Here is a 144,179-nt window from a genome sequence, read left to right as displayed (position 1 = left end):
TGGTTGTCTTCCCCGGGGCCCCTTGGAGGAGTGGGCTTCAGTTTCCCTCCCCACCCCAAGCAGAGCTTCCGCGGCCAAAGACCTCTGGAACCCAGCCACAGCCATGCTCAAGGCCCCTCTCCACATGTTCAGACAAGCCTTACGCATGAAGGAACCGTCAGAGGAACCCAGGTGTGTGGGACCCGGGGCTGAGACCTCCAAGTCTGCTTAGATCGAGACTGGGCCTCTTCCTCCCAGATCCCCCATCAATAACTAGGTGGTCATATCCACGGACTGCCCCCGGTGCCGTGTAATCCCACCAACTGCCAACTTTAAAACCAAGCTCCCGGAAGACATCTTATAGCCTAGCTCTTCCTCTGGGAGAACCTGGCAAGCTACCTAGAGTTTCCTGCCCACATGGAAGAGCCTTGCAAACTCCCCATGGCGAAACCATTCATATGCCAAAACCAGTAACAAGCTGGGTCTCATTCCCCTGACCCTGAAAGAGCCTCAATGCGGCACCACTGGAAAGGACAAGTAAAGAGAGGCTTCTAAAATCTCAGGGCTAGGACGAATGGAGACGTTATTGAGACCGCTCAAGAAATTCCACAATCTACGGGATGATGATGATGATGATGATGATGATGATGATGATGATGATGATGATGATGATGATGATGAACTGGCTTAAACAACACACACCACCAATGTCAGCTTAATAACTTTCCAGAATCTTTCCTGGAGTCCTGTGTTCACTCTTCCTCCTCCATCCATAACTAGACCTGACTTAAATTAAACACACAATGTGTGAGAACTCTTAGGATTGGAAGATAGGGTGAAAACCAAGGAAAATGAGAGCTTATAAGAAGCACATATGTAAGGAACAAGATATACAAATGAAATCTTAATGCTTTCTCTCTTTCTTTCTATTTTTGTTTATTATTTATTTTTATTGAATCACTGTGAAATACAAAGTTACAAAGTTGTTCATGATTGAGTTAAGTCATACAATGTCCCAACACCCATCCCTCCACCAATGCACATTTCCCACCAATGTCCCCAGTTATCCTGCCACTCCTCCCCCCAGGCTGCCTCAATGCAGGCGCTCTCTCCCTCCCTCTCTCTTTCCCTCCCTCTCCCTCCCTCTCTCTCCTTCTCTCTCCCTCTCTCTTTCCCTCTCTCTCCCTCCCTTTCTCTCTCCCTTTCTCCTCTCTCTTGCTCTCTCTTTCTTTCCCTCCCTCTTCCTCCCTCTCTCTCTCCCTCCCTCTCTCCCTCCCTTTCCCTCTCACTCTCTCTCGATCTCTCCCTCTCTTGCTTTCTCTCCCTCTCTTGCTTTCTCTCCCTCTCTCCCTCTCTCTTCCTCTCTCTTGCTCACTCTCTCTCCCTCTCTCTCTCCCTCCCTCTCTCTCTCCCTCCTCTTTCCCTCCCTCTCTCTCCCTCCCTTTATTTCTCTCTCTCTTTCTCTCTCTCGCTCTCTTTCTCCCTCTCTTCTTCTCTCACACTCTCTCCCTCTCTCTTTTTCCCCCCTCGCCTCTCTCTCTCGGCATTGTGGTTTGGAATACAGTGCTGAGAGGCTATCGTGTTTGTTCCTTTACTACTTTTCAGCACACAGTTCTTGTCCAGAGTGATCATTTCCAACTATCATTGTCATAGTGGTTCCTTCTCTATCCCAACTGCCTTCTCTCCCCATCACATGAGGCAAACTTCCAACTGTGGACCAATCCTCCTGGCCCTTGTTTCTACTATCCTTGGATATTAGTCTCATACCGAGTATTTTTTATATTCCATAAATGAGTGCAATCATTCTTTTTGTCCCTCTCCTTCTGATTAATTTCACTCAGCATGATAACTCTCCATGTCTATCCATTTATAAGCAAAGTTCATGACTTCATTATTCCTGGTGGCTGCATAGTATTCCATTGTATTAGATGTACCACAGTTGTTTGTTTGTTTGTTTTCTAATCTAGTTATCTGTTCTCAGGCACTCAGGTTGTTTCTAGATTCTGACTATTGTGAATAGTGCTGCAATGAACATAGAAACATAGAACATAAAAACAGATTTTTTTCTGTGATATTTTGGGGACACAGTATATTCCCAGAAGTGGTATTGCTGGATCATATGGAAGCTCAATTTCTAGTTTTTTAAGGAATGCCCGTATTTTTTTTTTCAAAAAAGTTGGACCAGTCAGCATTCCCACCAACAATGAATGAGAGTCCCTTTCTCCCCACATCCACACCAGCACTGGTTGTTCTTACTCTTTTTGATGTGTGCCAGTCTCTGTGATAAGAGAAATAAACCAAATAACAGGCCTGAGAGATATTTCACAGGACCTCAGCCCAGGTTTCTGTCTCCAGCACCACATGGTCCCCCACCACCAACAAGCCCCAATATCCCCCCACCCCTACACCATACCAGGAGTCATCCCTGAAAGCCACTCAGTGTGGCCCCCAAACCTAAATAATTAAATAAATAAAACAGACAATGACATCAGCCTCATGGTCTAATTAAAAAAACAAGACTATCTGTTTAAGATACTATCTTATAAGGCATAACACAATTCATCACTACTATTATTGTCATTCTCAACAGACTCAAACCTCCACTTACTATAAACTCTTCTAAAAGGAAATAAGATATTTGTCTCTAATGTCTCTGATGCTTTGAAACATGAGATTCATGACTGCCTTGAGGTGCATGGCAAAAATGATTCTTTTATGTGAAAAAAAATGTGGATCATATGTACAAGGATAATGCCAAGAATAATATTCAAGGGATCAAATAGTTCAGCTGTAGGGTATTACCTTGCATGCTGCTGACCCGGGTTCTATCTGCAGCATCCCAATTTGATTCCCTGAGCACTGTCAGGAGTGACCCTGAGTGGAGAGCTAGGAGTAAGCCTGAGCTTTGCAAGATGTGGACCAAAAACAAATGCACACAGAAAAATGGGGGGCCAAAGTGATAGTATAGCAATAAGGCGCTTTCCTTGCACCTGGCAAACCCAAGTTTGATCCCTGGCATCCTATATGGTCTCCTGAGCCTGCCAAAAGTGATTTCTGGGTTTAGAGTGAGCATTGCTGAGTGTGACCCCCCAAAATTACTGGGTTTTGAGATTTAAAAACACTAAAATCAAGCAGTGTTAAGGGGGAAGCTGGCAACTCAGAGCGGTGAAAACATTTAGTAAAAAGCAAGAAAGGGGACAAGTAGATAATAGCACAATTAAGCTTCTAGAAAAATATTAACAGAGGAAACCTGAAACAAGTAAAAGGAAAGAAATAATAGACCTTAGGGTAAAAATCAATGAAATGAAAAATAAAAAATGATAATAATAAAAGACCAATGAAACCAAGCACTGGTTCTTTGAATAAACAAGACCAATTATTAGTTAGACTCACAAGGAAAGAAGGAGATTATATACTAATAAACCTACTCAGAAATGAAATTGGAGGCATCACAATAGATACTGCAGGAATTCAAAGAATCATCGGGGATTACTATGAAAGTCTCTCCACACAAAACTTAGATAATTTAGAGGGAAATGATACATTTTTTGAGTTTACAACCTTCCAAGGCCTAACCAAAAGGAAACTGAGCACCTGAACAGAAAATTACTATCAAAGAAATTGAAAGAGTTATCAAAAGTCTTCCCAAATACAAAATCCCAGGCCCAGATGGATTTACTAGTGAGTTCTTTCAAATCCTTTTTACTTAAAAAAAAAAAAAAGAGCTTCTCTCAATCCTCCTCAAGATCCTCCGAAAAGTCAAAGAAATAGAAATCCTCCGAAACCGTTCTAGGAGACAGTATTGGAGCAATAGCACAATGGGTAGGGCATTTGCCTTGCATGTGGCCGACCCGGGTTCAGTTCCCAGCATCCCATATGGTCCCCTGAGCACTGCCAGGAGTAATTCCTGAGTGCAGAGCCAGAAGTGACCCTTGTGCATCGCCAGGTGTGACCCCCCTAACCCCGGCCAAAAAAAAGCAAAAAAAAAGCAAAAAAAAAAAACCACTGAAAAAGGACCTACATCCTTGATTAATATAGATGTGAAGACCCTTGACTAAATATTAGCAAACTGAACCCAACAATAATCAAAAAATATTATACACTATGACCAAGTGGGATTTATTCTAGAAATGCAAGGGTTGTTTGATATACACAAGCTAGTCAATGGGATACTAATGTACAATATGGAAAAACAAAAACAATACAATCATATCAACAGATGCACAGGAAGCATTTGACAAGAACCAACACCCATTCATGACTTTAAAGAAACTTTCAATAAAATGGGGATAGAGGGAACTTTTCTTAAAATAATTATAGCCATTTACCGCAAGCTCATAGTTAATCTACTCAGTAGTGAAAAACTGAAAGCCTTTCCCCTAAGATCAGACACAATAAGAGGCCCTCTCTCACATTTATTATTGAATAAAATATTAGAAATCCTGGCTATAGATAATTTGGCAAAAAAAAGGGAGATATTAAGAACATCCAGATTGGAAAAGAAGTCAAACTGTCTCTATTCACAGATGACATAATAAAATATATCTAGAAAACCCTAAACACTATCAAAAAATAAAAACCCTCCTAAAAACAACAAGTCTGTATAGTAATGCATCAGGATAAAATAACATTCAGAAATCTATGGCATTCTTGTATGCAAACAATGAAATAAAAGAGAGAGGAAAGAAATAATTCCCTTCACAATATACCTCAAAAATAAATCAGATATCTGGGAATCTGTTCAACAAAATAGGTGAAAGATTTAAATACAGAAAACTACAAAACACTTCTAAAAGATATAAAAGAAGACACAGGGAAATGGAAAATGTCCTCTGTTCATGAACTGGAAGCATTGGCATTGTCAAAATGACAATTCTGCCCAAAGACATATACAGACTCAATGCCGTTCCTATAAAAATACCCATGACATTTAAAAAAGACATAGCACTGTAGCACTGCACTGTCGTCCCATTGTTCATCGATTTGCTCGAGCGGGCACCAGTAACGTCTCCATTGTGAGACTTGTTACTGTTTTTGGCATATTGAATACACCTCAGGTAGCTTGCCAGGCTCTGCCGTGCGGGCAAGATACTCTTGGTAGCTTGCTGGGCTCTCCGAGAGGGACAGAGGAATCAAACCCAGGTCGGTAGCATGCAAGGCAAATGCCCTACCTGCTGTGCTATCATGCCAGTCCTTTAAAAGACATACACCAAATATTTAAGATTTATATGGAATAATAAACCTCACTACATAGCCAAAGCAATCCTAGAGGGAAAAATTGAAAGGTTTTTATTTTTCCAATTTTAAGTTATACTAAACAGCTAATAGCAATCAAGACACTGTAGTAATGGAATAAAGCAGGCTACGCCCTCGGCGCCATCTTGTCATAACCAGCAGTGAAGAATTGGGGCCGCAGCAGCAGCACCGCAGGCTGGAGACCACTCCAGACCCCAGACCGGGCCAGCAACACCGGGGTGCCAGACGGAGAAGGTACAGCCAGCACACCCTCTCCAGTTGGAGCCCCAGCGACACTGAGCTTCTATTAACACAGCTGCGGTATGCGGAACTGGGACATTTCCAAACTGCACGGCCGCATAAGTGGCCAAGTGACCTTTCCTAATATACAAAAAATATGCTCAGGAATGGATCCGCCACCCCTGAGCATCCATTATCTCAGAGGCACAGAAACCAATCTCAGAAACGCAGCAGCTGCTGGCAGATATACTCCTGGACTCTGAACTAGGCTATGGCCCCATGCAGCTCCGGGAGGGGAAGGGTCTCTTTTCCTCGGCCTTTTCCCCCTTGGACAACATGACGACCGCCACCGTTCAGAACCAATTGGACAGAGAGGTAGGAGTTTGGGACTGGATGCATGGGGAATCTTTCAATGGGGGAGGCAGAACCGGCCCTGCCTCCTGCCCAAATGAGACCCCGAGCGGTCGCCCATGTACAGCTCCTCCGTTCCTGAACAACCATGATCCCAGCGCCACAGAAACCAATGTCGGAATGCAGCGGCTGCTGGCAGGAATACCTCTGGACTTAATACCAGAATTCCAAATCTGGGAGGCCACTTTCGTGACCGTGCAACATCATATAATCTTTCTTACCAATAATAGAAAACATACAATCTAATGACATCATTCCGACAGGTCTGACTGTTTCGGAAAAATTCCAAATAATGATAGTGAGTTCCTGTCGAAAATTGAACGTAATCAAAGTAAGGAAAGAGTAAAGTGAAAATCATCTGCCACACTGGCAGAGGGGGAGTGGGAGGGGGGTATGCTGGGGTTATCGGTGGTGGAACATGTGCACTGGTGAAGGGATGGGTGTTTGAGCATAGTATGACTGAGACTCGATCATAAAAGCCCTGTAACTGTTCTTACAGTGACTCACTTGAAAAATTTTAAAAAATAAATTAAAAAAAATACACAGCTCTGGGAGGGACACTGGGATCAATGGTGGTGGAAAATGTGCACTGGTGGAGGGGTGGGTGCTCAAGCATTGTATGACTGAGACTCGATCATAAAAGCCCTTTAACTGTTCTCACGGTGACTCACTTGAAAAATTTTTTTAAAAATTAAAAAAAAAACACACAGCTCTGGGAGGGACACTGGGATCAATGGTGGTGGAAAATGTGCACTGGTGGAGGGGTGGGTGCTCGAGCATTGTATGACTGAAACGTAATCATGCAAGTTTGTAACTTTATCTCACGGTGATCCAATAAAACTTATTTTTAATATTTCTTTAATTTTTTTAAAAAACGAAAAAAAATGGGTTAGAATTGAGCGCTCAAAGGCAGACCTGTAGGGATAAAATCATCCATAACAAGCAATACAAAACAAGTCATCTAGCATTGCCTTTTTGGCAGGTTTGAGTGGTGGTGAGACTTGTATCAAAATATCGAATGTAACCAAAGTAGAGAGAGAGTATGGGGGAAATTGTCTGCCTCATAGGCAGGGGAACGGTTGAAATGGGGGTGGGTTAGGGGCGGGGGAATACAGGGGATTTTAGTGGTGGAAAATGTGCGCTGGTGAAGGGATGGGTGTGTGATGATTGTATGACTGAAACTCAAACATGAAAGCTTTGTAACTGTATCTCACGGTGAATCAAAAAAAAGGGGGAATAATAATAAAATAATAAAAATAATTTTTAAAAAGGAGACATAACTTTCTTAAATTTTGAAATACTAACTTGGAATGATTAAAGCATAACTGAATTTTGTTTTGTGAGTTATTTGTGGGAACTTTTGACTTTCATATAGTAAAATCATTTTGTCATTTTATGTTCACTTGTATCACTTGTCATCCCATCGATCTTCGATTTGCTCGAGCGGGCGCCAGTAACATCTCCATTCGTTCCTGTCTCGTGCCAGTGTAGCCCAATGATATCTGCTCACTCCGGGAACAGGAAGAGCCTCAAACTGTTCATTCAGGGTTTTGACGAAGAAGTCTGACCATCTCATTGGTGGGCGGCCACAAGGTCTTTTGGTATCTCGTGGAATCCAGTCGGTAACAGCTCTAGTCCAGTAGTCATCTTTGAACCGCATTACGTGTTTGGCCCATCTGATTTTTGATGCCTTGGCAAATGAGACATTGTTCCTGATTCTTGAACGTCAATGGAGGTCAGAATTCCGGATTCCTTCTCTCCCTTGAGTGGAACAAGATACTCCAAGCATAGCTCTTTTGATTCCTCTTTGGGATACCCAAATAGCTCATCCTCTTTTCATAGGGCCCAGGTCTCTGAGGCGTATGTTAGTGCAGGAAGAACAGTGGAGTTGAAGAGATGTGCCCAGAGTCGAAGGTTCTTGGTCCTCTTAACCACTTCCTCAGTGCTCTTGAAGGCATTCCACATTGCTCTCTTTCTCTGAGCAGTTCTGGCGCCAAGTCGTTCCTCATGTTGAGTTCTCGAACCAGGTACACATAGCTGCTGCATTTGGAGATGTTCGTTCCATTGAGAGCAAATGGAACATCAAGGACTAGTTCGTTTTTCATGAACATTGTTTTGCTGAAATTCAACTGCAGTCTGACCTTTCCACACTCGAGGTTGAAGTCAGCCAGCATTTGTGCTGCTTGGCTAATGTTTGGTGTTATTAGAACGATGTCATCAGTGTAGTGGAGGTGGTGTAGTTGCCAACCGTCTATCTTCACTCCCGAAGATAGCTCTTCCTGTTCCTGGAGAGAGCAGATATCATTGGGCTACACTAGCACAAGACAGGAACGAATGGAGATGTTACTGGCGTCCGCTCGAGCAAATCGAAGATCGATGGGATGACAAGTGATACAAGTTATCATAAAATGACAAAATGATTTTACTATATGAAAGAAAAAAGTTCCCACAAATAACTCAAAAAACAAAATTTAGTTGTGTTTTAATCATTCCAACCTAGCATTTCAAAATTTAAGAAAGTTATGTCTCCTTTTTAAATTTTTTTATTTTAGGGGCTGGAGTGATAGCACAGCGGATAGGGCATTTGCCTTGCATGCGGCCGACCCAGGTTCGATTTCCAGCATCCCATATGGTCCCCTGAGCACCGCCAGGGGTAATTCCTGAGTGCAAAGCCAGGAGTGCCCCCTGTGCACCGCCAAGTGTGACCTAAAAAGCAAAAAAAAAAAAAAATTATTATTATTTCCCCCTCTTTTTTTTTGATTCACTGTGAGATAGAGTTACAACGCTTTCATGTTTGAGCTTCGGTCATAAAACTTCATTTTATTATATGCTTTATTATTTTATTATTATGGTATACTACTTATAACATTTTTACTTCACAAATTCAGCATATTTAGTGTTGAACTCTCTTATGGCTAAAATATGCCTTAGTGCTTTCATGGCATTAAAATATTCTTTAAGCTAAAAGAAATTTGTCACTAAATTTCTCAAATTACATTTTAGAAAAAAGAAAAACCTGCAAACATGCAACAAAGCAAGAGAAGTCCAGCTCAGGATATGAATTTTTAAGTAGGTTTTCCAGAACCATAAACCATATGGTCATGCGGGGAGTATTCTTCTGAGAAAAACAAGATAATCCCTTACCTTTAAGATTCTACAAGTTCTGAACGGGGACCCTGAGACAATGGTGGAGGAAAGGGGACACTGAGGTGGAGGAAGGTGCTCAAATATTGAGTGTGTAAAACCCTGACATTAACAGTATTGTGAATTATGGAGACTTATTTTTTTAAACTAAGTTATAAAAGTAAAATCTCCCAGGCCTAAAATAAAATTAATTAATTTTGTTAAATTAATTTAGTTTAAGTGATGGTGAGTGTAAAGAAAACAGAGAACAATGATTGCCTCATTTACAAAGCTGTATTAAATTAATAAATAAGTTAAATAAATAAAATAGATTAATAAATAAGTGTATTAAAATAAGTGCATATTCGTGGGGGAAGGGTGATGCGGGCCGAATACAGACTAGAGACTGAACACAATGGCCACTCAACACCTTTATTGCAAACCACAACACCTAATCAGAGAGAGAGAACAAAAGGGAATTCCCTGCCATAGTGGCAGGGTGCGGTGGGGGGGAGATGGGACTGGGGAGGGGGGGAGGGATGTTGAGTTTACTGGTGGTGGAGAATGGGCACTGGTGAAGGGATGGGTTATCGAACTTTGTATGGGGGAAACATGAGCACAAAGATGTATGGATCTGTAACTGTACCCTCACGATGACTCTCTAATTAAAAATAAACTAATAAAAAAAATAAGTGCATATTCGTGACAATGCAGGTTAGGGGGCTAGGGAGATAGCACAGTGGGCCAGGGGCTTGCCTTGCATGCACCTGACCCAGGTTGGATCCCCAGTATCGAACAGAATAACCTGAGCACAACCAGGAGTAATTCCTGCATGCTGAGCTAGGAGTAACCCCTGAACCTCTCCAGTTGTGGCCCAAAAACCAAAACTAATAATACTAATACAGGTTAGCATTTACTTGGTTTTATAATATATACATTAGCAGATCATGGAGGTTGGGAGTTACGGGCACTGACCGTAACTTTTCTACTTTATACTTTTATACTTGAGAAGTTGTTATCATTCTGATTTCTTTCTGGCCTGCCTGAGGTAATACTACTTTAGAATTTAAGATTAATCACAACAAGCAGAAGAAGTATAAAGCCTATTTAAAGAGTATGAGTATTGAACCTAGGTCAGCCATAGACAAAGCAAGAGCCTTGGCTACTGTACTAAATGTCCACTTCTCAAAGACTTTCTGTTTATGAACAAGTGCAATCACAAGCCTGGCCTGTGAGCTGGGTAAGCATGGTTGAGAAACTTGCCAGTCAAATATATAGGGAGAACTAAATGCTTAAGCTCTTCATGGGAAAAAAAGTCAGTTTGAGGCCATCTTGCAGCACTCAGCAGTGAAGAAATCTGGCAGGCACCACAACACCGGAGAATTCTCTGGGCCCCATACCGAGCCGATATCTCTGGGATCCCCAGATGGAACAGGTGCAGTCTCCCCGCCTTCTCCAGATGGAATCTCGGAGACCATGAGCTTCTATAAGCGTGGCTCTAGTATGTGGCTACAGGCCTATTACTGTGAAGCGCGCGGCTGCATGACCTTTCCTGACATACAAAGTGAACAATGGAAAATAAATGACCTAGCATCTGCCTCTGCCCAAAACTAGAGAGAGAGAGCGGTGACATGTGGGGCCTCACGGGATGGGGGGGTGGAACTGGCCCATCTCCCCGCCCTGATGAGGCCCCGAGTTGCTGCCCACGAACAGCTCCTGGCTCCCGAATGGCCATGATCCCAGAGGCACACAAACCAATCTCGGAACCCAGTGGCTTTTGGCAGAAATGCATCTGGACTGAGCATTAAACTACGGCACCGTGCAACCCCAGGTGGGGAAAGGTGTTTGTTCCTTCTGCCTTTTCTCCCCTGTGGCACGGTGGCCACCACCTTTTCAGAGCCTATTAGACAGCCAGGTATGAAACTGCAGTGATGTGACATTCGGGGCCTCATGGGATGGGGGTGGAGCCGGCCTCTCTCCCCATCCCAACGAGGCCCAAAGTTGCCAACCATGGGTGGCTCCCGGCTCCTGAATGGCCATGATCCCAGAGGCACACAAACCAACCTTGGAACCCAGTGGCTTTTGGCAGAAATCCTTCCAGACTTATTACTAAAATATCAGAAATCCAAAATGCTCTTCATATCAGCAATGAAAACAAATTATCTAATGATAACTTTTTGACAAGTCTGATCATTGGGGAAAATTCCAAATAATAATGGTGGATCTTTTGTTGAAATATTGAATGTGATCAAAGCAGAGAGAGAATAAGGTGGAAATCATCTTCCACATAAGAGGGGTGGGATGGGAGGTATACTAGGGTTCTTGTGGTGGAGGGTGTGCAGTGGTGAGGGGATGGGTGTTTGATCATTGTATGACTGAAACTTAGACTGGAAAGCTTTGTGACTGTTCTCATAGTGATTCAATTAAAAAATTAAATTAAATTAAATTTAAAAAACAAGAAGCCTCTTCAGTCTCCACTTCAGCCCACAATGCTTTCTCTCATCACAGACCAGATTTTCAGACTAATAATAATACAAAAAAGTAGATTTAAGGGAGGATTATACACATTTAGGAAAGACCATGGGGTTGGGTGGGGGAGGGGAGAGAGAGAAAGAGACAGACAGACAGAGACAGAGAGAGAGAAAGAGAAAGAGAGAGACCAAAATAATTTTATGAAATTACACACCCAAAACAGGAGTATGGGCAACTTCTGAGAGCCATAAAATAGGAGAAAGAAATTATGCACCGAAAGAGAACTACGGGCATCAACAACTAAAGAAAGCCTCCATTTGCTTATGTAAGGATCTTTTCCATCTACCTTCACTTGAACTCTGAGTTCAGATAAGAGTTATTTCCAGGGTGTTTTCAAGGAAAAGAATTTTGAATTCTGGTGGCCCCTTCGTTTGCCTGGGAATTGTTCTGTAGTGGTTATGGCCTTTGGAGACAGGATAACTCCATTGCAGAACACATTTCTTCCCCAATAGTTCTTGGTTTATGGTTTCCTGACATGTACTGCAAAGGTTCTTACCTGAGTGTCTACCTCAAAACTGACAGCCCTTCCCTGGGGATCTAGAACCCCAGGGGAGTTATCAGAGGAGGTGAATGTTGCCTCTAGGCTGACTCCTTCTACTGAAAGTAGTGTGCCTGGAGGTTGTTGAGCAGCTGGCAGAGCAAGACCCTATAGAGGGTCCTGTGCCAGGTCGAACACCTGTGCTGAGTCCCAGGTCACCCAATGGTTGGCTGACAGCACCCCACAGTGGATGAGCCACTGTGCACACTGCCGCCATGGTTCTATGTCCGAAAGCACTGTGACTCAGCCCAGCTATAGAAGGTGGCAATACTGCAGCCGCCACCACAGTTCTCCATGCCCAGTCGGCACCATTTTGTCTGAATCTTGCAAAACAGCTGGCGATGTCCATCAGAAATTACTCGTAGAGTTCCAGCAGGGATCACGCACAGAGTTCTATGATTAGCGTGCTGAGCCGCACGTTATCTTAGGTGAGATGGTAAGCAGGGTTCGGGAGAGTGCCAGGGGTTCGAGCAGCATTGGTACCATCTTGCCTCTTTATATGGTCCTCATTCCCCTGACTCTGAAAGAGCCCCCAGTACACCACCTTGCTACACTAGCATGCAACAGGGACAAATGGAGACGTTACTGGTGCCCACTGGAGCAAATTGATGAACAACGGGACAACAGTGATACAGTGATACAGTGATTATATTTAATACATGTAGAAAATCTTGATCTCCTGCAATTGTCAGGTTTCCATCATAAATTTATACTTTGGAATATCTGTCTAAAACTTTTCCCCCAACAGACTTCTCTAAACAAGACAAAAGAACAATTCTATAAATGGCAAAAGGTGTTAGAATGCTCATAATTAAAGAATCTTAAAGCAAAGTTGGCAATGAAGCTTGCTAACTTCTGTGACATACAATTTCCTAAAATGTTCTGTTAACCAGAACTATTAGAGTCTTCTGGATTTCCAAATTTTAGAATATCCACATTATTATTTATATGCACACATATATATATATATAAAACATGTTAAGAAGGTTAAACATGTCTTCTGTGTAACAATGCTTCCACAAAGGCTTAACAAATCAAACAGAACTGGATTCATGTATATTTCACTTTCCATAAGTGAAAAAAGTGATTATGGTGCCTTAGCTCTTCTAAAATATTCCATATTTACTTTCACTGTAGTCAACCAAGCCTTTTCCTTAGAATTTTAATATCTGGAAAGTTTTGTCTCACAGATTTAAAAAGTTTTAAAACACAGAGAGTCAAGAAACAATATTCAACTATCCATTTAAACATTGTAACATGATTTCATAATTGCAATGGAATTCCTAGGATGTAATAAAACCACCTACCGCGTGACTGTTCACCTGGCTCCAACAGATCCATAGCAGGCTGGACGCACCACGCCCCCACCCCCCAAGAGCTCCTGCAGGAACAAAAGACCAGGAAAGGATTTTTAAAGAAGACCATGGACCACTCCCAACTCTACCCCCTTGGTACCCACCCTAGCAACAGACTCTTACCTAGAAAGCCCCAGTGGGAGCACCTTGGGAAAAGCCCTATAATAGCCACTTTGAACAAAAGAAGTGCATACATATGCTGCCCAAGCCCGTGTGCTGCTTGTGCCCAGCACCTGTGTCACCCACATCTCCACTCTTGAGATGTGTACCAGGGCTCTCTTCCCCTTCGGAGAAGCCAGCATTCTCCCTTGAGGATATTACTCTCTTCCCCTTTGCTCTCCCTCCTTCCCCTTCCTAAAAGTCTCCAAATAGAATCTGTTTTCACTACAGTGTTTGTCTACTGAAATTCTTTTCCTCGAGACAGGACACAGGACTTGGAACCCCTGAGAAAGGCTGACTTTCCAGACTTTATCAACCCAAGCCTTCCCAGTCAGTCCTGGGCTGGTCTGGCAGATCGGAATAAAGTGAACATCTCTCTCCTCTCTGCCTCACATAAGCCATCCGTGGGGGTCCACAAACTTCAGGTTCCACTGCCCTGGAAAGTCAATCAAATAAGGCATGATCACTGGTCAAGAGAAAGCTTTACTGGTAAACCACCAGTTTGGAAGTTGGTGGGTTTGTGGCTTCAAAACAACCATCTTGTGTGCATGATCAAAAGAAAGATTATTGCTTTGTTTTGTCTTTCTTTCTTGGAGACAGAGAGATAGTAGAGGTGGTAGGGCCTCTTCTTACAGGCAGCTAATCCAGGTTCAATCCCTGGCACCACACATGGTGCCCTGAGCCCAGTCAGGAATGATCCCTGAGCACAGAGACAAGAATAAGCCTTGAACAACCCCAAGTATGGACAAGAAAACTTTTATTCATTTTTAATTTTTCTTTTTTAATTGAATCACAGTGAGACACACAGTCACAAAGTTTTCCTTGATTCGGTTTTAGTCATACAATGTTCTGAAGAGGAGGGCAGGTTAAGGGTTAAATTTGCCTTTGTAATTGCTTGGCTGCTTTGAAAGATGTTTTCTCGACCTACCTACAGCTGGGCAGGAAACTGTCACCAAATGGGCCAACAAACTGCCCTAGGAACTGTAAGCAAACATTTGCAGGGAAACAGTTAACAGTCAACAAATGTTGAGATAAGCAAATTAAGTGACCTATGTGATCCAATAGGTGTGATTCCCTTTGATGCTGCAATATGTGTGATTTTCCCTTTTCTCCCCCAAAAGGGTATAAAAACAGCTCGCTTTTTGAGTCTGGGGCCTTCGGCTATGCCGAGCTATTCAGGCACAGTTGAAGGTCCCAATATAGCTATATTGGCTTGAATAAACCCCGTGCGTTTGCAGAAAGAGTTGTCTTGGTTTTGTTCTTTTGTCTCTCTGAGCCTCCCCCAGGCAGAGATCTGCCACCTCTAACATTTGGAGGTTCCACCGAGATCTGACTCTGCCTGAGGGACGCCGGACAGTCTCGAGCTTCTCTTTGGGGTAAGTATTGGCGCCTATTTTTTCGGTACTGACTTTATGTGCACAATTATTCTGTATTTGTGGTATACCATTCCTGGGATCTGAAGTAGCTTTGTGTCTTGACAGACGTGTCCGGTGGGACACTAGCTACAGCCCTCTTTTGGGGGACGCCCCAAAGAGTGCATAGTGGAGGGCCCAGGGACGCCTGGCTTGCCTTCTATCTGGTAGGTCCGGAGGATCTACGTCTGGTCTATTCCAGGAAATTTGAGCATCGGCCACTTTAAATCTGGGCATCGGCCGCTTTACTCTCTCCTTCTGGCATTTGGTTTTGTTCTAGCACCTTCGGACCCCTTCTCCACAGAGATCTCCTGAGGATGGGGCAGTCGACCTCCACCCCATTGTCTCTGACTCTCTCTCTCACTGGTCTGAAGTCTGCTCAAGGGCTCTCATAGTTAACTCTTTGTCCTGCTGAATGGCCTTCTTTTAAGGTTAACTGGCCCCTTGAGGGATCTTTTCACCTCCCCCTTATTTTGCAGGTGAAAAGAGTCATTTAAACCTTTCTTACCCCCTCTGGCATATTGACTCCCATACCTGCTTCTTGCTTCTATCTCAATTCTGAGATTGACCACTCCACAAGCTTCCGGCAACCTCTATATCCTCAAGTTAAACTCCCCTTTCTCTGTCTCTGCACCGTCTTATTACTGTTTCTCTCTCCTTCTGAAGTCCCCTAAGGGATAAGCGCTTGCTTCCTGTTTTCTTTTAGGTTTGGTGATCGCAGGAATCTTCCTGTACTTCGAGATGGGACAAAACACATCAACTCCCCTGTCCCTAACCCTAGCCCATTGGTCTGAGGTTCGGGCTAGGGCTCATCTCTCTCTCCCTATAAAAGAAGGCAGTCTATCCCTATGGTTGATAAGAAGAGACTAGCTCCCTGCCTCAGAAGTAGTCTTGACCTTAAAATGGTAACATCTGACAACCTCAGGTTTCAACAACTTTGTCATAATTTGTTTTGCCGGCGTATATCAACAAAAGCGCTTTCTTGACCTGTTTTTAACAAGCAGGAAACTGGCTGGTCAGACAGAGAAACTGGGGAGAAATGTTTCCAATCGGCCGATAGGGCTTAATTTGCCCTGGGGACTGCTCTTTCCTTTCTCTGTCTATCAGTTTTCTCCCTGCCGTTTTTGAAGGGTCAGATCGATCGATCAACTGCAGATGTGTGCACATCTAGTGGTGTTTTTAGTCGGTTCATTGTCTGTCTGTCTGTCTGTCTGGAACACTCGAGTGTTAGAGCTAGTTTGAAGTCAGTAATTCTTAGACCTGGGCAAACAAAATCAAGGGAGGTCAGAGTGATATGTAACCCAGCAATTTAAAAGATCTAGGTATCTTTGGAACTTGTTAGATCAGGTTTAAACAAAGATTTCTAATCAGAATGTGGCGCCTACAAAGAAATTGAAATTCTCAATCTAGATTTCTTATTGGAAGAACATTAATGGTTATTAACAGTTGTAACTCTTCTGAAATTCATAATCTGTACTATCTAGGAAGAGCTTAGGAAGTAGAGCCTAAAACTATAGTGAAATAACAATTCAGAGGATGCAAGGCTTTATCTTACAAGCCTCAGCCAATTTTAATGAGGAATTTAGCTGTTTTTAAAGCAACAGAGGTATAGAAACCACCAAAATAAACAAAGTTTTCTTATGTTTCCATAAACATTGACAGCCTAAGTGTTTTTTTTTCTATGCTAATATCAAAGGTTGGTTTAAAAAAAAGGGGGGGGATGGTGGAGGCTCTTTCTGTATTTGAAAGCATGTCTGTATGGTGGAATTGTTTAAAGTTAGAAAGCTCATGATTTGAACTAACTAAGGTACGAGAACTATTGAACTTAAGTCAAAGAAGGTTTTACCATGTTTCACAAAAATTGATGGTCCAGAGGTCTTATGCTATTATACCAATGTATATATTTGCATCTGCACTGGATTAGAATTATTTGGCCTAGAGAATCTTGTGAGTTGAAATAACTGTGATATATGAAAACAGCCTCAAAGAGTAATGCTTCGGTTTAAAATATTATTTTCTAGAGTTGCAAAATTGGTTGAAAAACTTATTGTACCTGTGTTTTATTTGATCTCTGAGACTTCTGGTAACAAAACTTTTTAAAGCTACTTAGCTCAGGGTAATGAGGGGTTAATCTTAGATGTCAGTTTGAGAGGTTTTTTTAAAAAGATTTTCCCTGGATCTGCCCATCCCCCTGCATTCCCAGCTCAGCAGGCTCTGCCTCAGTCAGACTGGATATGCAGACCCTCCCTAACCTCAACAGTGAATTCTAATCACACTTTTGCCCAGCAGATAAGACTTGCTAATCTGATTTCTTAACTCTTCCAGGTATCTGGTTCTTGCAACTTTGTAAATGAGAAAGGGCTTGGGAAAACAATTGATTCTTATATTTGCATTAAAATCTGACAAACACACACACACAAAGAAATAGTGTGAAACCCCCTTGTAGGAGGAAAAGTCTATGCTTATATTTTAACAGATAACACCTACTAATGTACTCTGGGTCCTGCTATGGCTTGGCTTCATCAGGAGTAAACTTCATTTTCCTGATAAAGACCCCAAACCACCTCAAACAGATCTCAGCTGGAAATCACAAGGAAATCTGAGAAAGAAAGGACAGGCCGAATTGGCCTGAGGACTTAGTCTGGGATTTATGGTACCAACCTTATCCTGAACCTCAGAGAACTTTGTATGCAAGTGTGAGATCCTTAATGTTTTATAGTAATCTATGAGTGTTTTAATCTTTATATTTGTGTTTTCCTAGAAATCAGAATTCTAAGACGTCTCCTGGTTAATTTCTAATGTGAAGTGAACCTTTGCCCAATGAATATGTTGTAAGAACTTTAGTTGTGAGCATCTTTAAAGTTTTTTGAATATCTATAGAACTAACCTAATGTTTTTGAAATGGTACTGCAGAGTAGTTTTGTCATGTTAAATGAGATGATTGGTAACTATTGTCTAAATTTGGGAGATTATGTTGTACTAAAGTTCAGTAAAGTAAGAGTTTAAACTTGTGGGATGACTATAAGGAATATAGATATATGTCTTAAGTCAGAAAGATAATGGATGCAGATATCATCAGTTGGAAAAAGGCAAGGAATCCTGTTAAAGTGAAGTTGATTCTGAAATGGGTTGAAGGAAAGTTACAGGACAGAATGAATATAAAGGAATGTGTAGAAGGTTTGAAGTTGTGTTTGAAGGAAAGAAATTGATCACTGTTTTAAGAAACTCTTTAAATCACATGCAGAATTGTTCTAGTACTCCCAGTACAGTGCTTTTATTAATGGGAAGTCAAGGTTTTCAACATAGGATTGAATGGGTTAAATACGATGTTAAATTGTACACTTTTCCTCTACAGATTTTAGCTCCTTTGACTAGGACCCACAACAAGTGGGTGTGTTGCATCTCACTGTGAGTAAAGTGAAATGTTTGCTTTTCTCTTCTTTTGTACCTTCAGTATGTTTTTGATGCTTCATGGCACTGTGTTGGTTTGCATAAATCCAGATCAAAATCTTTCCTCTCTGTAATAGGGTCTACCCCTCATGCAGACAGGAAAATCAGTTATGGGACCCCAAAACCCTCTTCCAGGGAAACAGCAAGGGATTGGTCTAAATGACAGGAGCATGTAACAGATACTGTTTCAAGTACCCTACAAACCTCAGGGAGACCCTAGAGGCAGGCTGGCTCAAGGAAAGAATGGAAATCATCACTGCTATGGAGAATGAGGAATTCAGAAATCTGTGACTGACACGGCCTAGCCTCTCTCAGCATCAAGAAAAACCCTGGAAACTAGGATCTCTCCCAGCCCTGAAGAAGGGAGGGGAGGGACTCCTTTCTGCCAGGATGCCTCTATGGCAAATGAGGCCCAAGGCCACCTCCAGTTCAACCTGAAGACTTGAGGCCATCCAGTTCATCGTGGGACATTTATGGCCAGGCCTGGGTAACTCTGACGTGCCACATAAGATTAATGCTATTATTGGTATGCCTCCTGTCTTTAACCAACCCCCAGGACTTCTCAGTAAGTAATGGGGTACCCCAAATGGAGAGTTCTCCAATCTTGCTGTGTTTATGCAAAAGAACAAGTCAGATTTGTTAAGCCATCAGGAAAATTTTAAAATGAAGGTGGAGAGAAAACCATGTTTCCATAACTTACTTTTTAAAGAATCAGATTCAAATTCTACAGAGTGATCTAGTAAATGTATTCTAATCTTGATCTAAAAGGTATCCCTTTTGAGTAATTCAGGTACAATGTGTTTTGCTGACTGTAAAGCAAGCAGCCTAGTCTTTGGGACTCAATGTTGAAGATGCTGTCACTAGTCTGACCAGGGTATTGGAAGCCAGAGCTTTAGTGGGGGGAACCTCAGCTCAAAGTGCAGAATTAATTACTTTCCCCCAACCTGTCAATTGGCTACAGTACCAAGAGTGCACATCTAAGTATTCACTTTTAGTTCTATGAACACAGTCATTTGGAGAGAACTAGAATTTTAACAGCTCTTAATTCTCCTTCCATCATGGGATTAATACCCCATCCATAGAATACTCATCTAAAGATACTCTGCAAAAGAGGAACAATAGGCATTGGAACAACGTTTTCAAAAGGAAATTGATAGATAAAGGGTTACACTAAGCTTCCAACACTAGTGAAAGCCATCTTTCATGAAAAGGAACTCAGAACTGTGCTTTCTGCTTTCTGTTTCGTTAATGAATCATGGGACTCCTTTCCTAACACTTGTAACTTCAAGGAGAGGATTGGCAGCTTGACATGCAAATGATCAAACGCTTATATTCAAGGTATAAATATCTACTGGTTCCAACTGATAGTTTCAGTGGGTGGATAGCTTTTCCTATCTGACAAGTAGCTTGATGTTTCTATGTTACTAGAAAAATCTGGACATAAGAAGTCATTTTCTATCAACCATGGGTAAAGCAGTTAATCCTTTCCATTGCTTTTATGATAGAAATGGGTATGGCATTACGTTGCTTTGGTTTCTGTTGCTTTAACTCTTATGTTTCCTAAGATAGCAAACTATATTGTTGTTACTATGTCAGAAAGGACCTTCCACATCTCCAGGGTCTAAGTGCCATCCCTCAGTCTAATTGATCTGATCTTTTCTTTCAGATAACTTGAGGAACCCAACAAATTCATTGCCTGGAGCCCACTAAACTAAGCTAGTGTGAGGTTTCACCCCTTGTGAGGCAGGGCCAGTGCCCCTCTGTCAGCATGAAGCAGCTCCAGAAGACGGAACTTCGACCATTTTCCCTTTAAGGATTAAAGGTGGTGGAATCTCTAGGGGAATACGAAGTAGGTAGCTAGATTAAGGAAGCCCCTCCGACCTTGAAAATCCCAACTGCCCTGTTGTGAGTGTGAACCCCATTAATGAAGGAACTCTGTTCCCTTTTAAAAATTTTTTGGGGGTCAACTGCCACTGTTCCAGCTTAGCCTTGAAAAGGAAGTGTAGGCCAGAATATGATCTCTCTCTCTTTTCCAGTTATTACTAGTCTTTACAGGTATCAAGGCTGAGCTCCATGGGGGCTGGGAGCACACTGCCAGAGTGAACTCCTCATCCGTATGCATTGAGACATCTGGTTTCAATCAGGTGATTAAAAACTGCCACCCGAGAACCTCAGTGGAGAGGTCTTCATACTTTGATCCTGAACACACCAACTGCTTTGAAGGAGGATGGAATCAAAAAGTTGCCTCCCCTCTTGGAACCAGAATGACATCGACTAGTGGCATGTTCAGACAACGGGAGACGACCCCCTTCACAATCGCTAAGATTAGAGATATCCACAACAAGAAGTGGGAATTGAAGAGGAAGGAAGGTTAAGGGTTAAATTTGCCTTTGTAATTGCTTGGCTGCTTTGAAAGATGTTTTCTCGACCTACCTACAGCTGGGCAGGAAACTGTCACCAAATGGGCCAACAAACTGCCCTAGGAACTGTAAGCAAACATTTGCAGGGAAACAGTTAACAGTCAACAAATGTTGAGATAAGCAAATTAAGTGGCCTATCTGTGATCCCCTTTGATCTATAGGTGTGATTTTCCTTTGATTCAATATGTGTGATTTCCCTCCAATATGTGTGATTTTCTTTGATCCAATATGTGTGATTTTCCCTTTTCTTCCCCAAAAGAGTATAAAAACAGCTCGCTTTTTGAGTTCTAGGCCTTCAGCTATGCCGCGCTATTCAAGTACAGTTGAAGGTCCCAATGTAGCTATATGGGCTTGAATAAATCCCATGCGTTTGCAGAAAGAGTTGTCTTGGTTTTGTTCTTTTATCTCTCCGAGCCTCCCTCGGGCAGAGATCTGCCGCCCCTAACAGTTCCAACACCCGTCCCTTCACCAATGTACACTTCCCACCACCAAAGCTCCCAGTTTCCCCTCTACCACCACCACCCCAGCTTGCCTATGTGGCAGGCACTGATCTCTCTCTCTGTCTTTCTGTCTCTCTGTGTCTCTCTCTGTTTCTCTCTCCCTCCCTCCCTCTCTCTCCCTCCCCCTCTGTCTCTCCACCAAAAAACATTTTTTTAAAAGTCTTGCTGTAAAAAAAACTACGCACACCGAAGGGCGTGTGCTCGCAGGCTCTCTGGGCGGCTCTGTCTCACCGCCTACATTCAGTGCTCTGGGGCCGCTCTGTATGGGCTGGATCGGGATGGCCGTTGGTCAAAGACAGGTGAAAGAAGAACGAAGACCAAGCTGGTTGCCAATTAGTTACCGTTTATTCAATCTTCCGTCTCTCATCTCATGCACTCTTCCTTCCTAGCCCCCCATTCCTCCATCCCTCTCGATTCTCCTTCACTCTGCCCCCTTTGCTAGTCTCTTCCCCTACTTTTCTCTCCACCTTGCCCTCTAGGCTACACACAGCCAGGTAGCATAATCAACATAAGAAAACCCTTCCTGAGTGCCAGCAGGCAAAATACCTCTTAAGGTTTTTCTCCTTCCTTAGTCCAAGAACTCACTAACATCTTAATACTAGTTATTTTTGTATGGACAGAGTAAGAGATACATTGAGGCTTGTAGGGCAGTTCTCCTGGCAACATCTTGCCACAGACTCAGACTACAGCACTCAGGCCAGATTAATCATTCCCAACCCTAGCAGGGTCCGAGTCTAGTTATTACTTTTTGGATCATGACAGCATTTGTCCATGACCAAGCTCTTAACTTATAGTTAAGCATTAGGCACTTTGGCCAGGCCCATCTTGATGCCCGGTTAGCACATAACTCACCGCTTGCCCTGGGTCCATCCCATCCTTCATTGGGACCCTGCTTTTGGGGGTGCTAGGAAGTAAGGGCAACTGAAGCTTAGGTCAAGAGAACAGATGCCCAGGAGGAAAATATTATGTAGAGTCAAATGACTACCAGGTTACAAAGCGTAGCATTTGCTAGTCTTCCTGTGCCCATACAAAAGGACATTGCTCTGAATATACTATGCAAAGGACTCAATGAGAAGAAAAAACTATATTTACAAGTCAACAGAACACAAAAAAAGAAGTTACAAATAAACACAGAGGAATGGGAGCACTGTGATGGGAGTTACCCAATAAACCTAAGCTACCTGAGGTTATGTTATCCTACACTCTGTCTCTCTCTCCCTTTCCTCCCTCTCTCCCTCTCTATCTCTCCACCAAAAAACATTTTTTTAAAGTCTTACAAAAAATTTTTAATAGAAAAAAACAGGAGAGAAAGAGTAGAATGCAACACTTCAGAGGAAGTGACAGAGTAGAGAAAAACATCACCCAACTTAAGTGTTAGTGACCTAGGGTGACAACTGTCCTTGTCCTTCATAAAGATATCCTGAAGTTAGCTCATCCTTGGCTTACCCTTCTTCCCAAACCCCAACCCTTTACTTTATTTAGGTTTTTCTCCTAAGATGGAATATGCCTCAGCGCACCCATCTTTGAGAGGGTTGTTGTTTGATAGTTTGTTTTGGTGCCCCCTAGTCTGCAGCCCACCCTTTCTTCCCTGTTCTATTTTTTGACAAACCCCTTCTGGTAACCAAGCAGACAAGAGGATTGCTTTGAGGACCCAAGTCCTGCACCTTCCAGCCTTCCTGCGGCTGGTTTCCCCGAAAGCTCTGGGGCAGCCTGAGATGAGATCCTCACAGTTAGCACAGCAAGACAGCTCTGCAGGCTGGAGGGAGTGATCCCAGAGACCACTGCAGTCACGCCCTCGTGTTAAAAAAATGGAGTCCTTGTCTAGGCAAGATTCTCTCCAGAAGGACAGCTCTTGTTAAGGCTAGAGAGATGACACGGTGAGTAGGGTCGATTGTCTTGCACGGGGCCTACCCAGGCTCAATACCCAGGATTCCATATGGTCCCCTGAGAAAAGCCAAGAGTGGTCCCTGAGTACAGAGCCAGGAGTAACCCCTTAACATAGTCATGTGTAACAGGAAAAGAAAAGAAAAGAAAAGAAAAGAAAAGAGAAGAGAAGAGAAGAGAAGAGAAGAGAAGAGAAGAGAAGAGAAGAGAAGAGAAGAGAAGAGAAGAGAAGAGAAGAGAAGAGAAGAGAAGAGAAGAGAAGAGAAGAGAAGAGAAGAGAAGAGAAGAGAAGAGAAGAGAAGAGAAGGAAAGGAAAGGAAAGGAAAGAAAAGAAAAGAAAAGAAAAGAAAAGAAAAGAAAAGAAAAGAAAAGAAAAGAAAAGAAAAGAAAAGAAAAGAAAAGAAAAGAAAAGAAAAGAAAAGAAAAGAAAAGAAAAGCTCCTGCGGTATTGTGAGGCCACCACTGCCGAATCACGGGTCCCAAGGTCAGTCTCAGCAGTGGCAGTGAGTGGGGAGCGGTTGGGGGCTGAGCAGAGTGAGCCCAGGGCTGGCTCCTGAGACCAGGGCATATCCCCTTCACAGACATACTGTCTTCAGGAGCCAGTTTTAGTCTGTTTCAGATGTGGGGCAACTAGGGGGGTGACAGCAGCCACCACTGCAAACCCAGGCAAGCCCCATGGCAGAATGTGCGTGAGGGGTGAACCCTGGCAAGATCCACAGGCAAGCACATGTTGAGGCAGGCCAGTAGATAGGAGAGGGCACATGGCAATCTCTGAGAAGTAATAAATTCAATAGCACCTGTAAAATCAGGCCTGATAAGATCTTCCTGGCACCGGTGACAGACCTTGAGGAGGCTCGGCTCCACAGAAGTACAAACTTCAGCAGAGTCAGAGGCTGCAATTAAGGACCTGAAGGAGATTTATGACACCTGAATGTCCCCCGCCCCCTCCAAGGAGAAGGTCCATCAGGATCAAAGACCAAGAAAATTAATTTCAAAGAAGACCATTGACCACTCCTAACTCTACCCCCTTAACCATCCTAGCAATGAACTCTTACCAGCAAGAAGGCCCCACGTAGGGGCGGGTTGGAAAAACCCTATCAAAGTCAACTCGAACAAAGGAAGCATGCACATTTGCTGCCTGAGTCATATAGCCATGAACATGTGCCGCCTGCATCTCCCCTCTTTTTTTTTTATTTTTTTTTATTTTTATTTTTTAAAAATTTTATCACCATGTGGAAAGTTACAGAGTTCTCAGGTTTATGTCTCAGTTATACCGTATTCAAACACCATCCCTTCACCAGTGCCCATATTCCACCACCAAAATCCTTGGTATACCCCCTGCCCCCCACCCCAACTGTATAACTGATGAATTTCACTTCATTTTCTCTTCACCTTGATTACGTTCCATATTTCAACACAAAACTCACTATTGTTGTGGGAGTTATATCCCAAAACAAGATAACCCTAATAAGGAGGCATTTGATAATTAGTTTTCCATTAAAAGATTGTATGTTTTCAGGTTTTAGAAAAGGTCGCGCGGCCGCTACCTTTAGAAAAGGTCACGCGGCCGCGCGGCTCGGATGTGTCCCAGTCCCGAATCCTGGAGCCATGTTAGTTGCTGCTCAGTGTCCCCAGGGCTCCATCTGGAGAAGGTGTGCTGGCGGCACCTCCTCCTTCCGCCCCCCCCCCCCCCGGTGTTGCTGGCCCCGATTCGAGTCCGGAGCATTGTCCGGGCCGCGTTGCTCACCAGAATGCCTGCCGCTTCTCTGTGGATTGTGGCCTGCATCTCCCCTCTTGAGATGTGTACTTTCATATCTAATGCTGGGTTGTGAGTAGGGGCTCTCTTTGCCTTTAGAGAAGCCCACATTCTCTCTTGAGCATGTTTCTCTCTCTTTCCCCTTTCTAAAAAGCCTCCAAATAAAATCTGTTTTTACTTCACTGTTCATCTACTCCTGAAATTCTTTTCTGAGAGACAAGACAAGGAGCCCCAAACCCCGGGTTCCTGGTGGCAGGGGTAGATGGGAAGAAAGTGACTGTTTCTCTCCTACCTGCCTCACATAAGCCACCCAGGGGTAGGAGGGAGGGAACCGACTTCAATATGTGACCCAGAAGGCCCCAACTTCCTCTTCAAACAGAGGAAGTTGTTTGGAGATTTTAATGCTTAGAAAAGAGATCAGAGTTGCTCAGAGTTAGTAGGTAATGTGTAAGTTTTGTTGGATAAGTGATTGTTGCTGACTTTGTATTGAAATATAAAGTATGTGTTGTTTCTAATGTGAAAGATTTGTAGTACATCGAGAAATAACATTAAATAATTGGGCCAAAGCAATAGTACAGCTGGTAGGCATTTGCTTTGCATGCAGCCAACTTAGGTTCTATATCCAGCGTATGGTCCCCTGAGCATGCCAGGAGTGATCCCTGAGTTCAGAGCCAAGAGTACGCCCTGAGCACTCCAGTGTAGCCCCAAAACAAACAAAAAATAAATAAACAAAGATTATGAAAGACTACTGTCATGGCCACCTTGTAGATGGTTCTAGAAATGTCAGTATTGGAGACTTCCATACCCACACCTCCAAGAGCGTCCCTGCACACTTGCATCACCTGTGTGAGAAAGTCTCTCCCAGACAGGCTAGGACACTCCTGAAAGGATGAGAGCAGAAATTAAGCTGAGTCGGTAGATATTTAAATTTGTGTGTAGTCCCTTCTGTTCGCTGGGATGTTGAAGTATTTGGAGAAGGAAGGCATGAATTAGTTGCTATTGACAAAAAGAAAAGATGAAATCTTGCAATTTGCTGAAACTGGAACTTGTGGGCATCATACTATATAAAATCACTTAGAAGAAGAAGGATAAATACCAGATGGTCACACTCATCTCTGTTATAGAGAGAAACAAAACACAGAAATAGACAGTATTGAATGATGACAAACCCTTGGCCTTGGATTGCAAAACTCAAATGACCCAAGCAGAGGGGACAAGGAAAGAAGTGCCTGAGAGGCGCCATAGGGACGGGGAGAAGGGGCTTGGACACTTTGGTGGTGGAGAGTTGAAGAAACTGTGAACATCAAACATCAAAATAATAAACATCAACACTGTTAGAACCATGTTAACAACAATGAACAGTACCAAAACTAAAAAGGACTGGAGCTGGGGAGAGAGCTTGCAGTCCCAGCCCATACATGACAGAGCTCCAGATTCAACCCCTGGTACCCATGGTCCCTGACCACCACCAGGTGCAGCTTCTAAACAAAAGCAAACAAAACAAATCCAAGTGGCTTAAGAGTATGGCTCTTTTGGTCTGTTGGGAACCCCCTTTGAGAACTATCTTCCGCATGCTAGGTCTGTTGGGGGTGTTATTCACAGGGCCTCTTTCCTCCCACAAAGTGAGCAAGTGATCCTAGCTCAGCCAGATCCAACTCTGGTTTGGAAATAGCAACCTTGAGCTGAGTGATTCACAGAAGAGGACTGGGTCCGTCTCATGGAGGCACAGCACTATGAAATGTGCCAACTTGGGTCTAGGGACTAGATAAGAGCCAACCTAAGGTCACAAATTCAATCTCCACTGCTATCACATGACTGGAGCGTGACCATGGCAGCTCCACTATTTGTGTCTGGCAGCTCAACTGTCAGGGACCTGGGTGCAATGCCTCAGGCCAGACACGGGTGAGTACTGCCACAGAGAGGTAGTCCTGGTGAGCATTGCAGCCAGTGTGATCCTGCAGAACACGCGTGCCACTAAACAGAAGCAACTCCTAGTGAGTGTGTGACCAGCTGTTCAAGTACCAAAACGTGATGTGTGACAGACCTTCCACAAGCACACAGCTAAACTTTAGAAGTAACAGAGCCAGGCACAGGTGCAACCCCTGTCATCCCAAAGGCATCATCAACAACAAAGGGAATAGGGAGCTAGCAAATAATTGAGGAGCCAGAGAGCCTAGGGCTTAAGGCATTTGCCTTGCCCGTCGCCAAACCCAGCTTGACCCTATGCTCCAGCCCTTCGAGCTGGCTGTCCAGAATGTGTCATTCCTTATGGCTTTCATTTGCTGGTTTTCTTTCTGATAATAGTGACGTCTTGAGGGGTTACAGCAATGGTACAGTGGCTATAGTGCTTGTCTTGCAAGCAGACCACCCGGGTTCAATCCCAGGGCCCCACGTGTTCTCCCAAGCCTTACAGGAGTAAACCATAAGTCCAAAGGTAGAAGTAAGCCCTAAGCACCACCAGGTGTGACCCAAAAACAAAAAGGAAAGTCTTCCACTGAGATCCAAGTAACCCCATTACTAGGTCTATTGGCACAAACCTAGATCTCTTGAGAGTTTGCTCATAACGATTACCAATTCCAAGTAAAGCACTAAGAAGACTGACTCGTGATTAGTGTCAGGGATTTGTTGCTGTTTATTTGCAAAAGTGAAACCATTGGTGGCCAGCTGGTCCAGGATTAACTGTACCAGGACTTTCTCAGGAGTTCCCATTAGCCACACAGAGCAAGAAAAAGTACAAGGCAGTACAAAGCAGCCCTGAGAAAGAGCAGGAGGGGTGAATCTGCATGAAAGTTAGTGATGGTTCTGCTCTCACCTTGGGAACTGTCCTACCAAGAGTGGTCCCGGGGTCGGCCATGACTTCTGAGACTAGAATGCTGGGGGGAGTAGATAGGATCTTTCAATTTCCCTACCCCCAGCTGTACCTTTTGTGTTGTTAGTGGTGGGGCGCAGACGGGTGATGTAGTGCCTGGGATGGGATCCAGTACACATGCAAGTATGTGCTCTATCATTTGAGTCACGTGCCAACCCACTGTACTCTGCATCTTTTAAACTTTTCCTACTCACAACCCCTCTTCATTTCTTTTCTTTTTGTTTTGTGGCTATACCCAGCAGTGCTCAGGGCTTACTCCTGGCTCTGCACTCAGGGATCATTGCAGGTGGTGCTCAGAGAATCCTATGCAATGCCGGGAACTGAACCAGGATTAGCCAGATTTAAGGCAAGAGTCTTACCTGGTACTATTTCTCTGGCCCATCATTGACTCTTTTTGCACAGCTGGGGTGTGAGCTGCCAGAAACACCTCAGATTCAAACACCTCAATGTTTTAATTTTTTTGTGTTGGGGGAGGGTCACAGCTGTTGGTGCTTATTCCTGGCTCTTCACTCAGAAGTTACTCCTGGTGGTCTTTAGGGGACCCAGGTCAGTTGCATGCAAGGCAAATGCTCCACCTGCTGTACTATCTATCCAGTCCCTTGTTAAATGCTTTATTTTTAAATAATTTTTAGTCATGGCGATGCAGAAGGGGTTCTGTGGGTCTCTGTGTTGGTCCCAGTTTTCAGGTTCATCAATTTTCTGGAGCAAAAGTATTGAGAAAAAGAGATGTTCAGATGCAGAGCTAGGAAGATGAAATGTTTGTTGATAAGTAGAAGAGAAAAGAACTCCCAGGATGGGATAAACTTAGTGTAAGACTGAGTTAAAGCGGGGCTCATTTTGTGGATTTATAAGGAAATTGAGTCTTTGTGCTTATATGGAGTGGTTGGGTTGTTACAGAGTAAGAGAAGGTCCTGTCTGTTCCCTGTAGACAGTCTGTTGACGGAGGCCTTCAGTACCGTGAATCTAACATCCTGTTACTTCAGTCAATTCAGTGAGCTACTCTTTTTTCGTACAGGTTTCTCTTTCGTACAAGTTAGGACCCTTTGACTATTTGCCTGTCCTTATCGCTCTGTTTTCTGTGAGCCAGCACAAGGCCTAGGGTATAATTCAATCTATTAGTCCTAAGTCTGGTCTTGGAAAACTATAGACAGCCTCAGTTTCAAAGAGAGTTCAGAGAAGAGAGATAGTGCAGGAGTCAAGTTACTTCCTCTGCACGTGGGTAACCCACATTTGTTCCCAGCACCATCTAGTGTCCCCTGAGCCCTGTCACGAGTGATCCCTGAGCACAGAGCCAGGAGTAACTCCTGAGAGCTGCCCAGCATGGCAGAAAAAAAAAATTTTTAATTAAAAAAAAAAAAACAGGGGCTGGTAGGGCATTTGCCTTGCACGAGGCCGACCCGGGTTCTATTCCCAGCATCCCTTATGGTTCCCCAGCACCACCAGGAGTAATTCCTGAGTGCAGAGCCAGGAGTAACCCCTGTGCATCACTGGGTGTGACCCAAAAAGAAAAAAAATTAAAAAAACAAAAAGAGCCTGGAAACAGAGGGAATATTCAGAGTGTAGAATGAGGACAGCGAAAATGGAGGCACTCTCAGCAGTTGGCAAGGAGAAAATGAGGCTTCTTTCTTTATTTTTTATTTTGAGCTACACTTGGCTGTGCTCAGGGCTTATTCCTGACTCTGCACTCAGGAATCACTCCTGGCAGACTTGGGGGACTATATGAGGTGCTGGGGAATTATTTTTTATAAATATTTCCCTCTTTATTTAAACATTGTGGTTTGCAAAGTTGTTCATGATACATCTGTTATAGGCATTCAATAGTCCAGCCCCATCCCACCACAAAGGTGATTTCCCTCTGCCACTGTCCCCACTTTCTCAACTACCTCCCAAGCCTGTGTACAGAATAATTTATTTTATATTACTTATTGAAACTAATGCAATTATCAAAAATATATTTCAGTATAAGAAAATTTGTGAAATATTTACATCTTACCATGAGGACAAAAAGTTCTTGTCTGAGGATTTACTAAGCCGATGTTGCTAGTTGACCTGCATTAATGTTCATTTATTGCTTTTACTGGGCTCCTGTGTTACCTTTCCATTTAATTTGGTGTGCTCCTACTGGGATGGCAGTATTATAGTTTGGAGGTGTCAAAAGCTCCAGATATTTAACTGGGCAGTTAAATATCAGATATTTTCAAATATAATATCAATAGCAGATATTTACTTGGCAGCAAGTGTGGGATGTGAGTGTGGTTGCCAGGGCTTGCAAAAGTCTGAGGGATGGGAGAGAAGGTGTGGGACAGAAAAGGGTGCCCACCCCATTCCAAAAAGGTTTTGGCTCTTGACATTTCAGCAGAGCTCGCAATGGAATGGGGCCATTGGCACGGCAGCAGCTGTGGGGCTTGAGCAGGGCAGGGACTGGGTCTGCCCCCTCCCCAGGGTGCCCAGGAGTCCTCAGCTGGGAGACTGGTGAATCTGTGAACTTTTGCAGCTAGCTGATCTTTCCTAAGATTTAATCCCGAGTCTGTAAAACTGGGCTGATAAATGAACTTGCATGGTTGTGGGATGTGAGTTGGGGCGCTAGGGATTGAACCTGGATTGGATGCAGGCAAGGAAAGGACCCTCCTCACCATACTATCTCTCTGGCCCCCAACCACAGTTTTGTGAAGCAAAGTGGTGACAATAGCATTAGCAGTCCTTGGAGGCCCCAAGAAACTTCACCTTCTGGGTCCCTCCTGGACCTCGGGACATCAGTCAAGTCAGCAGGACAGTGAGACTTTCTTAAGCTGTGAGAAACCCCCAAAGGCAAGTGCCTGTGGCAGGGCAGTGCAGCGAGTGAGACACTCATACCCAGAGCGTCTGAGCAGCATGTTGGAAACTGAGGATGTTCAGTGGGAGAAGGAGAAGGAGAACAAAGGTGGCAGGTCGGACCCTCAGAGGGACACTGTGGTGGGGGTAGTACTTGGTCGCCTGCCCACACTGACCTGTAGCACTACCAGGATTCGAAGAATTCGAAGGTCCTACTCCTCTGAAATCTGTGCCAATGTAGAGGCCCAATGACAGGATTTGCACGTTACTGGGGGCCATCCGTGGCTGCAAAGCTGAAGACAAACACACAGAGTTTGGGTTGCCTGTCCTACCCCAAGAAGGAAGGAGTGAAGTGGGCCAAGAATCTAAAGGAACCCTCTTCCCCTCAATGGCCAAAGCAAAAGGTTCTTGCCAGGGAGATTCCTACGTGCTCCTGGACAGATGACAAGGAATAAGGCCACTGAGCAGTTCCGGCATGAATCCGAACAATGAACAACAGCAGCCCTGGTGCTGTCACACACGTGCTATCACCTTTGTCTGGCAGAGAAATGCTGATGGCTGGCTGCCTGTGCTCTGGGGCCAGCAGAGCCCTACTAGGTCCCTCTTGAGGGGGTTATCTCCCCCTAAGGCTTTCTGCAGAGCAAATTGCCGGTGCCTGGAGGCCCTGTCTCTCATGCAACATCCCAGGAGCTCCTCAGCCAGCACCTGGAGAGGCATGTTGGACCACAAAGGAGTCAGACCTAGGTGCAGAGGCAATTAGGGTAACTCACCTCACTCCACCTTGTCAGGTAAGTGGAGCAAAGGGAAGCCACTGGCACAAATGGTGCCACCTTGCTCGGTGATCATCTCATCCTTGGAACAATACAGAAGAGAAACTGACTCTAAGATTCAGGCCTTGTCCTTGGTCACCACCCAGTGGGTCAGACTTGGGGTGATAAGGCTTTTGCATTCTTCCAGATGCTCCAAGGGGCTGGGAGACAGGGATGTGGGAGTGGGGGGCAGGGGCATTTGATGGCCTGGCTCCTATTCTGCTGAGTCACATGAAAACACGGGCTTTCAGACCAGGAGAAAGGGCTATTGTTCCCCAGTTCCAGGTTGGAGTGATCACATTTTACCTGATTATTACAACCTCAGGGGGCCACATTTCCTTGGCTTGATCGGGAGTTTGTCTTGGAGGACTCACCAGAAAGTAACTTTGCTCCCCACTAAGAGCCCGATGCTTCTCATTTCAGCAGAGATGAAAGTCTGTGGCTCTTGCTGCCTGGAGTGTTTTCCAGCTAACAGCTTCTAGAACCCAGCTCCACGGGGGAGAGGGCCGATGGTAACCCAGCTTGGGGGGGGTGCTGGGGGTCCTTAGTCACCCTCTGCCTATTTCTCCTTCCCCTCCCTTCACTTTGTGACTGCTGCTGGTGTTAGTGAAGAGGGAGCAGGTGAAGGACAAAGAGAAACCGAGAAGCATTTTTCATGAGCAGTGAATATCCACCCCATTCAAACATTTTGAGACATTATTCAAGTTCAATCATTATCTCCTTTTTCATGATTCCTGAGTTTTGCAACAAACTTAAGAAACATTTCCCTAGGAACTAGATAGTACAATGGGTAAGACACTTGCCTTGCTCAAAAAATTAGAAATTGAGCTCCCATTTAACCCAGCAATACTACTTCTGGGAATATATCCCGGAGAGGCAAAAAAAGTACAATTGAAATGACATCTGCACCTGTATGTTCATCACAGCACTGTTTACAATAGCCATAATCTGGAAAAAACCCGAAAGCCCAAGAACAGATGACTGGTTAAAGAAACTTTGGTACATCTACACAATGGAATATTATACAGCTGTCAGAAAGGATGAAGTCATGAACTTTGCATATAAGTGGATCAACATAGAAAGTATCATGCTGAGTGAAATGAGTCAGAAAGAAAGAGACAGACACAGAAAAATTGCACTCTATTTTTGTGGAATATAAAACAACAGAATGGGAGACTAACACCCAAGAATAGTAGCAATAAGTACCAGGAGGTCTGCTCCACGGCTTGGAAGCTGACCTCACATGCTGGGGGAGAGGGCAGCTCAGATAGAGAAGGGAATATCAACTAAAGTGTAGTGGAGGATCCACTCAGGATGAGAGAAGCGGGTTGAAAGCAGACTATAAATTGAACATGATAGCCACCCACTATCTCCATTCAAGCCATAACACCCAAAAGGAGAGAGAGAACAATAAGGAATTCCCTGTCATGGGAGGGCAGGGGCAGGGGGAGACAGCAGCAGGGGGCAGGTAGGGACCCTGGGGCCATCGATGGAGGAGAATGGGCACTGATGGAGGGATGGATACTCAAGTATTGTATAACTGTAACACAGGCACGAAACTCTGTAACTGCACCCTCACAGTGACTCATTAATTAAAAAAAATTTTTTTTAAAAGATACTTGCCTTGCACACAGCTAACCCAGGTTCAATACCTGGTACCCCACCTGGTCCCCTGAGCCCTGCCTGGAGTTATCTCTGAGTGCAGAGCCAAGAGTAGGCCTTGAGCACCGCCAGGGGTGTCTCCCCACAAAAGGTAACTTAGAGTTGTTCTAGGAGTAGATGTTTCAATGTAGATGTTTCACTCAGTAGATGACTGATTACTGCGCTCCAGTAATCAGTCAAAACCTCATACATGCAAGGAAACTGCTATCCCATTGAGTAATATCCCTGACTCTAAGAGCCAAATATTCTTTTATTAATAACAATTATTTATGTTTTTTGCATGATTTACATCATGCTATTGGCAGCAACATGGATGGAACTAGAGAATATCATGCTATGTGGAGTCAAGTCAGAAGGAAAGGAACAGACACAGGTGATCTCTTTCATATGTGGGACTTAAAGTTACACAGCACCGTAGCAACAAGGGGTCAAAGGAAAGGAAGCATAATGAGAGAATCGATCCACACAACTGAGCTGGGCAGGGCAGGAGTGAGAGGGAAGAGAGGTGAGTACACTGAGGATGCACCCACTGGTGAGGTGGGTGTGGTGTTGGAATTATGTGCATGAGAAATTCTATAAACAGTTTTGTAAGCCACAGAATCTCAAACAATTTAATGTTTTAAAGGCACCATGATTTACAATCTTAATGTGTAGGATGATTGCTGTGTCCTTTCCCCCTTGCCACAAGGAGCTTAGGTTTATCCGGGTCACACCCATCAAGGTGCTCCCGAGTCACTCCCATTCCTTTGTCTATCTGTAACCACTTCTCTGTGCTCTCTTCCCCAGTTAATTAGCTTTTCCCCCTAATCAGACTCTGTTAATTTGTAAGGTCAGATCTTTCTAGGATACTGAACTTATATTGTAAGTTAATACTGCCTCTCTTCTCTCCTTGTGTCTTTTGAATAGTTTACTTTAGAGCAATGTCCTTTTTGTATAGACACAAGAAGACAATATTATGCTTCTTAATGTTCTGTTGACTTGTATATATTTTTCTCTTCTCCTTGAGTCCTTTGCATAGTTTATTCAAAGCTATGTCTTTTTTGTATAGACACAAGAAAACAATATTATGCTTTTGTAACTTGGGACTTAATTGGCTTCGAATATTATTCCCTCCCGGGCATCTGCTTTCTCGACTTAAGCCGCAGTTGCCCTCAGTTCCTAGCACCCCAAAAGCAGTGTCCCGATGAGGGATGGGACGGATCCAGGGCAAGCGGTGAGTTATGTGCTACCCTGGCATCGAGATGGGCCTGGCCAAAGTGCCAAATTCTTAACTATAAGTTAAGAGCTTGATCATGGACAAATGCTGTCATGATCCAAAAGTAACAACGTGACTAGGATGCTGTTAGGGATAGGAAAGACTGATCTGGCCTGAGCACTGTAGTCTGAGATTGAGATGGCCCCAGGAGAGCAATTCTATAAGCTTAATGTATCTCTTACTGTGTCCATACAAAACAATTAATGCTTATATGTTTGCTGGACCAGGAGAGGAGGAGCACACTCATGGGACTCCGCCCTTGGCTGGGTCGTCCTGCTGAAAGAGAATCTGTCCTAGAAGCAGCATCCCCTGAGGAAAAGAACTTTAACCCTATTTATTGTGACCACACCTATGTGTAAGCCCCAATCCCCTCATGCTGGGGGAATTTAATGAGGCTGTAAGAGTGGGTTGGGGGCGAGATCGAAAGCCGGGAGAGAAGCAGAGAGAGAGAGAGACAGGAATGAATGAAATAAATGGCAACTGATCAAGCAACCGATTTGGCCTTCTTCCTTCATTTGCCTGCCCTTGGCCGGCTGTTGTCCAATCCAGTCCACACACAGTGACTCCAGAGCACCGAACGTGGGCGGTGAGACAAAGAGCCCGCGAACACACACCCTCTGTGTGCACAGTTTTTCACAATAATGTATGTAACAGTGTAGATGAACAATGTTAATGTTCTAGGTACAAAGTCCTGCACCACACCCATGCCAGGCCCCTCCACCCTGTCCCTTGGCCTCTCCTCAGCCCCTCCCCCCACCTCTGCTGTTTGCACAGTCCATTCTGGAGGCAAAATGTCAGGGCTGGTTTCCACTGGTCATCATCTATTTCTTCACTTTTTCGTACTCCAAAGATGAGTAAAATCAGCGTATATTTTTCTTTCTCCTCCTGGATCACTTCACTTGATGTAATATTATGACTTACAGTCACTGTAAATCACAATCACAACAAAACCAATCAATCTCAGCACCCTCCACCCCTGTACAGCAGGGCTGGCCGCAAAGAATGAGACAGTGACAGTGCAGGGTGCAGGCTAGACTCGACAGGCCTGAGCGGAGGACAGCTGACTGGTTTATGAGTGCAGTACCTCCCTCCAATCTGGTTCTCAACACAGGAGCCTATAGTCTACGTTAACAGATGCGTGAAGGAGAGTTAGCAGGTACATTAGGAGCAAAGGCTGGGATATTTACATAGCTATGGTCATAAGGTAATAAACAATCAGAAAACACCTTCAATGTATAGCACTGAAGTCACAGTAATCTCCTATTCTAGCAAGAAGTTTCCTGTCTGCGCATACATGCATAGCCCTCCTTACTATGCTAACCTCGCTAACCTAAGCTAAACTTGTTTTACCCAGGGGACTACCCTAACCTTGGATATTTTTATTTAGGGCAATTTCTCACAGTATAACAGCTCCACTCATGTGGGAGCAAAAGGCAATATTTTGACTTTTCTTTTTTTTTTTTGCTTTTTGGGTCACACCCAGCGATGCTCAAGGGTTACTCCTGGCTTTGCACTCAGGAATTACTCCTGGTGGTGCTGGGGGGACCATATGGGATGCCCGGGATCGAACCTGGGTCGGCCACGTGCAAGGCAAACGTCCTACCCGCTGTGCTATCTCTCTGGCCCCCAATATTTTGACTTTTCTTAGAACTGAGAAGTGGGTCTTACTTAGCAGATTGGGCACCTACTATAGTACATAGTACTATAGTACAGCTAGTAGGATGCTTGCCTTGCACTTGGCAACCCAAGTTCAGTCCCTGGTATCCTGAATGGTCCCCTGAGGACTACCAGGAATGATTTCTGAGTTCAGAGCCAGGAGTAACCCCTGAGCATCACTGGGTGTGACCCAAAAAGATAAAAAAAAAAAACTGAGTAGTATATTCCATTGTGTTGGTGTACTGCAATTTCTTTAGCTACTTATCTATTGCTGGACACTTAGGTCACTTCCCGATCTTGGTTATTGTAATGAGTGCTGCAGTTGTGCCTGAGAGATGTCAGCCTTGCATGAAGCTGACTCTGATTTGATTCCTGAGCACAGAGCTAGGAGTTAGCCCTGAGCACCACTAAGCTTGGTCCAAAAAACCAGACACACAATAAGTGCTGCAATGAACATAGGTGTTCACATTTATAAGAATGAATAAATTTATGTTTCTGAAGTATATGCCAATGAGTGGAATTACTGGATCATATGAAAGTCTTATTTTATATTTTTGAGAGCTCTCGCTACTGTTTTCTATAGAGGCTGGACCAGACAACAGTCCTATCAATGGTAGATGAAGGATCCTTTTTCATCTCATCCCCACCAACACTGGCTGTTTCTGAATATATGCCATTCTCACTGGTGTGTGTTAATAGCTTATTGCTGTTTGATCTGCATTTCAATTAATGATGATCAACGCTTTCTGTATGCCTATTGACCAGATGTATGTCATCTTTGAAGAAACATTTGTTCAGTTTCTCTCCCCATTTGGGGGTCGGGGAACAGGGAGAAGGTGTACCATGCCTAGCTGTGGGCAGGGATCACTCCTGGCAGGGCTCAGGGAAGATAATGGGTAACTGGGAATTGAACCCAGAATGGGTGCATGCAAAGCAAGTGCCCTATCTGCTGTGTTATTGCTCTGGACCCATCTCTCCATTTTTCAATGAGGTTTTTGGTTTCTATTTTTTACTTTTTTGAGTGTTCGATATATCTTGGATATTAGCCCTTTGTAAGATTATGGGGGTGTGGGGCTGGAGCAATAGTACAGCGAGTGGGGCCTTTGCCTTGCACGCGGCCGACCTGGGTTTGATTCCCAGCATCCCATATTATCCCCCGAGCACCGTCAGGAGTAATTCCTGAGTGCAGAGTTAGGAGTAACCTCTGAGCATAGCTGGGTGTGACCCCAAAAGCCAAAAAAAAAAAGATTATGGGGGTTTGTTTTGGTGTGTATGGGGGTATACACCCAGCAGTGCTTAGGCACTTACTCCTGCCTTTGTTTGTTTTGGCCACACCCAGCAATGCTCAGGGGTTGCTCCTAGCTTTGCACTCAGGAATCACTCCTAGTGGGCTTGAGGGATGATATGGGATACCAAGAATCAAACCTGTGTTGGCTGAGGGCAAGGCAAGTGCCCTACCCATTATACCATTACCCCAGCTCAAGATGTATGGTTTTAGAATATTTTCTCCCATTCAGTAGCACTGTAGCCCTGTAGCATTGTCGTCCCATTGATCATCAATTTGCTCAAGTGGGCCCAGCAACGTCTCCATTCATCCTAGCCCTGAAATTTTAGCAGCCTCTCTTTACTCGTCCAGCAGTGCTGCATTGGAGGCTCTTTAGGGTCAGGGGAACAAGACCCATCACTGTTTTTTTTTTTTAATAATTTTTTTTAATTGAGTCACCATGAGAACAGTTACAAGGCTTTCAGGATCAAGTTGAGTCATACAATGATCAAACACCCATCCCTTCACCAGTGCACATGTTCCACCACCAAGAACCCCAGCAGACCCCCCCTCCCACTCCCCCCTGCCTGTGTGGCAGATGATTTTCACTTTACTCTCTCTTTACTTTGATTACATTCAATTTTCACTATCATTATTTGGAGTTTTCTCCCCAACAGTCAGACCTGTCGGAATGGCATCAGTAGATAGTATGTTTTCTATTGTCAATAACAAAGAGCATATGATGTTGCATGGTTGCGAAAGCGGCCGCCCAGTTTTGGGATTCTGGTATTAAGTCCAGAGGTATTTCTGCCAGCAGCCGCTGCATTCTGAGATTGGTTTGTGTACCTCTGGGATCATGGCTGTTCAGGAGTGGAGGAGCTGTTTGTGGGCGCCCGCTCAGGCCTCATTTGGGCAGGAAGCAGGGCTGGTTCTGCACCCCCCATCACAAGATTTCCCATGCGTCCCATCACTGCAAGCTCCTACCTCTCTGTCCAATTGGTTCTGAATGGTGGCGGTCGCCATGCTGCTGCGAAGGGGAAAAGGCCGAGGGACAAAAACCCTTCCCCTCCCAGGGCTGCACGGGGCTGTAGCTTAGTTCACAGTCCAGAAGTATATCTGCTAGCAGCTGCTGTGTTTCGAGATTGGTTTCTGTGCCTCTGGGATAATGGCCACTCAGGGGTGGCGGAGCCGTTCCTGAGCATTTTTCTTTTTATATCAGGAAAGGTTTGGAGAGATATCCCAGTCCGACATACCGGAGCCATGTTAGTAGAAGCTCAGGGTCACCGGGACTTCATCTGGAGAAGGTGGGGTGGCTGTACCTTCTCCATCTGGCACCCCAGTGTTGTTGGCCAGTTCTGGGGTCCGGAGCATTCTCTGGCTTGTGGTGTCCACCAGCCCGGATTCTTCACTGCTAGGTGCGGCAAGATGGTGCCAAGGGCGTGTTGAGGGTGTGAATTCCATTGACAGGGGCGGGCTGGAAACTGGGCTGGCACCTCCCTGTTCCAGTGCCCCCACACAGTTTGGAGAGATACCCCATTCCCACTGAGACCCATCACTGCTACTGTTTTTGGCATATGAATATGCCACAGGGAGCTTGCCAGGCTCTCCTGTGTGGGCAGGAAAATTCTCAGTAGCGAGCCAGATTCTCCGGGAGGGAAAACTAAGCTATAAGAAGTTGGTTTTAACCCGAGTGCCCTAAAACAGATGACTGGTTAAATAAACTTTGGTACATCTACACAATAGAATACTATGCAGCTGTTAGGAGAGATGAAATCATAAAATTTGCTTATAAATGGATAAACATGGAGAGTATCATGCTAAGTGAAATGAGTCAGAAAGAGAGGGACAGACATAGAGGGACTGCACTCATTTGTGGAGTGTAGGGTAGCATCACATGAGGCTGACACACAAGGACAGTAGATACAAGGGCCAGGGGGATTGCCCCATAGCTGGAAGACTGCTTCATGAGTGGAGGGGAGAAGGCAGATGGAATAGAGAAGGGATCACTAAGAAAATGATGGCTGGAGGAATCAGGATGGGTGATGTGTGCTGAAAGTAGATAATGGACCAAACATGATGACCTCTCAGTGTCTGTGTTGCAAGCTATAATGCCCAAAAACAGAGAGAGAGTTTGGGGAATATTATCTGCCATGGAGGCAGGGGGAGGGTGGGAAAGGGAAGGTATACCCGGGATATTTGTGGTGGGGAATGTGTGGTGGTGGGGAATGTGCACTGGTGGAGGGATGGCTGTTTGATCATTGTGTGATTGTAAGCCAAACATGAAAGCTTGTAACTATCTCACGGTGATTCAATAAAATTTTAAAAATTAAAAAAAAAAGAAGTTGGTTTTATAGTCTCTGGATCTTGGCTGTTGATGGCATTACATGGCACCAGGGGCAGTTCGTGGGTGTGACTGCCTAGCTACTGGAAAATGGGGGTCTGGGTGGAAGAGGCCCAGTCCCTATTTGAGCAGGCTTGGAGATCTCAGCCCCGGGTCCCACACACCTGGGTTCCTCTGCCGGTTCCTTCATGAGTGAGGCTCGTCAAGCATGTGGAGAGTGGCTGTGGCTAGGTTCTGGAGGTCTTCGGCTGCCAGGGCATGGCTGTGGCTGGGTTCCGGAGGTCTTCGGCTGCCAGGGCACTGCTCAGGGCAGGGAGGGGAACTCAATCCGCCCCCCACCGAGGGGCCCTGGTGAAGACAGCCAGGTGCAGGGGCAAGAGACTCTGCCTGTAAGAGTTATTTTTTAATTGAGGCATGGTAGTTTACAAAGTTATTCATGGCTGAGTTTTAGGCATACAGCTTTTCAATGCCTATACCATCACTAACTAGTATCAACTTCCTTCCACCAATGTCCCATTTACCCTCTCCATTCCCAGTCTGCCCACTTGAAAGGCATTTTTTGTTTGTTTGTTTTTTGGGTCACACCTGACGATGCACAGGGGTTACTCCTGGCTCTGCACTCAGGAATAACTCCTGGCAGTGCTCGGGGGATCATGTTGGATGCTGGGGATTGAACCTGGGTCGGCCGGGTGCAAGGCAAACGCCCTACCTGCTGTGCTATTGCTCTAGCCCCGAATGGCACATTTTTAAGTTCGGTTATTGTAGGTTGGATCTTACATTTCAGTTTTGCTCATTCTATGGTTCAGATATAGAGTTAAAAATACCTCATCACCACCCATGTGTCCAGGTCCTTGCCCCCACTCCTGTTACCTTCTGCCTACCTCTTCTTCCTCACCAGCCCCCTTCACTTTCTCTACTCCCCTACCCCCATATCTACAGTCGAAGGTCCAGGGTAATCTAGGCATCTCCACTTTGATGTTTTGCTTTCTCTTGTCCTGTCATTGTGTAGAACACAGATAAGTGAGTTCATCTGATATTTATCTTTCTTCTTCTGACTTACTTTAAGAGCTGAATATTTTAAGTTATTGTGGATTACAAAGTCCTGTGTATGTATTAGGTTATTCTCAGAATAAGAGATTTGGAAGTTGGTGCTAGGGTGTGTTTCCTGACAGCCAAGCTGATTGCTCCATCTAGCGGTAGGCCTGACTATTGCCGGTGGGCGTTAGAAAATGCCCTTGATCCGCTGAAACACCCTCTTTGGGGAAACCAACGACTTCTCACTTTCAGTACATGTGTGCCAAAGCGAACACTCAACATCTTCAACTTTCAGGATGCTTGCTCAAGAGAGGTCTGCAGTAAAATTTATTTTTCCCACTCCCAAGAAATAAGTTAGAAAAGAGAGAATATGCACAAAGGAACTTTGCTGGTCTTTGTTTTGTTTGGGGGCCACACCTGGCAGTGTTCCAGACTTACTTCTGGCTCTGTTCTCAAGGCTCACTCCTGGAAGGCTTAGGGGAACATATAGGGTGCCGGGGATTGAACCCAGGTAGGCCACATGCAAGGCAAGCTCCCTACCCACTGTACTATCACTCTGACCTCAAAAGCACTTTGCCTGAAGGAAGTGGTCCCCAGTATTTTTACTTTTTATATTTTACCCCAGATTCTTAGAAAGGTTAGTCAAACCACATTAGCAAGTGGTTTTTTTTCTTTCAACAAAATCCTGAACCCTTTTGGAACTTGAAGACTAAATTAGCTGAGGTCAAAGAACGTGCACGACAGGGAAACGTGAGCTGTGGTCAGTCTGCAAGTCTGACTTCTGTGAGAGATATTTGATCCCCAGCATCCCACATGGTCCCCTGAGCACTGCCAGGAAACCAGGAAATGTGACTGTGTCGTTCCATGGATCTCAGTTGAGGGAAAGCACAGATAGAGATACAAAATTGGGATAACATTGTAAGATATGCTGCTTGGCATCTCATGTTCTTATTCCTGCACTCCTCACCTCCAATTCTGCAGCACCCTTTAGTTGGTCAAGAAGAAACGCAGTTGGTTACAGCAGAAAAGAAAACCCAACTGAAAAACAAATTCACATTCAATTTTTTGTTATTGTTGTTTCTTTTTATTTTGGGGACCTTGGGTGGGGGCATGGGAGCACACCCGGCAGTGCTCAGGGATTACTCCTGGATCTGTGCTCAGGAATCATACCTGACAGGGTTCAGGAGAACTTGTGTCTTCCCAGGGGTCAGTCTGGGGTGGTGGCATGTAAGGCAAGCCCTCGGCCACTATGCTCTCTCTTGACACTCAGACTCGGTTATGAAGCCCAGACCTGCTCTTGGATGAGAAAGATAAATCTTAAAAGTCAGGCTTGGGCATGGGAGTAAGAAATGCTTCATTCCTGAGGCTTCCTATACCAAAGTACCATGGACCACAGACCAGGCCATGGGCATCCTGGTGCAGAGCAGACCTCCCTCCTTGGGGCTGAGTGCCCACTTCAGAAATGAAGATTTGAGCAAAGTTGATCTTCCCCAAGAGGAAGCACAAACAGCACTCACTGCTCTCTCCTGGGAAGAGGAGGGTAGTGACAACATGTATGTCCCCTCCTTTTCTTCCTCTTCCCTTTCAAGGGGAAGGTGGGCCATACCTGACATGCTCAGAGGTTACTCTTGGCTCTGCACTCAAGGATCACTCCTAGAGATACTCAGGAAAACACAGAGGATATCAAGGATCAAACCTGGGTCGACCACATGCAAGGCAAGTCCCCTACATGCCATACTACCGCTCCAGCCCCCACTTTCTCTTGAATTAAAATCAAAGAAAAGTGGCTTAGAGGTAGGGCTCTTGTCTTGTATGTGACCAACTTCAGTTCAATCCCCCACACCCCAAGTACTCATGGTCCCCCAAGCACCACCAGCAGTGATCCCTGTGCAGAGCCAGGACAAATCCCTGAGCACTTCTAGGTCTGGTTCCCCAGCAAAACAAAACAGAAAAAGTGATCTAAGTGCCCCAGAGGTTGTGTAAGCCGATAATATTGTGGCACGTGTGGAAAGGACCAAGTCTTAGGAAACCAGCATGGGCTCAGTTTGGGGTAGGGGGGCAGGTGGCAACCAAAAACTGATAAGATAGCAGCATCCCTGTCCAGATTTGAGTACCACAGGGCAGAGGGCTAGGGGTCACACTGAGCTCCCCCAGAATCTGGGACAGGATAGCATCAGCCAGCTAGGACTTCCCAACGGAAACAAGCCTGTCTGCTTGGGACAGTGTGGGCTGAACTCAAGCTAGGCAGCTCCCCACAGAGGCACTTCCTCAGCTGGGGGTCATGTCCCCACACAGGAATCATGAAGCTGACTATAGGGGTTGTAAAAAAAAATGGCCACAGAGAGTGGTCTCCAAGTGCAGTGACCAACAATGGATTCAAACCCACCACACTGTCTGTCTGGCAGCACCACCCAGGATGCAGTACCTAGACAAGGGCAAAAACATGGTCTAGAGGAGAGTTTATGAAGCCCTGAATTAGAACACACAAGGCTGGAATTTTCAAAAATCACCCCAGGAAAAAAAAATGGGTGCAGGTGTAGAGAACCCAGGAAGCTCAGAGAGCTTTCTGTGTCTATGGGACCCTCAGGGAATCAGATGCCTCCTGGGAATGTCCAACAAAGAGCCTTAGGCAGGGGAAGTTGAGAAACCCACGGACACTGGACTGTCGCGCGCCGCTTCGTCCAGCGAAGAAACACGCAACTCGGAGATCCTTTTGGCTGCGATTTATTTAGGAACTTTCTCATGCATTAGAGAAGAAATCAGGAACGGGGACGAGGAGGAAGGAGGAAAAGGGGACGCATGAGGGAGAACCCACTAGCTAGGTGACCTCCCCCCTTATATACCTCTCGCTGCCTGCTTATGCCCACGTGTCCGCATCTGATAGGTTAGTCACAGCTTATGGGCGTGGCAAGACATCCTGTTTCCTTATTAGGAGTTGTTTTCGAAGCACACAGGTGTTGATTACAAAGAGCGCTACAAAGCATGGTCCCATGGTGGCTCTCCACAGTTCCCCCTTTTTTGTTTTAGAACAGCAAGTCTGCGTAGCGACCTCGGCCCCCTTGGCCTTACCCGTCATTGGGAGCCCTCTCGCTTGTAGGTCCCTGTCTTAGGTTGGTCCAAGGGTCAGGTGGGTATAATGCACCCTTTCAAACTCAACTACAGGAGGTCCCCTGCAGTTAAGGGCTCTCAGCTGCACAATACCTTTGCTACATCCAGCTAGACCTGATTGTTCTAAGCGAGATTATTGATTCAAAGTTGCAAGCCAAAGCTTGGGGGATTGCTGCGCCTCCAGGGCCGGGACACCTGCAAATATCACGCCTTTGTAAATAGTTGTACTTGCTGCATTTTATATAGACACCAGGCAAAAACCCAAAGCAGCGAGAAGCAATAAGGATAGTAGTACTCCCACCTCCACCCACTCTTTGATAAAATAGAGGGGACTTCTACTCTGGTCTTATTATTAAGGTGGGTAAGGAAGGGATTAAAGCAGGCCAAGTTGTAGCAATGGCCCAAAAAGCTGCTTCTTCAGCTCGTATCATCACAGGAACCAGGCTGAACAGGAGCACCAGTTTCCACCTCTTGGTCTACTGGAGGCGAGGTCTTCCGTGTCAGATGTTCAGGAATCCACACTGGTTCTGCCCTGTCCTGTGGAAAAACACAAACAGAACCCCTGGCCCAGGTTAACACAGGGTCCGGGCCATGCCATTCACCAGAAAGGATATCTTTCCATTTAACATATCCTTGGCACACAGGGATCTTTGAAGAATGCCTGTCTGCAGAGGAGGTGCCCTTATCATCAATGATCAAAAAATTTAAAGTAAAAAGTGCAATAGAGATTCTTTCTCGAGGGGGCCGTCCCAGGCCAACTCCCCCTTTTTGTTTTATTAGGCATGCTTTAAGGGTGGAATGAGCACGCTCAACGATGCCCTGTCCTTGTGGGTTATACGGGAGGCCGTGAGATAAAGAGACTCCCATCTGGGCACAAAATGCGGTGAATTTAGCAGAGGTGTATGCCGGACCGTTATCTGTTTTCAGTTGGGCTGGGATGCCCCAGGCTGCCCATGCTTCAAGGCAATGAGAGATAACATTTGTGGACCGCTCCCCAGAAAGGGGAGTGGCATGAATGATACCGGAGCACGTGTCCACAGATACATGGAGATATTTGAGCCTGCCGAATTCCGAGAAATGTGTAACATCCATTTGCCAAATGCGCAAAGGCACAAGACCACGAGGGTTTATGCCCATGGAGGGGGCAGGAAGAAAAGGGACACAGTGTGGACAATGTAAAACAATTGCCCGAGCTTCGGCTCGAGGGATTTGAAATCTATGTTGAAGGGTCCGAGAAGAAACATGGAAACGGTCATGAAAATTTTTTGCTAATTGTAAAGGAGACTGAATAACAAAACAAGATGGTCTAGTGAGTGCATCAACATAAGCATTGCCTTCTGCTAAGGGACCCGGAAGGCCTGTATGAGAGCGGATATGTGTGACAAAAAATGGTTTTTCACGGGTCCAAAGAATTTGCTGTAAAGCAGATAACAAGGAGGCTATCGAGCTGGAGGCCTTTATTGGTCCTGCCACCTCAAGTGAGCAAAGAGCATTTACAACATATCGTGAATCAGAGATCAAATTGAAAGCAAAGGGGCAATGCTCAAACACTGTCAAGACAATGCGGAGTTCCACAACTTGAGGAGACGTAGTTGGAAATTGCATACGAATAGGATCTTGACCCTCTATCATATAAGCCCCCCAGCCTGTACTTGAACCATCAGTATAAATGTTCGGAACATCCCGAAGGGGTACATAAGAGGTGACTTTGGGGAAAATTACCGGATGGGTTTTAAAGAAGGTCATTAGTGGATGTTTGGGATAATGATTATCAATAACATTGGGAAAAGAAAATCGGAGAATCGCCCAATCATCATGTAAGTTACACAAAGAAACTATTTGAGTGGAATTATAGGGGGTAATAAGAGCATCTGGAAGTTTTCCAAAGTATTGCAAGCAGTCCTGAATACCAATCATAGCCAAACGGGCTACAGCTGCAGGGTATAATTCCACGGCTTTTGCCGGAGAGACCCTAGGATGAATCCACAGAAGGGGTCCCTCCTGCCATAGGACTGCAGTAGGTTGCCCATAAGTTGAAAGCACACAAAGTAAAATAGGAAACTCAGGCTGCACGCGTGTATTGCCAGCAGCTGTAAGAGCTTGCTCAATTTTGCAAAGGGCTTCTGTAGCTTCGGGTGTGATAGTCCGTGGGGAAGAAAGAGAAGGATCACCTTGAAGCATATTGAATAAAGGTTTTAAGTCATAGTTAGGTAATTTAAGGTATCCCCTTATCCAATTAATGTCTCCCAACAAACGTTGGAAATCATTAAGCGTGTGTAAGTGGTCAAGCCGAAGCGTAATTTTTTGGGGATGTACTGCTTTGGGGGTTATCTTAGCACCTAGATATTGGACAACTGTTCCTTTCTGAATTTTTTCAGGGGCAATAATTAAATTGGCACTTTGTAAGAGCGAGGTTAATTTGAGTAGGGCATTATTAAGAGCGTTTTCGGATTTTGCTGCCAGCAGGATATCATCCATATAATGCACACATTGTACTTTCGGGAAACACTTTCGCAAAGGAGCTATGATGGAACCTACGTATAGCTGGCAAAGAGTGGGACTATTTGTCATCCCTTGTGGGAGGACTACCCACTCATATCGCTTATCTGGTTGCTCATGGTTCTTAGAGGGTAATGTAAACGCAAAACGGGGAATATCCTGTGGATGTAACGGGATAGAGAAAAAGCAATCTTGTATGTCAATGGCAATTACATGCCAATCTTTTGGTAAAGTGGTTAATAAAGGCAGGCCACGTTGTACAGGCCCCATCACGCGCATTTGAGCATTAACAGCTCGAAGATCATGCAACAAACGCCATTTACCGGATTTCTTTCTAACTACGAAAATAGGAGTATTCCAAGGGGATACAGAAGGATGTAAGTGTCCAGCTGACAACTGTTGATTAACTAAGGCTTCAGCTGCATCTAATTTTTCAGAGGACAAAGGCCACTGTGGAACCCACACCGGGTCCTCTGTTAACCATGTTAGGGGGATGATTTCCACAGCGGCCCCTATAATAAATTTTGGTCAGCAGAAACAGCAATAGGGCGCGAAGAAGTGCAAAGCCTAACTCCCATCTTAGCCAGAACATCTCGTCCCCAAAGGGAAAAGGGCAAATTAAGTATAAAGGGCTGGAAGCTATCCTGGTGTTCCTCGTCATCCTTCCAGGTGAGGTGACGTGCGCTTACTTCTGGGGTACTGAGGTACCCCAGACCCTGCAACTGCTGAGCAGAAGCCTGTGTGGGCCAGGCAGAAGGCCAATCCTTAGTGGCTATTATGCTACGGTCTGCTCCAGTGTCAAGGAGTCCCATGATCCTTTTTCCTTCTACTATTAATTGCATCATGGGTCTGGTATGCATACCTAATGCAAGAAAAGCTCCCTCAATTTGTTCCTGATTTAAAGCCCTTTTACCATTGCATGTCTGTCCACCCACGGCGGGAAGGAGAATAACCTGGGCAACAGGGTCCCCTGGGCTGATAGCAGTAATCCCACGGGGAGACTCAATCAGGGCTCTCACACTTTCAGAATGGTTGGAATCAATTATACCAGGATATACACACAAGCCTTTTAAAACTGCTTCAGGGGAGCCTATTAGCAATCCTATAACTTCATTCGGTAAAGGGGCTAGTTTCCCTAACTCTAAAATCTGTACTCCCATTCTCGGAGTGAGGACCATGGGATTGACGGCTTGTAGGGTCACAGCGGGGGAGGCCTTAGAGGCTCCCCCGAGTCCCTGGGATGTTGCAGAGATGGCCATTCCTCGGAAACTTGCGCCGCCCCATATATTTGAGGGCCCTGGGGACGTGGGCCCCGTAAGCCGTTTTTTGAATCCCTTCTTATATTGCTTTGAGATATCCTATGGCCGTGGACATCTCTCACTGACCTACACTCACTTGCCCAATGTCTTCCCTTTTTACACTTAGGGCAAAGTCTGGGTCTAGATCCTACAACTTGGTTATTGACAGGACACTGTCTCCTCAGGTGCCCTGTCCTTCCACATGTATAGCAGGTTATAGCGAGTCCCGTAACTTTCTTGGTAATATCCATGACAGCCGCAGCTAAGCCTGTGGCGGTTAGGGGACCCCCTATTTCTCGGCATATTTTCATCCAATACTCCAGTCCCAGACTCTTATAGGGGGCGATAGCCTTGCGACACTCAGCAGTGCATTGTTCAAATACCAGCTGCTTTATGAGAGGCATCGCAGTGTCCGAATCTCCAAAGATTTTTCCGGCAGCCTCGACTACACGGGCAACAAAGTCGGAAAACGGTTCCAGGGGCCCTTGAACTATTTTAGTAAGGTTGCCTCGGACTTCCCCTCTGTTGGGTAGAGCTTTCCACGCTTTCAATCCTATTTGGTTCACCTGCGTATAAACTTCTGGGGGGTACCCGGTCTGCTGATTGGCGAATCTGCCAAGTCCTAATAACATGTCCCTATCCCAGGCTGCTTGTGCCCCTCCTTGGGCTAGATTGGTTGCTGCTTGCTCATTTGCAAATTCCATTAAGAAGGTGCGCCAGTCCAAGTATTGTCCAGGCGTCAACACCGCTCTAGCCACCTGTTGCCAATCATTTGGGGTCATACAATATCTGAATAAGCCTTCTATTTGAGTTATAGTAAATGCGGCGTTGGCTCCATAAGTCTTTACTGATTCTGCCAAGGACTTAATTATTTTAAAATCTAGGGGCTCATGATATCGCTGTTGATTATTATCTTCAAAAACTGGGTAAGTTAACTGTAGCTCTCGCCTAACTTCTGCCCAGAGCCCGAGTTTTGCAAAAGAAAGTCCGCCTTCCGCTTTGTTAAGATAAGGAGGCGGGTCATCCTCAGAGCCCTTTAGTGGTAAGTATTGGTCACTATCATATGTCGCAGCTTCCTCTTCAATAGGGGGGTCAGAATCCCCGTTAGCCCGTCCCTGCTGAAATTGACGTAGCGAGGGATAAAGAGACGGACGGGTCATGGATGGTTCTTGGGGCCTTCCTTTCTTTTTTGGGGTGCGTCCCTCCATCAGCGGGGTTCCCCTAGAGGCCTCGCTTTCCACGTCCGAACCCTCCTCTAGCTCAGAGGCTACAATGCCATGACGGCTGCCTCTGTCCTTCTTTGTGTTTTCTAACACTACTTGTCCTGATTGTACGGCCTTATTGCACTTCTGATCCTTAAAGTAATCATAGAAAGCAAAAATGAAAAGACAAAGGGAAAGACAAACAAACATCCAACCAACAAACGAAACATACACATCCATGGATATTATTGTCCTGACTCACCACAGGAACTTGATCGTCATGACTTCTCGTGAACCTTAGTCCTGACTTACCACAGGAACCTCATCGTCGCGACTTCTCGTGAACCTTAGTCCTGACTTACCACAGGAACCTGATCGTCACGATTTCTCGTGAACCTTAGTCCTGAATAAATCGCAGCAAGTTCTGAATCCACCGGGGGGGTACTGGAGGTCGGGTTCCCCGTACGGGCCACCAGCTGTCGCGCACCGCTTCGTCCAGCGAAGAAACACGCAACTCGGAGATCCTTTTGGCTGCGATTTATTTAGGAACTTTCTCATGCATTAGAGAAGAAATCAGGAACGGGGACGAGGAGGAAGGAGGAAAAGGGGACGCATGAGGGAGAACCCACTAGCTAGGTGACCTCCCCCCTTATATACCTCTCGCTGCCTGCTTATGCCCACGTGTCCGCATCTGATAGGTTAGTCACAGCTTATGGGCGTGGCAAGACATCCTGTTTCCTTATTAGGAGTTGTTTTCGAAGCACACAGGTGTTGATTACAAAGAGCGCTACAAAGCATGGTCCCATGGTGGCTCTCCACACTGGACTACGCAGAGATCAGAGGGTCAGAAGCCCACGCCAGACGCTGCCAAGCCAGCACATTGGCAACACACTGGCAACCAGGCAAGCGCTGGACTTTGGCCAAACTGTAAGTCGATCATTTTGTAAAACCAAGCAGAAATCAGGAAATTCTTCTCCCTTCCCCAAGTTACAGCCTGGCACCTTTTTCTCAGTCAGGCCTTCCCTGGTCGTCCTGCTTCTGCTCGGCTCTCCCTCCTGACACAATACATCCTCTCCTGTTTTATCTGCTACTCAGCAGCAACTGGTACTTTTCCAGTCGTTTATTTTCAGTTCCCATTACCACATCATGGAAAAATTAAAACTAGCTGGTGGAGATATGCCGCAGAGATGCCTCCATACCCTGTACCAGGCTGTCGCATCCAGGGGAAATCGGAAGTGGGGCGGGTGAGTCCCCTCCCCCCCGCCGCCCCAAAAGAGTCTTGGCAGCCAACAATCTCCAGAACTCACCCATCACTATGCTCACAGCCAATCTCCACAGGCTTGGACAAGCTTCATCCCCGAGTGAATCTGTTGAAAAACCCAGGTGTGTGCAATTTGTGACTGAAATCTCCAGGCTTGCATGGAGTCAGGAATAGGCGACCTCCCCTCTTTCTCCCTGTGCTTCCGGTAGCGTGGCAGTCACACCCAGGAACGGCTTCTGGCGCCATATAAGCTCATTAATGGCCATGATCCAGAGACTCACAAATAAATCTCTCGGAAGAGAGCAACACGAGAGTAACATGCCACAGAGATGCCTCTGGACCCGAAAGTCATCATCCAATTAAAAATAAATTGTAATTAACCTCAGCTGTAAAAACAAAAACAAAAACAAAAAAAACACCTAGCTGGTGGGTATGGGTGCAGAGAGACAGAGACAGCACGGGGTTAACCTTGCATGCAGCCAGTCTGGATTCAATCCTTGGCACCCCATAGAGTCCCTGAGCCCTGCCATGCATGATCCCTGACCACAGAGCCAGGACTAAGCCTGAGCACCACTGGGCATGGCCCAGATATTCTCAGATCCATCATGACAGGGCATTGTCTGCAGGGCTGAGGAAAGCAGGTTGCTGAGTGTCTGCCACCTCGGCGTCTCTGACTCCGCAGGCCTGGGCAAGGGTGGAAGGATTTCCATCTGAAATCACTGGCTTCCAATGACTTCTGCCCACTGAAGGCAATTCTTTGGGAGACTCTCCACGTGGAGGCAGCAGAGGGCCGGCCTCCTGTCAGGAGAGAGTCCCTCACCTGGTGTCACAGAACCTGCAGACATCTTCACTCCCCTTCGGTTCCTGTTTCTCTGCCGCTCTTGCTCCGCTTGAGAAAGTCCATCTTGGCTTTGTCTCCATCTCAACCCATTTCTCAGAAGAACTGAGTCACATGTTTGAACTTAGACCAAGCATAGCAATTAGAGCTAAAAACAGAGCAGAGACTAAGAGCCATCAGACCCACCTGAGATAAGTTAATTACAGTCATTTAGCTTCACATCTAGACATCGTGGAGAGCCAGTACTAGAAGAAGAAGGAGGCAGTTCCCAAACGTAAGGACAGCCAGAGTGCAGTGATGGCTGAGGAGCTCTCAAGCCCAGCCAAAGTACGCGGTGCCACAATTCTCCAAATATTTGCTTGGACGTGTATGAGGGTTCACAGGCGGGGGTGCTCAATCAAATGGGCTCAAAGAGCTTACTATTCAAAATGTAATATTTTGTTCATTGTGCTTTTTCTTCCCTTGCATCGATTTTTATATTTAACAATGTTTCGGGGGCCGAAGCGATAGCACAGCGGGTAGGGCGTTTGCCTTGCACGCGGCCGACCCGGGTTCGATCCCCGGCATCCCATATGGTCCCCCAAGCACCGCCAGGAGTAATTCCTGAGTGCAAAGCCAGGAGTAACTCCTGAGCATTGCTGGGTGTGACCCAAAAAGAAAAAAAAAATGTTTCATGGGAGGCCTGGAAGGAGACTCAAGAAGCTGGAGCAGGGCCAGAGTGATAGCACAGTAGATGGGGCGTTTGCCTTGCACGCAGCTCACCCAGGTTCCATCCCTGGCATCCCATATGGCCCCAAGCACCACAAGGAGTAATTCCTGAAAGCATCGCTGGCTGTGCTCCCTCCCCCAAACAAGGCTGGAGCGTAAGCTTCGCGTGCTGGAGTCCTGGGTTTGAGCCCATGCACCATGTAGTCCACTGAGCACGTGCAAGACAAGTGTCCTACCTGCTGTAGAATCTCCCTGGCCCCTCACATTTTTCTAATCTCCATTGTGCAGAAGAGAGTGAAGGTCAGAGAGGCCCGCAGACCTGCCTGCCATCCACAACTGGCAGAGAGTATCACTGATGATCTGCAGAATGTCCCTGACGCTTGAGCTGAGTCTGGTGAGAGAGCCACAATTCCGAGATGTTCCCTGTCAGTCCCCTCCCAGGCCAGCACCTGAACAGCTCGCAGGAAGAAGTGCCTGCGGCCATCTGTCCCGTGGCAGTCCTGCAGTCAGTCCTGAGCCCACCCCCTGCCTCACAGACATGCCACTGAATGCCAGCAAAGCACTGAAGACTCTGAGAAGGGACACAAGTGAAGAACGGGGGGTGCCTAGAACAAAGTGCAGCTCCCAAGCTTCAGAGATATAGGAACCCCTAAGTGGCGAGCCTTGAGGCGACTCACTTTTCTGTAAAATGGGTCCAGCAAATTCTCACCTCACAGCATGGGTAGTGTGGAGACGAGGCAGTCTGGTGAGGCAGCACAGAATGAAGCAGTGCCTGAGGGGCTGCATCTCCCTCTGGTGCCTGGGACTCTAAGGAGATGGCACCAGCTGTGAGAAAATAAATGGAAGGGGCCCAGGGTACCATGGGACACAGCACACAGTCAGGTGCTGTCACAGGCATCGTTCGTCCCAGCACACCTGCAGCTGGGCTCAGCTGCACCACCAGCGGGTCCCAGAGAGCAGGAGGACATGCGCTGTGACACACACCACACTGACTCGTAACCTACTCACATCTCACTTCACACACCTCGGGGGAGTTTTCACGGCGCACCACAGGGAGACAGGAAGGGGGAAACTAAGCCACATTTGTTCAGATATTTTCTTTTTATTGCAATTTTCTGGTAAAGGAAAGTACACGAACGCAGATTCTCATGAAACTTTGGTGCTAGGAGGAGCTGTTGCTAGGTTACTCCTAGGGAGATTTGGGGTCCTGGTCTCTGCTGTGCCTTGTGCTTCAGCCCAGAGACCTGGACCAAATCAATGTGGTCACCGTGTTTCAGGAAAGAAACTTCCCTTCTGATGGCATAAGAACATACACCTTCTTGGTTTCTGCATTTAGTGGAAATACTGGTGACAAAAAAAGGAACTATGTGTGGGAGAACATATCCCTTTATAATTTCTCAGATCCAATTATATATATATATACACATATATATACACACATAGTCAATCACTGAGGATAAAATACTGGGTATTTTAGCAGCATAATAATTTAACTTGGTAAACAGTAATAATTTGAGATTTTTATAATTTATCCCAAAAGTAGAAAATGATTTAATTTTCCTGAGTCCCTGGAAAATAAACAAAATGCTAGTAAATTTTTTAAATATTCCTGTTTTTCTTTTTTTCCCAAGGGCAGTCTGGAACAAAGTGTGTTTTACTATTAGTCTTTTTTTTTCTCTTTTCACAGCATAAATGAAAAAACCACACAGTGGGGCCAATTTTCAATGATAGCACAGCAAGTAAGGCGTTTGCCTTACACGAGGCCGACCCGGGTTCGATTCCTCTGTCCCTCTCAGAGAGCCCGGCAAGCTGCCGAGAGTATCCCACCCACATGGCAGAGCCTGGCAAACTACCCGTGGCGTATTCAATATTCCAAAAACAGTAATAAGAAGTCTCACAATGGAGACGTTATTGTTGCCCGCTCAAGAAAATTGATGAGCAATGGGACAACAGTGAAAAGAAATCATCAGCTAGAAAACTGCTCAGATGAAAGCTTCTTCACAGTTACAAATGTAATAGCAAGTGGATTCTCTGTCTATACAAAAGTATAATTTCCATTCCAATTTTTTTTTTTTTTTTTTGCTTTTTGGGTCACACCTGGCGATGTACAGGGATTACTCCTGGTTCTGCACTCAGGAATTACCCCTGGCCATGCTCAGGGGACCATATGGGATGCTGGGATTTGAATTCAGGTCGGCCGCGTGCAAGGCAAACGCCCTACCCGCTGTGCTCTCTCCAGCCCTCCATTCCAATATTAATGATTGTTAACAGTGAGAAAATTTTTAGAACATTTTAAAAATTAGATCAGATCCCATTTTAATATTGCAATTAGATTTTTCTTTATGTTGGGAGCCACATCTAGTAGTACTCAGGACTTCCTCCTTACTCTGTGCTCAGGGGCCCCTCCTGGCACTGAGGAAGCCAAGCGTGGTGTCAGGATCAAACCCGCATTGGCCACATGCCAGGCAGGCATCTAAACTATCTCTCAGGCCCATGTCATGACTCTGATGCATTATCATGCTATCTCTTTTGTCTACAAAATTTTTTATAGGGTCACTTTTACAGATTATTGTTGTGATAAAACCAAGGCACAAGAATACAGTTATATGTAAGTTCCAGCACTTTGTGCCAATTTTTGAGATCTTTTAAAGAGGAGATCACCTCCTCTTTAGTCTAATAGGATTAATGAACAATTAATTGTGTAAGAAAAGACTATTAACCACTATTTTATCATTTAAGCATATGGCTGTTGCTGTACAGCCTATGAATAACTGAAAAAAGTTTTAAATATTAAAACCTTGTCTATCTAGCAATTGAAGTAGATTTTGTGCCTTGTATGATCTAGATAAATGGCATGAGTTTCCACTTTAATTTGTAAAGAATATGGAGTTATCAAATTTTAAACTATTTTCATTACATAAATACTAAGACTTTTTTCCAAGTGCTATATACTTCCCCCCACCACCCTACAAAACACAGAAGAGTTCTAGGAAGATATCAATAAAAGAAATGCACAAACAGCAAGAATAAAATCCAAATATGGAGTCAAAATTTGAATTCTAGTCTATTCAGATATCCCTTAATTTTGGGAGAGAAGGAACACAGTCCTGTGGTGATTCATTTGTTCCTTGATTTTAAAACACCACCATGACATTTTTGGGGAATAGTAAAATCTTGGCTAGGGCATCAAGCACTGAAAGGACATTGTTAAAAGTCTTTTCATTCATAAAATGAAGGGGATAAAAGCCTTTCAAATTCCAGAGAGGGAGAGAGAGACTATTCTATTCAATTTAGAAATGTGGAATAAACTAGTAAAAATTGCATTTAATGCTTTGAAAGAAAGTGTGTTTTCAAGACTCAAAGTAAACATTTAAATCCAGAAAGATCCATTTCCTGGCACATGCACATTGTGGAGAGAACAACTCCCAGTCCTGCAATGGCCAGGCTACCGAGGAGTCTGCTTCCGGCCTGCCCAGCAAAGCCACCTTTGAGGCCCAGGCTCTGATTCCCTTCACATGGGAGTTTCTGCCTTCTGCATCTGTTGGATTTGCTTCTGCAGCTGGTCCTTGTCCAACTTCATCTTGGCTTCGAGAACTTGCCTGAGGGATCCTATGCTTTCATAGATGGCTGTAAACCCTTAAAGAAGAGGATACATTTCACAAGAGCTGATGATTGAAAAACAACACTGTATTAAACTCTATGGCATATGGTAATGGTTATTCAGGCAAAAATTATTCATGGAGACTGTAACAACCAAAAAATAAAGTCTGATGGAAAACTATGGTTCTATAGACTCCTTCCTACTTCCTCCTTCCAGGTTATCATTCTACTTCCAAAAAAAGAAAGAAAGAATTACAATTGATAATTACAATTCGCCCAAGTGATCAAAATTAATATCACTAATAGCAGGACAACCCAAAATCAGGCACTTTCTCCAGAAGAACACCAGGAAGGACACATCACCCCTGACACTTCTGTCTAAAACACACAACACTGAGGCCAGAGAGATAGTACAGGGTAGGACATTGCCTTGCATGAAGCCAGCCCAGGGTCAACCCCCAAGATCCCCAAGCACCACCAGGAGAATCTCTGAGCGCAGAGCCAGAAATAACCCCTGAGCACCACTGGTGCGACCCAAAATACAAACAAACAACAGAAATACAACATTGGGACTAGAGAAGTAAGGAACTTCTCTTGCACTCAGCAAACTCATGTGAAAGGTACAGATCAGGGGAAACTTTTCTACAGTTTTTCTAAAAATCATTTCAAAAGAAAAAGAAAATGCACAATATCAAACATGAAGAAACCCTGGCTTGGATCACAAAACTGATCACCAAGTAGTGAAGAGAGGGCCAACAAGAGTGAACCAGAGGTGACCATTGATACTTCGCTGGTGGTACAGTGCAGCTACTTTGTACATCAATACCATAAACTACAACATTAGTAGAATCATGGCACTTAGATTATAATATAAACACTACAATTTTAAAAAGAACAAAAATACATCACATGTGATTTGGGATGTGGCTCAGAGGAAGAGCCTGCATCTTGCATGTATGAAGCCCTGGGTTCCATGTCCAGCACCTCAAAACAAAGCAAAAAACATAAACTGCACCACCTGAATCTAATTAAAAGGAAGTAAACAGAACCAAGCTACAGGACATCCCACAAAACATGGGTCTGTATTCTTTCTCACCAGTAAAGGGGTTGAACAACTAAGTACAACATGAGATTTTGCATTAGATCCCAGGCTTGGGAGGGCGTATTATAATAATCTCTGTAATATATTTATGCATGGAAACCACTAGGGGGTAAAAAGACATCATGATTTCTGCATTATATTTCCAAGTGACTTAGGAAAATATATATATTCAAACACATATAAATTAAGCCAATTTCTAAAATGCTAACAATTGAGGCAGATTAGGTGAAAGGTAGAGTTCTTGAACTTTTCTTACAGCTTTTCTAAATATCATTTCAAAAGAAAAAGAAATAAATTTCCCATCAAAAAATCATTTGATGCACAGCAAGAGCAATTATGCAGTCTCCAATGGAACCAGGTCCAGAGACTTAGAGAAGAGAATTGAGGGTTCCAAGTTGAAAGATTGGGGAGCAGGACAACTAGAAGGTGTCTGGGGACAGTGGTCAAGGATTTGGGGCATTGTGCTGGTGGTAGTGGTGTAATAATGTTGTATGTCTAAAGCATTACATTAACACTAACCCCTGAGCACTGTTGGGTATGGCCCAAAAACAAACAAAAAAGCCCAACCAGTATTGGAGAGAATGTGGGGGAAACGGATACTCATCCACTACTGGTGGGAACATTAATTGGTTTGATCTCATTGCAAAACAATACAGACAGGTCTCAAAAAATTAGGCATTGAGCTTTCATATGACATAGCAACTTTATTTCTTGACATCTACCCCAAGGGTCCAAAAACTCTATTCAGACAAGACATTTGCCCTCCTGTGCTCATTGCAGCAATATTCATAATAGCTAAAACCCAAGTGCCCGTTGAACATACACACAGTGTAATACTAACTGGCTATAAGAAAAGATGAATTTGTGGCTAGGTGGAGGGATCTGGAGGGTATTGTGCTGAGTGAAGTTAGTCAGAGGGAGAAGGAAAGACAGAATGATCTCCTTCACATATTGGATATAAACATAGTAAAGAAACAACAATTGCCCAAAGGCAACAGAAACTGAGAGCTAGTCTTCAGTAAGAAGTATATCATTGTATGCATGTGTTGGGGGTGGCAAATGGGAGGGGAATAAGATGGGTTGGGAAATAAGCTGCTGTGACAATGGTGGAGGATGTGGTGCTAGAATGCTTTGTTGTTTGTTTGGGGGCCACACTCAGCTGTGCTCAGGACTGCTCCTGGCTCCACACTCAGGAATCATTCCTGCCAGGGCTTGGGAGACCATATGGGATACCAGGGGTCAAGCCCTGCAGTGTGTGCAAGGCATGCACCATGCCCACTGTACTAGCTCTCTGACCTCATGCTCGAATGTCTTATGCAAGATGCCTGCCATTAATAGTATTGCAAATCATGATGACTAAAATTAGAGTTAAAAAAAAAACATTTTGTGCTTATGGTTTTCCATTAAGAAATGTAATGTCAAGGCCTCTTGCATGTAAATGGCCCTACTTCACAACTAATCTTCAAAGAGACACCAAGCCGATAAGATTTCCAGGTACACTGTTCTTTAGGCTGAAAGCTCTGGGACCTCCTCAGAGGAGGCTGGACTGAGTACCCCCATGCCGAAGCCCTGGCAGCCACATCAACACCTCATAGCCCTCATCATCTCAACAACCCAGCTTCACTGCTTTACGACTAATCATGGGAGAGATACCAAGCCAACAAGACTTCAAGGCACACTGATCTTTAGGCTGAGAACTCTGGGGTTTCCTCAGATGGGGTCCAGCCTGAGAATTGTCCCAGTCCTAAGATCCTGGAGCTCCTGGGTCACATAATCCCACAGGCAGCTTCACAACACCTCCAAATCCCACAAACCTGACAGCCCAGCAGGAATCTGATAAATTAGACAGGAAAGTAGCACTGAACCCCACTAAGCCCAATAAGCAAAAACACTAATACAAAAGATTCAACTGGTAGCAAACAACTCAGTAAATCTTCAGACAATGGCTTTAATAACACCATTGGGAGATAGAATTTTCACAAATTTTCCATCTGAATCTTTTTTTGATAATTCCACTTACCATTTTGTTGTAACAAGCAATATAAAATAAATTACTTTGTGCCTGACAAAGGGGCAGGCTTGGTGGGGTGGGAAACTGGGGACAATGGTGGGGGGAAGGGCACACTGGATGGGATTGGTGTTGGAACATCAAAGCCTGAAACAACTGTATTATGAACACCTTTGTAAAGCATGGTGTTTAAATGAAGTTACAAACTAAAAAAGAGGCATGTAATGGCAGGCTGGAGCAATAGTACATTGGACAGAGCATTTGCCTTGCACACGGCCACTTGCGTTTGGTCCCTGAAACCCACCAGGAGTGATCCCTGAGAGAAGAATCAGGAGTAAGTCCTGAGTACCACTGGGTGTCACCAAAACAACAAAACAAATAACAACAAAGAAATGTAATGTTGGGGGCTGGAGGGGATGCAGGGGTGTAGAGAAATAGTACTGTGGTTGTGGTGTTTTCCTTGCAAGGAAGGACCCAAATTTAATCCTGGCACCACATATGGATCCCTGAGCACAGAACCAGGAGTAAATCCTGAGCACTGCTAGGTGTGACCCCAAAACAAATAAATATCTCCCTGAGGGACCAGAAAGATAAGATCAACTGCAGCACATGTTTGGCATGCAGAAGGCCTGGGTTTGGTCATTTACTTGGCAAATGGTGCCCTGAGCACCACCATCAGTGACCCCTAAGTATTCAGCTGGGAATATCTCTTGTGTATTGCAGAGGATAGTCAAAACAAACAAACAAACAAATAAAAATCTCCTCCAAAACAAAAGTTCAGGTACAAACAAGTTGACCACTGAATTTTACCAAGCTTTCAAAATTTTACCAAACTTTAATCTCTTTTCCAGAAAATTGAAGAAACTCTAATTCTTCTGAGGCCAATGTTACCCTAACACCAAACATAGAGATATTAATACAGAAGAAAATTATAAAGCAATGTCCTTGATGAACATAGATAAAAAAGATTCTCAGTAAAAGCTTAGCAAACCAAATTCCAAAACACATTAAAAAAATCATATACCATGATCAAGTGATACTCATCCCAGGGAAAGACAGTTGACTACATGCAAATTAGTTATTACACACTACATTAACAAAAAAAAGATGAGAAATACATGATTCACAGAAAGCTTTTGCCAGGGTTTAATACACATAAATAATTAAAACTCTTACCAAAATGGGGATGGAGTGAATGAATTTAACTAAATATAGCAAAGGCCATACTTAACAAACTCACAATCAGCATTAGTTCAATATCAACTTAATATCATATTCAATCGCAAAAGATCTAAAAGCCAAGATCAGGTCGCTGTGTAATCTCAAAGGCCACTATAAGATCACTCTAAAATCAGGTACAAAGCAAGGGTGTCCATCACTATTAATGTTCAACATAGGTTTGTACATCCTAGCCACAGCAATTATGCAAAAACAAAGAAAGAAATTAAAGTGATTCACATTTAAAAAGAAATTAAGCAATTACTTCCTACTACTTATAAATAGAAAACTCTAAAGATGCTGCCGAAAAACTTTTACAAGTTTACATCACAATATAGTAGCAGACTAAACATCCACACACAAAATTCTGTTGTATTTCTATATACAAATATTCTATTTCAAACCAGAAGTGAAAAATGTAAACAATCAACCCCAAAATCAAGTACCTAGGAACCAAAGAAAAAAAGGTGAAGATTTTAAGTAAAAAGTAGCACTATAGCACTGTCGTCCCATTGTTCATTGATTTGCTTGAGCGGGCACTAGTAAGTAAGGACAAGTCTCTTCATTGTGAGACTTGTCCTTACTGTTCTTGGCATATTGAATACACCATGAATAGCTTGTCAGGCTCTGCCATGCAGGTGGGATATTCTTGGTAGCTTGCCAGGCTCTCTGAGAGGGACAGAGGAATCGAACCCGGGTTGGCCACGTGCAAGGCAAATGCCCCAAATGCTATCACTCCAGTCTCAGCAAAAGTATAAATCATTAATGGGGCTGGAGCGATAGCACAGCGGGTAGGGCGTTTGCCTTGCACGTGGCCAACCCAGGTTCGAATCCCAGCATCCCATTTGGTCCCCCGAGCACTGCCAGGAGTAATTCCTGAGTGCATGAGCCAGGAGTGACTCCTGTGCATCGCCAGGTGTGACCCAAAAAACAAAAAATAAAAATAAATAAAAAAATAAAAGTATAAATCATTATTAAAAGAAGTAAAAAAGACACAAGGAAATGGAAATGTATCTCTTGTTCATGGCTGAGAAGAACTAACATAATTAATGTAAGATTCATATCTAAAACATCATACTGGTTCAAGGCAATATCCATCAAAATTCCCATGACACTTTCAAATGACATAGAATAAATACTACTGATATATATATTATATATACATATACATGGATCCATATATATACAAAAATCCATATTATATATACATATATAATCCATGTATATGTATATATAGATATACATGGATTCTCAAATAGTCAAAACAATTCTGGGGTAAAATAAGATGAAAAAATATTGCTTTTTCTGATTTTATACTTTTCTATAATGCCACAGTAATGAAAACAGTATTGATTTTCAACAAAGGAGCTAAGTGCATTAAGTAGAAGAAAGAAAAATAATCACGAGGAATGAGAGAAATGGAAGGAAAGGAGGAAGGAAGGAAGGAAGGAAGGAAGGAAGGAAGGAAGGAAGGAAGGAAGGAAGGAAGGAAGGAAGGAAGGAAGGAAGGATTGGTGTCCACTACCTCATACCACACACAAAAATTAATTCAAACTCTGACACACACCCCTAAATATATGATCATCTAATCTTTGATAAGGGAGCAAGAAATGTGAAGTGGAGCAAGGAAAGCATGTTTAACAAATTGTGCTGGCAAAACTGGACAGCTACATGCAAAAAAATGGACTTAGATCTCCACCTATCACCATGTACAAAAGTCAGATCAAAATGGATTAAAGACCTCAACATCAGACCAGAATCCCTAAGGTACATTGAAGACAAGGCCGGCAAAACCCTCCAAGACATTGAAGCCAGTGGTATTCAAAAATGATGCGCCACTGGCCAAGCAACTGAAAACAGAGATAAATAAATGGGACTATCTCAAACTAAGAAGCTTCTGCACCTCAAAAAAAAAAAAAAACAGTGACCAAAATACAAAGACAATCTACAGAATGGGAAAGGATATTTATGCAGTACCCATCTGATAAAGGGTTGGTATCAAGGATATACAATGCACTGGTTGAACTCCACAAGAAGAAAACTGCCTACCCGATCAGAAAATGGGGTGAACAGAAACTTTCCCAAAGAAGAAATCTGAATGGCTGAGAGGCACATGAGAAAATGTTCAACATCACTAATCATCAGGGAGATGCAGATCAAAACAACCATGAGATATCATCTCACACCACAGAGACTGGCCCACATCCCAAAAAACAAAAGCGACCGGTATTGGCGTGGATGTGGGGAGAAAAAGACTCTCCTTCACCGCTGGTGGGAATGCCAACTGGTTCAGCCCTTTTGGAAAACAATATGGACGATTCTCAAAAAATTAGAAATTGAGGTTCCATTTGACCCAGCAATACCACTCCTGGGAATATATCCCGGAGAGGCAAAAAGGTATAGTAGAAATGACATCTGCATTTCTATGTTCATTGCAGCACTGTTTACAATAGCCACAATCTGGAAAAAACCAGAGTGCCCAAAAATAGATGACTGGTTAAAGAAACTCTGGTACATCTACACAATGGAATACTATGCAGCTGTCAGAAAACATGAAGTCATGAAATTTGTATATAAGTTTATCAACATGGAAAGTATCATGTTGAATGAAATGTCAGAAAGAGTCATGAGTCAGAAAGAGTCATGAGTCAGAAAGAAAGAGACAGACATAGAAAGATTGCACTCATATGTGGAATATAAAGTAGCAGAGAGGTACAAGCTTGCAATGATGCAATTTCTGGCAGAAATTTCTCTGGACTTAGTTACTAAAATACTAAAATACAGAAATCCAAAACCGTGCGGCTGCTAGTGCGGCCTCCTGACCTCATAACTCTTCATTCTCAGCAATGGAAAACAAATTATCAAATGCTTCCTTTTCAGCAGGCCCGACTTTGGGGGGAGAAACTCCAAACAATAATAGTGAGTTTTTTGTTGAAATATTGAATGTAATCAAAGTAAAGTGAAAGTAAAGTGAAATTTATCAGTTACACAGGCGGGGTTGGGGGCTGGGGAGGTGGGGGGGTGGGAGGAGGTATACTGTGATTCTTGGTGGTGGAATATGTGCACTGGTGAAGAGATGGGTGTTCGATCATTGTATAACTGAGACTTAAACCTGAAAGCTTTGTAACTTTCCACATGGTGATTCAATTAAAAAAATAAATAAATAAAAAACAACAAAAAATTAATTCAAGTTAGCTCAAGTGGATTAACAGCCTTGATATTAGACATGATGAATACATAAAATACATCTAGGAAAACATATGTGTTATTGACTTCAGAAGTACCAGTGATTTAACTCCATTGACAAAGAAAACAAAGGCAAAAATAAACAAATGGGATTACATCAAACTACAAAGAAGCAAAAAATATGAAGTAGAGCAAGGAAAACCTCTTCAACAAGTGGTGTTGAAAAAATTTGTCAGCCACATGTCCAAAAAAAGTGAACTCACACTTTTTTCTAACACCATGCACAGAAGTCAAACCAAATGGGTTAAAAATCTTGATATTAGACCTGAATCCATTAGATACACAGAGGAAAATATTGGCAGAATTCTCCATGACATTGAAACATGAGGTATCTTTAAGGATAAAACTCAGGCTAGAGCAATAAATAGCATAGTGGGTAGGGCATTTGCCTTGCATGCGGCTGACCGGGTTCGATTCCCAGCATCCCATAGGGTCCCCTGAGCACCACCAGGAGTAATTCCTGAGTGCAGAGCCAGGAGTAATCCCTGTACATCGACGGGTGTGACCCAAAAAGAAAAAAAAAGGATAAAACTCTGCTGACCAAGCAAATGGAAGAAAGGATAAACAAACAGGACCACATTAAACTAAGAAGCTTCTGCACCTCAAATGAAACTATGACCAGAATTCAAAGACAGCTCACAGGCTGGGAAAAACTTTTTGCCCACCACGCATCTGATAAACAGTTAATACCCAAGATACATAAAGCACTGGAAAACTCTACAAGGGAAAAACATCTAGCCCCAGTACAAAACAGGGAGATTAACAGAAACTTCCTCAAAGAAATACAAATGACCAAAAAGTACATGAAATGATATTCTATCTCACTAATCATTAAGAAAATTAAAATCAAACATGATATCACCTCATGCCAGTGACACTGAAACTCATCAAAAAGAACAATAACAACTGTCGCAAGGAAGTGGGGGAAAAGAGACCCCCCACTCACTGTTGGTGGGAAGATTGACTAGTCAAGACTTTTAGGAAGACAATATGAAAAAAAAATTGAAAAATCTAGCAATTGTGCTTCCATAAGACCCAGCAACCAAACTCCTTGGAGTATATTCCAAGTATGTCCAAAAACACAACCCAGAAAATACTTCTACAGTTCTATGTTTACTGCAGCACTATTCATAATAGGTAAAAGCTTAAGTGCCCAAGAACAGATGATTGGATCAAGAAGCTATGGTATATATACACACTGGAATACTACTCAGCAGTTGAAGTCCTGCAATTTGTTGGTATGTGGATGGATCTGGAGAGTATCATGCTGAGTGAAGTTAGTCAGAGGGACAGGGACACAGAATGATCTCACAAAATACATAGGATATAATGAAACTTTGTAAGGAAATAACAAAGCCCAAAAAGCAATAGAGTAAGAGCAGGAGAATTATTCTTCAGCAGGAAGTTTGCCACTGGGTTGGGGGTGAGAGGAATGAATTAGGAATGGAAATACTAGGACAATGGTGGAGAGGAAAAGTGCAGCAGAGGCAGGTTGGGGGAGGGAGGGAATGAAACCGAGACATTGGTGGAGGAAGTGGACACTGGTGAAGGGATTGGTGTTGAAACATTGTATGCCTGAAACTTACTAATGAATAATTTTGTAACTGTGTAATTTACCATGACTTAAAAAATGACTTTTCCAAAACTCCAAAAACAACCACTCCTGACAGAATGCCATGAAAAAGAATTCTAGTGGGAAATCTGGTTCAGTCTCTGTGAAAAGCAGTATGAAGTCTGAAAAATATTAAAACCAGAATTAACCATAACACCTGGCAATTCTGCTCCTTGGCATTTATGCCAAGAACATGAAAGCATTCACTTGAAAAAAAGGCTCATATCCCTTCTATTGCTTTATTGCTCTACTGATTGCATTAGCCAAGATCTGGAAACCACCCAAATTTCCAACTACAGATGAGTGTAAAAAGAGTTGTGGCACATGTATGTATGTATATATGTATGTATGTACGTACACATACAAACACTACTCAGCTATAAGAAAAGGTGGAATTTTCCCTTTTGTTACATTATGAATGGAGCATATTACTTCACTAACAATAATATATATACGTATATTTTAATAAGGGCAAAACAAATCATTGTTGTTATATTTTGTTTGTTTGCTTGGTTGTATTTTTTGTTTAGGGTTTTTTGGTTGGTTGATTGGTTGGTTGGTTGGTTGGTTGGTTGGTTGGTTGGTTGGTTTGGGGTCACGCCTGGCAGAGCTCAGGGCTAACTCCTGGATCTGCACTCAGGGCTAACTCCTGACGGGCTTGGGTTCCATATGGGTGACTGGGGATTGAACTCAGGTAAACTTTACTCGTTGTACAATAGCTCCAGCCCCTGTATCATTGTTTTTATAAGAATATAATAAACACTCTTACCTTTTTTAAAGCTGCATGTGAAATTCTGGGGCTAGGATCACAAAACTGAGATGACCAAGGAGGGAAGGGGTGGGAGAAGGAATGGATGGACTAGAAATAATTTAAGGGTGCTGGAGAAGGGTCTTGGACAATGTGGTGGAAGCAAGGTGTGGGAAATGTGCATCAAAACCATAAATGTTATGACTATTGCAAACATGTTACCTAAATTACAACAATAATTTTAAAAAATTTTTGAACCACACCCAGCAGTGCTAAGAGGTTATTTCTAGCTCTACACTCAGGGACCACTCTTGACAGGGATGGGAAACCATGCGTGCAGGCAGAGGGAGTACAAATTTCGAATCAATTGCTTGTAGAGCAAACTGAAAACAAAGCATGAGCGCTCCTTTTAAATGTTTTTTGGCCTACCAGCATCGACTTCAGCTTTCATTTCCTTCATATCCTCATTCATCTGTAACTCCAGCTTGCTGATCCGCCCATGCACTTTCTCCTCCTGTTTTGCTCTCTGCATATCCATAGTCTTCTTTTGACTCTCCTCTATTTTGTCAAGTCGGGCTGACATCTGACTAAGCTTCTTTTCCATGTCCCTTTCGCTGGCCCCCTGTTAAGAATTGCATTTGATGATTCCAAAAAGAAGGTCCCATGGCATTTGCATTGGTCATAATATGACGGCATCTGTTGGGGATGCACCTCCCAGGCTCCTTATTATGCAATCCAAAAGTCAACCTCCCTTTCCTTCTTCTCAGGCTCCAAATTATCACCTAAGTATAAAGGTCCCTTGGAATCAAGGCTACATATCCCCCTGTCCCTTGAGTTTGGCATACCACATGATTAAATTCTTCTCCTTAATGAGATAGAAGTAAGTACAAGTGCATGTGAAAACTTTCAGGAAAAGATTTTCTTTTTTTCTTTCTTTTTTTAAGCTACAATGTAACATTGCCCTTTGCTTCTTCCTTTGTTTCTGGGATTCATACATAATAGCTGCTATTTTAGCAGTCTTCTTGAACTATTAGACTAGGGTTCATCATAGGATTGGCAGAGGAGTAAGCCAGAAGGATCCAGGGCAGCTGCAAACTAACACATTATCACATCAGCCTCATAACCCAACACCTAGGCCTTATTTTTTTTTGGGGGGGGGTCACACCCGGCAATGCTCAGGGGTTACTCCTGACTCTGCACTCAGGAATTACCCCTGGCGGTGCTCAGGGGACCATATGGGATGCTGGGAATAGAACAAGGCAAACGCCCTACCCGCCATGCTATCAATCCAGCACCCCCCTTTTAAAAAAAAATTTTTTTTTTCAAAGCCAGAAATAAGCTTCCATCTTCTTAAAGCCACAATTCCCCTAGGGTTCCCTGGCTATTATTAAGTCAGTTCACATGTGAAAATAAAGAGTCTTCCAAAGCCCCAGAAACCAACAGATGTATAAGAACCTCAGCAAATCAACCAGTAGCTCTGATTTAAAAAAGTAAGGCATCACATACAGAAAATATGTCCAATATTAAATATTTTTCCTCCTTATTCTTTCCACCAATTTTTTTTTATGGAAATCTGTTTGTTGGTCAGCTTTGGAAGCGAGCACTATAAATGTTGGGGTATAAGAGAATCGTGTGGCATACCAAAGTGCTCTTGATAGCATTCAAAGCAGAGTGTTCAATGCAACAGCTGGGCACCAGAACGGCTGAGCCAGGCCAATTGCACAATCCCTCCTGTTCTCTCAAAGATCAAAAGGAATTAGAAGTGCAAGAAAAGAGAAAGGTAAAGGAGATGGCTAAATAATCAAACCAAAATAATTTGCTTGCCAAGTACTAATTTCAGTGCCTACTGATATAAGGCTTTGGGATACCATGTACACAAGACTTTTTTGGTATGGTTTTTCAGCAGTGCTGCAAATCATAGCTGGTTGGAGTCTAGGGGGAAAGGAAAAGGAAGCTAGAAATAAAATGGTGAATTCTAATTAAAACGTTGAGCTCTGGTCAGAGGGTGATACAGGGTCTGGAGAAAGATATCTAACACTGGGGCCAGAACGATAGCACAGCGGGTAGGGAGTTTGCCTTGCACGTAGCCAACCTGGGTTTGAATCCCAGCATCCCATATAGTCCCCTGAGCACCGCCAGGAGTAATTCCTGAGTGCAGAGCCAGTAGTGACCCCTGAGCATTGCCAGGTGTGACAAAAAAAGAAAAAAAAAGATATCTAACACTGTTTTTACCAGATCATAAAGTTAAAACCAGCTAAGGTGAAGGCTGTGGTTTTCTTTAGAAATGCAGATGGTGCGGGAGAGAAAGTCTAGGCATTAAGGTGCTCGCCTTGCATGTGGCCAGCCCTGGTTCCATCCCCAGCATCACACAGAGGTTTCCCCTTCTAACACTGCCAGGAGAGATCCCTGAACACAGAGCCAGCAGTAACTTCTGAGTACCACTGGGTGTGACCCACACCCACCTCTCTGTCCCCTGCCACACACAAAAAAAGAGAAATGCAGACAGATCATTTGATTAATTAAAGTCTGGACATTAAAGTTTAGTTTTGCTGAAAATATTGAAACTTTATATTTAGCCTTTGTAATCAAAACAACATTGCAGCCCCCGCCCCCACCCCCACCAAATAACATGATTCTTACTAAATATCAATACCTACACTGTTTTCCTTAACCACCAAGGAAAGTTGATCAATTTTCTGTAAAAGTTCTTTTTCTATCCGTTCTTGTTCCTGTTGCAACCAATTCCGGGCAGATAAAATCTGGTTACTGAGTTCCTCAATTGTGCCTTTAAATCTAAAACAAGAAATTAAGTTAGAGGCAAAATGCTTCTTATTTTATTTATTTATTTATTTATTTATTTGCTTTTTGGGTCACACCCAGTGATACACAGGGGTTACTCCTGGCTCTGCATTCAGGAATCACTCATGGCGGTGCTCAGGGGACCATATGGGATTCTGGGAATCGAACCCGGGTCGGCCGCGTGCAAGGCAAACGCCCTACCTGCTGTGCTATTGCTCCAGCCCCCAAAACACTTTTTAAATGACACTAAAGAATGTGAGTCCCAGCTATGAACTTTCTCATACCCATGTCAGTATTAACCGAAGCTTCCTCAGAATTCCATGCTTACCATTTCTTAGAATTTCACTGAGCATTACTGTAGGAAGGGGGGTGTCCAGGCAGGGAAGAGAATCATGGGGTCGGAGGTGAGGCTCAGTGGTACAGCACCTTCTTTGCACGTATGAGACTGAAAAAGTTCAAGTCCTGGCACTGTTCCACATCACCAAGTGTGATCCTGGCACTGCCTATGTCATACCCAGAGCCACAAGTGTGGAACCTCCACCACACCACAACTAGATGTATCGAGCACCATAACCAAATGTTATGGTACCTGGACACTGGAGTAGCAAAACATCCAAAAGAAGCAAAGGCCAAAATCAAGAAAAGTACCTAATAATATTTTCTGCCAGTGAAGAGCTGACAGTACTCAGTGACACACCAGGGAACGCAGAACCAAGCTAGCACTATTCTGTACAGTGCAGAGGACCACGGTACCCCAAATCAGAGGACACAGTGTCCCTGCCTATTTTCCTGAGTGTGCTTCTTTTCCTTGAGGGCTTTGCCCTCCTCCATTCCCTCTAAGGGTCCCAAAATTGCTTTAACCCCAAACTCAGATTCCCTAACTTAATTAATATTACCTAATTAAAAAAGAAAAAAATCCCTCCACTCCTCTTATCCTCTCTTTCCAAAAGTCCTTTGGGAAAAAGTCTTTCCATAAGCCCTGCCTCCCATATTTTATTTTTGTTATACAATTTTAAGAAGTCACCAAATAATATATGTGAACAGGAGATGTGATTTGAGTCATAATTGCAAGTAAGTGCCCATTGTCAAGCCCCCATTTGTGTGCAATATCTGTTTTCTTTTCTCCCTATTGCAAATCTCTCCAACATGCCTAGTCAGAGACAACCTGTCCCAGCCTCCCTGGCAGCTGTGAGGGATTCAGAGATTGAGACATGTCTCGAAGTGGCAAGAACAAGCTTCTTGATGGCATCATTACAAATGAAATTTTTTAATATCCCCTGGGCATGAAGCCACACCAGCAGCCCACCCTCTGGCTGGCCAGATAAACTGCTGAAGGTCTTTCTCTGTCGGATTAAACTTGAAAACACCAAAAATGATGACTAGAGCCTCTAATGCACAGACACCAAGATGAGGATACAAGGATCACAAAGGGAACACAACCGGATTGCTGATCCACACAATCAAATCAAAGGAGGCAGCCAGGAGGGGCTGGAGAGATAGTACAGGTTGGGAGCTTCCTTGCATGCAGCCAAACTGGGCTCAATCCCCAGCACCCTATATGGTCCCCTAGAATCACTGGGAGTAATTCCTGAGTGCAGAGCCAGGAGTAACCCCTGAGAAACACTGGATGTAGCCCCCAAACATATATATACATATGTACATATATATGTATGTGTGTGTGTAAAGAAAAATATGCCAATAGGAATACTATACCTGACAAGGCTGTCCACCAGAAATAAAGGAAAGATTTAAAAAAGCTTCCAAACAAAAAGCTTAAGTAGTTCATTGCTATTAGACATAACTCACAAAAAAACCTAAAGGAAATTCTTCTAGATGACATAGAAGATTGCCAATCAACAATGTAAAGACATTTATAAAGCTCACTGCTATTAGTAAATATATTATTAAGTTGATAGCCTCTATTATTGTAATGGTTGTGTACAGGTTGTCTATCAGATATTTATTTATTTATTTATTTATTTTTGGTTTTTGGGTCACACCCGGCAATGCACAGGGGTTACTCCTGGCTCTGCACTCAGGAATCACTCCTGGCGGTGTTAGGGGACCATATGGGATGCTGGGAATTGAACACGGGTCGGTCGTGTGCAAGGCAAACACCCTACCCGCTGTGCTATTGCTCCAGCCCCTATATCAGATATTTATTCTAGCACCCACCATACAGCTTTGATTACTTTGAATTACTTTTGATTACTTTGATTACTTATTGCTTTGAAATAGTAATAGTAACTCGGCCGGGCCAAGTCACAGCGCTGTTGGACATAGAGCTGTTGCAGCAGTGTATGCAGTGGCTCATCCACTGTGGGGTGCTGTCAGCCAACCACTGGGTGACCTGGGACTAGGCACAGGTATTTGACTTGGCACAGACCCTCCATTATGGTCCTGCTCTGCCAGCTGCTCAACAGCCTCCGGGCACACTCCATCAACCTCAAAGAGATCAACCTGAGGCTGCAGATGTCCCAGGTGCTGCCAGAGACGCAGGCAGGTGCGTGTTTGTCAGTGTACAGATCGTTACAACACACCAGTCGACCAAAAGCTTACATTTGGTAGATGGGAACACCTGTAAAGGCGATTAGAGGCCACCCCAAAAGCCTCCGTCCCTCTCGGAGAGCCCAGCAAGCTACCGAGAGTATCCCGCCCGCACAGCAGAGTCTGGCAAGCTACCCATGGAGTATTTGATATGCCAAAAACAGTAACAATGACGGTCCTCATTCCCCTGATCCTGAAAGAGCCCCCAATACACCATCAGGCTACATGGGGGCTAGCATAGGACAGGGATGTTACTGGCACCAGGTTGAGCAAACCGATGAACAACGGGATGACAGTGACAGTCACAGTAATTGCTTTGAAATTTTCTTTTATAGCTTCTGTGAAAAGTGCCATTGGATTTGATGGGGATAGCACTAAATATCATTTTGGTAATATGAATATTTTGATAATATTCTCCAATCCATGAATGGGGGAATCTGTACATGTGCTTCCATGACTTACAGGTCTTCATCAATTTTTAGTTTCCATGTAAAAATCTTTTTTTTTTTTTTGCTTTTTGGGTCACACCCAGCGATGCTCAGGGGTTACTCCTGGCGGTGCTTGGGGGACCATATGGGATGCCAGGGATCGAACTCGGGTCGGCCGTATGCAAGGCAAACGCCCTACCCACTGTGCTATCGCTCCAGCCCAAAAATCTTTTATTTTATTGTTCAAATTTATTCCAAAGTATTTAATTAGTTTTGATTCTATTGTAAATGAGATTGCTTGTTCAAAGAGATATTCAATAATCAGATAATGGCAGGGGGGATTAGGATTGTGCTCAGGGTTTACCCTCAACTCTGAGTTCTAGGATCACTCCTGGCAGTGCTGGGGGGACCATATTCACTGCTGGGGATGGATCAGTGTTGACTGTATGTAAGGCAAGAACCTGACCAGCTGTACTATTTCTCCAGCCCCAACATACATTCTTTTTCATTACAAATTTGTTGAGAGTCTTTATCATGAAAGAAAGATGATTTTTGTCAGATGGTTTTTCTGCCTTTATTGAGGTGGTTATGTGACTTTTATTCTTCATTCTGTTAGCTTGTCGTGCTATATTTCTTAAGCTATATTTATCTTCATCCTTGCACACTAGGGATAAATTCTATTTGACCATGGTGTGTAATCCTTTTTACATGCTGTTGAGTAAAGAAAGTAAAGGTCTGTCAGGATTTTGTTCTAGCTTTTTTCCATCTATGTGTTCATCAAAGATTTAGTCTTTAGCTACTTTTTTTCTCTTTTAGTTTTTTTTTTCTTTTTAGGTCACATCCAAAAATGCACAGGGGTTACTCCTGGCTCTGCACTCAGGAATTACTCCTGGTGGTGCTGGGGGACCATATAGGATGTTGGGAATTGAACCCAAGTCAGCCTCATGCAAAGCAAACTTCCTACCCGCTGTGCTATCACTCCAGCCCCTCTGTTTTAGGTTTTTGGATCATGCCCAGCAGTGCCCAGGGCTTACTCCTGGCTCTTCACTCAGGAATCACTGTCACTCCCAGTGAGGGACTGTATGGGTTTCAGAGGATTGAACTTAGGCAGCCACATGCAAGGCAAGAGCCCAACCCACTGTACTGTCTCTCTGGCCACTTAACTGTTTTTCTTAAAATATTTCCCCATCGGGCTGGAGTGATAGCACAGTGGGTAGGGCGTTTGCCTTGCACGCGGCAGACCCAGGTTCGATTCCCAGCATCCCATATGGTCCCCTGAGAATCGCCAGGGGTAATTCCTGAGTGCATGAACCAGGAGTAACCCCTGAGTATCGCCAGGTGTGACCCAAAAAGAAAAAAAAATTATTTCCCCATCTAAGAACCAAAGAAATAGTTCAAAGGACTGGAACACATGCTTCACAGGTGGGGGTTCCTGGATTCAATCATTTAGAGGACCATAGTCCCCTGGGCACTGCAGGGGGTGACCACTGACCACCAGGCCAGGAGTGGTCCTGAGTCCTGCCAGTTGTAACCTCATAATTAAAAATATTTTTCCCTCAAAGTAAGTTTTTATAATTGACTTTGGTATCACATTGGTTTGGCCTTGCATAATGAATCTGAAAGCATCCCCTCTTCTATTTTTGAAGAGTTTAATATCCTGTATGAAGGAAAAATAGAAATTCATGTCTGCTGACTAGTCATGACTTCTATGGATATAGGAAATAAGAAAAAAACCAAAATGTTTATTTTCTTCCTATGTGATATGAGAAAAAGTACTGGAGAGATCTTTCTATACTTGGCAAGCTTGTAGGAGCTATGAGAAATACAGACATAACTCAATAATTATATAAAAACAGGTTATTAGAGGAAAGAAACCATGTTTTGCATTTTTTTCTAAAATTCTTCTAAGGACAACAGCCCTGAAACACCATTGATTACGGAAGCAAAGAGCTTTAAGAACCATGAGGATAATTAACTGAAACTTTCTATAAGTCTCTAATAAAATTCCATATGTAAGTCATTTTTGGTGCCAGGGATTTGGCTGAACAGCAGAGTACCTGCCTTTCATATGCCCTGGGAAAGGAAGGAGGAAGGGAGGGAGGGAGGAAGGGAGGGAGGGAGGAAGGGAGGGAGGGAGGGAGGGAGGGAGGAAGGGAGGGAGGGAGGAAGGGAGGGAGGGAGGGAGGGAGGGAGGGAGGGAGAAAGGAAGGAAGGAAGGAAGGAAGGAAGGAAGGAAGGAAGGAAGGAAGGAAGGAAGGAAGGAAGGAAGGAAGGAAGGAAGGAAGGAAGGAAGGAAGGAAGGAAGGAAGGAAGGAAGGAAGGAAGGAAGAGATCAAGAAACCTTGGGAGATAGAACAGTGGTTAAGGCACCTGCCTTGCACGAAGGTGACCCAGGTTTGATTCCTGACATCCCATACAGTCTCCCAAACTCTCTGACACTGATCTCTGAGAACAGGGCTGGAAATAAGCCCTGAGTAGCTCCAGATATGGCCCAAACACAAACAAACAAAAAGTTTCTATTATGTGTGTAGATAAATATAGCTATCTTAAGTCAGTCATATACAAGCTTATACATGTTAAAATGTTTATGCACAAACACATGCACACATAGACACAGTCACTCTGGTTCTGCCACTCCAGAACAATCCCAGTTCCTGTAGGTTCCAGCTGGTTTGGTAATCACCAAACCAGGGGAGCATCAGAGGGGGTCCACTACACTATAGGGTGGGGGAATACTCGAAGGGCTGGAGCACAGGCCTTGCACTCTGAGGCATCTGACGACAGATGAGTGAAAAATGAACATGTGATACATACACACAAAGGAATACTGTGGGGCTGCCAGGAATGATGAAATCATTCAATTAGCTGCAACTTGGAGCTGGAGGACACCATGTTAAGGGAAGTGAGTCAGAAGAAGGACAAACACAGGATGGTTTCACTTATCTGTGGCATAGGGAACGCATGGTATCAGAGAGGTGATACCAGGAAGGTCCTAGGCCCTGATTTTTAGAGCTGAGGACAAGGAATAAAAGAAACTGGGGTGGGGGCAATGAAAGGAGAAGGATGGGAGGCAAAGGGCAGAGGGCAAGGGCCGTGGACACAGGGACACAGCAGTGTAGAGGTGACATGTCTCTATACATCTAAACCACAAAACTGCAACACCAACAGGAGACCCAAACGACAACAATCACACTACAAGCTGTGCCTGTCGAGGAGGCAGACGGGGCGGGGTGGAGGGCAGAGGGACCTGGGGACACTGGGTGGAGGGAAGCTGACACTGGTGGTGGGGTTGGTGCTGGAACATTGTATGCCTGAAACGCAACTATAGATAACTGAATAAGTCATGGTGCCTTGTTGTTTTAATTTTTGGGGGGTTTTGGGTCACACCCAGTGATGCACAGGGTTACACACCTGGCTCTGCACTCAGGAATTACCCCTGGCTGTGCTCGGGGGACCATGTGGATGCTGGGAACCAAACCCAGGTTGGCCGCGTGCAAGGCAAACACCCTACCCGCTGTGCTATTGCTCCAGCCCCGTTTTAAATTTCTTAATGTAAAATCTTTTAATTTAATTAAAAATAGGAAAAAAATAATAAAACACACATTTGCTTATATCACCTCAGCTGCTGCAAATCCTTGCTCGAAGACAGACAGGAACCCTGGGGCTGTTTCGAGGGAGCCTTGTAAGCTGCGTCTTCTCCCCTGGGCCACGTTGCTCCGCAGCCCTCAATCCCATCCCGAAGTGCCCCACCTCCAATGCCCTCGGCACCCCTCTGCCCATCTCCATTGCTTAATCCCAGCTCTTCCTTCCCACATCACCCATTAGAGACCCCACATGGAGCCACCGTACCCCCAGGGTCATTTCCTGTGGCCTCTGTGACCCATGACCACTACGTGGTGCTGAGACACTTGATTCTCTCTGCTGTGACAGGTAAGGGTCAAACGCAGTTTCTGCTCTGCTTTCCCTGTACCCTTGGAGTTGAGAAATGCCTTATCTTAAGGCCTTGTGGTGACGGGAAAGGTAGAAACAGGATCAGGTGGCTACATGGGGACCCAGGGAGGCAGCTAGAGAAGAGCAGGAGCTCTGAGAGGCCTGTTTGGGGAGCTGGGCAGAGATGAGTAGGTCATAAATCAGAAAAAATGACCAGAACTGGGGCTGGAGAGATAGCACAGCGGGTAGGGCATTTGCCTTGCACGCGACCGACCCAGGTTCGAATCCCAGCATCCCATATGGTCCCCTGAGCACAACCAGGGGTAATTCCTGAGTGCAGAGCCAGGAGTAACCCCTGTGCATCGCCAGGTGTGACCCAAAAAGCCAAAAAAAAAAAATGACCAGAACTGAAGGACTCTTGGGGGCCAGAGAGATAGTAGAGTGGATAGGGGGTTGGCCTGGCATGCAGCTGACCCAGGTTCAATCCCTAGCATCCTATGTGGTCCTCCAAACAACACCAGGAGTGATTCCTGAGTGCAGAGCCAGGAGTAAGCCCTGAGCATCATGGGGTGTGACCCCAAAACAAACAAAAGAGTAAGAAAAGAATAGAAGGACCGAAACTCACATGTTAGGAGTGTGGGGCTCCTGAAACATCCAACAGATAATACACATGTTATTAATAACATGTTTAGATCTATATGGGTCATGGCCCCTAGAGGGGGTCATTTTTGCTTCTACAAAATCTCCAGCACCCAGGCCTGGGTTTCAGTTAATATGTACGGAATGAATTATGCTGAATTATGATCTAAATACTGTAGCACTGTAGCACAGTTGTCCTGCTGTTCATCGATTTGCTCGAGCAGGCACCAGTAATGTCTCCATTGTGAGACTTGCTGTTACTGTTTTTGGCATATAGAATACGCCATGGGTAGCTTGCTACGCTCTGCTGTGCGGGCAGGATACTCGGTAGCTTGCTGGACTCTCTGAGAGGGGCAGAGGAATCGAACCTGGGTCGGCTGCATGCAAGGCAAACGCCCTACCTGCTGTGCTATCGCTCCAGCTCTAAATACTAAGAAGAATGTTTAAGAAGGCAAACTGACGGCATGCTAGGGGCCAGAGAGACAGCACAGCAAGTAGGTAAGGCACTTGCCTTGCATGCAGCTGACCCCAGCTTGATCCCCGGCACCACATAGGGTCCCCCCAGCCCCGCCAGGAATGATCCCTGAGCACAGAGCCAGAAATAAGCTCCGAGCACTACAGAGCCTATCCTCCAAATCCCAAAACAAGCAGAAGTGACAATATGCTACAAGGAAGCTTTTGCTTTTAACTTCTCTATTGTTTTCCTTTGTGCAATAAATAAAAACTAAGAGAAAAAATAATTCTTGTCAAGTTGATTTAAACTATAACACCCCCCACCAAAGACCAGGAGGACACTTGGAGGTTGCTGAGTACATAGCAAGTAGGCACCAGGCCGGGAGTCCAGCCCCCAGAACCACTTATCCCATCCCCAAGCACCGCTGCAAAGCAACTTCCTAGAAAATACCATCAGCACAAAACAGATATTCATGGTTTCACACTCACTTGGTGTCCAAAAGCTGCAGCTGATGGTTGCTGTCCCTGTGGGACATCTTCAGCTTGGTGCTCTGCTCTGATATCGACACATCAACTCTGTTCAACAGCTGAGAGATCTAGAAAAGACACTTCCCGGTCAGAGCTGCAGCTCGGGCCCCAGAGGTCATTGCCAGAAGCACAGTCAGTGGCTTGCTCGCCAATGGCATCAGTGGTCTATAATATTAATAAACTCTATTGACATTCACCTCATCTTCCCACACCCATTTCCCTAAATTCACAGGATTCAAGGCCAGACACGCAGCTAGCAAATCCAAGTGGTGGTGTCAAGCGGGGGTTAGAGCTGATGGGCATCCACACCCTGGCCCAAGACCTTCCACCTGCCTGCAAACAATTTCATCATCTCCACCCTGGAATCCTGTAGTTTAAGGTGAATGCTGGTGATGGAGTAAAGTTCTTCTTACTGAAGCCACACAGGGCTCAGATTTACCTCTTAGTAAAAGTTTTTTTAAAGTTAAAAAAAATATTTCTTTTATTTTTTTTTAATGTAATTAATTTGATTTGGTAGTCACACCTGGTGGTGTTCAGGACTTCTCCTGACTCTGTACTCAGGGGCCACTCCTACAGGGACTCAGGAGATCAGGTTGGCTGTGGGAACTGAACCCAGCTCGGGCACATGCAGGGCAAGTGCTCTCCCTGCTGGCTGTATCTCCAGCCCTGGAAAGTGTCATTTGTAGGCTATACTCTCCTTTCTCTCACTACCCTCCACTCCCTCATCAAATTTTGCAGCGAAACTAGTCCTACGGAAATACCTTCACTTTCTGTAAAAATGATGATGCTTTTTATTCCCTATTTAAAGGTTCATGAAACAGGTATTTGTCAAAACAAGAGAAGCTAGGTCTCTTGTGGGGAGACCTCGACATCTCTCACTTTACTAGAAAAATTTTTAATTCTTTTTGGCACCTATTTTCCCATACAATAAAAATTTAATTTTTTTCCTTTTTTTTTCTTTTTTGGTGGTTTTATAGTATCTATGGTTTTTACATAAGTAAGTTTAAATCCAAATTAGAGACAGTTAAGACATGGTAATTTCCACCACCACCACCCCACACCCTGCTAGTTTGGGAATCTTGTTTTATTATTTTGTTATTTGGGGCCACAATTGAAGTGCTTGGGTCTTACTCCTGGTTCAGGGATCACTCCTGGCAGGGCTTAAGGGATCATATAGGGTGCTGGGGACCAAACCCAGGCTTGTCTATGGTATTATCTTTGTGGCCCCTTGTTTGGGATTTTTGGTGCTAGAAATGGATCCCAGGATCTCACACATGAGAAGCACATGCTCTGCCACTGAAAATAAATTTCCCCAGCCCAGAAAAATAAATACAAGATGTTTTGCATCCAATGAGTTGGCTGATGCACATTTTACTGGATCAGTCTCTCGTCAAGTGAAGAAAAGAACGCAGGGCTAAGGAAAGTTCTAGGAGACAGCCCATTCATGGCAAAGGAAAACTTTTTAAAGGAAAAAAAATACCCAAGAATGACATGCCCTATGTTTTGCTTTGTGATTTAAATCTGTAAATTTTGAGGTGGGGCACATTACATCTCATCAATGGACCTTCCATCTTGCTTGTGCCATATGCAGTGGCTCAGAGCATGAAATCTAGGGGTACAGGAACTATTTCCTGACCCAAAAGTCAGGACAAGCCAGAGGTAGGAGAACACCTGACTGCTTACCTGCGTGGTTGGGAATTTTAACTCAGAATTCTGTTTGAAGAGCAAGGGGAAGGATTTTAATTTTTCTTTATTTATTGGGGAGGGGGGCCAGGATCGCACCCAGTGATACTCAGGGGTTACTCCTGGCAGTGCTTGGGGAACCATTTGGAATGCCGGGGTTTGAATCCATAGTCAAGGCAATCACCTTATCCACTGGACTTGGCAATCACCTTACCCAGTTGGACCATAGTCAAGGCAATCACCTTACCCACTGGACTATCTCTGCGGCCCTTGGGAAAGAGCCTTAAGACAAAGACTGGAAACCCCCAGCACGAGGCCGCCCTGGTTGGGAGGAGCCGGGCCAGGCTGCGAGTGGGGAGAAGAGGGAAAGGTGGGTCTGTGAAGCCCGGCTGGCTCCTCCTGCAGGAGACACACAGGCTCTTCTGTGCCGCAGACAAGGTCCCTCCTAGAACGAGTCCCCGAGGTGGCCATACCTGTCCTTCTGCATCCTTGATTTTCGTCTCCAAGATGAGCTTGGCGGCTTGCTGTTCCTTGTTCAAGTGCTGGAGCCCCTCGTAGGTGGTTTTGTGCTCCGCAGAGAGTCTGGCGATGCTGGCGTCGCACCTGTCCCAGCAAACAAACCCAGTCAAAGGCAGGAAAGTGGAAGAGCGGGCACAGGGCTTCTTGGTGCACAAACGTCTGATGGGCTCATAGGAGCTGAGCTAGGCGGCCTTGGAAGAGTCAGAGAGGTGCCTTCACGAGGGGTGTCTGTTTTGCTGCTTTTGTTTTCACTTGGGGGCTATGCACGAAGGGGGCTCAGGGCTTCTTTCTGGCTCTGTGCTCAGGGGTCACTCTTGGGAGTGTCTGGGGTACCATCAATCTATTGAGTCACTGAGCCTACACTTCAGTAAGAAGGGACAGTAATAACCTCCAGGAAGATGAAATGGGACACCCAGACGCCAGGGGGCGCAAACCGACAGAATTTTGCAAGTCTAAGGGCTGGAGCAATAGTACAGAGGGTAGGGCGCCTGCCTTGTATGGGACTGACCATGGTTTCAATACCCAGCATCCTCGGAGTACTGCCAGGAGTGATCCCTGAGGTCGGGGCCAGGAATAAGTCCTGAGCATAGCTGGTGTAGGCCCCACGCCAAAAAAATTTTTTGCAATACTATTGGGGCCGAGAGATTAGACGGGATAGGGCGCCTGCCTTGCACGAGATCCCCAGCACCAGATATGGTCCAACCCTGGTTGATCCTCAGCACTACAAATGGTGCCCTGAGCACTGCCAGGAGTGATCTCTGAGCACAGAGACAGGAGTAATCCCTGATCACTGCCAAATTTGCTTGAATAAGCAAAAACTTATATTTGTGACTTCACTTTTATGAAAGGCAGTATGTCACATGTTTGAATGTTCTCAGCCCTTGCTAAAATGTATCTGTCATTGTATTTCTGTAGTTGCTCAGTTAACTATGGAACAACAATGATTGTTATAATTTGCCTGTGCTACCATTTAGGGGCACTGTGGGTTATTTCAGGAGCTTACTATTGTGAACAAGCTGCTCTGAGCAGGCCGTCCTACGTGTGGCACAAGCACAGAATTTCTCTCAGGAGAAACTGGCCATACAGACAATGTGGATGTTTAGCAATAAGAGGTGAGAGTAGTAAACAACGTAACGCTGATTTCCTGATAGAAGAGAAACTACTTTGTAAGGAGTGATGATATTTGACTTTTTTAATAACTAAAATTCTAATGACCCACATATTTCCTTATGTAAAGCAAGAGCTCAGTAAGTATTTGTTAATGAATGAATATAAGGAAATATTTACTATGTGCCATATCAAATGTGTTATATTTAATACATATATTATTTTGTCCTTGTAAAAGAGCTCCATTTTACAGATGAATAAAAATAGCAGACTACAAATGCTGCTTTTTTTAAATTTGGGGTTCATAATTTATTAGCAAAATTTGATTTAAATCATTTTGGGATGGGCTGGAGTGACAGCACAGCGGTTGGGTGTTCGCCTTTCACACAGCCGACCCGAGTTCGATTCCTCCGCCCCTCTCGGAGAGTCCGGCAAGCTACCGAGAGTATCGAGCCTGAGTGGCAGAGCCTGGCAAGCTACCTGTGCGTATTGAATATGCCAAAAACAGTAACAATAAGTCTCTCAATGAGAGACGTTACTGGTGCCCGCTTGAACAAATCGATGAGCGATGGGATGACTGACATTTTGGGATATCTGAAATGTTACCATGCCACAGAATATAGATGTATGATAGAAAAGTCTTACTTTCCAGCTCACACAGGACACTTAGGAAGCATCATATCAGCACAGTCCCATCATCTTTACAAAATGATTACAAGGACAGATTAGCTTTGAAAAAGTGATTTGGAAATGTCTCAAAATTATCCTGAAGCTTAAGAATCATTGAGATGCAGTTTTTCTTTTTGGGCCACACTTGGCAGTGCTGAGGGCTTCCTTCAGCCCTGTGTACAGGGGTCACTCCTGCTGGGGCTCATGGTGTCCGTGGTGGTGGGGATGGAAATGGGACCCGTCTCATGCGGGGCAGAGTCCCAGCCTGTGGTCCCCTGCGCCCTCCTACACACCCATTTCCACAAGCTCCAGCATCGTTCCAGGACTGTCTCCACCAGAAACACAAACACTTCAGCAAAAATTTCCACAAACACAGGAAGTTAAGCAGGTTAAAGTAAGTACATACATGTAGTAGACAACTCAAAAACCAACTACAAACTAAACCTCATCTGTGTGTAAATTAGAAGAAAGATCACAAGATTTAGTTATGTGGAAACAATGCAAATTAACATGGGAATGCTTTGCCAAATTAAAATCATACTTGGGTTGGGAAATATTAGGCTGCAATATTTTGGACCAGGACAGTGATGAATTGTTACTTTGTGCTATGCATGAGAAAGGTCTAGAACAATTATTAACTTTTGGGTTTGTCTTGTTTGGAGGTCACATCCAGTGGTGCTCAGGACTTACTCCTGGCTCTGTGCTCAGGGATCACTCCTGGAGGAGCTCAAACCCACACCAGTCACACATAAAGCCAGTGCCCTGCCCACTGCACTACCCCTCCCACCCCCACCCTGTGACCTTCTAGGGAGTGAAACAGAACCAGGTGTGAGATGGTCATTTGTACTCTGTACATCTTCGTGTATGTCGAGCTGTTTGTAGTCATGACAGATGCATAGGTGTACTTTTCTGTATAAAAACAGAGTAGGTAAGGAGAGACCCAGGGCAGCAGAGCACAGTATCACAGTCATTAGCTATCAGACGAGCAACAGCAGCTCAGGATTTATTATGCTAAAGGCGATGTTACTTTCCAATGCTTCCGGAAAAATGTATGAAAGAAAAAGTGAGTAAATTGGACAAAGGGTTAACAAATGGTGGGTCTTCCACATTTTCTGTAACTGTTAAGCTATTGGGGCTGGAGCAATAGCACAGCGGGTAGGGCATTTGCCTTGCACATGGCCAACCCAGGTTTGATTCCCAGCATTACATATGGTCCCCTGAGTACCACCAGGAGTAATTCCTGAGTGCAGAGCCAGGAGTAACCCCTGTGCATCGCCAGGTGTGACCCAAAAAGCAAAAATAAAACATAAATCTTAAACTATTTTTAAAAATATATATGAGGAAAGCAATTTTGCTATTTCAGCATTAAACAACAAAAGACACCTCCACCTTTTAGGAATTTAACAAAACTGTATCCATGCTCAACAATGTTAGGTAAGCCATCATTTGCAATCGATCTCATCCTACATCTAATTTCACCCGTGGCGTTTCAGATGATAGCTGAGCCTGTAATTGACTGTTCAGGTGTTCTCAGGTCAGCGCCTTGGCAGCCAGCACCTCCCAGGCGCAGTTCCAAGCCTTGGCCACCAGGGGACAGACAGACTCTATCACTTCCCAGCCAATCAATGACTGCTGTCCTGTCCCAAAGGCGTGGACAGGTGTGACTCTGGCAGTAACTAGAGAAAAGTCTCCTGGGGGTTGTGGGCAGAGCAATAGTGAAATGGCTACACTAGCACGCTACTGACCTGGATTGAATCCCCGGCTTCCCGAACAGTCCCCTGAGCACTGTCACGAGAACCAGGAGTGACCCCCGAGCATCCCTGGGTCTGTGCCCTTCTGCCCCCACCAAGAAAAGGGAAACCTGTCTTCTCTGGCTGGGACACAGCAGCCTAACATCAAGCAAGGACAGTTATTTAAACGTCAAGCAAGGACAGTTATTTAAGTGCTATTTAAAATATTAGTTGGTTAAAATTTTTTTCAATTAAAAAATAAAATATTTGTTTGTTCTCCTTCCCTATTATCAGAATCATTGTTTGTCCATAGTTACCGCACAGAGAAGATTATTAAGGCCTGATGAGCAGTTGACGACTGAATTTTACACTTTTGGTGAATTGAATGGCATGTTAAGTCACATGAAAATTGGATCTCACTAATGCTGTTGGTAGGGCCACGGCTCTCTGGGGGACCAAGGCACAGGGCTCAGGCACCTCACACCAGTCACTTCCCTAAGGCCCCGCCCCAAACGGGAGGGCAGCGCAGCAGCAGGATGGGCCCCCACGTCCCCGTAGGACCAGGAAAGCACAGGCCCCCGGAAGCTGCGCCATAGAGACTTTTGGAGACTCCCAGGCAGGCCTGTTCCAGGTGTTCTCAGGTCAGCGCCTTGGCAGCCAGCACCTCCCAGGCGCAGTTCCAAGCCTTGGCCACCAGGCTTGGAACTGTGCCTAGTGGGGGGCGCCTCTCACCCCTACAGATGCCCCTCAGCGACCAACCTGGGTCAGTGCGTTCCCTTGTCCCCAGACCACACACATGCTGAGGTGAGGGGGAGCACCGGGAGGCTGGAGGTGGGCGAAGCTCACCTCACCCGCCAAGCTCCCTCAATGTGCAGAGCCAGAAAGCTGAAAGGCGGCAGGGAATGCTCACTTCCCCTCAGTCTGTCTCAGCAGAAGCTCACACACAGGCCAGAGGAAAGATGGGCACAAACTGAAGTGCAGGTAGGCAGTGCTGCCCATGCGGTGCTTTTGATTGTTTCTCAACAAAAAGTATTTGCTCAGGAGAAGAAACCAGATGGGTGGAGAAGTTGATCAGAACATTTAAGGAAATTCAAGTTTCCTCGGTATTTTGAAAAAATTTCTCACTTCCCCCCCCCCTCACCTGTGGTGCTCAGAGCCCTCACCTGTGGTGCTCAGAGGTTACCCTGATTCTGTGCTCAGGGATCACTCCTGGCAGGGATCAGAACCATGTGGGATGCCGGGGATCAAACCTGGGTTGGCCATGTGCAAAGCAAGTCCCCTACCCAGTCACTGCACTATCACTCTGGCCCAGAGCTTGTCCATCTTTGTACCAAGAATCATGAGGAGACGCTCAGGACAGACAACCCCATCTACCGTCCGCTCACTCCATCACCACAGCACTCGCCTCCTTCACCTGCACCTGCAACAGGTCAGTTCAGCACCTCCCAAGTTCTTCTTGAGCTTGGGTTTTCTTAGCCCTCACCACATTGAGTAGTGTTACAGAAGTGGGTTTCTCTGAAATTGAGCAATACCACGAAGTAGTTCCTCTCAGTGACCTCCAAATCACTCATTCAGCCACACAAACACTTGTCGAACAGCTTCTCTTTTCCAGAATCTGTCCTAGACACTCAATCCATGAAAGCCAAAGGCAGCACTCTCCACTCTGAGACAATAAAGACAACATGGAGATTCATTAGGGCAGAGAGCAGGAGGGGAGCTCAGAAAGGTGATGTATCAGAGAAGACTTCCTGGAGAAGATGCCATTTGCACTGAACTTTATAGGCTGACCAGGAGTTAGAAGAGAGGGGCCAGCTACAGAGCCTGGGGTCCACTCTGAGCTGGGCAGAAGAGTACAGGTGACCAATCATCCTGGCTTCTGCTCAATCTGGATGGAACCTTCGCTGGCCCAGCAGAACCAAACACACATGTGCTGCATGCAGGGTCCTCCCATTCCCTGCCAGCGCCCTCTGCTCTAGAGAGGACTTGGCCCAGGGGTCCCGACTCCTCTGGCCCTGCCCTCACAGACTGCCCTCACTCGCCCCAGGCCGGGACAGATGCCCACCAGGCCTCCAGCCCCCCTGCATGGACTCATGACTGCAGCAGAGGACATAGGAGACCCACCAATTCACAGCCTCAGCCCGGCAGATGGAGACGCCATGCGCTCGGACTTTGATACGTGTGTGGACTGTGTATAAGCGCCCCTTTAATCCCGCAGCTGGGCTGGGCCCAGAACAGTGGGGGCACCAGAATAAACTCCCTGATCTGCTGAGTGGCTGGTCCCCAGGGTCCCCTACAGCAACCCCCCGCACACAAAAAAGAGTTGTTCAGCCCGGAGTATCCACACCGGGCCTCCAAGGAACATCATCATGGCACGGAGATCATTATTATTTGAGAGAGGGACACACCCGAAGAGCTCAGGGATGTCTCTTGGCAGGGCTCGGGGGAGCTGGTGGGGTGTCGGGGATCAAACTGTAACTGGCCCCGTGCAAGGCAAGTGCTTATTCCTGTGTTGTCTCTTGGGTCCCAGGTTCAAGAGGTGCTATTGTCCCTGCCCTAACTGCCGAGATAGATGGAGTCCCAGGGAGAGTCCAGCCCTGGGGCCATCTCCAGAGTCGCCTCCCACCAGAAGACGACCCACAGGGAGAGGATGGGCTTCCTTACAGTGCCAAGCTTTGCATGAGTCCCTGCTCCTCTCTCAAAGGTGAGGCCTCTATCCCCTTCAGTTTTTGTTTTGTTTGGGGGCTACATCAGACATACTCAGGGGTTACTCGTGACTCTGCACTCAGAATTACTCCTGGAGGGCTTGGGGGACCATATGGATGCCAAGGATTGAACCCCAGTCGGCCACATGCAAGCATCCTATCGGCTGTACTATCTCCCATGCCCCTTTATCCCCTACTTAATGGGCTAGTAAAAACCCTGTTTTCTCCCATTTAGTCTGGACTTTCCCTCCATGCAGCCTCTATACACATGCAGTTAAAATATTTTTCCCTACTGATCTGCTCAACGTTACTTTGATTGTTTGAATAGTCTGAGAAAAACCCAGAGTTTGCAGGGGAGTACCCCCTTCATATGCCCCTATAAACAACAAGAGTCAGCAGAGCTTGTCTGTCATTTCCTTCCACACACCCACTTGGGGCCAGAGTAATAGTACAGCAGGGAGGGCATTTGCCTTGCATGTGCCTGACTTGGGTTTGATCCCCAGAATCCCACATGGTCTCTCAAGCACCATCAGGAGTGATTTCTGAATGCAGTGCCAGGAGAAACCCCTGAGCATTACCAAATGTGGCACCCCCAAAAATCTATCCACCCCGCAGTGTAGAAACGCAACCAATCATGGCATGCTGGGAATCCTGCTCATCTATGACCATCAGATTTTTGTTTGATTTGTTTGGGGGCCACAGCTGGTGGCACTTGGGGCTTACTCCTGGCTCTGTGCTCAGGCATCACACCTGGTGAGCCTCAAAGGACCATGGGGGCCTGGAATCAAACTCGAATCACCCACATGCTGGCAAGCACCTTTTGCCTCATTTTTCCAGCCCCACCCTACAGTCATGTCTATGGAAAAGCAGGAGATGCCCTCTGAGGACATGAGAGCTACACCGGGGCCTCATGAGAAGGCTCCCCACCAAAGCAGAGTGCACGGAAAGCTTAGCTGAGCAGGACCCTCCGCGAGGGAGAGACCCCTACCTTGCCACTCTCCCCCGAAGATCGCCCAAGCCCGAGAGCTGCCGCATCTCCAGAGTCTTTAAGGCCGAGTTTGTTCCATAGCTGATGTTGTCCCGGGCACGAATCTGCTCCTGCAGCACCTGTGGGACACAGAGCACAGCCCTGCGGTCACCCACCCTGGCAGGGGCCACAGACGCAGCTCAGCTTCTTCCCTAGGCTCAGCTGGCTCCAGGGCTCACTTGGCAGCCTGGGCATATTATGGTGTCCCCTGCCCAGCTGGAAGTGATGCCAAGCATCCAGCCCCTAGCACCACTGCGTGGGACCCAGAATACAAATGAAAAAAGGAGGAGTGTTGGACTGTTTTTCCAACACTCCCTGCTACACACACACACACACACACACACACACACACACACACACACACAGAGGTTAGGAGATGCATTAGAAGTTATGCCAGGCCACAGCCCTTCACCATTCACCAATACAAACTCTGGCATCGGGGCATGGAGGGAGGCAAAGCTCAGACTCAACACTGCCCTCATGCGCTGGTTTCTGGACAACTGAGTCCAGTGAATTACCCATCCCAGGCTTGTGTCCTTTGTCAGTAGTAATGGTGATGATACTCTAGAATTGCTGTAGTATTCTGTAAGGTCAGAGATATCAACAACAACAAAAGAGCACCTAGCACGTTGCCTTAGTATATAGTAAACACATGAAAAGTCAATCATGTATTTTTTTTCTACTTTATTTATTTGGGGGGGGTCCTTCAAATACACCTACCAGCACTCGAAGGATCATTGAGCCGGCCAAGGCCTCAGCTGCATGCCAGCGCTGTCCCCTCCATGCCACCACCCAGTCCACTTTTCTAATCTTGAATCTATGGTCCTTCTGCTGGGTTGGCGGGATGGCGCCTCCTAGGACAACAGGAAACGAAAGCAAAGCTGGGCCCTGGTGGGCAGCTTGGCTAAGTGCACCTGCTGTGCAGGCGGAAGGCCGCAGCCTGGCCCTGATGGTGCTGTATGCGTAGAGTTACATAGCTGAGGGGGCACTCCCGGTGGGGCTCCAGGGGCCAGCAAGCAAACACAGCCCTCCAGCCCTTTCAGTCATCTCTCCCATTCTAAATTTTAGCGCTCACTTTCTCTTTGATCTGAGCCTGCCTCTCTACCTAGGTCTGCTTCTTCATCTTCATATGGTTCTATTATTTTTACTTCTTATTTCTAATTATACTGGTTTATTTTTTTAAAGTCTGGAGATAGGGTATTTGCCTCACATACACAGCTGACTCAGATTCCATCCCCAGCACCCCAAATGGTCCCCTGAGCCCCGCCAGGAGTGATTCCCTGAGCAGACCCAGGAGTAAGCCCTGAGCATTGCTGGGTGTGTCACCAAAAGAACAAAATAAACTAAAAGTACACTCTGTAAGGTATTTAACATTTTTCAGTGCTTTAAGATTTGCTTTGTGGCAGATGATTGATTTTCTTTTTAGTGTTCCGTAGCTATACAAAAACATTGTGTAAGGAACAAAAGGTTCAGTATTGTTTGTTTAGTTTGCTGCTTCCAAAATTCATTTTCTCTAGAACTTTTTGTGTACTAAAGGTTTCTTTTGCCATGAAAGAGATATTATAAATTCTCCCACTGCAGACTGTTTTTATTATATTCTCACATTTACTGTATTAAGTTGCCATTTTATTTAGCAATATATAGTTAAAAATGAAGAGTGGCTATAAGCATTATATAATAACCTCCTTTATCTGATTTAGTGCTTTAATAATAAGTTCCAACTGACCTGTTAATAATATTGTTTCTACGCTTTTAAATAGTACATAGTGGAGCTAATTGTACACCACGCCAAATCCTAGGCACTAAGGTGTGGTAACTCGATCCTCACCTGCTCTCCAAGGGAGGTCTATTAGGATTCCCATTTTACAGAAGCTGTTAGGTGACCTGTCCACAGCCTCATCAGCAGTGCCCGAGCTGAGGTCAGAACCAGCTCATCTGGCTCCATAGTCTAGTCTCTCAGTCACTAAACTGCTATGAGGTATCACTCATTCTTTCATTTAAAAAGAAAATTTATGAGGCCACACTCAGCACTGCCAATCTTGACAGAGCTGGGCTGCCTCAGCCAGTAACACTGGGGCCCCCGGAGGAGTTCTGGGTAGGAGGTGGGATACTGGGGACCAAACCCGAGACCTAGCACCTGCTCTAGCATCCGAGGCCTCTCAACAGTCGTCACGATGCCCGTGCCCATTCACCCGTTTGTGGTATGAGTTTCCTTTCTTCTCCCCTGGTGGGTCTGGAGTATCTGGCTCCTGCCGCTGTCTCCTCTCCCCTGGCTCCTAACCACTGCTGCTCCATGGAAGGTGACCGTCGCTCTCCAAACCTCACAACCAAATCACTCCACACCTGCTCCCACTCTTTCCCTCAGCTCTGCCCCCTGAGGGTGCAGAGAATCCTGTGACCAGCAGCCACACCCCACGAGACTGCCTTGAAAGAAGCTTATTCTTCTCCCCCTAGTCTTCTCGAGTTCCCAGCTAGCGTTTGCTCAGAGCCTCTCCACGGAGGCAGGGAGTGATATTTTGACTTGGACAATGTCTATCCTATTTCAGTGTTGTTTTTTGTTTTCTTTTTTCCAGCTCTGGAGATCAAACCCACATCGAGTCTTGTTCTTGCAGTGCTGGGGATGGAACCCGGGGGCTCACAGGTGTAGATAAAGGCTCTGCTGGGAACTGCAGCCCCACAGGTTGTCTTCTGTCTTTCTTTTTATTTTTTGGTTTGGGACCACACCTGGCAGTGCTCGTGACTTACTCCTGCCTCTGTACTCAGGAGTCAGTCCTGGCAGTGCTTTGGGGACCACATGAGATGCTGGGGATCAAACCTGTCTTGTCCGTGTGCCAGGCAAATGCCCTCCCCGCTGTGCTCTCTCTGGCATCCATTTCTTTTTTTTTTTTTTGAAGTAAATAGATTTTATTCAGAGGTTTCTGAGGGAGGGAGGAAGGGATAAGTGGGAGAGAGAACTAGTAAGAATAACGCGGGCTTCTCCAAGGGTGGAGGAAGCCCTTACACATAACCGAGCTTTAGACACAGAAGTATGAAAGCATGAAAGTACACATCTCAAGAGAGGAGATGCGGGTGACACATGTGCTTGGCCACGCGGGCGCAAGCAGCACATGGGCTCAGGCAGCATATGCGCTCTGGCATCCATTTCTATGAGATGATACAGGAGCACTGTCAGGGTCACTGACCAGCTTCGTGACACTTCTCCTGTCTCCTTTCATTAGGACCCACGCAGACTCGTTTAAGAGTCCTTTCTGTTTGTTTGTGTTGCTTACCTGGGCCTCTGAGTCATGCTCAGTGGGACCCGGGGCCCTTCCTGCCAATTCTCAGCCAATGGGCCCCTGGTTCATTGCAAGGGCCAGAGCCTGTAGTGGTTCCCCAGGGGTGCCCAGCCATTCTGGCAGTGCTGGCGATCTCCTGGGCCAAGTACAGTGGCCATCTCTCAATCGCTATGGGTGAACAAACGGTCACTCTTTGTTCATCCTCAGGAGGGAGCCCACTGTAAAGGCAAGGAGCTTGACCCCATATGGACTTCCTTTCCAGTTGCCCAAAAGTGGCAGGAAATGGGCTTTTTCCTCTGTATAATGGCTCCTAATGTCCAGAGGCCTGTGAGAAGCTTTTGTTTGGAGTCCAGGGATTTTACCAGCATGGACCCACTTGTGGATGCTTTAAGTCAGTTCTGCCTAGAAGCCCATGAATATTTCAATGCAATCTCCAGTCAGCTCAAGTAAACGTTCTTCTCTTAGGAGAAACTATTCTCTTTCCTTCCTCTGGAATTCCAGCGAGCCCCTACTGGCTGCCTGGCTCTGTCCTCCAAGCTTCTCTCTGCCCATACATGTTCTCTCTGTCTCTACTTATGACACTGCAGCACTGGTTTTACTGTCTTCCAAGAAACTTATTCATTTCATACATGTAACTATCTCTGCTTCTCCTTCACTAACTGACTTAAAACTGGACATCCAAGAGAGAACTTGTATTTGGGTCTCAGTCAAGCAGGGCCCGTCTCAGTCATGCGGGGCTCCCCTAACAGAATGCCCTGGACCAGATGACTGACACAGGACCCACATTTCCTTCTAGGAGATTCCAAGGCCTTAGGTGTGAGACAAGTGTGGAGTGTGGTGTGTGGTTGGTTACTAAGAGCCTCTCCCAGCCTTGCTGTATCTTCCCAGGAGCCAGGAGCTCAGCTCTCTCCTCTCCTTACAAGGAAAGGAAGCCCTTGAGGAAACACCCTCCCTGACCCTAAGCGGTCCCCAAAGGCTCACCTTCCAGTGGCCTTACAAGGGATTGGAGCTTCAACACTGGCCTTCACTCTGGGTGGGGCACACTCGATCTTCTCAGGCCCTAATTACTTCTGACTGGAGGTCTCTCTGCCCATCAGGACCCACCCGAAGACCTGGGTTACTCCTGACCCTGGTGGCCAGTCCTCCTTTGGTGTGATAATTCTTTTTGTTCTCCGCTATGAGAGTAAAACATCAGAGTGTAGAGTTGGAGAGGCCAGAGAGACGGTACAAGACCAACGCGGGTTCTTTCCTAGTCCCGACAGGGTCGCTGAGCACACTGGGAGTGATTCCTGAGTGCAGAGCCAGTAGTAAGCCCTGGGCACCACCCCTGCTCACGGCCATACCGAGCTCTGTGCTCCAGGTCCTACCTGCACTGGGGCCAGTCAGCGCCTTAACCATGCATCTAGCTCTCCAATCCCTACTATTTTTTTAACTTTCAATATATACTTGAAAAGTACACTTACGAACATTTTAGGGCCAGAGAGATAGCTTCTCTTGCACATAGCCAACCTAGACTAGCTACAGACACTGCATATGATCCCAGAGCAGCCCTAGGCATGAGCCCTGAGCACTGAGCCAGGAGTAAGCTCTGAGCACTGAGAAAAAAAGAAAAAGAACATCTTAAAAAGAACCTCTTAGAATGAAGTGAAGATCATTAGCCACTCAGGTTGGGGAGTGGGTATGGGAGGGGGGTATATTGGCGTTCTTGGTGGTGGAACATGTGCACTGGTGAAGGGATGGGGGTTTGATCATTATATGACTGAGACTTAAACCTGAAAGCTTTGTAACTTTTTTCATGGTGATTCAATAAAATAAAAAGTTAATAATAATAATAATAATAATAAAGGAACCTCTTAAAAGTATTTTTAGACTTCCTGGTAAAGAAGAAAAATCAGAGAGATGAAGGTTCTGTGTTTTATACTGAAAAGCTGAGGCTGGAGTAACAGAGAAAAAAATTTTTTTTCACTGGGAGGATTTTGGAGCTGTTAAACCTATTTGGTATTTGCAGAAGTTTTCAGCTTTTTTTTCTGAATGAACTTGCTCTATTAAGAAGAATGCAAACCAGTTACACTCACCTGTGAATGACAAAATGTTAGTCATCAGCATGCATTCCTGCAAGGAAACTTCAGATGTGACTAATCAGGGCTCTCCATCTCCCACTGAGAGACTCTCTCAGCAGGAAGCAGCTCTCATGGACTGGTTTTCAAAAGGCTTCTCTGTTGTGTATGTGGTGCTTCAAACTTTTGTTTTGTCTTGTTTTGTTTTCTTTGTGTTTTGGGTCACACCCAGCAATGCTCAGGGTTTACTCCTGATGGTGCTTGGGGGACCATATGGGATGCCAAGGATTGAACCCAGGTCAGCTGTGTGTAAGGCAAATGCCCTCTACACTGTACTATAGCTTCAGCCCTTTGATGCTTCAAGCTTTTGAGTACAATAGGTGTAAGACCAAGATTCTCAAATACTTTGGGATGCCTAAGGGTCCCCAAGCGGCTTGTTCAACACGAATATTCTCAGGCCTCCTCCTGAGAGCAGCTGATCTTGGGACTGGGTCAGAAATAGGGATGCTTGTGGGCCACAGGCCATTCTGGAGAAACACTGCGTTAGACACAGTAGAAACAGCAAAGGCTATCACCAGTCTTGGTTCATTCGAATTTTTTTTTTCTTTTTGGGTTACACCCGGCGTTGCACAGGGGTTACTCTTAGCTCACGCACTCAGGAATTACTCCTGGCGGTGGGCAGGGGACCATATGGGATGCTGGGAATCGAACCCAGGTCGACCATGTGCAAGGCAAATGCCCTACTTGCTGTGTTATTGCTCCAGCCCCCTCATTCAATTTTTTTTCAGTCAAAAAATCTCTAAACAAAGAAAAGGAACAGCAATTCCTAAAGGAGGAGCTCAAAATTCACCTTTTTAAAAAAAGGTTCCACTTTTCTAGGAAGCAAAGTAGCAAGAGATGAAAACCACACGATTGGGAATCGGCAGCTATTAGTAGTGGGGGCTGTGGGGAGGGGCCGCGGGGGACTGCTTTCTGCCCTCTTCTGCTATGAACTTAAAACTGATCTGAAAAAAAACTTTAACATCTTAAAACTTGAAATCACATTTTTATCTACCTCCACAATGAAGTCAATGTTTCTAATAGCAGGGCTAGGGAGACGTGCCAATGGCAGAGGACATGCCTGGCCTGTGAGGCCCTGAGTTTGATCCCCAGCCCATGAGGGGTCATCAGGTGACCCCAGCACTGCTGTGCCTGAGCGACAAGCTGACAGGTCCCCAGCACTGGGCTGAGAGCCACCAGAAGAGACCTCAGGTTTCCTGACAGTGCTGGGGATGGCCCCCATTAAGAAAAACATATATATAATTCTTTAATAACAATGTTATCTTAGTTTTAAAGTTTTGAACAGAATAAATACAAATAATAATTTGCAAATAAATGCATGTTCCATGAGATTCTCAACACATGTGGGGGGGGGGTGGTAATTGGACCACACCCAGTGGTACTCAGGGCTTACCCAAGGCTCCATGCTCAGGGATCACTCCTGGCAGGGTCAGGGATTAAACCAGGTTGGCCATGTGCAGAGCGAGCATTTTACCCACTGTTGCTATTTCCTTGGCCCCAATCTTTAAGACTATAGAGGAATTCTGATAGCAAATGAGCACTGTTGCAGAGATTGTCCACTTTATTCTGAGCCTCCCTCTGCCATCAATACTCACCCTCTTCCCACAAGCTTGTTTTTTACTGCAGGTCCCACCTCACCAATCCGTATACTGTGGGCAGAATTTGGGAAGCAGGGAGCCCTTATTCACCTTCTTAAATTCAAGTGTCCCAAGCAGAGGGCCAGGAGTAAGTTCTGAGCATAGCTGGTTGGGGCCCAAACAGTGCCCACACCTTCTTCCCCAGGAGGTGGTTTGCAGGATGAGCACCCTGCAGTGCTCAGAGGCTATTCTTGGCTCTGTTCTCAGGATCAACTCTTGGTAGTACCCAGGGGACCATATGTGGTGCTGGGGAACTGAACCAGGTACACGGAGACTTCAGTCGCATGCAAGGTTAGTGCCTGACCTCAGCCTCTGAGCATTCAGGTGCTCATCCACTGGTTTGGCTCCATGTTCTAGGGCTCAAATCTAGTAGAGGAACTTCTGAGAGATGGACCCAAGTTCCTCAAACATGAACTTGGGCCTGCTAAAATGTATTTGAGACAAAGGCAGCTATCAGAATCCATCCAAAAACCAATTGGTTGATTTATGTTGAAAAGACTGCCAGGGATGGTGATATGGCTTAGTGATAGAGTACACAAGCCACATAAACAAAGTCTGGGTTCCACCTCTGGCACCAAAAACATCATAAGACTTCTATCGGGCTGGAAGGATAGCATAGCGGGTAGCGTGTTTGCCTTGCACGCAGCCGACTTGGGTTCAATTCCTCTATCCCTCTCAGAGAACCCGGCAAGCTAGCGAGATTATCCCGCCCTCACAGCAGAGCCTGGCAAGCTACCCGTGGCGTGTTCAATATGCCAAAAACAGTAACAATGTCTGACAATGGAGACGTTACTGGTGCCCACTCAAGCAAATTGATGAGCAATGGGATGACAGTGATACAGTGACAGAAGACTTCTTTCAACAAAATAGAACAAATACTCAAATTCCATTTAATTAATCTCCACCCCTAGGCCTTACCCCCAGTCAAATATCATGCCAAGCCAGTGCTAGTGAGCAAAATCCAAACAAAATTAATTGAATCAGAATGATAGTTAATGACACATCCCATCACCTGGGCTGGCTGGGAGGTTATACACAATTCTGGATGTGTCTTTGAGGGTGTTTGGGGAGAGATTAGCATTTAAATGGTGAATTAGGTAAAGAAGAGCATCCTCCCAAAAATGGGGGGTTCACCTCACTTGTTGGAGATCATAGATAACAAAAAGGAGCACAGGGAGTAGAATTTGCTTTCAGCCTTCATTAAATGGGCCCTTGGGTCCCTGCTCTGGTTCTCTTTTCCATAAGCCAGCTTGCCTGGGCACACCACTTAGATGGCAGAAGTATGGCCTGTCGGTATCCATGATCATGTGTCATATGGAATATATTATCTTCACATGTAAATGATAGACATGTACATTTTTACATATAAGCTTACATATGTTGTACATAATATAAATGTATTTTCTTCTGAAAACCCAAGTATCAGTGATAATATCCTAATGTACCTACCTCACGCATGGAGAAGCCGGCAGAGGAACCCAGGTGTGTGGGACTCGGGGTGGAGATCTCCAAGGCTGCTCGGATTGGGACTGGGCCTCTTCCACCCAGATCCCCCATTTTCCAGTAGCTAGGCAGTCACACCCAGAGACTGCTCCTGGCACCATGTAATCCTGTCAACGGCCAACAGCCAGAGACTATACAACCAAGCTCCCAAAAGCTCCTGCATTGCGGCTGCGCAACATCTAATAGCCTAGTTGTCCCTCTTAGAGAACCTGACAAGCTACTGAGAGTCTATTGCCCACTTGGGAGAGCCTGACAAGTTCCCCGTGGTGTATTCATATCCCAAATACAGTAACGGGTCTATACATACCTCTTGGAGAGCCCGGCAAGCTACCGAGAGTATCCCGCCTGCACAGCAGAGCTTGGCAACCTACCTGTGGCATAGTCAATAAGCCAAAAACAGCAACAATAAGTCTCATTCTCCTGACCCTGTAAGAGCCTCCAATCGTTGAGAAAGACGAGTAAGGAGAGGCTGCTAAAATCTCAGGGCTGGGGCTGGAGTGATAGCACAGCGGGTAGGGCGTTTGCCTTGCACGCGGCCGACCCGGGTTTGAATCCCAGCATCCCATATGGTCCCCTGAGCACCGCCAGGGGTGATTCCTGAGTGCACAGCCAGGAGTAATCCCTGTGCATCGCCAGGTGCGACCCAAAAACCAAAAAAAAATAAATAAATAAAATAAAATAAAATCTCAGGGCTGAGTGTAATAGAGACGTTACTGGTGCCCGCTCTAGTAAATCGACGAACAATGGGATGACAGTGATATAGTGATACTATATTCCTATTCCAACAGGATCGAATCCACAGCTGCAGGCTGAAATTCCCCTTCTGGGGAAAACACATGGCATATAAAGCTCAGGGCTTTCTCCTTACTGCTGTGGCTAGATACATCCTAAACCAAGTCACCATCTGTTCATTGTGCCAAATATCTACCCAGTGTCTACCTTGTTCATACCTTTTCTCCGACACACTAATAAAACCCAACCCCAATTCAGAAAATTCTTCAGCAGCCCATTGAAAATCCCTAAAATAGGAAATTGCATGTAATCTGGTCAATTATATGAGTACTTAGTACTGTTTCCCATGACCCAGTTAATGAAAAGCCAACACCCCACACCGTGGGACATTGTTTAATCTGAGCACATGGAAACCAGGAGGTCTTGACCTTGGCCAGAGAGCAGAGCCCACTGCATAGTTTCACAAAGTTAGAAACAAAGTGAAGCCTTCATCACCACACTGGTCTGGCAGGAAAGGTGAACACCCACAAAACCATCAGGATTACTCACTGGGATTAGGCTCCTAGGAACTGACACCAACTTAAATCAAAGGCAGCATGGGTGACCCTCACATGTATAACACAGTTGACTACACTATCTTTTCTTAGTACATAATGATGATGACAACTTGCAAAAACTATTAACTGAGGAATAAGTAATTGGTAACACACTTCCCATCCCAAGAGAAGCACTCAATGGAGACAATGGTGAATATGTATTTGAATAGTGGAAGCTCAATCAACATTTATCAATCACCTACTACATACCAGCACACAAGGGTATTGGGTTTTGACACTACAACCTACTTACAGAAAATGAGCAATGATTCAAAGTTTGGGAAGAATCAAGTATGCCTGAGCCTTTGATTATGACACATTTACTGAGCTCCTACTGTGTGCTATTCTGTAGCACATACTGAAACTATCTCCAGCTCTTGATGTTCATCTAGGATAGCAGTCTGATAATTATTTTCCCTTTTTTTCCTGAGCCAAAAGCAAATGTAGTAATATTTTAGTATAAATATATCTCAGATTGGCTAGCTCTACCAGGAGAAGGCCGAAGTAAGACTTATAGCTTTTACAGAACAAGTAAAATTTACACTGAAAAATGAATATAAACCCATAGTAAAAATAACTTAAAACCCACAAAATTTCCAGAAAAAATTTTCTAAGAATGTATAGAGCAGGGAAGGAGATAGAGCACAATGATTTGCTCATATCAGACCCTGGGTTTGATCCCTGGAGCAAAAGCTAAACCAAACCAAATCAGTTTTGTATCACAATTCACATATATTCACACCTCTTTGCTTTAAGTTAAATATGCAACATTCCCTTTGCATAAACTCACACTCTTAGTGTTATATTACCTATTATTAGTTTTAAAATCTGTTATAACTTTTTAAATTTGCATCAGTGATTTCATTTTAACATTTGGCTACAATGTAGCAGTTTGAATGTCTCATCATTCATCCTAATTTTGGTTGTCTGCATAGACAAGTTTAGACTTATAATATCTATAAAACCATATGAATGTGTTTCTTATTGAAGTTTATAGAATGCTAAAACTGCCTTTTGCTCTCTTTATAGGCTATATACATATATGTAGTTATTACCAGTTACCAAAAAAGTAAATGCTTACATATGCAAAGTAAAAATTTTCCCCCAGAATTAGATTTTACTAAGTTTTGTCTCTCTACAACAGGAACCATCTTTTCATTTGCGGAACTGCACAATCCAAAAATATATGTAAATAGAAAAGAAGCCGTATGGTTAAGGCGAGAATAATTATTACATAAAATGTGTCTCAGATGGAAAAACAGCAGAGTTAAAATTACTTTAAAACTTGTTGTAAAGTGCTTTTTTAAAAAGTCATCTTCAAGAAACACACATTAATGAAAAATTGGGCTGGGAGACAACACAGAGGGCTGGTGAGCCTGCCTTGCATGCTGGAGGGCTGGTTCAGTCCCTGGTACTACACAGACCCCAAACACAACCTCTTCACACTGAGGGATGGAAGGACTGAAGGGAGGAGTGGGGAAGGAAGCAAGGGAGGGGAAGAGAAGGAAAGTGAAAGGGAAAGGAGCAAGGAAGGAGGGAAGGAGGGAGGGAAGAAGGGAGGGAAGGAGGGAGGGAAGGAGAACAGTAAAGAAAACAATTAGCAAAAGCCTAAATTAGCAAGAGTCTTGCTGATTAGGAATGTCTGCTAATAACTCTGATTATCTAAATAGGTCAATGAAATCACCCACGGGAATGCCGGCCACAGCTCAGTGAGAGCTAAACTAGAGGGGACAGAGTGCTCGTGCAGCGGGTGAGGCGTTTCCTCACACACGGCAGATCACCCCAGTATCCCATATGGTCCCCCAAGTCAGCAGGAGTGATCCCTGAGCGCAGAGCCAGGAGTAAACCACCAGATGTGGCCCCCCAAACAAATGTAATAATAAGAAAGAACTAAAACTAGAATCATGTCCTGAAGAAATTCTTCTGAGCACATGAAAGCAGAGAACAGAATTGCTGGTCGCATTTGAGTCGGTTACTTAGAGCACATTCTAGAAACATTTCTAAGAGGCAAAGCAGAACCATGAAAGGAGCTTATTTGTTTGTTTATTTGGTTTTGGGGGCCAGAGAGATAGTACAATGGGTGGGGTGTGGGTTTTGGCCCACACCTGGTGGTGCTCAGGGCTTACTCCTGGCTCTGTGCTCAGGGATCACTCCTGATGGGGCTTGGGGACCTTTTGCGGTGCCGAGGATTGCCCCAAGCAGCATATTTTTAACAGTCTGGGTTTAGTCTCAGCACTGCCCCTTGCTGGCCTTTCGCCTCCTGGGGCCTCACAAGTCCCCTCTGGAAAGGACACTGCAGAGACCGCCATGGGTATCTCCAAGCACTTTTGCCAGGAGCAGACCTACAACTGGCTTCCTCTGAGGGGAACAATCAGTAACAGAACTGGCTCTTTTCTCCTACAGATGCTGTGTCAGACAATGCAAGGACAAGCAGGACTTGGGCCTTCGTTTTTGAAGTGCTCACAACCTACCAGTGGCAACAGACTTGGAAAGGCACAGTATCATTTCTTTCCAGTGACTTCTGGGGCAACAGAGTCAGATGCAGGGTGCACTGAGGGAAGCAGAGTGGCAGGGCAAGGGCGGGGGACAGGGCTCCCAATAGTGAAGGAGATCAAAATGCTGGGAGTGCTCCACTGAGTTGGAAAGTGTCTTAGAATTAGCTCCAGTTAGGGGATTAGCACATGGGAACTGTATCATTATTGCCTCTTACGTGGACAGGGAAAAGTAAGTCCGGGATTTATTAAAGGTAGAGCTACACTTTGCTTTTTCCTGAGATCAGGACTACCAGAATAGATCGACTGTGATCTTTGGTTTATCCACCACCCACACAAGCCAAGGGAACCCAACTGAGAGCCCAGAGGGCACAGGGAGGAAGGAAGGGAACGGGCAGGATGTTCTCCACATGATGAGCTTCAATGCCATGGGCTGAGGGCCTGGGGGACACATGGCTCATTCTTTATTCCTAATCAATTCTCACTGGTGAGCCTCCCTCCAGATCGGGTGCTATCTATCTACCTCCGGCAGCAACTCGCCCTTCCTGACATTGAGATACTGAAACTTGAACAGTTCCATCACTGAAATGTTCAAAGGCTCCAGGATTTTATAAGTCACAACTGGGGGTTGCCAAGTTATTCAGCCACTGGAATAAAATTGGTTTTGCACTCAAACATAAAACTGGAAAGATTGTTCTATATATAGACATCACCTTCCAAAAACAAATAAATCCTCTCTGGCATCTCTTAAACTATCTAGCCTTAAACCTCTGAGGTTACTCAAGTTCTTTGGTGACAGGTCATGGAGCCTGATTTTGCCCACCTTAGTTGAGGATGAGGAGGAATGAAATTGATTTAAAAGCCCCGTGTGGTGGACAGAGCGATAGTATAGTGGGTAAGATGTGTGCCTTGCACACAGCTGACCTAGGCACCACCGGTATGGTGCAAAAAAATACAATAGAAGAAAAGCTATAAGGAATAGGGCTTCATGGTGAGCAGCCCCTGGCTCCCTTCTGAGAAAGAGACACAACAGTCCCGGAGCAGGCAGCTGCAGGCAGCGGGGCTGGACCAGCCATTGCCAGCCCTTATATTTTGCTCAGGTTCCCAATTCCACAGAGTAGGAGTCTTGAGGCCAGGGTCTGAGTTACAGGCCTGTTTAATCCAACATGGCAATCCTGACTACAAGTCACCTCACATACAGCTGAATAAAGGTTAACTCCAAGTCTAAAAAAAAAAGTCTCATTTCTATGACCAGAGAAATTGGAATGGATGCCTTCATCAGAAAACAAGAGAGACGGGTCACATCCACTTCATAACAGACAGCCTCACCCTTTCTCTTACACAACCGCTGAGATCCAGAGCAGAAGTCCTAGAAGCTTGAGGACAAAGGTGCTCCAATGAGGGCATAATTCTGAGTGAATTCCTGCCACGAAAAAGGGGCTGTGAGAATCTTAAAGAACAAAGAAAACTGGTGACATTGTGGTTCCCTGTGACCTCCATAAAGCGTAAGTTAGAATTATCAGACAATGAGTCATGCATTAGAATTATCAGAAAATTTTATTACCTGTGGGAACAGTAGCCATGAAAGAATTGAAATAGGGCCAGTGTGATAGTACAGGGAGTTGGGCACTTGCCTTGCATGCTGTTGACCTTGGTTCCATCCCCAGCAGTCCATGTAGTGCCCTGAGCACTGCCAGAAGTGACTCCTGAATGCAGAGCCAGAAGCAACCCCTGAGCATCACCAGGTGTAGCTCCAAAACAAAAATAAACAAAAAAGATCTGACATAAGTAAATAAGTGTCAGGGAATGAACAGATTTAAAGACAGGAAATAGGGTCTCTTTCTTTCCGATGTCTTCTCCACTCTCAGCTGAGCCACTTTTCCTGGGACTTGTACTCACTCTGTAGAGCCCAACAACCTTGATCCCATGCCAGAGATATTCTAGGTGGGAAACGGAGAGTTATGGAAAGCCACTCTGCTTTGGCTTGGTTTTGGCTTTGGTTAGGGAGCTATGCCTTGCATTGTTCAGGGCTTACTCCTGGCTCTATGCACAGGGAGTGCTCCTGATGGTGCTGAGGGGAACATACTTGGTGCTATGGGTTGGACCAGGATCAGCTGCGTGCAAGGCAAGTGCCTTCACCTCTGTACTATCTCTTTAGCTCAACTAATCTAGATTTTAAAGCTGCCGCTTCAGATGCTTCATAGCAAAGCACAAGAGCCATGAACATTGCCCTAGAACCAAAGCAGAGCTGCCCTCAGCCTTAGAGCAGGAAAGGCACCCTGGTGCAAACTCCACACAGCATCCCAGCGTGATTTCCAAAGAGAACACCACACCTGCCCTGGCCCCTGCCTGCACCCTCAGGCGCCCAAACTGGATTTCAAATATGCTCATCTCAGCTTGCCTTAGCCAGAAGACACATGGTCTATCCTGTCCCCATGGATGACAACATGTTCCTGTGCTGAAAGGGAGAAGAACAAAATAGCAGAATAACGGGGAAATTTGCAGGACAGATCCAGAAAGTACTGACACTGATGTATGTTTCATATTGGCAGTAGAGAATACAATAATACCCAAAGACTCTATCGCAGTGCAAAAATCAAATGTTTTTCTGAGACCGAGTATACTTTTCTCATGCCCTGTACCTGTGAGGTCAGCCACTTTTAAGGAACACCAAGTTTGGAGAGCTGATTTATTTTATTGCTAACTAGTGTGATTTAGGGCTGATTAAGTTTATTGCATGGCATTTGGGGGATTAATTAGTACTACAGATGAGTTTTATAAAAGAGAATCCAAGATGACATTAACTCAGGTTTCATCTTTGGCAAACAAATCCCAGTGTTGAGGCTGCCTTGTAGATAGGTAAAATAACAAGAACCGTTATACCTATCATTCCACTAAAACAATGCATTACTACAAAGCTTTTTTGAGTTCTTACTAGGTACCAGGTACTATACGTACTTACATTATCTTGCTTAACACTTCCAAAGTTAATTATTTATAGTTAACTAAAAAATTAGTAATACATTTGAAAAATAATTTCAGTGAGGACAATTACATCTCCCAGCGGCAGGACTAAAATTCACACTGTAGAACTGTGAACACTGGGAGTCAGAACTGTGATTCCACTTGGCAGATGATACACAGAAGGGCCCACAGAATCCAGGACACAAAAGATTCTAGAGACTAAAAAGAATTTAAATTATAAAAGAAAAATTAAGTTTTGTGAGAAAAATGGGGAAACCTTTCATCTAGGTAGATAGCAATTAAAGTCAAGTCAGAAGAACCTCAGATCCTGAATGATGTTTACGACAGAAACAAGAACAGGGTTGCTGAGAGTCGAGTCTTATTCTAATACAGAAGCAGTATTTTTGATGCTTTCACCCACATATTTGGGACAGGATCTCCCAAGCTGTGTTCAGGGGGCTCAGGGGCCACATCGATAATACTTGGCCTCCCATGTTAGTAGTTTGGGGGCTGAGGATTTGGTGTTTCTCAGGCCCTGCACTGTCCAGGCCACCAAGCTGCCATCCCCAACCGCTCCTGGTCTCCCCAGCACTGGCAGGAGGACCCCTAAGCACTGGAGCAGAAGCAGACCCTGACACCACCATGTGTGAAAAAAAGAAAAAAGAAAAGCAAACATAGAAAATAAAACATAGAATTTTTAAATGGAATAGAGAAAGACAAACAACAGAAACAGAAAAACTGTTGTTTTTTAATAAAACAAGTATATTCTTTGAGATTATTAAAGATTCAAAAATTTCTCCCTAAATTGATCTATGCAAAGTCACTGTCAGTGTCATCCCGTTGCTCATCGAATTGTTCAAGCAGGCACCAGTAACGTCTCACAATGTGAGACTTATTGTTACTGTTTTTGGCATATCCAATACGCCATGGGTAGCTTGCCAGGCTCTGCTGTGTGGGCAGGATACTCTCGGTAGCTTGCCGGGCTCTCTATGCAAAGTAATCTGTCAAATTCTAGGCAGACTTTTTTTTTTTTTTTTTTTTTTTTTTGCTTTTCAGGTCAAACCCAGAAATGCACAGGAGTTACTCCTGGCTCTACACTCGGGAATTGCTCCTGGCGGTGCTGGGGGACCATATGGGATGCTGGGAATCGAACCTGGGTTGGCGGCATGCAAGGCAAACGCTCTACCCGCTGTGCTATCACTCCAGCCCCCTCTAGGTAGACTTTTGTATAGAAACTGTCAAGCTGGTCCATACATATGTGCATGTGTGTATACATACATATATGTAAAATATGTTCATATGTATATGTATATACATTTATGTGTATGTATGTGTGTGTGTCAGTTTGGAAAAATAAAATAGTCAGTTTGGAAAAAAAGAACAAAGTCAGAATATTTACACTATCCAATTTCAAAATGTATTCAATAGCTAGAAATTAAGACAATGTGGTATTGGAATAGAAAACCCCATACAAAGCCAAAGATTCAGGGACGTGGCTTATCAGTTCAATCAATGGGTTCCAGGAATAAACTCTTCTATTTTATGGTAATTGATTTTTGACAAAAAGACAAATTGGAAAATGAATGATTTTCCCTGGATGACCAGATGGAAAAACAATAACAACTTAGAAAGTTACCTTATTGTTTATATAAAAATTGAAGCCAGAGAGATAGTACAGTAAGAAGGGTGCTTGCCTTGCATATGGCTGATGCAAGTTTGATCCCCAGCATCCCACATGGTCCCCTGACCAGCCAGGAATGATCCCTAGTGCAGAGCCAGAAGTAAGTCCTGATCACCACTGGGTATGTCCCAAAACCACAAATACAAAAGAATTAATTAAAAAGGATTATAGATCTAAAAATAAGAACCAAAATTAAAGCTTTTGAAGAAACTATAAGAGAAAGTCTTTGTGACCTTAGGTTTTGGATCAAATTCTTAAAATAAGACATGAAGAGTATAAACCATGAATTTGGAAAAAAACCTATAAATTGGATTTAAGTATAATGTTTTAAATTTTTGCTTTCAAAAAACAAAACTAGAAAATTAAAAGAATGAAGACAAAAAGACAAAATAGTAAAATAACATCACTTATATGATAAGTGGGCTGGAGCAACAGCACAGCCGGTAGGGCGTTTGTCTTGCATGAGACCGACCTGGATTCCATTCCTCCACCCCTCTCGGAGAGCCCGGCAAACTACCGAGAGTATCCTGCCCGCATGGTAGAGCCTGGCAAGCTACCTGTGGCATATTCAATATGCCAAAAACAGTAACAACAAGTCTCACAATGGAGACATTACTGGTGCCCACTCGAGCAAATCAATGAGCTACGTGATGACAGTGATACAGTGATATATGATAATATATTTTTTGGTGCACTATATAACAAAATTTTTCAATGCAATAATAATGCAATTGAAAAATGGGCTGTTCTTGCATATGGCATGATGAAGACAGGCAAGGAGAGAGAATGTGTATTTGCCCTCATCTTGTGATCTCAGAAAATGTAGATCAAAACTTGGATGCCTCTTGAGGAACAAAAGTTTCTGGAGCAAGAGACAAAGGACAGCACCCAAATTGGAGCAAGAGACAAAGGACAGCACCCAAATTGGAGTTAGGAAAAGAAGTCCCCCCTTGCCCCCCTTCCCCCGCCCACCACCGCCACCACCACCACACACTCAGAGGTCTGTCACTGTCATCCCACTGCTCATCGATTTGTTCGAGCGGGCACCAGTAATGTCTTTCATTGAGAGACTTATTGTTACTGTTTTTGGCATATCCAATATGCACGGGTAGCTTGCCAGGCTCGCCGAGAGGGGCGGAGGAATCGAACATGGGTTGGCCGCATGAAAGGTGAAAGCCCAACTGCTGTGCTATCGCTCCAGCCCTCTCAGAGGGCATCAAGCTGAAATGAAGAAAATATTTCTAAGACATGGGACTTTGCCCTGGGAAGTAAGGTAGGGAATGTACCAATTATCAGGCGTTCAGTCCTATAGTTACATAACTAGAATAAGACACAAGAAGCTAAAGGGGAAAAACAGGGGTGAGAGTTGCTGACAGGTGCCACTCTCCTAAGCTTGCTGGCACAGCACGTGGCACCATGTTGGATCTCTCACTCTCCAAAGTGGCAGGCTTTGGGAGAAAGCCTGGGAACAAATCCCTCAAGTTGCTCCAACCACTGCTCGCAAATAGCTGAGTGAGTGGGGGCCTGAGAGACAGTTATCGAGACTGTTTTCTGCTGGCAGACAAACATGCCTAGACCCAGCCAGTCCCCAAGCAGACGGCACACCCACAGCAGACAGAAAGCGCCCTGCAGAACTCCCAAAGTATAGCCAGTGAGCAAAGGGGCATCTGCCTACAGTGCTATGACCAGCCACGTACCACCCTCTGCCAGCCAGTGTATGCTCTGTCACTGCTGGAATGGAGACCCCCACCTCCACTTAAACCCACCCTACCACAGTTCCTCAGCTGCTTTCCCGCTCTGCAGGGAGCACTAAATGTAATGAGGAGATGAAGACCTCAGTGGAGCACAACAGAGGAGCAAACAATAAACTGGAAAAAAACGGATACAGCAGAGTTAGGAATTCAAAGCAACCATCCTAAGGACACTCACTGCACTGAGGTTGACAGTCTAAGAAAAATCCAAACAAAAATTATAGACAAAGAAAACAGTAACAGCTCTGTAAAATTTGATAATAATAGAGGAGCTCAACAGCAGAATGAAATAAATCAAACATCAAATCAGCAAGCTAAGAGATAAAGTAGTGAGAGCCATCTAAAAATATTAGCGATGGAGGCTGGTCTCTCATTCTGGGCAACTCAGAGAAGGGAACACCAAGTAAAATGTGGTCGGAGGTCATGCGGGGGAAGGGTGATGCATGCCTAATGTAGACTAGAGACTGAACACAATGGTCACGCAACACCTTTATTGCAAACCACAACACCTAATCAGAGAGAGAGAACAAAAGGGAATACCCTGCCATAGTGGCAGTGTGGGGTGGGGGGAGACGGGACTGGGGAGGGTGGGAGGGATGTTGGGTTTACTGGTGGTAAAGAATGGGCACTGGTGAAGGGATGGGTTCTCGAACTTTGTATGGGGGAAACATGCGCACAAAAATGTATAAATCTGTAACTGTACCCTCACATTGATTCACTAATTAAAAATAAATAAATTATAAAAAAATTAGCAAAAAGAATTAAAAATAATGATGATAACATGAGTTGCATATGTTATCACATAAAAGGAGGTTCTAAAAGGAGAAGAGAAAGGGAACCTTTTTTTTTAATGTAACTTTTTAAAAAGTTTTTATTTTATTGAATCACCATGAAAAAAAATACAAAGCTTTCAGGTTTAAGTCTCAGTCATAGGATGATTAAACCCCCATCCCTTCACCAGTGCACATGCTCCACCACCAAGAACCCCAATATACCCCCTCTCACCCTCCCCCCACCTAAGTAGTTAATGATCTTCACTTTATTTTCTATATTTTGAATACATTCAATATTTCAATAGAGAACTCACTATTATTGTTTGGAATTTCCCCTCAACAATCAGGCCTGCTGAAAAGACATCATTTAATAATTTCTTTTCTTTGCTGAGAATGAAAACTCTATGAGCTCTTCATTTTGGATTTCTGATATTTTAGCTCAGTTCACAGTCTAGATGCATGTCTGTAAGAAGCTGCTCTGGGTGCCAAAATGGGTTAGAAGACCTCTCGGACCATAGTCTATAGGAACAGAGGGTTCATTTCATGCGCGGCAGCTCCAGATCTTATCTGGGCCGAGGATGTGCCGGTAATGCCCCCTTTTAAAGGGAACTATTATTATTTGCAGGAATAATAGTTAATATATTCCCTAAGCTGAGAAAGGAGTTATATTGGCAGATCCAGGAAGCTCAAATAGTCCCAAACAAGCTAAATCCAGAGAAAAATATACTGAAACACATTATAATTATACTGGGGGGAGGTGGGTAGAGAGAAAGAGCAGTTCCTAAAAGCAGCAACAGAAAAAGCAGGGTCCTATAGAAAGAAGCTACCTTAAAACGAGCAGCATATTTCTCCCCAGAAAATCTATTGGCCAGAAGGGAGTGGTAAGATGTACGCAAAGTGCTGAAGGAAAAGGACTCCACCCAGTTTGATTATCACTTAGATGTGAAGGAGGAATAAAGAGCAGGAAGACAAACTACAGAAAGGAGAAATTTCCAGGCTATAAAGATAGAACCAGGGTTAAGGTGCTTGCCTTGCACCCAGTTGACCCTGATTCAACTCCCCTCCACGCCCTCCCCACCTTGGCACCAGTGTGGTCCAAGTAACCAAGGGTCATTCCTGAGCCAAGAGCCAGAAACAGTCTCTGAGCACTGCAAGGTGTGGGCCAACCACACACACACACACACACACACACACACACACACACACACACACACAGAATTAATTACCAACTAAACTAGCATTCCAGGAAATATTTTAGGGAATTCTATAAAAGGAAAAGAACCCCTAATTTGAAGTAGCAAGATACCTAAAATACACAAAATGTGAAACAGGAGAACAGACATTTTCAAGATTACTGATTGGGGCTGGAGCGATCGATAGCACAGCGGGTAGGATGTTTGCCTTGCATGTGGCTGACCCAGGTTCGATTCTCAGCATCCCATATGGTCCCCTGAGCACTGCCAGGAATAATTCCTGAGTACATGAGCCAGGAGTAACCCCTGTGCATCACCGGGTGTGACCCAAAAAGCAAAAAAAAAAAAAAAAGGATTACTGATAATTGGGCTGGAGCGATAGCACAGCGGGTAGGGCGTTTGCCTTGCATGTGGCCAACCAGTGTTCGATTCCTCCGCCCCTCTCGGAGAGACCCCCGCAAGCTACCGAGAGTATCGCGCCCACACGGCAGAGCCTGGCAAGCTACCCGTGGCGTATTCGATAGGCCAAACACAGTAACATTAAGTCTCACAATGAGAAATGTTACTGGTGCCCGCTCGAACGAATCGATGAGCAACAGGATGACAGTGACAGTGACTGATGATTATTTTCAACTTCATTGATTCAAGTTTACAGAGTTTACACTTTACAGTTTCCTTTCTACCTATATGCTGTTGAATTTTTTTTTTTCTTTTTGGGTCACACCTGGCGATGCACAGGGATTACTCCTAGCTCTGCACTCAGGAATTACTTCTGGCAGTGCTCAGGGGACCATATGGGATGCTGGGAATCGAACCCAGGTCAGCCGCATGCAAGGCAAATGCCCTACCCACTGTGCTATTGCTCCAGCCCCCATGCTGTTGAATTAACAAAATTTTTATCCTCGGATATTATATTTTTCAGTTATAAAATGTATACTCGGTTCTTTTGGTTGTTACTTGGGGGCTACCCCAGTTCTGCTCAGTCGTCGCTCCCATTTGTACTGAGATGATCGTGTAGTGCAAGAGATGAGCTGGGATCAGGTGGAATCAGCTGGGATCAGCATGGAAGGCAAGTGCCTTAGCCTTTGATTTATCTCTTTCTTCCTATTTTTTAAAAATTATTATTTGGTTTTGGGGCCACACCAAGCTGTGTCCAGAGCTCTGTGTTCAGTGATCACTCCTGGTAGGGTACAGGGGACCCTCGCTGAGGGTCCAAACCAGGTCAGCAAGGAGCAAGCCAAGTACCTTAACCTCTGCATGATCTTGCCAGCCCCTTGGTTCTTATAAAACAGATTTTATTTCTCTGCTGCTATTTCATATGTTATATATTCATTTATTATTAGTATATTTTCCATTGAATATACTTATAAGATCTTTTTTTTATTATGTCACTCAATTCAACATTTAGCTCAAATTAGGATTAGTCTATAATGATTTTCTTTTGAGAAAGGGTCTTGTCCTAATTCTTCTTTTGTTGAATAATTTTGGATTGTATCCCAGATGTTTTATATAGATTTATATAAGTCTCTGGGTTCTGTTTTATTTCTCTGGGGGAAAACATAGTAGGTAGTTAGATATTACCTGCTTTTCAATGGTGAAAATTTAGTATATTCTCCTTTAAAAATATTATTCTTATCATAATTTAAGATACCATTTTATTTTATATGCCATTCTATTTTACAAAAAGTTTTAAACCTCAACATAAAAAAAATTAATGAAATTTAAAAAGTTAAAAAGAGCTTCTAGCACATTAACCAAAAACAGAAATCTTGGAAGTATGACACAAAAGGACAAATATATAAGTGATCCCACTTAGATGACAAATCTAAAATAGGCAAATCCATAGAAATTAAAAGTAGAAAAGAAGTTATCAGGAATTAAAGAGTGTATGAGCAGGAAAGTATTGTTTAGTGGGAACAGACTTATAGCACTGTAGCACTGTTGTCTCATTATTCATCGATTTGCTTGAGCGGGCACCAGTAACATCTCCATTGTGAGGCTTGTTGTTACTGTTTTTGGCATATAGATTTTTGGCATATATGCCATGGGTAGCTTGCCAGGCTCTGCTGTACGGGCAGGATACTCAGTAGCTTGCTGGGCTCTCTGAGAGGGACGGTGGAGTCGAACCTGGGTCAGCCATGTGCAAGGCAAACGCCCTACCCACTGTGCTATCGTTCCAGTCCGGGGGAACAGACTTATGTTAGGGATAATTACAAAGACTAAGAAATCAACAATGATGGTTTCAGATAGACTGATAAATGTACTTAATGTCCCTGAGCAACATATTTATCTATTTATTCATTCATTCATTTATTGTTTGAGGGCCATTCCCAGCAATGCTCAGGGGTTACTCCTGGTTCTGAACTCATGAATTACTCCTGGTGGTGCTCAGAGGACCAAATGGGATGCCAAGGATTGAACCCCATTGGCCTTGTGCAAGGCAAGTGCCCTGCCCTTTGTCCTGCCCTGAATAAAGTAGGGTTTTTTGTTTGTTTGTTTTGCTTTTTTGCTTTTTAGTCACACCCATCGATGCACAGGGGTTACTCCTGGCTCATGCACTCAGAAATTACTCCTGGCGGTGCTCAGGGGGCCATATGGGATGCTGGGATTTGAACCCGGGTCAGCCGCATGCAAGGCAAACACCCTACCTTCTGTGCTATCGCTCCAGCCTCCTGGAAAAAGTTTTAAATAATTTAAATGGTATATTTTACTGGAATAAAATAAAATATTTTTATATTTGTTGAAATATTGTATGCAATCAAAATGAAAGTAAAGTAAAATTTATTAGTTACACAGGCGGGGGGGCTTAGGGTGGGGGGGCTAGGGGCGTTGGGGGGCTAGGGGTGTGGGGGGGCGGGGTGGAGCTATACTGGGATTCTTGGTGGTGGAATATGAGCACTGGTGAAGGGATGGGTATTCGAGCATTGTATAACTGAGATTTAAACCTGAAAACTTTGTAACTTTCCACATGGTGACTCAATAAAAAATTTTAAAAAAATATATTTTTATATTGGGCTGGAGAGTACAATCAGGAGGGTTCTATATTTGCATTCAACTGACCAGGATTTGATCCCCAGCATCCCATACGATTCCCCAGAACACCACCAGGAGTAATCCTGAGTACACAGCCAGGAGTAACCCCATTGCTGGGTGTGACCCAAATATACACAAAAGTTTTTAAATATTTGTATTGATATATATTCATTGATATACATTTATTGACATATAATTAATATATTAAATTTTATATATATATATATAAAACCTGAGATCAAACCAGGGTCTTATGCACACAAAGCATATGTTATACCACTGAACCAAATCCCAGCCCCCAAATTTCTTTCTAAGGTCTGGGGAGGTAGCACAGGGCTTGGTATTCATCTGATTCATCTGGGCACTGCATGGATCCCTACTATCACTGGAGAGGTCCTGAGCAGCATCAGGTGTAGCTCTGGTGACCCCAAGCTCTAATGGTGGCCCTGGTGGTCCCCAGCAATATTGAGCCCTGGAAGGCCACCTCCTCAGACCCCAGCATGAAGTATATAGCCTGGCTGGCTGAGTATCACTGGGCCACTTGACCACAGCTTGGTATGCCAAAAAAAAAAAAATTAGCTTAAACTTTAAAGGCAGAGGCTGGAGAATTAGTACAGGGGTTAAGGCACTTTCCTTGAGTATGACTGATACCAGCTCGATCCTGGCATCACATACAGACCCCAAGCCCCACCGTGAGTGATCCTTGAGCACAGAGCCAGGAGTAAGCCCTGAGTATCCCTGGCTATGGCTCAACCTCTCCCCACCACCAACACCGAAATTTATTTATTTATTATTGAATATATATATATAAATAAGATACACAGTCACAAAGTTGTTCATGAGTGGGTTTCAGTTATACAATGTCCTAAAACTTGTCTCTTCACCAGTATATTTCTCACCACCAATATCCCTAGTTTCCCTCCTGCCACCCCGTAGCCTGCTTCTGTGGCAGGCACTTTTTTCTCTCCACCCTCACCCCCGATTTCTGTTTGGGCATTATGATTTCAATATGGGTACTTTCAACACTCAGGTCTTGCCCAGATTGATCATTTTCAACTATCATTGTCATAGTGGTTCTTTCTCTATCCTAACTGCCTCCCCACCCCCCCATCCCATCTGTGGCAAGCTCCCAACTGTAACTCCTCCTGGCCCTCATTTCTGGTTTGTTTTTTTTTTTTGCTTTTTGGGTCACACCCGGCGATGCACAGGGGTTACTCCTGGTTCTACACTCAGGAATCACTCCTGGCGGTGCTCAGGGGACCATATGGGATGCTGGGATTCGAACCCGGGTCGGCCGCGTGCAAGGCAAACGCCCTACCCGCTGTGCTATCGCTCCAGCCCCCCCTGGCCCTCATTTCTATAATACCAAAATTTCACTGTATCACTGTCATCCTGTTGCTCATCGATTTGCTTAAGCGGGCACCAGTAACATCTCCATTGTGAGACTTGTTACTGTTTTTGGCATATCAAATACATCACGAGTAGCTTGCTAGGCTCTGCTGTATGGGTGGGATACTCTTGATAGCTTGGCAGGCTCTCCGAGAGGGGTGAAGGAATTGAACCCAGGTCGGCTGCATGCAAGGCAAACGCCCTACCCGCTGTGCTATCGCTCCAGCCCACTACCAAAATTTAAAGGTGAAAAATAAAATGTGCAGAAAACTTGTAAAGATTTCACCAACAAAGGTACACAAATGGCCAATAAGCATAGGACAAGGCGCTCAACATAATCATCTTTAGGGAAATGCCGTTGGAAACCGCCATGAAATAGCCTTAACACCATCAACAGGGATCAGGGCAGCAGTGGCTCCTGAACAGCTCCTCAGCTCAGAAAGCCTGTTATGAGAAAGGCCAATCCCCAGGGCTGCCACAACTGATGAGTGAGATCCCAGGAACTCTGCAGCTCACGACCGTGGAGACCAAAGCAAAGTCCTAGCCCACCACACCCAGGTGGTGTGGACACTATAGCTAACACGGTGAGCATTGAAATAAGACAGGTATGTGACCCCTGGTCATCAAAACAAAAACAACAGTGAAGGGAAGGAGGAGGGGATGGTTAAGGGGCAGATAATACTAGGGGTAGGTGATAATGTTGAGATACTGGAAGCATAGTATGGGCCTGATGTAACTATGTAATGGCAGAACCACTTTAAGAGAATTGTGTAAAAAAGGATGTTATAGGGCCAGAGCAGTAGTACAGCAGACAGGGAGCTTGCCTTGCATGTGGCCGACCCAGGCTCAATATCTGGCATACAAGCCCTGCGGGAGTGTTCCCTGAGTGTACAGTCAGAATTACACCCAGAACAGCCAGGTGTGGCCCAAAACCCAAAAAGGGAAGAAGAAAAAAACGCATTATTCTACTTTGCTTTTGCATTAAAACTAGCCTAGTGTAGTAGCAAGACATGGAGAAAATAATAGAACAAACTCATATGTAACAAAATGATCATCAATTCAAATAACTCACAGCCTTCACCAGTCATTTGATGTGATTTTAAAGAGAGCAAACGACCTGGAGAGATGCCCCCATGCCCTGGGCCGGAGCACATGCTGGACATGCACAGAGCCACAGGTTCAACCCCTCAAACTGCATGAGGGCCTACCACTGCCTGGTGTAGACCTCCAACACAGCTGGGGAAACCCCCCAATAAAATACTTAAAAATTAGGGGGCTGAGATATAGTCCAGTGGTTAGAGCACATGCCTGGCACCGCCTGGGTTTGAGTCCCAGCACCCCAGGGTCTCCAGGTATCTCTAGTGCAGTCCTGGAGGCCCCACCAAGGTAACCTCGGACCTCCCCAACACTTCAGGGGTAAAGCAGCACTGCGCCCTCAAGTCCCAGCACTGAAGCACGATCTCAGTTGGCCAAGAATGCCCTGAAATCTAGGTTGGGGCCCCTAGACTTCCTGAACACCACGTGGGAGACCCCCAAAATAAATTAATAATATAAAAAGTCTAACATAAGTTCCTACAAGATCCAGCAATTCCACTCCTAGTAATTGGCCCAAAAGAAAGGAAAACAGATTTTTCTCACAAAAACAGGTGTTCAAGAAGCTTTATTCACAAGATCTAAAAACTGAGAACAATCCAAATGCCCACCAAGTAATGATAAACAGAATGAGGAACAGCCATATGGCAGGAAACGACTCCAAAAAACAAAGGATTACTGATTTATGATAGAATGTGGCTGAGCCTCAAAGGATCCTGCAAAGTGAAAGAAGTAAAAGATGCAGCGTTCAAAGAAGATTCCTTTCATACAAAGTGTCCAGAACAGACAAGCTCCTGGGCACTGAGAGCAGAGGAGCGATTTCCCCGGGCTCAGCAGAGGTCCGGATGTCTGCAAAAGGCATATTCAAATCTGGTGTTGAGGGAATGTTCTACAAGTCAACTGTTGAAGCTCAGCTGCACGAACCTACAAACTAACTCGAGAGGCCTGAACTGTATTCATACAGGGTCAGTGCCTAGATAAAGAAGAAAAGAGGCCTAGAAGAAAAGTCATGTGATCTGCAGTTCTATGGATGGATCAGCACAGTATCCTGATGAGAGGCAGTGGATCTGATGCTGAATGATCTCTCTCGTATGTGGGATGTTAAGACACACAGTCAGGAAACAGTGAATGACCAAAGGGGACAGAACCTGAGAACTGGTCTACAGAACTGAACTTACCACCATGGGGAAATGAGGGCTGCCATGGTTTGCGGGGGTGCCATGGTTTGTTGGGTGTGGTACTGGAACACTGTGTGTACATACACCTGTCCATAATAGTATCACAAATCACGTAAAAGTATGAGTTACACTGCCTAAAATTTTAAAAGAGGTTTTTAAAATTATATCTCGCCAGAGAGATAGTACAGAAGTTAGGACCTTGCCTTCTATGCAATGAACCCCAGTTCAGTCCCAGGCATCCACATGGTTCCCCAAGTCCTCCTACCAGTGATCCCTGAGTACAGAACCAGAGTAGGCTCTGAGCATCACCGGGTGGGGGAGGAGGGTTAGCCCCAAACCACACACACACACACACACACACACACACACACACACACACACAGGCACACACACGCATAATAAAATGAAAGTTATACCTCAACAAAGCTATTTTTAAAATAAAAATAAAAATCTGACACTGGAAGAAAACTGAGCCTTAATTTCAGGAACCATAATTAAAACCTGTCTTCATGACTTGATATAGTTCTTTCTTAATCAAATCATATATCTGTGATTCATATATTTAAATTTTTCCTACAAAATATACTGATAGCATTCAATTGTGAAAGCCTAAGCCCTAAATAACTTTAAGCTTTCAGAACTAAATCATGTGGTCCCTGTGATTGCTCAATAAATAGCCATTTACAAATTCTAAAAACAGACAACGTTGGCTTTTTGTTGAGCTCATCTCAGAGAAAAATTAAGCAATAAGACAGGGCTTCTAAGAAGTAACAAACTATATTGCATGTAATTATTATGACCTAGAAACATTTCATCTGAAGCAGCAAAAGCTGACCTAGTAATTGATTTAATAGCTGTCTTTAACAACGTGAGGAGTTTTGCAGGGTAATGATCTGATTGATTCTTCTCTTTCTCCATTGAGAGCCAAACAAAACAAAGTGATTTAATAACCAGGAAGGTAAATTTAGATAAAACATAAATAACACTGACAGTAGCTGCTATCAAACACTGGAATAAATTTAACTAGGGGTATTTGCTCAGCTGTTTCCTTGGTGATCAGTAGGCACAGACCAGACAACAGCTTCAATCTGATCCGGTTACTGCGGGGGACGGTGGCTGGGGCCAGGCCCACCTGCAGACACAGCGAGACTGAGGAGAGGCACCTTCCACAAGCCCGGGCACACTATATATACCTCAATGTCCCGATTGAGCTGCTTCACGATAGCTGTGATGTTTCGGATGTGCTCCTCCAGGAAGAGCCTGGCCAAGCGATCGCCTCCACCTTTGTTCTGCATCTTCTGCAAACTGCTGACAATGTCATCTTTGATCCGGAAGGCATGCTCCACCAGCGCAGCGGTGGTCTTCTCATGGCAGAGGATCCGGTCCTCCAGCTGCTCCACCAGACTCACGGACGAGTACGGGGCCATGCTCAGGGACTGGCTGTGCCGGGGCATGGTTCTAACTCTTCTGTGGAGGCAAAGCACAGCACCTCGGATGTTAGTTAATCGGGGGAAATCAGCCTCTGAAAGCCAAACTCAAGACTTTCCAAAAAAGGAAATAAAAGTGATTTACCCCTACCGGCTACAAGTGGGGTCAGATGCAAGATTTCTACCCAAAAGAGGGCTTGAGGCACTTGCCTCGCATTCTGCCAACCCTCATTTGAATCTCCAGTAGTACCTGTGGTCCCCTGATCAACGTCCAGGGTCATGTTGAGCACAGAGCCAGGAGTAAGCCCTGAGTACGTCTGGGTGTAACCCACAATAAAAACAAAAATAATTTTCTGCTCCCGAAAGATAGTACAAGCGTTGAGGCGCTTGCCTTAAGTGCAGCCAGCAGCAGCTCAATTGTCTGCACCCATTTGGTTCTGTGAAATTTATAGGGTTATTGCTCCTTTTAATTGAGAAACGTTTTTGCCTGTCTCTTACTTATGGAGATCATGGAACTCACTGCCTGGGCATCTGTTTCTCTGGGTACTACTGTTAAAGATGCAGTCAAGCTCACAAAGCAGATTCTTGAACTTTGTTTTCTTGAGGTTTGGAGGTCACATCTGGCAGTGCTCAGGACTTCTCATCTGTACGTAGGGATCACTCCTGGTAGAGAGGTGGTTGAGAACTCACCATAGTGCTCAGGGCTGGCTCCTGGCTGTGCACTCAGGGATCACTCCTGGCTGTTAGGGGGACCATACAAGGTGCCAGGGATCAAACCCAGGTTAATTGCATGCAAAGAGTATTTTAAATAACAGAGGCCAAAGGGGATTTAGAGCAATAGTACAGAAGTACTTGTCTTGTACACAGCTGACCTGGATTCAATCCTTGGCACTCACTCCATCTGTTCCCCAAACCTTGTCAGGAGTGGCCCACAAGCAAAAATAAATACACATAGGCCAAAAAAGGAGGAACTTCCATGAGTTAATAATCTGGGCCTCATGGCATCCACTTTTGCAACTTGTGATTCAAGAGGTTTAGTCTTCAGGCTGGTGTAGACCACTATAGGAAACTACAACCAAACTGTAGGATGACTGAAATCTTAGTCACAGTCCCTCAGCAGTGCCCAGTAACCTATAAATTGGAGGCTGAAAAAAGGACTCCACAGACCCAGTCTTGTCCTCAAACGCAGCCATTCCAGGCTGACAGGAGTCTAAGTTTTATTCACAACCACCCACTCCCATAGGATTGGTGGAAAGGAAAAGTGTACCTTAGATGCATATTTTCCATATATTATACCTTTCCTTGGTGACAAGAGAAGGAAATGCAGTGTTCCGATGGGCCATTTTCTTTTTAATAATTTACATCTGTTGAAAAAATAAGCATTAAATTATTAAACAACTTATAACTAGAATTGAAATTACCTCCAAGACTTAAGTTATAAAGTGGAGAATGAAGAATCCTGGCCAGTGGGCACCACAATGCCAGAGAATGCTCTGGACCCCAGACCAAGCCGATAACACCGGGGTGCCCAGATGGAGCAGGTGCAGTCTCCCCGCCTTCTCCAGATGGAATTCTGGCAACCATGAGCTTCTACAAACATGGCTCTAGTATGTGGGGACCAGGACTATTTCTCCAAACCGCACAGCCCTTATGCGGCCGCATGACCTTTCCTGATATACAAAAAAAAAACGCTCAGGAATGGCTCCTCTGCCCCTGAACGGCCATGATCCCAGAGGCACACAAACCAATCTTGAAACGCAGCAGGTTTGGCAGAAATACTTCTGGACTGTGACTAAGCTATGGCCCCGGGCCGTGCCAGGAGGGGAAGGGTTTTTGTCTCTCGGCCTTTTCCCCTTTGCAGCAGCATGGCGACCACCACCTTTCAGAGCCAATTGGACAGAGAGGTAGAAGGTTGTAGTGATGGGGCATGTGGGAAATCTCGCTATGGGGGGCTGGGCAGAACGGGCCCTGCTCCCCACCCAGACAAGACCCTAAGCGGCCGCCCACGAATGGCTCCTCTGCTCCTGAATGGCCATGATCCCAGAGGGCACACAAACCAATCTCGGAACATAGCAGCTGCTGGCAGAAATACCTCTGGACTTAATTACTAAGATACCAGAATTCGGGGCTGGAGAGATAGCACAGCGGGTAGGGCATTTGCCTTGCACGCGGCCGACCCAGGTTCAAATCCCAGCATCCCATATGGTCCCCTGAGCACGGCCAGGGGTAATTCCTGAGTGCAGAGCCAGGAGTAACCTCTGTGCATCGCCAGGTGTGACCCAAAAAGCAATAATAATAATAATAATAATAATAATAATAATAATACCAGAATTCCAAAACCACGCGGCCACAATAGCGGCCATGCGACATCATGTGCTCTTCATTAATCAGCAATAAAAAACAAATTATCTAATAATGCCTTTTCAGCAGATCTGATTGTTGGGGGACAATTCCAAATAATAATAGTGGGCTTTCTGTCGAAAATTGAATGTAATCAAAGTAAGAGAGATCACTGTCACTGTCATCCCGTTGCTCATCGATTTGTTCGAGCGGGCAACAGTAACATCTCTCATTGAGAGACTTATTGTTACTGTTTTTGGCATATCCAAAACATTTTTGGCTGGAGCGATAACACAGCAGTTGGGCGTCCGCCTTTCACACGGCCGACCCGAGTTCAATTCCTCCACCCCTCTGGGAGAGCCCAGCAAGCTACCGAGAATATCAAGCTCATGCAGCAGAGCCTGGCAAGCTATCTGTGAGTACTGGATATGCCAAGTAAAGAGAGAGTAAAGTGAAAATCATCTGCCACACAGGCAGGGTGGGGGTGAAATGGGAGATATACTGGGGTTCTTGGTGGTGGAACATGTGCACTGGTGAAGGGATGGGTGTTCAATCATTGTACAACTGAGACTTAAACCTAAAAGCTTCGTGACTGTTCTCACGGTGATTCAAAAAAAAAAAAAAGTTATGAAGTGGAATGCGAATGAAGCTGACAAAGCTTAGTTATTTGATGAAAGACCTTTTATCTCATCTAGGAAATGCAAATGTGTTCAAATAAGGAGAAAATAATCAAGCAAAATTTCAATGCTTATGAAATTAATTACCATTAAGCCATGCTAGACAGATCAACAGCGACTGTTCAAAGGCATTTCTGCGTGCCTTTCATCCATATTTGCACCTCCAGCTTAAGAAATCACTTTTATAAACGTGTGATGGATTCTTTAACAGGTTTATTGGATTTTTGTACTTCTCTGTAAAAAATCTGTAGGTAACTACCTTAGTAAATTTGATCTCAAAAAAATTAGCAAATTCCATAGCATATTAAGAACACTTGTCTGGGACAGGAAGATGTGTAAAGGACTGGGTATGCGCTTTGAACACAGAGGCCAGAGTTCAATCCCCAACACCAAATCGTCCCTCCAGCAATCCAGGGAGTAGCCCAGCCTTGCAGCATGGCTGGGTGTAGCTCAAAAATAAAAAAGGAAGAACACTTTTTTGTTTTTAATTTTGTTTTTGTTTTGTTTGGGGGCCACACCCAGCAATGCTCAGGGTTTACTCCTGGCTCTGTGCTCAGGGATCACTCCTGGCAGGCTCAGGGTACCAGATGTAGTGCAGGGGATCAAACTCAAGTCAGGCTCAGGCAAAGAAAGTACCTTACTCACTAGACTATCTGTCCTGCCCCTAGATTTGTTTAAGATCCATTCTAGGAGAATATCCACCAAGGGAGGAAAAATCAACATTAAAAGTTTAAAATTATAGTATAAGATATACTATTCAAATGATATTTTTATCGAAGGGACTTTATAATCTTTATACCAAAAGATACAATCAGTGCTCTTGAAATCTGAACAAAACTGGAGGATTTCAAAAATATTTCACTCTTAGGTTTTTCAGTGCTGTTGTTAACTGACTTGAAACAATGAATGCTTAGTAACTGTGATGAGATTCAGTCATTAACTCTCATTTAGTTGGTGGGTTCAGAAAGCATTTTTGATTGAAACCATTGTTTTGGCATCATCACCCCAATGATGTTATTTTTAGAATTTCAAAATGTGAACATTTCACTTTCCTAGACAAAGAATTTTGAGTTTAAACAAATTACACTTAAGAGAAGAAAAAAATGATTCATGGCCAACTGTGATGCCAAGAGTTTGTCAGTAACAAGATAATAATTTCTTCCATTTAGACTAAATAGAATTAAGCCGGTTTGGAAGCTATTAATATTTAAAAACACGGACTCTTAACCATTTCAAAGATGCCAACTACTTCAGTTGGGAGGTTGGTCTGCAGAGCAGCCCAGTAGAAAACATGTATCTGGTATCTATTAGGTAGCTAAAAAGACAAGATCTCCTCCCTCCTGGGGCTCGTCACCTTCAGAGAAAGGTAGACTGGAAACTAACCACTGTGTGGGGTCAGGGCTAACCAATCAGATGAGCAGAAACATGGCACAGACAGAGGAAGAGAGCCTCCTCCTCGGAGTAGCTTGAGGGGTCAGGAAAGAGCTGATGAGAAAGAGTGGAGTTTCCTCAAGAGGAGAAGGGCCATGATTCCTCCTCTCCAAGCAGGCCAGCAGGACCTCTGCACCATGACTCTGGACACTCACCTTGCCAACACCCCAACTTTACCGCTTAATAGCAGCATAAAAGCTGACCTACGCTTCATCACAGACCCAGTCATGGAAGACACAAGCCCAAACGAGCAACCTTTCTTCAGAAGCTTTCTTCTGTGTGTCAGAAACCTAACATTCTTAGTCATTCTGGGTGAGGAAGATGTCGCATGGTTGCGACAGGACCATGCAGGAAGAGGCCTTGACTTATCAGACTCACTGAGGGAATCACTCTGGTCTAGCCCACCTGGTCACTTCTTACCTGCTCCAGTCAATATAAGCTTCCACTGCCAGCCCCGTCTCCTCCTTAACCACCACTGTCCTTGGCTATGGCCTGCCCAAGGCTGTGGGCGCAGTCTGGCCAGGTGCTCTCTGGAAATGCCTCCTCTCTCTGTCTGGAAACACATCCATCCTCCTCAGGCCCACCAGCCCTCAAAACACTGGTCTTTTCATTTGTATTTCCTCGGCTCACTACTCTGTCCTGTATTGTTTCTGTTCTAATTTGTAGCTATTTAATAGTCTTTCTCCCCTGCTAAGTTAGATGATTTCTGTTGATGCTCAGAGATTACTCCTCACTCTACACTAAAGAATCACTCCTGGTGGTGCCTGGGAGACCATATGGGATGGAAGGAATTAAAACCAGTTTGGCCACATGCAAAGCAAATGCCTTACCCACCACACTATCATGCTGGCCCCCAATAGATGATTTTTTGTTGTTGTTTTGGGGCCATACCTGGCAGTGCTCAGGGGTTACTCTTGGCTTGGTACTCAGGAATCACTCCTGGCAATGTTCAGAGGACCATATGAGATGCTGGGGATCAAACCTGGGTCAGTAGCTTGCAAGGCAAACAGCCCACCTGCTGTACCATCTCTCCAGCCCAGATAAATGATTTTAAAGGCATGATTCATTTTGGTTTTTGTTTTAGGGCCACACCTAGGTGTGCTTAAAATTTATTCCTGGTTCTGTGCTCAAGGATTGCTCTTGATGGGGCTCAGGGGACCATATTGGGTGCCAAGGACAAAACTCAGGTCTGCCATGTGCAAGGCAACTGCCTTACCCACTGTGCTACCTCTCTAGCCCCTCACAATTCACATATTAATAGACATGGAGTTGACACAGATGATCAGCATATATGTGTTAAAGGCAGCGTGTGAAGTGTCTGAAAAAAAAAGTAGGAAACAATACCATCATGACCATATCAAGATGAACAAACACTCTAGGGACAAATTTAATCAAAGAAGTAAATGAACCATACACTGTATTTTGTTTTGTTTGGGGGTCATACCTGGCAATGCTCAGTTATTTCTGGCTCTGAACTCAGGAATTACTTCCAATGGTACATATGAGATACCAGGGAGAGAACTCAGGTCAGCAGCATACAAGACAAGTGCTTTACCTACTGTACTATATCTCTGACACCTGACTATACATTGCAAACAGTAATATAATATTGCAAGGAATTGAAAACACAAAATGACATTTTGATCGCAAAGAGTCAACATTGTAAAAATGGCCATCTCAGCAGCTGAAGTGATAGTACGGCAGGTAGGGCATTTTCCTTGCACAAAGCCAACCTAGGTTCACTCAGGGGAGTGAACCATCCCATATGGTCGCCTGAGCACCTCAAGAAGTAATTACTGAGTGCAGAGCCAGGAGTAGTTTATTCATAACAAACAATACAAAATAAATTACTTCAGTTCTGCTTTGGGGCAGGGGTTGGGGCTCAGGATGGAAACATTCAAAATAGGGAGGTGGGAAGGTGTAATGGTGGTGGAATTGGTGTTCAAATATTAAATATAATCAAATATTGTGAACTTCTTTATAAAAATTAAATCAAAAAAATTTAATCCTAGGGGTGGGGGAGGGGAAGAACAAAAGCATATTGTGGCAGTATCATGCTCCCTGGATTTAAACTGTACTATAAAGCAAGAGTGTTTTTTGTTTTTTTTTTGCTTTTTGGGTCACACCCGGCAATGCACAGGGGTCACTCCTGGCTCATGCACTCAGGAATCACCCCTGGCGGTGCTCAGGGGACCATATGGGATGCTGGGATTCGAACCCGGGTCGGCCGCATGCAAGGCAAACGCCCTACCCGCTGTGCTATCACTCCAGCCCCAGCAAGAGTGTTTTTAATATGGTGCTCAAATAATTAAATTAAAATAGGCACATAGATCAATGAAATAGAATCAAAGATACCTACAAAACATATTTTAGACAACTAATTTATGGCAAAGAAACCAGGAGTACATACAAGCCTACAATGGAGAAAGGAGAGTCTTGTCAGTAAAAGGTGCTGAGAAAATGGAAGTGTCCCATCAAAAGAATGAAACAAGGCAAGATTTCTTTTTTTTTTTTTTTTGCCTTTTGGGTCACACCCGGCGATGCACAGGGGTTAATCCTGGCTCTGCACTCAGGAATTACTCCTGGCGGTGCTCAGGGGATCATATGGGATGCTGGGATTCGAACCCGGGTCGGCCACGTGCAAGGCAAACGCCCTACCCGTTGTGCTATCACTCTAGCCCCCAAGACAAGATTTCTTACACAAGATACACAAATTGATTCAAAATGGATGGAAGATTTAAACCTAAGGTCTGAAACAACAACAACAAAAATTTTAAAAACAAATTATAAAGTTCTTTGACATTGCTCTTAATGCTGTCTGGGTATTTACATTCAGCAGCATGGGAAACAAAATAAAAATAAACTAAATGAATTCACATGAAACTAAAAGGCTTCTGTACTGCAAAAGAAAACATCAGTAAATTGAAAAGGTCATCTACTGAAAGGCAGACAATCTCCACAAGCCAGACACCAGACAAGAGGTTAACATCCAAAATAAACCCCAGACAAATTCATATAAGTGTCGGAGAAGATGTGAAGAAAAAGAACCCCTGTGTATTTTGGGTGGGAATTTAAATTGTTGTAGCCTTTAAAGAAAATAGGTGGAGATTCCTCACAAACTGAAAGAACTGCCATGTAATTCAGCAATTCCACTCTGGGTACTCAGCCAAAGGGAAAAAAAAAGCCACATTAATTAAAAAAGACATGTGCACCCCTATGTTCACAGCAGCACTGTTTACAAAAGGCAAGAATGAAAGCTCATCATAAGTATTCATCAAAAAGTGAATGGAGAAAGATGTAGCATATACACAATGAAAAATAGAAGAAAGTAGGGAAAGTAAGAGGGAGTGAGTGAAGGAGGAAGGGAAGGAAGAAGAAAGGGGGAGGAAGGAAGGAAGGAAGGAAGGAAGGAAGGAAGGAAGGAAGGAAGGAAGGAAGGAAGGAAGGAAGGAAGGAAGGAAGGAAGGAAGGAAGGAAGGGAGGGAGGGAGGGAGGGAGGGAGGGAGGGAGGGAGGGAGGGAGGGAGGGAGGAAGTTAGTTCTCAAGACTTACTCCTGGCTCTGAGCTTAGGGATCATACCTGGGTGCTCAGGGCACATTATGGGATGCCGGAGATGAACCGGCGTTGGCCATCTGCTATGCAAGCACCCTACTGGTTCTCCCATCTCTCCAGCCCCAACAGCCTAAGTGCATAAGACTTGAACTTAGAATAGGGGTCTGCTCGGAACTGGGCTCCTTCTCATGAATATTGTGGAGATGATGGGATGTCACTTGGTTTATTTTGGTTAGTATCATGATTTTTTGCCTGAACAATGGGTTCCATATTACAAATGAACAAATATTAAAAATAAATGAGCATTAGACTTAATAACTTCTAAAAGAATCATTTCTGTGTTTTCCTATTGTTAATACTAGCACACTGGCCTGAAGTCATCAGCTCCTGTACATTTATAAATCTGATCTGACCCCAGTCACAACATAGCCAGATAGCTCTGGGCTGTGTGCTATTATCATATCAATTTCCAGTTTAAGAACTTAAAAAATTGAAGAGAAAAATAAAAACAGTAACATCACAGTGCCCCAAATTTGCAATTTATGAAAAAAATTTTAGTGTAGGGGCTGGAGCAATAGCACAGTGGGTAGGGCGTTTGCCTTGCACGCGGCCGACCGGGGTTCGATTCCCAGCATTTCATATGGTCCCCTGAGCACCGCCAGGAGTAATTCCTGAGTGCAGAGCCAGGAGTAACCCCTGTGCATCTCCGGGTGTGACCCCTCAAAAAAGATTTTAGTATAAAGGATATGTTGTTATCTGTTGTAATAAAGCCCAATTACTTATGATTGTTAAAATTTGGAAAAAATATATATTAGTACGTGATATTTTAATGATAAAAAGAGACAAATGCCACAAATTATATATATACATATATATTCAATGACAGATATTGAACCCAAGGCCTCACATAAGTGAGGTAAATGCTCTTTCACTGAGCTGCATCTCTAGCTCCAACCAATTGTATTTTCATAAGGAATGACACTGGAGAGAAATATCTACAATATTATTTTAATGTAAAAGGTAGATAAATTTAATACATCTGATTGTTTTCACTGAAAAATTAAATACCAATCATCTAGAAATTAAGTTAATATCAATTTATTATTAAAATACAGTGCTGTTATGTAATGTTATGTCCAGATTATTTTTAAATAGGCAAAGCATTTATGAATAAAATCACTATAATTTGGGTTTTTTTAAGGTAATATTTTCTTTTTTTTATCTTTTTTTTTTTTTTTTTTTTATTGAATCACCATGTGGAAAGTTACAAAAGTTTCAGGTTTAAGTCTCAGTTATACAATGCTCAAAAAAAATTTGGTGGAGGCAGAATAGGGGAAGGTTCTTTCTTTCTTTTTTTTTTTTTTTCTTTTTGGGTCACACCCAGTGATGCTCAGGGGTTACTCCTGCCTTTGCACTCAGGAATTACTCCTGGCAGTGCTTGGGGGACAATATGGGATACCGGGGATCAAACCCGGGTCGGCAGCATGCAAGGCAAACGCCCTACCCGCTGTGCTATCGCTCTGGCCCCCAGGGGAAGGTTATTACTTTACAGTTTAAAAATAAAGTGGAGGGGGCCAGAATGATAGTACAGATGGTAGGGCATTTGCCTTGAACACAACAGACCCGGGTTTGACCCCTTCCTTCCCATGTGGTCCCCCAAGTACTTCCAAAAGTAATACTGAAGCACAGAGCCAGGAGTAAGGCCTGACACCACTGGGTGTGGCACCAAAACAAAAACAAACAAAACTAATAGAGTGTACCAGGAAGGAGGACCAGAGAGATAGTACAGAGGAAAAGACACTTGCCTTATATACCAATCCATGTGCATCCAGCACCAGGACAGTCTCTCACCACAAGCACAGGCCAGGAGTAACCCTGAGGACAGTCAGGTGGGGACCCCCAAAACAAAAGAGTGGAAGGACAGAGACAAGGACAGTTGAAGGCCCCTCTAAGAAAGGCAGGTAAAAGCTGGTCAAAGGCCAGGAAGGAACTTTCTGGTGGGACAGGAGGTGTGCTGGGTGTGAGGATTCATCCAGGATGGGGAAAGGCAGGCTGAGAGGGGCAGGCGGGAGGCAGGAGACCAGAGCAGGACCCCCACAGGCAGAGACCTGGGCTGGCAGGAGGGAAGTGAGAGTCCACTCTCCCTCTCCCAAGGCCCCTTTAGTTCTCTCTCACCTCCCCTCCTCTCCACAGCTCTTCTCCCCTTCCTCCAGTGCCATCTCTCTTCCTTCACCTGCACGATTTCATCTCTCCATTTCCTTCTCTCCTCCTTCCGCTGTCCCTTTTCACAACTCCTCAAAGCATATTTGTTCATCTTCATTGGCTCACTTCTTGCCTTTGTCCCCACCCAGGTTCCAGTGCTGTCACTGGATGCCTCTCCCTTCCTCCACCCTCCGTTCCTGTTGGCAGCCAACAGTGTCTTCACTAAGTCTAGGAGTTAGAGTTTGGTGGGATTTGGGTCTTTCACATGCTTCCACTGTTTGTACTCCGTGCGAATTAAACCGTGTACATAAACCACACCACTGTCTTCCACTGAGCTCTGTTTCACCGAGCCTATCGCCTTGTTTAACCCACCTGCAGCTGGATAGACAACCAAGGGAGAGGCTCTGGCCTTGCACATGACCAGCCCTGGCTCAATCCTCAGCACCGTGGACACCCCCAAGAGGAATCCCCGAGCACAGAGCCAGGAGTATGCCCTGGGCACTGCCAGGTGTGGCCCAAAAAACAAAAGAAAAAAACAACAATACAGTTTCATCCATTTTTGTTCCAAATGGCAGGATATACTTTAGATGGTAAAAATTTTTTTGCAGTGCCTTATATGTTGAGGCATTCTCTCCACCACTGAGCACCCAGTCTATGTCTTCATCTTTTCTAAATAGTATTCCAGGGGCTGGAGTGATAGCACAGAGGGTAGGGCGTTTGCCTTGCACGCGGCCAACCGGGGTTCAAATCCCAGCATCCCATATGGTCCCCTGGGCACCGCCAGGGGTAATTCCTGAGTGAAGAGCCAGGAGTAACCCCTGTGCATCGCCGGTGTGACCCTAAATAAATAAATAAATAAATAGTATTCCAATGAGTAAATATGTGTCATAGCTTTTTTATCCACTCAGTATTCTGAGTGGATAAAGCAGAGTAGTATCTCAATGTGTCATAACTTCTTTATCCACTCAGCCATTAATAGGCATTTAAATGTATACTAAGTTTTGATTATTGTGAATAATTCTGCTATTGAACACAAGGGTGCTAATAACCTTTCCAATTTGTGTTTTCAGATCCATACGGCCCAGGTGTGGTATTGCTGAATTGTAGCACATCACAATATTGAATGCTTGTTTTATATTTCCTGTAATGTATCTACCAAAATTGTTAAGCTTCCCATTATTGATGGACATTTATAATCATGATTTAGTTTCACTTTTGGTCTTTGGGTTTTCTTTGTTTTGTGAAACAATAGAGGCGACTTTTAAAAAGTCAGCAACAGATAAAACTTATGTAATGTTATAATGCAATGTTATTTTAATAAAAATAACTTCAAGTCAGGGACTGGAGTGATAATACAGTGGGTAAAGCCTTACAATTGGTTGACCCAGGTTCAATCCCAGTACCATGTATGGTCCCTTAAGACCTGCCAGGCATAACCCTTGAGCGCAGAGCAGGAATAAACCCTGGAACTCTGGGATGTGTTCCTCTGATGAGCACCAACAAACTGCAGAATGTTGGTCTGCTGGCACCTGGAAATCTCCTACTTCCCTGACTGCTCAGACATCTAACCCTCAGATGGCTGATGGGGAACATCACAGCACGATGCTGGAGATCAGTGTCTTCCTGAATGGGCCTCAGGGCTGCTGCCTCCAGAAGCCCAGGCCTTTGTAGCCCAGGCCTTTGTGAGTCGCTCCTTGAGTGTGAAGGACGTGGGACTTGCTCAGACCCCTACCACGGCAGACCAGCAGGTCTGGTGATCTGGGGTCAGCCAGCCCTGGGAGACGCTGACCCCATCACACAGGGCCTCCCTCTGCTGTGAGGATAAGGGCATTCATTTTATCATACAACTTGAAGAAATCAAACACATTTCTAAGCGGTCGTCTTGCTTAGAAACAACCAAAAAGAATATTGAAGTTAAAACAAGAGCTTCAATATTGTATAAATCTGCTTTGTCAGAAGAGCTGAAAACACAAGAAAACTTGAGCATATTGGTTGTGAGGAGTTACTGTGTGCATCAAAACCATATTCCTTAATATTGTACACATACTACCTAAACACCTCTTACATACTCTTACATACACCTCTAACAAAACACCCTTACGTGTATTCCACAGTTGGCATTCACAAGAACACTTAAGGGAGCTCCACCTCTAAGTGTAAACGTGGAGGAAGGAGGGCTAAATGCACGCTGCAGGCAGTGAATGGTTAATACATGACACTCATTCAATAAAAAACATTTGTAGGAATAAATGAATTAGAATTGAAAGTGCCAATGTGAATAAAGTGCAGCAATATATTAACTAAAAGTCAAGTAGAAGAATTGAAATATGTGGAAGTCGATGTAGAGGTCTCGTTCTGTTCAGCAGGGAGAACCCTTCGTAGGGCACAGCTGAAAGAACAGACGCAGAGCCCGGAGGAGGGAGAAAAGGCCTTTATTCTATGGCAGTTACAGTATTTATACCTCCCTGTTGGGAGGAGGTGGTGCCAGGACCCCCAACAGAAATGCAGGGTGTGGCACGGGATTTAGCTAGTAATAAACAAATGCTGATAGGATAAGATCAGTAAGATTAGGAGTGGCAACCTTTGCTAGGTGTGGCATGGGGTTAGCTAGTGATTAAACAAATAGTGACAGGATAAGATCAGTAAGGTAAAATGGCTCCCTACAGAAATATATTTGCTGTCATAATATGATATTTTTATAAATGCTTGAAATATGCAAATCTGTAATATCTAAAGCTGATTACAGAAATGATAAATACCTAATCAGTGTCACTAATTTATCTCTTAGTGGGATACACAGGGTAAGACACATAGGCTGTATGATATTTTGCTTCTTAAACGTCATGGTTCATTACATTGTTAAAAAACTAAATAAAAGTACTTCCTTCTGACCTCACTTAAAAAAATAAAAAACAAACATGTAGAGACCTTGAGGGCAATCAGCATACTCATATAAATGAATCTTTCCTTAGGTTCAAGGGATCATACATTCGGGGATCATCAAATTGGAATTATGGGGCAATAGTAACTAGTTTTGATCCAATCTCTATCCTTATAGCAAATATCTACCCTAAACATGTGATATAACCCAAATGTTAGAATTTCTATTAAAAAGTGATTGATCAAATGCCCAACAATAGAGCTGAAGATTATACAGCAATTAGGGCACTTGACTTGCACACATTTGACCCCGGTTTGATCCTTGAACCATCTGTGGTTCCTTGAGCCCTGCCAGCAGTGATCCCTGAATGCACAGCTAGGAGTAAGCCCTGAGTACCATCAAGTTTGGCCCCCCCAGAACCCCCCAAAATATGTCCATGTTCATCAGAACATGGCATATCTGCTTCAAAGAGTACATGCAGCTCTCTAAGTGGATTTGGTTGGGGGAGAGGGGTTTCCCCAGAGGTCCTGAGGACCACCAGGACCACTCCCCACAGTACTTAGAGAACAGACACTGCTAGGGGTCAAACCCAGGACCTAGTAATTGCATGGAGTCTGCCCCTTAAACTACTCCCAGCCAGGTCCTGGGCAACAATTTTAAATAGTCATCATTATGATCTGTAGCACTGTAGCACTCTCGTCCCGTTGTTCATCAATTTGCTCGAGCGGGCATCAGTAACGTCTCCATTGTGAGACTTGTTACTGTTTTTGGCATATCGAATATGCCACAGGTAGCTTGCCAGGCTCTGCCGTGTGGGCGGGATACTCTCGGTAGCTTGCTGGGATCTCCAAGAGGGGCAGAGGAATGGAATCCGGGTGGGCCGAGTGCAAGGCAAACACCCTACCCGCTGTGCGCTATTGCTTTAGTTCATTATTATGATCATCAACAGAAAATATTCATATGCTAGTTAACATAGGAAGGGGCTGTTTCTTTTCTTAAAAGAATAAGATGAGACTTCCTATTATTGTTGTTGTTGGGTTACTTAGTTTTGGGGGCCAGACTTGACTGTGCTCAAGTCTTACTCCTGGTTCTATATTTAGGAATCACTCATGGTGGGACTCGAGAGACCATATGGGATGTGGAGAATGAACCAGAGTCAGCCACATGTAAAGTCAGCACCCTCCCCACTGTGCTATCTCCCCTGCCTGGAGACTGTACGTATATATATTACTATTTAGAATTATCTCCAGGGTCTGGAAAGCAGCTTTGCTCCAAAGCCCCACAACTAAGGCATGCAAATGGTTCAGTATAAGAGTTTTAGGGCCCCTATTAAATGCTGCAACTCCATCTTGGCACACCTGCCCCATCTTGCTCCTCTTTCCCAGGGCAAGAAGATCACCATGCTTAGTGCTATCGAGAGAGAAGCCAAAACATTCGCAATCAAGGACAGCCACTCCTCATCCGCCTACCTTCACTCTCCTCTCTGACCTCCACAGACACTTCTCTCCTTGGATTTGCCTTTCTTTTTAATGCTGCTCCCCACACCCCATCCCTGCACAGAATTGCAGGAATTCCTCTGTGTAAATAGCTGGTGTCTAGGCAGATGATTTGTTTTCAGTGAAAGAGAAGGGCGAGGGCTGTACCGTGGAAGCTAGAGATGACTCATGCCAAAGGAAGAGGCAGCAGAAGAAAGACCACTCATAGCAGGAGCTTTCCACAGAGCGCAGAGCGGGGGAGTGCAGCTAAGTGGGCTCAGTCTGTCTCTGTAAGAGACGGCTCCCAGAAACCAGAGCAACAGGACAGCAGGCAGGGTGCTCGCTTACACTCAGCTGGCCCGGCTTCAATCTGTGGGATCCTATATGGGTCCCAAATACTGCCAGGAGTAATTTCTGGTTGAAGAGCCAGGAATAACCCCCAATCATCACCACGTATGGTCCAAAAACAAAAAGAGAGACTAACAGAATCAGAGACAGAGACAGAGAAAGAGAAAAAGAGAAAGAGGGAGAGGGAGAGAGAGAGAGAGGGAGAGAGAGAGAGAGAGAGAGAGAGAGGGAGGGAGGGAGGGAGGGAGGGAGGGAAAGAGAGAGAGCTCCTGTGGGCTACAGAGACAGAATAGACAGTAAGGCACTCACCTTGCATGCAACCAGCATAGGTTGGACCCCCAGAACCACATACGGCCCCCAGAGCCCTATCGGAAGAGATCCCTGAGCACAGAGGCAGGAATGAGCACAGCTGGGTGTGGCTATATCCCCACCACCCCCCACAAAAAATAAACAAATTAAGAAAGTAAATGAAAAGAGAGAGAGAGTTCCACTTTCCCTACGTCTGCCAGAGTTGGTTTTGCTGTTGCTGCTGTTTGTAGCTGTTTGTTTGGGAACTATACCAAATGATACTCAGGGGTTACTACTGGCTCTTCACCAGGAATTACTTCTGGTTGTGCTCCACGGACCATATGAATACCACGGACTGAGCCTGGGTCTGCTGCAAGCAAAGCAAGTCCCTACCTGCTGTACATCTCTCCAGTGCCTCTGTCCAAGTCTGAAGACCAGAGGACTCACTTTGCAAAAGGCAGCCTGGACTAGCACATAGGGGCATAGCTGGACTACGACTATGAAGTTGATCTGGATAAGTCATCCAAGAAGGGAGACTAAGGCCTTCCACGGCCTCTAAGACACTGAGAATTCTCATACCCAAAACCTTCCTCAGTAGCAAATGACATTTTTACCTGTGCTCAGACCCTACCCCCATATGTTAATAGTGTAGCCAACACCGAGAAAGTTCCTCAGCCTCCCACAGGGAAGAGTATGTAAGGTTCCAGTGCTGAAAGCATTATGTAATAATGTTTTGGCTTTTTTTTAGTAGTGGAAGGAAATAAATCAAAACATAAATAGAATGAAAAAAATTTTATTCTTTCCACCTTCTCAAAAGATTTGAATAAGGGTACTATTTTCATGACAACAAACATTTATTTTGGGAGGTGCATGGGGATTAAACCTACCACTTCACACATGCAAGGCAAGTGCTCTACCACTGAGCCACAGTCCCAGTCAAAATGACAAAAATTCAAGTGAAAACTTGAATAACCAATGAGGAAAAAGTAAAAAAAAAAAAAAAGAAGAAGAAGAAAAAGAAAGAAAACAGAAATTACCCATTTGTTTCTATCAAAACCAAGAGACGAGTCTGGTCCTGAACCAGGACCAGAGGATGATATGACTCAGATCTAAATATGATGTTCATTATTTTTTCAATGTAGATTAAAACTAAATATAACATGACATTTATCATTTGAATTTAGGGGGGGAATTGAGTGGGGACACGACCAGTGGTACTCAGGGTTACTTCTGGCCCTGTGCTCAAGGCTCACTCTTGGCAGAGCTTGGGGGCCTCTATCCTGTGAAAGGGAACCAGACCCAGCTTGGCTACATACAAAACAGGTGCCTTACCCCCGTTCTATCTTTCTGACTCCTGAAATTCTTTATGTTTTTGCAAAGGGATCAATCTTTGCAGAGCTCAGAGCTGGGGACTGAACCCAATCAGTCATGTACAAGGCAAGTGCCCTGCCCATAGGACTACGGTTGCCCCCACCCTGAAATATTTTTAAGAACACAGTAGAGCAGTATTAACTATTGCACGTTGTCATGTGAGAGATCACTAGAACTTTTTCACCTCTGGAACTGAAACTCTATTGAACAACTCCCCACATGCTACTGTTCTCTCGGGAAGTTTCATGTGGCTAACAGTGAGAAGCCCAAACTGCAGAGAATTAAGGAGGGCAGGCACCAGCCCCTCTGTTCCAGGGGCCATGAGTGGGTGCTGTCTGTCAGCACCTCATTCCAAAGCTTGCAGTTCCAGGGCGAGTCCCTTCCCTGCGGCCCAAGGCAGAGAGTTCTGGTGCCTTTTGCAAAACGTGGCTTGATTGCTCTTTGTAAGACCCTGTGTACTTTGCTCTCTCTTTCCTAAGGAAGCCTGAAGACACAGGACGATGGGGAGGGCCTGTACTTCTGACCCATTTACAAATAAAAACAGAACCAAGAGTTCTGAGTTTCCCCCAACTCTTTGACTTCCAGTCAGTGCCAAACTCCCCTTGACAGAGGATGAGACCATGAAGCCTGTGACATTCAAGGAAGCTCTCTCAGGTCCAGCTGGACCCACATGGAACCTCTAGGGCCCAAGAACAGCCGCCCGTGTGGCTTCAGTTCACTAGCCACAGCTCAAAAGCTCACTTTTTTTTTTTTTTTTTTTTTGCTTTTTTGGTCACACCCAGCGATGCTCAGGGGTTACTCCTGGCTTTGCACTCAGGAATTGCTCCTGGCAGTTCTTGGGGGACCATATGGGATGCCAGGGATCGAACCCAGGTCGGCCGCATGCAAGGCAAACACCCTACCCGCTGTGCTATCACTCCGGCCCCCAAAAAGCTCACTTTTTTATAAAGAGAACCCCTGGGGGTGGGGGGGAGGGGGGAGAAACAGATTGGTTTTGTTCCCATCTATTAATAACAGCTATTTTGACATGCTATTTAAGTCTCCTATTGTTACTTGAACACTCCGTGGATTCTGTCTCCCAAACTGAGCTGTTTAGGGATAACAGGGGCCACAGACGCATCTGCAACTCTGAACTGCAACTCCTCACCGACACCCACAACTATTTGCTCATTTTCTTGTTTTGTTCTAGTCCACTGAGACCTATGGTTCTTATCACCTGCCAGGGACAGGCTGAGCCCAGGGCCATGGTCTGCCATGCTGTCCACTATCACGCCCAGCACCCACAGGATAGGTGGTGTCTTGGTATGAGTTTTAGGGTGCTTTTTTGATGAACAACAGCTATATTTGGCAAATTATTCTTTCTAGCATTAGAGGAGACACATGCCCAAATTCTATAAAGGGGAATGTGCCAAACGCAACAACTAGAACAGAGAAAAAAAAAGAAGTATTATAAGAGCTGGTGTAAACACTCCACCTACTAAACTCCCTGCCCCCGGCCCCCAGGCTCCAAGGATCAGGTGAAGGCGGGGCGGGCGGATTCTGCCCGAAGGAGCCAGGGAGGGGCAGACTCAGAGGAAGGAGCGACACCCGCCTCTCAGACAGGCAGGGCGAGGCGGGCTTCCCCACAGAGCACTGTCCCCAAGACTCCTCTGCAGAATTGACTTGAGTTCAGCGCCTGCATTTTAGAACTATTTTCGCCAGAGCAGGGGAGGACTCCAGAGCTCCCCCAGAGATAATTAAAAATGTAGCGGGGAGGAAAGGGGATCTGAAATAAACAAAACCCAAGCTGCAGGCACCCATGGTTTCTGAATAACATCTTCCCGGTTCAACAATGTTAAGAATTCCATAATGTGAAGGCACCCCCCACACTCTCTCCCACATGAGCACGCTTCTTACTGAAGCCGAGCTGGGCCGCGAATATCTTGCGTTCACTTCTCCAGCTACTCTCTCCAGAGAGAACATTCCACACAGAAGCTTTCTGGAGGGGGAAGAGTGCCCAGCAGCCAAGCAAGCTGGGGGCAATTCTGCTGCCTGATACAACCAATAATCCCCTAAGCCTCACTCTCACCTCAAGGAACACAGCTGGTGCTGACAGAGACAATGAAGATGACTTTGTGTTTGTAATTGTTTGGGGGCCACACCCAGCAGTGCTCAGGGGTTACTCCTGGCTTTGTACTCAGAATTTACTCCTGGTGGTCCTCAGAGATTGAACCCACGTGCAAAGCAAGAGCCCTACTCACGGTACTATCTCCCCACCCCTGAAGAGGGCCTTTGATGCCTCCTTAATCTCGGTCACCGTCCTGGGGTACCCCAAAGATGCTGTCACATTAGCCATTTGATCATCACCAATGACACCACGTTGCAAGGACCAGAAGCCACGGAGCCACGAGGGGGGAACTCAGTACAAGACCATGCAGCAGAGCAGGAGGTGTGACCAGGGAGCTGGGGCATCACCTGAGCAGAGGTGGTGACAAGGTCTCTGAGTAGCCAAAATGAACCCTTGTTTGCTCTTTACATTACCCTCCAGCCAGGGAGAATGGCGAGGGGGCTGAGAAGTTAGGGAGCACAGCAGAGGCGGGCAGAGAGAGGAGGGGAAGGAGAGCCGGGGAGGGGCCCGGTGGTGACCCGGCTCATGAGCCAGAAGCTGCTGCTTGGGCCCAGCCCTCTGGGGATGACCTCAGGGTTTCTCTCTCCTTAGAATCCAACAGGCCCCACAATCCATCATCCTGCTGGAGCTGCCCACAGCACCTTCAGAGTCGGCGCGACTGTAGAGAGGCCTGTGCTGGACCTGCGGGCATCCGCCTGACCAGGCGAAGGTGGGTCTCACCCGCATTCGGGGTCTCACCCACACACGGGGTCTCACCCGCACTCGGGTCTCACCCACACACGGGGTCTCACCTGCATTCGGGGTCTCACCCACACACGGGGTCTCACCCACACACGGGGTCTCACCCGCACACGGGGTCTCACCTGCATTCGGGGTCTCACCCACACACGGGGTCTCACCCACACACGGGGTCTCACCCGCACACGGGGTCTCACCCACACACGGGGTCTCACCTGCATTCGGGGTCTCACCCGCACACTGGAGGGGGGCGGATACCACAACCCAACATGAGAGAGTCTCACACCCATGCACTCAGGGTCTCACACCCGCACATGTGTGTCGAGCAGGTGGCCTGGAGCCTGTGTACCTGGGGCACGGGCCCCCAGGTGAACAGGGCCCCTGGGGACGGCACCAGCTCTTCGAAGGGACCTGGGTCTGGGCTCACAGTGCAGGGCCACATGAGAGGGAGGGAGCAGGGGGGGACCGCGACAGGGAAGTGGACAAAAAAGGGGTGAGGCACAGGGAGCTCAGGATGGAAGGGTGTAGCTGGGCCCAGGCGAGAAGCTGGGAGAGGGCACAGGGCCCCTAGGGGCCTCAGCTCACCAGGGGCTTGGAGGAGCCCAGAGCTCAAGGCCTGGACTCTATGGCCAGGACACCCCTGAAAGAGTATGGCCCCCTAGACTCTGAGACTTTGAATTCACTCCCTTGCCCCACACCCACACCCCACAGGCTCAGCATGGGGAGCCAGGGGTCCACCTCTGGATGGCTCAGTCCCTGGTGACCTGGCACAGGACCCCTGCATGGAGGCTGTCTTCAGCGCCAGGCACTCACGCTCAGAACAACCAGGCGGGGACAGCACACGGCCTGGATCTGGGCCCAGCCCCAGAACCTCCTGGAATGTTCTGAGCACTGCCAGGGTATGGACCAAATCCCTTACTTACCCCACCCCCACCATTAAAAAAATATGTGACTTGTAGAAAGGGTGAGTGAGATTTGGGAAGAGTGAGGAAGGCCCGAGGAAAGGGGAGAGAGGAAAGCGCTGATGGAGCAAGTTCCCACAGATACGGGGAGGGGAGAGTCCAGGGAACGAGGCTGTGGGGTCCGGGCTGCAGCCTGGGGGGACACTGGGAGGTATGGTCTCTCTCTGAGAAAGAGAAAAATCAAAAAAGGACAAATCCAGACAAGAACAAACACTTGGGAGGGGAGAAGCAGGCAGGGGGACTTACATTAAGGGGCAGTCAAATGTACCCATGAACATTCTTCATTTTGGGGGGGAACATGCAGCATGACTCAGAGCTTACTCCTGCTTGCACTCATGAATTACTGCTGGTGATGCTGGGAATCGAACACAGGTTGTCCACATGCAGGCCAAGCACCCTCCCTACTGTGCTATCACTCCAGCCCCTCTTCGTCTCATCAGCCGAAAAAGCCTCTCCAGAAAGGAAACTGGAAGCTGAAGAATGGGAGTGTTTGCCCTGGCTATGGAACTCAATCATGAGTCCAAAAATAAATAAATAAGAAGTAGTCAGAGTAACTGTACAGCAAATAGCACACTTGTCTTGCACACAGCCAACCCTGATTCAATCCCTCACACCCTATATGGTCTCTCAAGCTTACCATCAGTGTTCCCTGTATGCAGAGCCAGGAGTAAGCCCTTAGAACAACTGGTGTGGCCCAAAACAAACTTTCTAAAAGAATGGGCTTTTCTTTTATCTTCAAGAGATAAAACGTAGGTGAATCAGAGTCAGCACAACTTGGGTGGTGGAACCATTTGGGAAAGTCTGTGATTTTCTCCTGGATAATTTGGCTGAGAAAGATAAAAGCAGATATTGAGGGTGGTCTGGGACTGAGAAGTGGAATAGGAGAAGTCCAGCAGGTTAAGACAAAGGGGACTGAGGTGTCTGGAAACACACATGCACATCAAGTGGAGAAAGGGGGTCACAAAGGGAGTGACAAATGAAGGGAACAACAACCACGAGACAGATAGTGGACTCCAGGGGTGCAAAGATTCAGCTAAGCAAGCCAACATTCAAGTTTCAGAGCTTGAAGGGGGGTCCCCCAGGACGGGAGAGAGCACAGCAGGTAAGGTGCTGGCCTGGCATGTGGCAGGTCCCCGTTCAATCCCCAGCACCACATAGGGTTCCCTGAGCATAGAGCCGGGAGGGAACTATGAACACCACCAGGTATGGCTCAAAAGCCCAAATAAATTAATAAATAAACCCTCCCGGGATTGAATAAGTCTATGAGGTGAACAGTTTGAAGCAAAGTGGAAACGAAGATTGTGGGAGATGATGTCAAGGACCTTCAAGTACTTCAAGGTCAAAGAACAGAGCTTCAACATAAACCCTAGGGTCTCCAGGAGAGATGAAACAGAGAAGAGAATCAACTGGGAGCACTTTGTGGATATTCCTGTGTCATCCAAGTCAGATGATTCCAAGCCTGGATGTCCATTGGAATCATGGGCCAGCTTCGTTTATCTCTCCCTCCTTTGGGGGTTTGTCCTTAAAATAGGGATTTGCAGGGCTGGAGCAATAGCACAGCGGGTAGGGCGTTTGCCTTGCACGCGGTCGACCCGGGTTCTATTCCCAGCATCCCATATGGTCCCCTGGGCACTGCCAGGAGTGATTCCTGAGTGCAGAGCCAGGAATAACCCCTGTGCATTGCCGGGTGTGACCCAAAAAGAAAAAAAATTAAAATAGGGATTTGCAGGTTGTAACCACTTTGCAGGTTTAAGGGAGTGTAAAAATCCCCATTGGCCCCCTTCCCTGAGATGCCCCAGAGATTCTGAGTAGCTCCCAGGCTGACCAAGTGCTGACCGAGAGGAGGAGGAGCCCATGGGCCCACGGCAAGCAGCCTGGCCTGAGGACAAGAACCTGTCTGGGTCACCATGGCTGGCACTTCTGGGGTGGCCCCAAGCAGAGAGAGTGGCCGCAGCCCTATTCCAGCACGACCTGAGCAGAGAGATCTGGAGCAGGTGGTTCACACAGGCTCTGGAGCTGGAAAAGGGGTGGAAGAAACGTGGAAACATGGGAACATGGCCGCAGGTTGAAAGGCAGAAAGTAAGTGGAAGGCAGGTGGGAGACGGGAAACACACGGCGGAGAGCAGGATGAGCAGTTTGTTAGTGGGTGTGATTCATGAGAGCCTGGTGGAGCTGGTGGTAGAATTCCTGGGTGCCGGGGATTTTTCTGAGTTATCAGATTGTTAACACGTAAGCCATTCAAGATGATTAAACCAGAGGTAAATATGCATGCAGAAGCTTATTCATTAACACTGACATTTTCATCTTCCCTGCCCACATTTCTGTACAAAGCAAACCAGACTAGAGTGAGTATCCCAGTGACCAGGGAGAGGATCCGAACAATTCCTTCCTTCCCTCTCCTAGGAAGAGCGAGCTTAAGAATGGAGCTGTCTCTAGATGGGGCCTGCTCTCTGTCTTTTTTTAGCAAGAGCCAAGGCTAAAAATAGAAGAGGTGTCAGCCCACTGGTCTCAGGGGCACCCCCTGTCCCACACACACCCCACAGCTGGGCCAGAAAGCCCACATGGTGTACAGCCTGGGGAAGGTTCTGGGTGAAGAACAGATCTCCTTCCACAAATCCACTCTTATCTAAAGAGCAAGCTGTCTGAGTGCTCTGCACTTGTGCAGGTTCAAGTAATTCCAGCATTATTTCTGGTTACTCCTCTGACAGTATTTCTAACACTGACACACACAGACTTAAAGATGAGGGCGTGAATGCAGCCAGGCGAGCATGAACACACACACACACACACACACACACACACACACACATTTGCATATTGAAGAAATGACTCATTTCATCCGCTGCTGCCTGCCACTATTGCGTTTTAATTTTACCTGTTCAAATACAAAGTTTCCTATTAGATTAACTACAGGAAAGAAACACCCAGGAGTGCTAGCTCTGATCTTGCTCGTGACTTTGAAAGCACAGAAAGGTCTTTTAACGCCGGCATCTGGAGAAGCCAGCCTCTGGACCACCCACGACTGCACCATCAGCCTAAAACTAGCATTTCTGGCCCCTTTGGAAACCAGTCCATGGAAAGTCTACAGGGTCGAACCTAGTATGTCCGTTAGCTGTAGACGGCTCTTGGGAGCCCTTTCTGCAAACAGCCCATGGGAACAGCCCAAGCGCCTCCAAAGGGCAGGGAAGGGGCCAGAGGGGTGCAGCGCCCAAGGTCACACGCTCCCCTAAGACAAGGGTCGAACGACCAGCAAGTCCCACACTCCTTCCGTGCAGCTCCCCGCCGCCCCCACCACCCACTCATACACACACCACACACACACACACACACACACACACACACACACACACACACACACACACTATGGTGCGCTGGTTTGCTCTCATGCAGCCACCTCCAGCCCCCGCAAACATGCAATGCCAGTTGTGCTTGTGCCCAACTTCGCCCCTGCGCGCTGCTGGTTTCAGGGGCCACGCACCGTCCGGCCCACGCATTCTCCCCGAGCCTCTCTTCCCCGGGCGTGCGCCCAAGGTCACCGACGGTCCGCGGGACGCGCCGGATGCGGGGACCCCCCCCCCCCCCAGCCCAGAGGAGGCCCGGCCGGGGATCGAGGACGCGGCACTCACCGGCGCGGGGGGCGGGCGCTCCTCGGCGGCCCATGATCTCGCACGGGACTGGCGCGGGGCTGGCGCGGGCGCGGGGCGTGGGGCGCTGGGAGCCCGGGCGCGGCCAATGAGCGCGCGCAGCCCGGCCGGGTTGGGGCTCCCGGGGCGCACGCAGCCCCAGCCGCTCGGGGCGCGTTGCCTGGACGCGGTTGCCGTGGTACCCGAGTGAGGCTTTCCCCGCGCCGCCCACGGCCCCTAGCTCCGGGACCCGCGACCCCCGCCCCGGCTGCAGGGAGAGACGAGCCGGCGACGCGTGATGGAGACGCCGCCGCGGGGCGCGCGCCAAGAGGCCCCGGAGCGCGCAAGTCGCCGCTTCCCCGTGCCCCTTCCCTGGGGGACAAAGGGCGTTGCTCTCCCTCCCGGGGGTGGTAGGGGCAATTCTTTCGGGAGGTCTCGGCTCTCCGCTGGCACCTGTGCGGCCCGTCTGGTCACCGCCGCTGCCCGGTGTCACCCTGCGGCCCCGCAACGTGTCTCACCGCACAGGCGCGCCGCGGACCGGGGCCGCCCCACCTGCTCCACGCACGCCGGTGCCCAAGACCACGCAGTCCCAGGGCTCCTCCCGGCGGGCGGGGGGTTGGGAGAGGCGGGGATCCCCTCCCTGCCCTCCTCCGGCTCCGAACTCATGGCTGTAAGCAGGACCAGGTGAAAGAGATGTGCCCCGGTCTCCCGCTGCCCTAACCTGCACGCTGGTACAGAAACCCCACGCAGTGGGCCCGAGCTCACTGCCTGGATGGGCTCTCCCGGGTCACCCCACAGTGCGGCGCCAGAGAAGGTCCAGCAAGCAGAGCGCTTGCCTTGCATCCAGCTGACCCTAGTTCCATTCTGGCATCAAGGTACAGAGCTGCAAATAACCCCTGAGCACCACCAGATGTGGCCCAAGAGCCCTGGTCCTCGTCCGCCCCGCCCACCGCTCCAATTAAATTTTAAAAAGAAAGAAATTTCATTGTGATAAGCGTGGCTCCTGGGCTGAAGCAGACCTGGTCCAACAGCGTTCCTTTCTCCTCAGGAGCCTCACTGAGTTTTATTTTCTCTGCTAAGTCCTGCTGACTGGCACTCCTCACACATTCTGCAAATATGTAATGAATCAAATCCTCTGTCACAGAGATACCACTCCTGGTCACACCTGGTCCTTGGAATATACTTAAACAACACGTCCTTATCACTAGGTCTTGGTAAGGGGGTGGGAGTTGCAACTATAACAGGAAAGCACCTATTCAGACCCAGGTACTGAGTATTAAGCAAGTCTCAGCCTTGAGTACTGTGAAAATTCCTCAAGTACTGAGCAGGTCACAGCATTCAGTTCTAGCAACTCCCAGACTCAAGTACTAAGTAAGCCCCAGTATTGAGTCCTGAGCAAGTCCTAGCCTCAAGTATTAAGTAAATCCCAGTACTGAGTGCTAAGCAAGTACCAGTCTTAAAGTCTTAAGTCCCATCCTTGAGTATTAAGCAAGTCCCAGCCTTGAGTACTGGTCAGAGATGACCACGGTCCTGCCTGTCCTCTCGGAACAGTATCAGGGGGCCTCTGAGAGGGCACACAGCAGCCCTCTGTTCCTGTCCCACTCCCCCTCCTGACTCCACCCTGCCATAGCCCTGCACTCTCCACCCAACAGCCCTTTCTGGCTACCCAGTAGTGACACAGGCCCTGACATTGTTTGGGTTGGAGTTTGTGACCAGAGCAAATCCCCACTGTGCCAACACAGAGTTTTCTGGGCTGGATTTGCCTCCAGACTCCACACTCCAGGAGGTGGGGAAAGAGCATTCTCTGCAGAGAAGGCTCCCAGTCCTGCAGACACCCACCCCCTTATAAAAATCACACCCAGATGTATCAGTGGTGTTAAGGAATGATAAAGCTAAATATCCAAGCCACAGAGTCAATAAAACTGAAATCATGAGACCCAAACTTTAACAACTATATATATATGTATATGTACATATATATACATATATGTATATATAGCTTTTGGGGTAAAACTGGCAATTCTCAGGGGTTACTCCTGGCTCTGTACTTAGGAATTAGTCCAGGCTGTGCTCTGGAGACCATATGAGATGCTGGGGATTAATCCCAGGTCAGCCATGTACAAAGCAAAAGTCCTATCTGCTGTACTATTGCTCCAGCCCCAACAACCAAATTTTAAAGGTCCCTGTCAAGAAGGCAGACTGAAGCTGGGTGGGGTGGGATGGAATGGGAGTGGGGGATAGAGAGGAAACCTGGGAATGATGGTGGAGGGAAGTTGACACTGGTGGCAGGATCAGTGATGGAATATTGTATGTCAGAAACCCAACTATGAATAACTCTGTAATTCGCGGTGCGTTAATAAAATAAATTTTTTTGTGGGGAAGAAAATCCCACCTATCAACATAAGCAGAATATACTATTAAAGTCTCTTGTGATGAGACATGATGGAAACTCTTTCCAAGTATGATTTCCTCTACAGGAATCCTCACGGTTCACTTAGCCTTGACTCTGACCATTACTTCCTACTTTTTTCCCTTGATTCCCTTTAAGTTGATTGGTTCTGAATCCTGAAGGGACAACATTTAGTATCCCCTAGCACCAAGCTGAGAGTTGCCTGGTATGATTTCACACCCCCCCCCCAAAAAAAAAGCCCCAATAAAATTCCAAAGAGAAGCCAAAAAGAACACAGCAGGTAGGAGTCTTCCCTTGCACAAAGCCAACCCAGGTTTGCTCTCTGCCACCACACCTGGTCACACTGTCACTCCCAGGAGTCATCCCTGTTACAGAACAGGAGAAAGCCCTGAGTGGCTCTAAAACCAAACCAAAACAACAGAAAACCAAACCAGAAACTCAAGAGGGACTCAAAGGGGCAAACATGCAGACATGTTTGCTGGCTTGTTTGCTTGAAGTTGTCCAGGAGGTCATTGATCTCCTTGAGCACTTTCAGTTCCAGGCAGGTTCGGGATAAGGAAACAGCAGCTGCAGGAATCTGAGGGCTGGTCACTCCTCTGAGGAGCCTGTAGTGTAGGCAAGGTGAGAATGAAATCACAGAGAGGGCTCTGGCCAGAGAACAGTTCCAAGGTCAGGGAAAACCCTCTCTGCGCTCACGTGACACTTTATAATCCTGAGGAAACAGAGAGCACAGTGTGCGGCTTTAATCAGCCACTGGCTGTCTTACCTCCTTCCAAGAGTGTTGAGTCCAGGTTCAACTGGCACATGCCTGAGACCTTGGGTTCAGTTCCCAGCACCACGAAAATAAATCAACAAATTACTACTTCATTAATTAAGAGAAAACTGAATTGAAAAGATAAATAAGAAAAAAATTTTATTTTGGTTTTTGTTTTTTGGGTCACACCCGGCGATGCACAGGGATTACTCCTATTGGTGCTCAGGGGACCATATGAGATGGTCTCTCTACACTCAGGAATTACTCCTGGTGGTGCTTAGGGGACAGTATGGGATGCTGGGGATCAAACCCAGGTCGGCCGCGTGCAAGGCAAACACTCTACTCATTGTACTATCACTCCAGCCCCAAGAAAAAGTTTTTAAAAGAGAGAAAATTAAATTGAACAATGGTTGTCAGGCCTTGAGATATTATTTTTTTCTTCTCTTATCTGTGCTTCTCTGTCTCAGTCTGTCTTGTCTTATCTCTCTCTCTCTCTCTCTCTCTCTCTCTCTCTCTCTCTCTCACACACACACACACACACACACGTGCGTGCACACCCAGTGGGTTTGGAACTCAGGGCCTCAAGCATGCCAAGCATTCACTCTCCCACTGAGCCACATTCCTACCCATCTCTCTCTCAATAATTAACTAAAAACTTGAGTTAAGGGCCAGGAAGATGGCTCAAAGGGCTGGAGTGAATGCTTGCGGGGGGGCGGGGAGGAGGGTGGCCTGGCTTCTATCCCTGGCACCCAAGTGGACTTACCATTGTGCCAGACACTAGCCCCAAACTACTGCTAAAAAGAAGAAATTTTTTAAAATTCTGTTAACAATTCGTTATGTTACTCTTTTTTTTTTTTTGGCAGGGTGATGGGTGACATCTGTTTTTTTTTTCTACTCTACTCATAGTGCTCAGAGTTTGCTCCTGAGGTGTCAGGGAACTGTGCAGGGCTGGCGTAGAACCTGAGCTTCCTGCATGCAAAGTCTATGCTCCAGCCCTCTGGCTGTCTCCCCCACATGTGTCATTCCTTATGACATTTATTTGCTGATTTTCTTTTCTGATCTTCAATTCATGAAATTCCCTTTTTCTTCGTTTATAGGAAAAATGATCTATTCTGGGTCTGAGAAATGAGCAGGAGCATAGGCTTGTGTGCAGGAAGCGTAAATTCACTGGGCGTTCCGTGCTCCCTCAAGCATCAGTCGTGACCCCAAGCACAAGGCCAGGAATAGGCTTCGAGAAGCTCAGTACATGGCCCCAATTTTTTCATATGTTTTGAGTAAACTGTGATTAGATAGTGTTTCTTTTTGTTTCTTTGTTTGTTTTTGTTTTAGGGCCACACCTGGCGGTGTTCAGGACTTACTCCTGACTCTGTGATCAGAGATCAGTCCTGGCAGAGCTCAGGGCCCATGAGTGATGCTGGAGATCGAAAACAAGTCAACCGTGTGCAAGGCAAGTGCCCTGCCTGATGTACATCACTCTGACGCAAGACTGATTTCTTTTTGTTAATAATTTCCCTGTGTGTATTGCCTACTTCTTTTAAATAATTTGTTTTGCTGATGAGTCTGTTGGGTTTTATCAATTTAACAAAGTTTTTTTTTTTAAATGAGACCGGGGTTTCCTTATTTCATATTGTTTTGGGATCACACCCAGTGGTACTCAGGGGCTATTCCTGGATTTTGTGCTCAAGAATAACACTAGTGCTCATGGGACCATGTGTGGTGTCAGGGATTTTGATTTCAGGTCAGCAGGATTCAAGGCAAGTGCCTTAACCCCTGTACTATCTCTCCAGCCCTGCACCAATAGCTTTCAAAATCCTAGTCAGTATGTTAATTAACATGTCCTGTACTTAAATTAATATGCATTGGTCTTTTTTTTTTTTTTTGAGGCACACTCAGTGCTCAGGAGTGAGCCCGGTGGTGGTGCTCAGGGACCATCTGTGGGCGGGTGCTTTTGCCTCTATACTCTCTCTGCACCCTGCCACTGCTTTTAACAAAGAAATACCAACAGAGTGGTGGTGAGGGGGAATGTGTCACAGAGTGACTTTCACCTCAAGGTGAAATAGCAGCATGGCCTCTGATTCTCCAATGGAACAGCTGGCCTACTTGGTGGGGGATCTCTATGTGTGAACTCTGGGTCCCCTACGTTTGGCTCGGAGTCCCCTTCCTAGAAAAATATAGGTTATAATCTTCTATGTTTCTTCCCCCAACATTTGGATACACTTTAATTATCTTCATGTACCTTTGTGTATGTTGAACAGATTTCCTAATGTGAGGAGATTGTAGGA

General features: G+C 45.4%; 1 protein-coding gene across 4 annotated transcripts; it reads right to left on the bottom strand.

Moving 5' to 3' along the window:
• Positions 1-43,404: 43,404 nt before the first annotated feature.
• FAM81A (family with sequence similarity 81 member A) lies at positions 43,405-138,871 on the bottom strand. Of its 4 annotated transcripts, none has more exons than XM_055118049.1 (9): positions 138,737-138,871; positions 116,006-116,102; positions 114,505-114,778; positions 85,867-85,985; positions 78,625-78,754; positions 76,430-76,536; positions 67,802-67,937; positions 65,574-65,766; positions 43,405-44,341 (listed from the first exon to the last, which is right to left on the bottom strand). In XM_055118049.1, exons 2-9 carry the CDS (start codon positions 116,023-116,025, stop codon positions 44,313-44,315), a joined length of 1,008 nt encoding a protein of 335 aa, XP_054974024.1. In that variant the 5' UTR covers positions 116,026-116,102; positions 138,737-138,871; the 3' UTR covers positions 43,405-44,312. The 4 variants fall into 4 exon arrangements, with proteins under 4 accessions (XP_054974024.1, XP_054974020.1, XP_054974021.1 ...); XM_055118045.1 differs by lacking the exon at positions 43,405-44,341 and adding an exon at positions 53,791-55,246; XM_055118046.1 differs by lacking the exons at positions 43,405-44,341; positions 138,737-138,871 and adding exons at positions 53,791-55,246; positions 129,291-129,310.
• Between the last annotated feature and the right edge of the window lie 5,308 nt (positions 138,872-144,179).

This window comes from Sorex araneus, chromosome 10, assembly GCF_027595985.1.
Source record: "Sorex araneus isolate mSorAra2 chromosome 10, mSorAra2.pri, whole genome shotgun sequence".
NCBI classification, from domain to species: Eukaryota; Metazoa; Chordata; class Mammalia; order Eulipotyphla; family Soricidae; genus Sorex; species Sorex araneus.
This window is presented reverse-complemented; position numbering and strand designations above follow the sequence as displayed.

Bases quoted from the DNA above. Each gene is read 5' to 3' on its own strand.
- FAM81A (XM_055118045.1), bottom strand. From the start codon at position 116,025: ATGGAAAATATGCATCTAAG. The intron at 85,986-114,504 runs GTATATATAGTG...TGTGTCCCACAG, and splicing joins AGCTCAATCGGGACATTGAG to GTGCTGCAGGAGCAGATTCG. The intron at 78,755-85,866 runs GTAGGGGTCTCT...TTGCTGGGACAG, and splicing joins CTTCGGGGGAGAGTGGCAAG to GTGCGACGCCAGCATCGCCA.